The sequence below is a fragment of the Polypterus senegalus genome, chromosome 4 (assembly GCF_016835505.1).
Source record: "Polypterus senegalus isolate Bchr_013 chromosome 4, ASM1683550v1, whole genome shotgun sequence".
Taxonomy (NCBI): domain Eukaryota; kingdom Metazoa; phylum Chordata; class Cladistia; order Polypteriformes; family Polypteridae; genus Polypterus; species Polypterus senegalus.
The window spans coordinates 91,061,874-91,202,084 of record NC_053157.1 but is presented as its reverse complement, the minus strand read 5'-3'; the positions used below and the strand labels follow the sequence as shown (position 1 = coordinate 91,202,084).

At 39.1% G+C, this 140,211-nt stretch overlaps 1 protein-coding gene across 1 annotated transcript; it reads left to right on the top strand.

Annotated features, from left to right (window-relative positions):
* The first annotated feature begins 20,872 nt into the window (after positions 1 to 20,872).
* LOC120527530 (solute carrier family 22 member 5-like) lies at positions 20,873 to 135,129 on the top strand. The gene is made up of 10 exons (XM_039751038.1): positions 20,873 to 21,220; positions 43,482 to 43,585; positions 78,567 to 78,721; positions 92,109 to 92,280; positions 93,359 to 93,500; positions 97,123 to 97,217; positions 104,199 to 104,413; positions 107,864 to 108,046; positions 116,338 to 116,473; positions 134,935 to 135,129. The coding sequence occupies exons 1-10, from the start codon at positions 20,873 to 20,875 to the stop codon at positions 134,993 to 134,995; spliced, it is 1,611 nt and encodes a 536-aa protein (XP_039606972.1). The 3' UTR covers positions 134,996 to 135,129.
* The last annotated feature ends 5,082 nt before the right edge of the window (positions 135,130 to 140,211 follow it).

The following is a 140,211-nucleotide window of genomic DNA, read 5'->3' as shown; positions in this document are numbered from 1 at the left end:
CATACTATTTGTTCAAATAAACCGTGGTATAATCAACAAAAGGAAGTTGATCGAGTGACATAGCATGTTGGAGAAACTTGAAAGCTCACGTTCACAAAATCGCACAGCCGGAAATAAAAAAGAAGTCACATATCAAAGTCGCCATGAAAAGCCGAGTTGTAGCCCACTGTCTGAGTGTCATATGAAAGCTTATTAGGGTACAGAGAAAAAAAGGCACACAGTGGGGAAAAAAGCACGAAATGTCAACTTCAATCTCGACATTTCCACTTTAATCACGTAGTTTATTTTGTCATTAAAGTAGAACATCATAAACTTCATCTTAAAATTGTTTAATTAACCAGTTTCTCAAATCACATCATAATTAAAGTAGCACGTTAAATGCTTTGTTTTGTATTTGATCTTCTATGTGCCTATGTGTGTGAATCACTACTTGCTTCTTAAACCGGCTCTCTTCCTCCAACTGGACACAGAATCCATTACATTCGTGATATTACAGCTCTCTGAATAACTAAAATACTGAGCTGTATACGTAATATCATTTTCATGATGATAGGAGTTAAAGCACGTTATTAAACATGTGTTTCACTTCGATGAAATAATTAATTGCAGCAGTACTAAGGGGCGGCTCTAGGCTCGTGGTGGCACTGGGCAGAAGAAGAAACGGTGGCTCCTTCGCCGCCAATGTCAGTAAGGTAGCTTATGCACAGTGGTTGGCCACGTTCGTTGCAGACACTGCATAGCCGCCTCGTGCTCATGACACAAGCATTTAACTTTTGCCGAAATTTGTCACTGCGTTTTTAGCTGTATTGTTATTTTCTCTTTGTGTTTTATATTCAACTAGCAAAATACCTGCGCTTCGCAGCGGAGAAGTAGTGTGTTAAAGAAGTAATGAAAAAGAAAACGTTTTAAAAATAACGTAACATGATTGTCAATGTAATTGTTTTGTCACATACATATACATACACACACACATACATACATACATACATACAAATATATATATATATATATATATATATATATATATATATATATATACACACACACATATATATATACATATACACATACACAGTGGTGTGAAAAACTATTTGCCCCCTTCCTGATTTCTTATTCTTTTGCATTGTTTGTCACACAAAATGTTTCTGATCATCAAACACATTTAACCATTAGTCAAATATAACACAAGTAAACACAAAATGCAGTTTTTAAATGATGGTTTTATTATTTAGGAGAAAAAAATCCAAACCTACATGGCCCTGTGTGAAAAAGTAATTGCCCCCTGAACCTAATAACTGGTTGGGCCACCCTTAGCAGCAATAACTGCAATCAAGTGTTTGCGATAACTTGCAATGAGTCTTTTACAGTGCTCTGGAGGAATTTTGGCCCACTCATCTTTGCAAAATTGTTGTAATTTAGCTTTATTTGAGAGTTTTCTAGCATGAACCGCCTTTTTAAGGTCATGCCATAGCATCTCATTTGGATTCTGGTCAGGACTTTGACTAGGCCACTCCAAAGTCTTCATTTTGTTTTTCTTCAGCCATTCAGAGGTGGATTTGCTGGTGTGTTTTGGGTCATTGTCCTGTTGCAGCACCCAAGATCACATCAGCTTGAGTTGACGAACAGATGGCCGGACATTCTCCTTCAGAATTTTTTGGTAGACAGTAGAATTCATGGTTCCATCTATCACAGCAAGCCTTCCAGGTCCTGAAGCAGCAAAACAACCCCAGACCATCACACTACCACCACCATATTTTACTGTTGGTATGATGTTCTTTTTCTGAAATGCTGTGTTCCTTTTACGCCAGATGTAACGGGACATTTGCCTTCCAAAAAGTTCAACTTTTGTCTCATCAGTCCACAAGGTATTTTCCCAAAAGTCTAGGCAATCATTGAGATGTTTCTTAGCAAAATTGAGACGAGCCCTAATGTTCTTTTTGCTTAACAGTGGTTTGCGTCTTGGAAATCTGCCATGCAGGCCGTTTTTGCCCAGTCTCTTTCTTATGGTGGAGTCATGAACACTGACCTTAATTGAGGCAAGTGAGGCCTGCAGTTCTTTAGACGTTGTCCTGGGGTCTTTTGTGGCCTCTCGGATGAGTCGTCTCTACGCTCTTGGGGTAATTTTGTTTGGCCGGCCACTCCTGGGAAGGTTCACCACTGTTCCATGTTTTTGCCATTTTGTGGATAATGGCTCTCACTGTGGTTCGCTGGAGTCCCAAAGCTTTAGAAATGGCTTTATAACCTTTACCAGACTGATAGATCTCAATTACTTCTGTTCTCATTTGTTCCTGAATTTCTTTGAATCTTGGCATGATGTCTAGCTTTTGAGGTGCTTTTGGTCTACTTCTCTGTGTCAGGCAGCTTCTATTTAAGTGATTTCTTGATTGAAACAGGTGTGGCAGTAATCAGGCCTGGGGGTGGCTACGGAAATTGAACTCAGGTGTGATACACCACAGTTAGGTTATTTTTAACAAGGGGGCAATTACTTTTTCACACAGGGCCATGTAGGTTTGGATTTTTTTTCTCCCTAAATAATAAAAACCATCATTTAAAAACTGCATTTTGTGTTTACTTGTGTTATATTTGACTAATGGGTAAATGTGTTTGATGATCAGAAACATTTTGTGTGACAAACATGCAAAAGAATAAGAAATCAGGAAGGGGGCAAATAGTTTTTCACACCACTGTATATATATATATTAGAACAATCTAGACGAGAACAGGCCATTCAGCCCAACAAAGCTCGCTAGTCCTATCCACTTGTTTCCTCCAAGAAAACATCAAGTCGAGTTTTGAAAGTCCCTAACGTCTTACTGTCTACCACACTACTTGGTAGCTTATTCCAAGTGTCTATCGTTCTTTGTGTAAAGAAAAACTTCCTAATGTTTGTGCGAAATTTACCCTTAACAAGTTTCCAACTGTGTCCCCGTTCTTGATCAGCTCATTTTAAAATACAAGTCTCGATCCACTGTACTAATTCCCTTCATAATTTTAAACACTTCAATTATGTCACCTCTTAATCTTCTTTTGCTTAAACTGTAAAGGCTCAGCTCTTTTAATCTTTCCTCATAATTCAACCTCTGTAGACCTGGAATCAGCCTAGTCGCTCTTCTCTGGACCTTTTCTAGCGCTGCTATGTCCTTTTTGTAGCCTGGAGACCAAAACTGCACACAGTACTCAAGATGAGGCCTCACCAGTGCATTATAAAGGTTGAGCATAACCTCCTTGGACTTGTACTCCACACACTGTGGTATATAACCTAACATTCTGTTAGCCTTCTTAATGGCTTCTGAACACTGTTGGGAAGTTGATAGCTTGGAGTCCACTATGACTCCTAAATCCTTCTCATAAGGTGTACTCTCGATTTTCCGACCGCCATTGTGTATTCAAACCTAATATTTTTACTTCCTATGTGTAATACTTTACATTTACTGACATTAAATTTCATTTGCCACAAATCTGCCCAAGCCTGTATGCTATCCAAGTCCTTCTGTAATGATATAACGGATTCCAAATTATCTGCTAATCCACCTATCTTGGTATCATCTGCAAACTTAACCAGCTTGTTACTTATATTCCTATCTAAATCATTTATATATATTAAAAATAGCAGTGGCTGTAGCACTGACCCCTGTGGAACACCACTCTTAACATCGGCCAGTTCTGATGAGGTTCCTCACACCATCACCCTCTGCTTCCTGTGTCTGAGCCAATTCTGCACCCATCTAGAAACATCACCCTGAACTCCCACTTCTTTTAACTTGATGCCCAACCTCTCATGTGGCACCTTATCAAATGCTTTCTGAAAGTCCAGATAAATAATATCATAAGCTCCACTTTGATCGTTTGTTTTTGTTGCCTCCTCATAGAATTCCAACATGTTAGTAAAACACGACCTCCCTCTTTTGAACCCATGCTGACTGTTCAGAATAACTCCTGTCCTTGTCATGTGTTGCTCAATCTTATCCTTAATAATTCCTTCCATTAATTTTTCTGTGATACATGTTAAGCTTACTGGCCTATAGTTGTTTGGATCTGCCCTGTCACCCTTTTTATATAATGGGATGATATTTGCCCTTTTCCAGTCCTTTGGAATCTCTCCAGTGCTCAGTGACTTCCTAAAAATATGTGTCAAGGGTTTATATATGTACTCACTAGCCTCCTTAAGAACACGAGGATAAATATTATCTGGGCCTGGTGATTTGTTTGATTTCATCTTATTTAATCTGAGCAGCACTTCTCCCTCTATAATTTCCAAATCCCTCAGTACTTCCTTAGTAGTTGAGTTTACCTCTGGGATGTTATCCACTTGCTCACTTGTAAACACCTCAGAAAAATGTAAGTTTAGGGCATCTGCTATTTCATTGTCTGTATCTTTTATATATATATGTGAATATATATATATACACTCTTTGGGGTGCGAGCAACTGTTGCTGGGGGTGACAGAATCCATCAAGGAAGAAAAATGAAAAACATTATTTGTACAAAATCTTAATTTATTTATCCATTCCTAAATAATTAAATGGGCAGGCTATTTCGTATCAGTGCAATACGTGCACGTCTGCGTGGATATTATGAACTATCATATCTGTTCAAGTTCTATTTAAATTTTAAATAGAAGGATTTTTTATTTAGTCGACAGAAATATCTTTGGTAGGAATGTAAGTTAAATGTAGGCATCATTGCATAAATTTTTATTCACCATAGAAATGTAAAGAGTAAATTCGCCTTCCATTCCAACCAAAGATATTTCTGTCGACTAAATCAGGGGTGTCAAACTCAATTGCACAGGGGGCCAAAATCCAAAACACACTTTAGGTCGCGGGCCGAACAGGATAAACATTTATTGAACACACTAAAACTAAACTTTTAAAACTTAATTTTTTTTACATAAATATGAATAAAAACAGACAGGAATATTATTCTGGAATAAATCAACTCAATCCTTAAATAACTTATAATATTTTGCTCTCCATAAAAATATATCCTGTCTAAATTATACAAGTTAGAAATAAAGTAAACGTTAAAAGAACAAACATTCAAATTTCTTTACTCTTATGTAATTTTATATAAAAAATAAACTTAAATTTTAAATATCCCAAAAGATTTTGCTCTCCATAAAAATATATCCTGTCAAAATTATACAAATTCAAATATGAACATGCTGCATAACAAAACCTGGAAATATAACTAAAATGTGTTCCTTTCAGCAATAACAAATCAAATCATTCAGTTGTCTTTGCTCATATGTCATTTTAGAGCTGGACGCCTGGCATCTTTTTTTGGCAACAGGTTCGTTTCTGTTTGCTGTGAGGTTCTGTGTTGTGGAGATTCTCAGGATGGATTGCAGGTGCTCATCAGTGAGGCGACTCCTGTGTGCTGTTTTGTTAGTCTTTATCACTGAGAAGAGCTTCTCACACAGATATGTGCTACCAAACATGCACAAGGTTCGAGCCGCATGTAGACAGAGCTGGAGCATTTCTGCGGGAATGGAGTGAATAAACTGTGCGGGCCGTGCAGTATCGTACTTTGCCTTCAGTGTGCCATTACACTGCAGCTCAGTCACCTCCATCTGAATCTGCACAGGTGCAGTTTCCACATCGACAGCAAATGGGTTGCGAAACAACTCAAAATTCTTTTTTTGTTCTTCATAGTCACCAAAGCGCCGTGCGAACTCAGTGCGCAGTGCGCTCAGTTTATCAGCAAAGTGCATATTTGGGAACACTGTTGTGCCGACTTGGTTCAACATTACTTGGCAACAGGGAAAGTGGGGCAAGTTGCACTGGTGCATTTGTGTCTCCCATAAAAGCAGCTTCACTTGAAATCACTTTGTGATTTTGCACGGGTAAAAACGTCTGCTGAAGTGTCAGATTCTTCTTTAACTCTTCTGCTTTCTGTATCTTGTGCATTGCATTCAGGTCTTTCAGGTTATCCTGATGTTTTGTCTCATAGTGTCGTCTTAGATTAAATTCTGTAATTACAGCCACATTAGCTCCACAAATGACACACACGGGTTTACCGGCAATGTCAGTAAACATATACTCAGCCTCCCATCGGTTTTTAAAGGCTCTATTTTCATAATCAACTTTTCTTTTCAGCATCGTGTGGGATAGCTTCGCAATAACTTGTAGCATCATAAGCTAGACTTGATTAACGCGGTAAGTGTTCGGCAAGGCAGCTGAAGCGCTGCATTATGGGATCTGTAGTTTATTGTGTTACCAGCGCTTCATATCCCCGGGCCATTTTATAAGGGAGGAGCCGGAAGTGGAGGAATGCTGGGAAGGACCGTGAGAGAGGACGGGATGGATGACGTCAGGGCAAGATGGCGGAGGAAGGGCGGAAGTGCCGCACTGCGGTCAACCGTCAGCTATGGCGGAGGGAGGTCTTTTTTCCTATGAGGAAGCAGAGGGAGAAAGTTAGTACCCGCCATTCCCTGCCGGCTAATACGTTCCCAGGTGTGCTCGAATCCGTCCATGCCTCCTACTCAGCGTGCGTGACAACATATATATATATATATATATATATATATATATATATATATATATATATATATATATATATATATATATATATACCCGCGCTTCACAGCGGAGAAGTAGTGTGTTAAAGAAGTTATGAAATAGAAAAGGGAACATTTTAAAAATAACGTAACATGATTGTCAATATACAGTAATTGTTTTGTGTTATGAGTGTTGCTGTCATCAAGGATTTGATTATCATTATTTCTTTCAATCAGGTTCGTATTTGTAGGATGTGTTGTGTTCAAGTTACATTCCGTGTTTGTCAATCGTTGTAAAGATAACTGGTTTCATTCATCGATTCGTCTCTTACTGCATCAATAAACAGCTCGTCTTCCTCTTTATCTGAGACGTGACACACTGCATGCACGTTTTTTTTTAACACTGTCTTCGTTTAGCGGGACATTGACTTTTTCCACCGTGTGCTTTGTTTCCGCAGTAGCTGCACTTATGAATATGCTTGTATGTATCAGACGCTTCATATTTTTTTGCTGCCTTCTCAATTGTGTAATTCGGTTTTTGTTCAGCACTCTTTGGAACTGTTGCTTTTTTCTTTGCACTGCGTCAGTTCACGTGAGCCGCTCGGTGTACATGCATCGAAGTTTCCCAGCTGTGCTGGTGCCATCTCGTGCGATGTCCACGGCTGTATTTAATGTTAGCTAAGACCCGGCACTTAAAAGTTTCTCTTGCAGTTTCGCTGAGTTTGTGCCTGCGTGCGTGCGTCCTTTGCCTTTTATTAGTATAGATATATATTGACGTAGCCTTCACTGCAGTCCTTGCTTTTCTTTCCCCAAGTAACCGATCGCCATACAATCAGCTCTGTAATAGAAGTTAAACCATCTGTAAGCTTAGCGCCGATTCTTCAAAACATTTAAGGAACATTGAAATATCTTCGTAGTACATGTTTAATTATTCTATCCTTAACGACACTCCCAGTGAAGAATATAGATTATTTAAATGAAGTTAAAGTTTTATCTGTATAATTTAATAAACATATTTTGCTGCATTTCACCTTAAAAATGATATTGTCATCATATGTAAATACGTGCTTTATAAAGTGGCTCAGGTTGTGAGATATTATAACTGTAGTGCAAGTTTACAGTGGGGTGATTGTACTTATAAGTACAAACAGTTCTACAAGGAGCAATTGATTGAGTGCATTTAAAGTTCTTGGGATGAAACTGTTTCTGAACCGCGAGGTCTGTACAGGAAAGGCTTTAAAACGTTTTGCAGTAGCTGAGACAGCGTGTCCTTGAAGCTGTATACCAATAATTCTCTTTCCGATCAGCTGGTGCTGTGCTTCACACTCAGATACAGTGATATAAATACTCCGAGTGGTGCAGTGAGAGAAATATGGAAAAAGATGATCCGCTGTGGCAACTTCTAACGGGCGGAGCTGAAAGAAGAAGAAGAAGAAGGAGAAGTGAGAGTAACAACGCTAAAGCAGTTATGGTATTTGGAATACTATGGCTGTTCCCTGGACCATTATATTGTTACAAGTTAATTACAATCAGATGCGTTACAATAATAAACAATATTAGGTTAGTTTCAGTGTATTTATAAAGCCGCGTCAGGAAAATAATGAGTAACCACACAGGAACAGTGGCACTGCTTTGACGCTGGGTGCCGCCAGTCTGCAAAACCGAGCAGAGAACTTGCGTACGACAAGGTATGAGGTACCGTGGAAAAGTGTGTGGCTTTACACCAAGTGTAGGTTTTATACATCGCGATTTGAACGTGGAAAAGTTCTTACGCCACATTTTTGTGCGTACGCACCGTTTATACATGAGGCCCCAGGTCTTTTTGCGTTTCTGAGTTCACCAGTGCTTGCTTTCTTTCTCAGGATGTACCAAACTGTAGATTTTGCCACTTGTAATATTGTAGAAATTTCTTGGATGGGTTTTTTCTGTTTTCGCACCTTAAGGATGGCTTCTTTCACCTGCATGGAGAGCTCCTTTGACCGCATGTTGTCTGTTCACAGCAAAATCTTCCACATGCAAGCACCACACCTCAAATCAACTCCAGGCTTTTTATCTGCTTAACTTATAATGACATAACAACGGACTTTCTTACAACTGCCCATGAAATAGCCTTTGAGTCAATTGTCCAATTACTTTTGAGCCCCTGAAATGAAGGGATTTTGTTAAAAAAATGCTTTAGTTGCCTCACATTTTTATGCAATCTTTTTGTTCAACCCACTGAATTAAAGCTGAAAGTCTGCACTTCAACTGCATCTGAGTTGCTTCATTTAAAATTCATTGTGGTAATGTACAGAACCAAAATTAGAAAAAAGTTGTCTCTGTCCAAATATTTATGGACCTAACTGTATAATATGTGTCAACAATAGGGTAAATACAACACAGAAATCAAACTTCTCAAAGTTAGGTGGCCAATCTATCATTGACACCACAGAAATAAAATATAATACAGTGTAATCTGTTTTTGCACAGCGCTCCTCATCAAGTGCATACACAGAGCGCCACATAAACTCATAAGGCAAAGAATAGGTTATACCACTCACTAAATTCAGAACTAGCACATATAAAGATACACAGAAAACAAAGTTTTCAGTAAAAACTGATTAACATAAGTGGAAGCAAACAATTTCTGTCCAATTAATCGTAGAACTATGGCCGGTTGACAATGGAAGTGATGAAATTGTCAGAGAGAGAGTCCAGGACAAAGACAGTGCCCTGGATACCTCCGTCAACTAGCCACCTACCCCTTCCTGGGTATCCTACAGTAGAATAAGTGCTAGGATGTCCAGTCTGATGAAAGGGGCCTTTTATCCGATGATTTCAGTGTTCCTTTATCTAAGACAACCTTTCCATATGCAGTGGGGCAGTGGTACCAAATTCTGCTAATCCACCCTAGTGCCACCCTATTGCGGATAATACAGTCAGCATGAGACAATTTTAATGTTAACAGTCACTTTGCTGTGATAAGAAAATGGAATGGAATAATCACAAATGTCCATGTTTATATAAACAAGACCTCAAAAATGTTGAGGAGACAGCAGGTACAAAATAATTGTGCTTATTTTAAATAATGGAGTAGGAGAGGAATTCACAGGAGAAGGAACAAAGCAACCAAGTAAGGTCCCCTCTAGTCCTTTCCATAGTAGAGTGCAGTGCTGTGATGAGTATTTGCTCCTTCCTAGTAACCCATTTTTGAACCTGCTTCTGAGCAGGTAGTTGCTACACATGTAATGACAAAATTGTTGTTGCAATGAATAGTAAAGGCCATATGACAAACTGAGGGTTCAGCCAATCACCACGTATAGCACCATCACGTATGTCAAAATAAATGAATCACCCTTGACCAATGCCACAGAGACACAACATTTGTCAGTCTCATCATCACAGATGACTTGGGCGTTAATGGAATGTCATTGCACTCAGTTAACAAAAGCAGGTTCATTCTTGCTAGATGCCCTTATTGCAATATGAGTGTTGTTAATTGCCTTTTTATGTTGAAATAAGCATGTTTTTGTACACCCAAACCGTACCAAAATTGAATTTAACACATCAGTGGTTGGTTAATGGCTTCAGTAGAGCGGACATGATGGAGTGAAGCTTGGCTGAGATATTCCTGACCTGTCGGCCAGTTCCCTGAGAACAGTGGAACAATCTAGACGAGAACAGGCCATTCAGCCCAACAAAGCTCGCCAGTTATATCCCCTGTAATAAGGCGCTATATAGACGCCCGACCGGACACAGAAGCACTCGGAAAATAAATTTTCTTCCCCTGTGGGCGCACGTCTTCCCCATGTCCCACAGGCAGTACACAGTCCCAAGCACAGCACACAAAGTAACACAAAACAAAACACATTTTTTTTTCTTCCTCCACCACTCCTCCTAGGCAACATTGTCCTCCTCCACCCGATACTGGCTCCTTGAGTGGTGGTACCTGGGCCCTTTTATAGTCCACCCAGACGTGCTCCAGGTGGTTGATCGCTGAGTTCTGGCTGCACTTACGGGTGAGGCAAATACACTGCCTATACTGGCTCAGGAGTCCCAGCTGCTGCACCCCTTTGTGGTGCCTGCAGGACCCAACTCCATTTCCCATGGAGCCCTCCAGTAAACCAAGGCACCACTCCAACTCAGAGGCGCAGCCATCTAGCGTCTAGGGGGAGGTATTGCACCGCCCATGGCTGCTCCCTCTGAGCATATAATGAAGGGGTTTCCCGCCCGTACGCAACACCACTTAATTCTTCTAAAAAAGCATCAAGTCAAGTTTTGAAAGTCCCTAAAGTCTTACTGTCTACCACACTACTTGGTAGCTTATTCCAAATGTCTAGTTCTCAGTGTAAATAAAAACTTCCTAATCTTTCTGCAAAATTTACCCTTGACAAGTTTCCAACTGTGTCCCATGTTCTTCATGAACTCATTTTAAAATAATAGTCTTGATCCACTGTACTAATTCCCTTTATAATTTTAAACATTGTTTATCTTGTTTTGCTTAAGCTAAAAAGGTTCAGCTCTTTTAATCTTCCTTCATACTCTAAGTCATGTCCTGTTGCCCTGGAATCAGCCTAGTCATCACTTTTGAGATGAAATATTCGTCACATTGACAGACATTCTAATAACGGTTTCGGTGGTAATGATTTATTATGTGAGTGTGTTGTCATTTAGCATTTCCCTACTTGTTCGAGGGTGTCCTCATTCTCCAGTTTCTTCAAAATGTTGCATACGCGTGGGTCACAGCTACCATAAGTATACTTACATTCTCCCATCAAGTTTTCTTTTACTAATCCTGAATTTTGTGTGGGAAGCTGCATACGCACATTTCATGCCTCTTATTGTGCGAACTCTAGTTTTATAAATCTGACCTCTGGACAGCAGCAGTACAGAAATCACGAGTTAGCTGAAAACACATAAGCCACATACAAGAGTCAACTATATATTTTCCCTGAGACAGATCAGGTACTTTGGCATGAGGGGGACATTCCTGTATGTGTTCTATCAGTCCGGGGTTGTTTAATGTTGTCTTTATCACAGTGGTATTTTGGGGCAGTAGCTGAAGAACAGGGAATGCCAGCAGTCTGGCAAATTAATTCAGATATTACAGCCCAATAAGCTTGACATTTAAAGGACCTTAAAGTTCTACAACACACTACCTGATAATTTATTCCTTGTGTCTGTGGTTCTTTCTATGAAACTAGGAGAGCTGGCTCTGATCTGAACACTAAGCTGGAGTCTCAGGGGGCAGTAGCAAAAAGACAGATGTTGGCGGACATGCTGGGCACCATCAATACAATACCTCCTGCCCAAAGTCCACCTGCTGAGCACCTTTAACACAATGCTTACTCCACCATTTTGTATTAGGCAGCCCTATTTTAGTCCTTTCTTAACAAGTTGCAATTTGATATTACAACATATCCTGTGACTGGGTCATGTTTTCTCTAAGAACTTAATATATTACATTAATTATCTATGAATTAGGCCTTAAGGAGGTTAATGAGTAAATTTACAAAGCCTTGATATGCATTTTTCAAAAATCATAATGCACTTGACAGCAGCATATAAAAAGTTGACCAGTCTTTTCAAGCAAAAGGAGATTAAGAGGGGACCTGACTGACGTGTTTCAGATTATGAACAGAATAAGCAGCGCGTATCCTTTCTTTTACTTTAACAGGGCAACAGCAACATTTATGTACATAGCACATTTTCATAAAACAATGTAGCTCAAAGTGCTTTACAAAATAACAAAAAGAAAGTTAAAAGTAGGGTGTCGCAGTGGTAGTGGAAGGTTCGCTTCCCGGGTCCTCCCTGCGTGGAGTTTGCATGTTCTCCCCGTGTCTGCGTGGGTTTCCTCCGGCGCTCCGGTTTCCTCCCACAATCCAAAGACATGCAGGTTAGGTGATTTGGCAATTCTAAATTGGCCCTAGTGTGTGCTTGGTGTGTTTGTGTGTGTCCTGCGGTGGGTTGGCACCCTGCCCAGGATTGGTTCCTGCCTTGTGCCCTGTGTTGGCTGGGATTGGCTCCAGCAGACCCCCGTGACCCTGTATTCGGATTCAGCGGGTTAGAAAATGGATGGATGGAAGTTACAAGAAGAGGAAACCAATTATGATTAAGATATAATATTAAAGAAATAAATAACAACCAAGCACGGTAAGGTTAGATGGCTGGGAGGACAGAAAAAAGAAAATATCTCTATTGTATAAAAAAATCTTGGAAGGAGACAAGACTTGATTTCCTCAAAGAGACACTTCCTCATCCTGTGAGACGAGACTTTGTGCCAAGAGATTTAACCACATTGGGTTATTGGGGATTGGGTGGTGGTGGCACAGATCACCACCACAGAAAATTAGAAAAAGAACAGCAGAGAAAGTAGGGACTATGGATCCGTGATAAAAATGATAATTCAATGCATATACAGTATATCAGGGTTACACTAAAATGAAGCTATAAGAAATAGATGTTAAAATAATGAGTCCTTAGTAGTTTTTTAAAATGCCCCACCATATTAGCCTGGTGAATTTTTATCAGTAAGCTATTCCAGATTTTAGGTACATAACAGCAGAAGGCTGCCTCACCACTTCCTTTAAGTTTAGCTCTGGGAATTATAAGCAAACACTCATCTGAAGATCTAAGGTTATAATTTTGGAGTGTAAGGTGAGAGGTATTCTGAGAAAGCCAGCTGTCCTTCTTCAGCAACCATTTACAGCCACTTAGTCATGTGAGGATTATCTGGGCATTCTGTTAAGTTGGGTTACAGTGAGCTGGATTTTATACAGACAGACAGTTGATGACTAAGGTAAAGATTAAAGCTTTAGTTGAACATTGTTTTCCCAGAAAAAATACTTTTTCCTTTTTAAAAGATTAATATTTTAGTAGGTGCAGTTATATTGAAACAAGCTGAAAGTGTAGTTAAAATGTAACAAGCCCATTTATCAGAAGGTCAGTTCTCCACATAGACAAATGCTCTACTGTTACCTTCTCATCAAGGTCAGAGGCTTCTTGTAAATCACTTTTCATGGCTTACAGTACATGTAACTCACTTTTCTAGTTTTGGCTGCCATCCATCTCCAAGGTTTCACAAACTCTAACTGTCGACTGTCACATTCATCTTTAAAAAAAAACAAGTTTTAAAAGTTGATTTTTTGAAGTAGTACAGTTCCTGCTGTGGACTGAGCACATTCATAAATGAATGGATGGAGAAGCTCTCCACCAAACCTTCTTCTTGAAGCCCACAATCAAACCTAAGATATGCCCTTTAACCTTGGAGTTCGATTGTATGGTGTCTTTTTTTGTAGACTGGTGACCAGAAATGCCCAATGGAATCCAAATCCAATTTCACTAAGACAGAGAAGAATTTGTACATAAGGTCTCTTGGGGGATGTGTGTTTTTTGACTATTTTTTATGAAACGACTAAGATTGTCAAGATTTCCGCCTCCAACGTCTTGACAGAGTCTGTTCCCAGTGGTTGTGCATCATCCATCTTACATTTCTGAAGAATGCTATTTTACCTGAATGTAGCACTGTGTCCAAAAAGTGCCCATTGTTTCTGAATTGTTTATGATATCTCTTCAATATTTTCTATACTGCTAATGTTGGTGTCACTTCCAAGTCTGCCATTTCTCAATCTGTAATTAGTAAAACAGAAGAAAAACTTGCTCAGAATAGCATGAAGGACATCTGGAATTGACTGGGCATAATTATTGAACTCAAGCAATCCAGGCTCAGGTGCTAGAAGGGGATGTGGACAAAGCTAATGCTCTGAAAAAATGTTCCCTCCAACTGCCACCTTCTTCCAATGACCAGTCTGCCCACACCATCCCTACTACATCTACAACTCCGACCATGTCAACTGAAATGGCCAGTGATGAATCCATCTCTGACCATCAGTATGGCTGTCCATTACTGAAGATCAAGTAAGGAGGCACCTGAGGAAGTTAGACACAGGAAAAGCTGTGGGACCAGATGGAGTCAGTCATCGAGTTCTGAAGGCCTGTGCTTACTAACTTTGTAGTATCCTCTGTCACCTGTTCAGTCTGTCCCTAAAGCTTCAGAAAGTGCCACTATTGGGGAAAACATCCTGAAATGTTCCTGTTCGGGCACCGCTTCAACCGATGACTACAGGGACTGTACGACCCTGGTTTACCACACTATCTATCTATCTATCTATCTATCTAATAGAAAAAAATAAACATGTCTCTTATTTAACAGCTAGCAGCCTCATTTTGTAAGTTATTACTGACAGCAAGAGATGTTCTATGAGATTTAAGTCTTGGTTTTGATGAACAATCATGGATAGGCAGAGTCTTGACCTCTAGTCACTCCAACATTGTCTGGTTTGTATGCTTTGGGTCATTGTTGTGCCAAAGTGTCACCCCTGTCTGAGGTTGCAGCTCCCTCTTTCAATTCTGATGAGTCTCCTTGGTCATGCTGCTGAGGTGGATGCCAAATAGAATGGTGGTGCCACCACTATGCTTCACCGTAGGGATGGCATTAAGCAGGTGATGAGCATTGGCTGGTCTTCAGCAGACATAGTGCCTGGTGTTTTGCCTAAAGAGTTCAGTTTTTGTCTCATCAAACCAGAGAATCTTTTTCCTTATGATCTCAGAGTACTTTGCCTGCAATATTCCATTTACTCAAAAGTGGATTCCACCTAGCCACTCTACCTACACATAAACACTTGATTAATGGAGTGTTGCTGAGATGGCCATATTTCTGATGGGTTCTCCAATCTTAGCAGACGACTACTAAAGCTCTGTACCCTTCTTGCCCAGTTGCTCAGTTTGGCCCGATGGCCAACTCTAGAAAGAGTCCTGGCACTCCCGAACTTCTTCCATTTCACAATTATTGAGGCCATTGTGTTCCTGAGAACGATCAAAGATTTAGAAGTGGTTTTATACCCTTGCCTTGACCTATGCCTCACCTCACTTTTATCACAGAGATCTTCAGAGGGTTTCTTGGACTTCGTGGTTTGGCTTTTGTCCTGACATGTTGGATAAATTTTGAGAAATTATATAATGAGGTGTATCCAATGAATTTAATTTGTCACAGATGGACTCCAATCAATTTCTGGACACATTTTAAGGAGAATTAAAACAAGCAAGATACTCCTGACCACATTTGGAGTGCCAGAGTTAAAGGTCTGAATACCTACGTAAATCAAAGATTTTTGTTTTGAATATTTATAAATTACCAAAACTCTCTTTAAACATGCATTTACTTTCTCATTATAGGATATTGCATGTGGTCTGATGAATAAAAAAATGAGCATTTTCCATTTAAAATTAAATCTAAAAGAAAATCATAAAGTGTGCAGAAAGTGAAAGGATCTGAACACTTTCTAAATCCACTTCATCTATGGTCTGACTGAAATTGCTAATAATGATGTAAAACGTCAGTTGTTCAACCAACCTCAGAGTGTTCTTGATGAAGTACCAAGCTATGATATCGAACATCTGATGGGTATGTTCAGCTCAAATTGGACAGTGACAGAAGAGGAAAGTTTGCTGTGATCAGAGCCGTTGCTCTGGTTCACATAAATAATAACAATGATAAATGGCTACTGAAAATTTCATAGAATAATTAGGGTTACTGTTGGCAATACTTTCTTTAAGCATAATATACAAGAGAACTGGGACCCCTCTGGATGTTACTTGGACAACAGTGGGCAGTGGTTATTCTTACATAATACGCGCTCCAATAGTGGAGATGATGTTGGTTCAGACCAAAATCTCTGATCGGAAAGATGAAACTAAAACCGAAATTGGGAACAGTGTCACAAAAACTATTTGCTTGGCCAACAGGGATATATTTAAAGTACTCAGAGTTCTGCAAAGACCAAAGGAGATCACCCAAGCCATTACTGGAAGTGCTGAGGTTACAATAGGAAGGAGGAGAGAGATGTTCCATCAGGGAGAGGTGGATAATAAAAGACTTTTGGAGACTGATAGATGAAAAGAAAAAAGTGTCAAAGTTAGAAGGGAAAAGGCTAAGGAACTTCACCAATCAAGGTGGGATAAGACCCCCACAGGGCCTTGGGCAGCTAAGCTCCTTAACAGACAGCTGATTATACTTTTAAAACCACAGTGCGTGGACATTGGGATGTTTAATGCAGCACGGAATTTCTCACTTGTGATTTCTTCACTAGATGTGATTGCTTAATCGTTAGCCGGGAGTTGTGGTTCCCCTTAGTCATTTCATTTTGTGAAAACTCAATCATTTCATCAAGCTTCCCCCTTGGTCATGCTGGCATGAAGATACTAGATTGTTCCACACAACTTTGTGGGTCCCCTGGTCTTTTCGACACAAGGATGATCAATATATTCATCATGCGTGGGGGGAATTGGTGAAAAGGCCCCTTGCCAACGCACACCCAGAATGCCCAGATGGTAGACTCACCCCTGTCAGCAATAGATAAAAGATGATGAAGAGTACAGACATTTAGACAGAAAGGTAAAAAAGAGCCGTAGGAAGGGCAAAAGCTGATCGATAAAAGAGAAGGGCAAAGAGGTACAAAAATCAATAGAGAAGAATGATACTAAGAAACTACGGAGCATTGTCTGTGAACTAAGGAATACAGTAACTCCAGGGAGGGCTGCCAAAAAAGAGTAAGGTACAGTAGGTCAAGCATAACTAACTGAGGAAAATACAAAACCTGAGATGGACTGACCACTTCAGTGTGGTGCTCAATCAGCAATACCCACCACACTGTTTAACTTTAGCCAGTGGCTGGCAGTAGACCATTTGGACATTAACCTCAAGGATATGTCGCTTAGGCTTTCCAAAAAAAAAACAATGAGATCACCACTGAAATGTTACAATATGGCTGTGATATAATTGTGATGGAGTTTACCGACCAGGCCAACTTGATCTGGTGGGCAGAAGAAGTGGAATAACTGTGCAGCGGTCAAACAAATGTAACCTCAGCCACTGTAATAACTAAAGAGATTATCACGCTGTTGTCTATACCTGGTAAGGTGTTGTGCAGTGTGCTTCTTGCCTGGCTGAAGACAAGAGTATAATGAACTCTGAGTGTGAAATAAGATGGATAATGTGAAGGTAGATTGTTCTGTGAATGGATCTTCAGTGTGTGAATCTTTTTTGACTAGTGTATTGAATATAAAAGTTTCCTTGTCAACTGTACTAATTTGAGAAAGGCATTTGACAGTATTTATCAGGAGTCAATCTTGAAAGTAATGGAGCTATAGAGTCTACTAGATACTGTAAGTACAGTATCTTTAAATTTCAATACCATAACTCCTACTGTTGTATCAAAAACAATGGCACCATTGACACCTTTGATATTATAACAGCTGTATAACAAGGAAGAATCCTCTCACACATATCTTCTTTACTGCCATCATTTCATTGTTAAATAAATTATAGATATAATTAATGTTTGGGGGTGAAATTGACTTGAGGGTGTAGAAATTGCTGATAGTACTGTATACTGCAAGCAATGAAGGAAGTTACCTTTTCAAGGAAGGAGAGATAAAACAGAACAAGAAAGTAAAACTGCATCAGTCTTCCAGTGGATCTGCTTGTTATCTTCTTCTTCTTCTTTCAGCTGCTCCAGTTAAGGGCTGTCACAGCACATCTTGATCCATATCTTCCTGTCCTCCACATCTTGCTCTGTCACACCCATCACCTGCATGTCTTCTCTCACCACATCCATAAACCTTTGCTTAGGCTTTCCTCTTTCCTGGCAGCTCTGTCTTCAACATCCTTTTCCCAATATACCCAGCATCTCTCCTCGGCATATGTCCAAACCAATGCAATCTGAGCATCCAATCTGATCCAACCTCAGCCAACCCTCTAATGTACTCATTTCTAATCCTGTCCATCCTCGTCACACCCAATGCAAACCTTAGCATCTTTAACTCTGCCATCTCCAGCTCTGTCTTCTGCTTTCTGGTCAGTGCCACCGTCTCACACATACACACATGTATTCTGCCTTGTTCCTACTGACCTTCATTCCTCTCCTCTCCACAGCATATCTCCACCTACTCTCACTACAGATCACAATGTCATCAGCAAACATCATAGTCCACGGGGACTCCTATCTAAGCTCGTCTGTCAACCTGTCCATCACCATTGCAAATAAGAAAGGGCTCAGAGACAATCCCTGATGTGATCCCACTTCCACCTTGAACTCCTACCATAGACCTCACCACTGTCACACTTCCCTTGTACATATCCTGTACAACTCTTACGTACTTCTCTGCCACTCCTGACTTCCTCATACAATACCACAACTCTTTTCTTGGCACTCTATCATATGGTTTCTCTAAGTCTGCAAAGACATAATACAACTCCTTCTGGCCTTCTCTAAACTTCTCCATCAACACCCTCAGAGCAAACATTGCATCTGTGGTGCTCTTTCTTGGCATGAAATTTGTGCTTATGAGATATGGATCAGAATATTGAAAACCTCTACTATGTTGGATGTGTAATTTGGAGGTAACAATAGTAAAGTATTTTGGTATGTTTTCCACATTAAATATAGCATTTATCTTAGAAGAATGAAAGGGTTAATAAATGTCAGAAACCTGTTCAGGCATATCAGGAAACCAGATAAACATCAAGTGAACACCAAAGACAAGAATAAATATAAGCGTCTGCCTTTATTCTTTGAACATTTTTTAACAGGCTGCTGCGATAAAAGCTCCCTGTTCAGTATTTACTGAAGAGTAAATGACGCAATGAACAGCTTTTCTCCTGCCCCATGATTGACTCAAAGAGGTTTTATCAGTCTTGTCCTAATAGAGGATAAGTTTATTTCTTTAATTAATATGTTTGACTTCTGCCACAGATGTCTTCCACAGACGATGCCTTTGCACAATCTGCAGTGTCTCATGTAAACACCATGTCACCAACAAAAGAACAACATCAAGACATAGTGACAAGAAGGAGACTAGCTAGACATATTAAATATGTCAAAAAAGGGGGTGTCAGAAAAGGGGGGAAAAACAAAAGGCCTGGAATGAGGCTGAGGAAGTCGTCACAGATGGGATTCATTGCAAGGAGCTTTTCCCCCCATTTTCCTAATTAGAAAGAGAGGAACATTGTAAAATGTTAAAGCTGTATTTCCATAGCTATTCAGTACACCAGAACCAGGCAGCAAATCTTCCATGACAGTGTGACCCCTTTCAAGTCGAACCTTGCAAGACTGCCCTACTACCTCTTTCATTGATTCATACTTTTAGATTATGAGTGATGGGGAAAGACATGGTCATTGATAAATGTCTACCAAAGATGAGGGGTGACTGAGGGTTTGTTTGCATAAGATGGCTACAGCACAAAGACAGCAATACTATAGAATACTTCGGAGGAACCATGTAACCCAGACAGGGGTCTTATTAGGGTCAGGTTTACCCTACAGCCAGTCGGCTGATCAGAATATTTCAGACAAGAACATCTTAAGCGTTGTGAAATCTTCACTTTGTTATCAATCCTCTACAGTCTTACTATACTTAAGTGGGCTTACAAAATGATTACAGAAACGATTTTGAGTCAAGAAGTGAGGGCTTGACTGAAAATCAACGTGCTGTTCTACTTCAGGGAACTTTTGATGCGATTACAAACCACTTCTTTTTCACATAAAATTCTGTAAAAGCAGCTTTTAAGGGACAATAAAGTCCTGTATATAAAACTGTACTTAACAATTCGTGAAAGGTACTTGTGGAATTCAATGCCACCCGTTATGCAAAGCCTCGCGTAAGTCTGACGAATTGCGAAATCAGTCCATGTAACTCTACAAGAGCAAAGGTGTACGTTATAATAAAACATTAGTCTACTGATAATTATTTTTTCCTCACTTAAGGTAATTAAGTACACACAACTGAGGAGCTCAAAATCCTTTTACGTACTGGAGACTCTGGAGATAACTCAAAGCATCAGCACATTCTGTGTTTTCTAGGTACACGCAGACCTTTTGAGAAGATGAACATGCACTCCCACACGCTGTAGCATGAGCCTTTCAAAATACTGTAATTTAAGTAAAAATCACCCCCTCCTAACTCACCCCTCCCCACATCACTAACACACCCAACTTGTTTTGTGAACCGGAGCGCATCACAGTTACTGACTAAACTCCCAGTAAAGTCAACCGAAGCCAAATGTCTTTTAAGGACGCACACGCTGTTTTATTAGTTTTCTTCCTTCCGACTTAAAAACGGACTTAGTGCTAAAACTGTTTGGAGCTACACTTGTGCAGCTTGTGGTGGAAAGTGACATTAAATTAGAACTGGAAGAGCCAAAGATATGTGATTTCACTGAACATCTGCTTTCTATACATGGGAAGACTGTATGGTCCTTCAAACTGAATTCACGGACAGCACTTTATTATTTTCGTCTACGTTTTTACTAAAAAGTAAAGTTACAGTTGCGTGGAAATGCAGGACTACGACAAACTCACGTCATTCTTGGGGGACTGGGGTCCCTTCCAGATGGCGATCTTCTTTCTCCTTAGCCTGACCGCTGTCCCTAACGGCTACGTGGGGATGTCCGTGGTATTCCTGGCAGACACGCCACCACATTTCTGCCGATCGCGCACTGGTAATGGCAGCGGATCGCCTATTAATCACTCGCTGATTTCCTCAAAACTGGTAGATGGGTCACCAGCTCTCGGCAGCTGCACCCGACTAAAGTGGACAGGCGAAGGTCAGGTGAACGAAACGGAGGAATGTCTTGACGGCTGGGAGTTTAGCAAAGAAAGATACGCGTCCACTATTGTAACCGAGGTAAGGAGTTCCACGCATTGCTCCAGTTTTTGTACGCCTATTTTCTCTTATTGTTTACTGATGCAATCGCAGTGCTTCATTATTTAAGAAATGGTCTGTTATTGCAACTTTATAGCCCCTAACGTGGTCAATAAGGTAGGTGCAATTAAAACTTCTGATTCAATGAAAATATGAATCCCTATTGAATCGCGTGCGCTCGCATATTCGAAAGCACAACTCATGCGCAGAAAGTACAAGTGACTTCCTTTCTCAAGGCATACAAAGTTTTCACTACACCTGTGGGCTTTCAGACAACGGAACAATGCATCTCGTGATCCCGACCTCAGAAAAAACAAGATACTTTCATATAACGATTTTTGTGCAACATCACTTCTAAATGAGGAATCTTGGGGTCGCCGATTGAATACCAGCGCAACCGGACTATCTCGTGCGTGCGTGACATTAGTCCGGAAAAACGTAACAGTAGGCTACAGTGCACTTAATCCTCTAACCCTGTCTCAACGCAGCCCCTGCAACGATAACTCAAAACTGCTCAGTCCTTAATTCTCCGACTGCAACGGTCCATTTGTTTGGTTCTCTGATGAGGACCCATAAAGTTGAATATTACTGGCAGATTGTTTGAACACTGCGTAGCCTGTTACAGCAAGTCTCGCTATTTTGCTACACAAATTTGTATATTACTGTGACTAACTGCTTGGAGCCATTATATTGATTTTGCATATTTATCTGCATTAGCGAATAAACATCCACTTTGTAGGCCTATATACAAAACGTGCCATTTAAGTTTGTAAATTGAAGATGACGATAAAAATATCGTGGTGGAGAAGTTTGTGTGATCCTGCGACCTATTATGTTGCTCGGACCTCCCAAGGCAAATTGGTCCCGGGTGAGAAAGAGCGATTCACAGCCCTTAATTATGCAGATCTACACATACTGTATATAAAAAAAGAGTGTCTCGCCAGTTATGAGGCTACCGGGGTCTCGTCCTGTCACCAAACCCGGCTGGAGTCCCAGCAGGCAAGCATCTATTCTGGTGATATGCAAAACGATTCTTTTTAGTGATTTGATTAATTTTGTTCACTTCACCAAAATGATTCGAATTTTTGAATCACTGATTCCTTCACTTAAAAAACAACAGCACGCAATATTCTAGTCTAGAAAAGTATAAACTTTAACCACCAAACAATATAAAAATTATAAAAAGCAAGCAACAAAATAAGTAATTCACGTATAATAATAATACTGTAACGATCTGGGAAAGAAATTGCCACTGAGGCAGTGTATTCTAAAAAATGTAAAAAAAAAAAAACAAAAGGGGTCTGCTGGGACTGCAGTGGAGAGGGGCGGGCAGAGGAGACACAACTGTCACTAGGGCCGATTCACGCTCAGAACGCGTACGCCCCCGCTTCATGGCTGCCAAGCGTTCCCAGCGTTCATTTCACGCGTCCTCTGAGCAGGTCCTCAAAAATTAACGCGACGCGTGCGCGAGTTGCAGTACCAGCAAAAAGTCGGGGGGCGCAGTGTGCTAAAAGTCGGAACGTGACGTCAGAGTCTCTGTTTACTATCTACATGTGACAGCAAGCCTCTATGGAGATCCTTCGGGGATCGATGTGCGCACTTTGCTGTTTGATGAATGGCTCAAATACAGCGCTATACATTATGTAGCCGATGTGAAGTTGCAAAAAAAAATAGACGGCACAAAAGATGGTATGTCAGACTTTTAAAATGTATCGTGTCATTTATGTATGTCTTTTTTATGTTTTAATTTTTGCAACTTAACAACAGCAACATAATGTATAGCGTTATATTTGAGCCACTGAGAAAAAAATAAAGGACACGGTGAAAACGTGTATTTTGTGATTAAAGTGGAAATTTCGGCTTTAATCTCGAAATGTCCACTTTAACCTCGTAGTTTACTTTATCATTGAGGCAGACCGTCGTAAACATCATCCCAGTTTTTAATCGCTACGAGCTTCTTGGACCTGACAGCAGGTAAAGTAAAATAATAAAAAATAGATGGCACAAAAGATGGTATGTGAGACTTTTAAAATGTATCGTGTCATTACAATCGGGAATATGTGACTCTTGAATATAAAAGCACCACGAATGCATCTGTTATGTTGCATTTTGCTTCAGCAGAGGAAAGCAGCAATAGATCGCCAAACAGAACAAATTAAATGTATGATATTCCAACTCTCTGCACATTTAGAATCTTTAGATTTATACTTGATATCACTTTCATGATGAAATGCATTAAAATGTGTATGTTACATTTTACATATAATTTCGTTTAAATAATGAATACTGTTAATAATTACACACATGGGGGAATAATTACACACATGGGGGTGTCACGGTGGTGGAGCGATAGCACTGCTGTCTCGCAGGGAGTTATGTTGCTGGTATTTCCTGCTTGTATTCCACACTGTGCTCCGGTTTCCTTCCAAAGATATGCAGATTTGGGGATTTGGTGCCGCTAAAATGACGCAAGTGAAAGTGTGTGATTGTATTCACCTTGTGATGAGCTGAGGCCTCGTCTATGGCGTTATTTCAGTGCCACTATTCTGAGCACATGTAAAAAAATATTGAGCGCACGTAAAAAAAGATTGCAAGTGCAAGTGTTGCATTTTGAAGAGAAATTTATTTTGGCGTACAAAAGCTGAGATATTATCCATAAATTGGGGTTTAATTTAGAATTAATTTGCGGATAATATCTTTAATTATTTTATTTTAAAATTGGGGTTTAATTGAGTTTAGCTGGATTTAGCTACATTTCGGACTGTTTCCGGAATACAGCAGCTAGCGAGCTGATTGGAGACCGTAAGAGCCAATCAGAATTTTTGAAACCAAGTCTGTGATTGGTTGGTTTTGTGGCACACTTATAACGGTGTACAGAGAGTTGAGCGCTCGCAGCAGAGAGAATGTTGTGAGCTAGCAACACATTGCGAGCAAGCGCAAATGAAAAAACTGAGCGAGAGGGGGTGCTATTGTGTGTGTGTATATGGATAAGCGCAAACACTGAAATACATTTTTTGCACGCAGCAATGAATTTTGTTCACTCAAATTCAGCTTTTACGCTCAAAAAATTTCTCTTCAAAATGCAACACTTGCACTTGCAATCTTTTTTTATGTGCGCTCAGAATAGTGGCACTGAAATAACGCCATACTCGTCCAGGGATTGTTTCTCACTTGTGCCCAATGCTAGCTGGAATGGACACATCCCTGGATTGATGGATTTAATCAATAAACATCCTTTTCAGAGATATTGCGGTAAGGTGTCATCAGAATTTAATAGGTGTTCTAGGAAATTCACAACACAGAGAAGCCGAACATGTTCTCACCGTGATAATATCTCGAACTGCCACCTGGTGGATTCCTCCAGATTTACGTAAAGTATTCGCGCAAGTATGAACACTATAACGCTTGCGTAGCAGGAGCGTCTGCTGCAGCATGCGCGAGTTGCAGTACCAGCAAAAAGTCGAGGGGCGCAGTGTGTTAAAAGTTGGAATGTGACGTCAGAATCTGTGTTTACTATCTACATGTGACAGAAAGCCGCTTTGTGGATCCTACGAGATCGGTGTACGCGCTTCGATGTTTGATGAATGGTTCGATGTGGTGAAGCAAAATGCCGACATACAAATGCATTTTTGGGGCTTTTATATTCAAGCGTTGCATATTCCCGATCGTAATGACAGCATACATTTTAAAAGTCTCACATACCATGTTTTGTGCCGTCTTTTTTTTTGCAGCTTCAAAACAGCAACATGATGCCACTAAGAAAAAAATTAAGGACATGGAGAAAACGTGTATTTTGTGATTAAAGTGGAAATTTTCGTAGTTTACTTTATCATTAAAGCAGACCATCGTAAACGTCATCCCAGTTTTTAATCGCTAAGGTAAGCAGCAATCGATCACCACACACACAACACATTAAATCATTAATTTCGATTAAATAATGAATACTGTTAATAATTACATACATGGGGGTGGCACGGTGGCGGAGCGGAAGCACTGCTGTCTCGCAGGAAGTCATGTCGCTGGTATCCCCAGGTTGGATTCCACACTGTGCTCCAGTTTCCTTCCAAAAATAAGCAGATTTGGGGATTTGGTGCCGCTAAAATGACGCTAGTGTATGTTTGTGCTTGTATTCACCTTGCGATGAGCTGAGGCCTCGTCCCAATGCTAGCTGGAATGGACACATCCCTGGATTGATGGATTTAATCAATAAACATCATTTTCAGAGATATTGTGATAAGGTGTCATCGGAATTTAATGGGTGTTCTAGGCCAGGCATGTCAAACTCACTACCATTGGTGGGCTGCTTCGACTGCCATACGTGTGTCAGCGGGCGACACTGTATCAAATACTATTATACAAAGTTACTGTAGCTTTCTTTCCTAAACTGAAAACTTTAAAAAATGTAACACTTAAAGTTTAAAGAAAATCAATTTATTTCCATACAATCCCCGTACAACAGCGTACAATTAGAATCTTAGCCTCTTAGCTAGGTCCTTATACTATTATATTATAGTCATTGCTTATATAGGAGTCTTACAGTGTGAGATTTATTTCTTTTATTATCTTGTTAGTAAACAGTTTGTCAATATCAGGCTTGAAATCTTGTGCAGCTGCAACTTTTATGAGGTATGAATGGTGCTCGGCAGTAAGTCTTGAGCGATGTGGGGTTTTGGTAGCTTTCATTAACAAAAACAATTGCTCACAAAGGTAAGTGCTTCCGAACATAGACAGTACTCTCAGTGCCAACTTACAGATCTGCACATACGAAGGTGGCAGGTAAGCATACAAGCCTGGCACACCAACTTCGTTGCATTTTGCCTTAAGAATAGAATCTGACTGCAGTTTAATCAATTCCATTTGGATATTCTCAGGCGCATTCTCAATGTTGTAAAAGAACAGCGCAAAGTCCTGTTTGTGAACTGAAATCATGTAAACGGTCACTGCTCAGTAATTTAAGTTGGAAAACAAATCCTCCAAAAATCAAATTTGACTTTACTAAGTTTACTTCAAAGTTTATATTGTAAAATAAGCCGATTAGCAAAAAGCCCCCTGACCTACACTAATTTTACAACTCAAAATCACAAATATTTGTTAATAAACAACTAACCAACTTCTCGCGTCCACTTCAGATCTTTAGCTGTAGTCTGCACTAACTGTTCATTACCATACTAGCACAAAATTACATAAAACTAGAGCAAAAAAAACGTGAAAATATGCGAGCTATTACTACTCGTGATGGTCAGTTCTGCCCAGTGGCCAGTCTCAGCAGCCCAGCCAGTAGTGTAGCTTAACAGGGGCGGCTCTAGGCTCGTGGCGGCCCCTTCACCCGGCAGTGTCAATATGGTACGGCAGATGGCCACGTTCGTTGCGGACACTGCATAGCCGCCTCGTGCTCATGACACGTTTCTATATGCACGTGTCCGTAACTTGAAAACCAAGTGGCAGCCCATGATATTCTCATTACAGCAGAATGTTATAATACTACATATAGCTTACTGCTCCAACTCTAGCGACATTAGTAAATACAGCGTACTAATTAACAAGAAACACAATGTTTTTCGGCCACATTGCCATCAGCTGTGTCGTTATTTTCTCCTTCTGTTTTATATTCAATATATATTGGCGTGGCGGCCCATGAGATTTGGCGGCCCTGTGCAGGTGTAAAGTTTGCACATGCGTAAGCCCGCCCCTGTGCCGGGCTGCTGCAGCCTAGCACTTCAGTTGCGACGTCACGGCTCATTAACTTTGGTCAAGGTTCGTGGCTATATTAGCAGATGACGTTTTCGGTCTCGTAATGCCATGGGAAAATGCGCTTTTGTCAGAAGTAAGAAAAGTCAATAAGTAACACCAAAGATGCAGAATGATTCAATCACAAACGATGGTAATCATTTTGTACAAGTTTAGTGCTAACTAGGATCTGTCATGCGGGCCGCACTGATTTCTTTTGCGTGTTTGACATGCCTGTTCTAGGAAATTCACAACACAGAGAAGCCGAACCTGTACTCACCGTAATAATATCGCGCACTGCCACCTGGTGGATTCCTCCAGATTTACGTAAAGTACGCACGCAAGTATAAACAGTACAACACTTGCGTAGCATGAGTGTCTGCTGCAGCATGCGTCGTGTGAAGTATAAACCCAGCCTTAATAAGCAGCCTCTGGGGTGCTGCGGAGGAAGGACTTTGGAAAGGAGGTTCAGTGAGAGAGTGTGTTTGACTCATTCTTGTGGGGTGTTTTTTTTTTGTTCAATGCCTTTTTGTTTCTTTGTCCTGACTACGTTGTTTTTGGCCAGTTAAGTCAGAAGAAAAGAAATAAAACCATTGTTTGTGGGAGAGAACCCCTCAGGAAGAAGTACTCTGGTGGAGCTAAACCTTGTCATATCAGCAACTTCGGCCGCTACTTCCCCTACTTGCTGGTGCTGTGGCCAGCCTGGGCACCTTCGTTGATTTTGTCCTTTCCGTCCAGCAACTATTCTAAACTCCAGAGAAATGCCAGGAAACGGCCAGGGTTCGTATTGGCGGGACGTTTCTGGACCCTTTAGTAGTCCCGCTGCAATCAACAACAAATGCAGGCTGGGACAAGTCGGTGATCCCTGTGAGACAGCTAGGCTGTGGAGATTATTGTCATTTGCCTATCCGAATTTGGGATACTGATGTGGAGGCTTTGATCGATACCGGGGCTACGTCTACTGTAGTGCAACACGATCTGCTACCTAAAAACTGCTCCCTACAAGCCATTTCCGGCCAATTCATTACTGCCACGGGCGAGCATGCTATGATGGAGGGCCACACCACCACTCTTCTAAGAATAGGAGGACACATTTGGACATTCCCCGTTTGGGTAGCAAAAATTAGAGACGCTTGCATCTTGGGTGTAGGCTCAGATTGACATTGGCCACGGGATCCTGGTGAAACCTGGCAGTGCACCCTGTCAATTGATGGGCTGTCAGTTTCAACTGGGACCCTCCCCCACCCCCACAAGCAATAATGGTGGGCAATGGAACGATACTCTGGAAGGCGTCTGGGAAAGAAGCTGCCAGGGATTAAAGGAACCTCAGCGACAACAACTTAAGGATGTATTGTAGGAATTCGGAGACCGTTTCACCACCTCCTGTAAGGACATTGGCCAAACTCACCTCATCCACTATCACATCAAACAACATCTGCGTTGCATTCCCCTGGCACAACAGATTGAGGCAGATCAGTTGGTACTCGAGATGTTGAATTCTGGAATTATTGAGCCATCCGATTTTCTTTGGTGCTGCCCAGTTGTTTTGGTTAAAAGAAATCAGGAGAATGGCATTTTTGTGTTGATTACCGCTGGTTGAATGCAGTTATGCGAAAAGATTCATTGCCGCTTCCTACAATCAATGAGGCCCTTGATCTGGTGTCTGTGTTGCGTTGGTTCTCCACGCAGGGGCGGATCTAGAAAATTATTCATGGGGTGGCAAGGGGGTGGCATTAAAATTATGAGGGGTGGCAACACTGAAGCAAGCATCCTTGCATGGTTTTTGTGGATTCAAGGAATGCTATTCTTTATTCGGTGTATACACTAGGGTGCACATTTTTACATTGTTCTAAAAAAATGAAATAAAGGCTGATTTGTGATTGGCTTGAATCTGATATCTGGATTGGAAAGTCAGATAAATTAAATGAGATGGTACGGTATATTTAACTTCTCTTTATTGTGTTTTACGCAAAACCTATGCGTTTTACGCAAAGTCTATGCCAAGTTTAATTTACTAAGCATGACAAACAATGCAGACTGCACATTGATACAAAATCTCAATGGATCGTTAAGTCAAAAACACATAATAAATATACAGAAACCACATTTAAATCACCAACATATGTCTTCAAAATGAATAAAATAAATCACAGTATTCAGTGCAACAAGAGCAACAAAATGACATTTTAAAGTATTCAAATATCTTGGATGAGACATAAAAACAAATTCAATAATTTTAGTGCAAGTAAAGCAACAAAAGTCCCTTTAAATCCAAGTATCTCTTATTTTTTTAACAAAACCAACAAATTTGGATGGACCGAAAACTAAATTACAAATTTTGGTGTAACAAGGTTATGACCAGCAGTCTATTAAACCATCCAACAAACAGCTTTGGTGCATATGTGTACAGTTGCAGACATATTTACTACTCACATCTAAAGAATGCAAGTAACTGAACCTACTGTAACTGAATGCGACGATTGCCATGTTGTTCAGCAAATCTTTTAACAAAGTCATCTAAATTCAAGGCCTTGGTGCGTTTTGATTCAATGCTGAGAATAGCCAAACTCGACAATCTACTCTTTGCCATTGTAGACCTTAGGTAATTTTTGATTATCTTCAGAGCTGAAAAACTCCTTTCACATGTTGCGCTGCTAACTGGTAACACTACAGCTATTTTGCACAACCTGAACAGCTCAAAGAAAACAAGCTTATATGGTTCCAGAAAATGAGCAAACTCCATCAGAGTAGGACTTTCTTTTCCATTCATCTTAAGTCTATCTAGGACTCTCCCTACCTGGTGAAGCTCATGTTTAATATCTTCAACACTTGACTCATAAGCATTAGCCAAAGAGACAATCTCTTCCTCCCTTAAAAAACTACAGCTTGACGGATTTAAAGCCTGAATGCCTTTCATGATGTTGCAATCGGTATCTGAAAAACGTCTTTCCATTTCCCCAATCATGGTGTCCAAGACTGGGTAGAACACTTTGACTCGAAAAGTCTCCTTGCTGTCTGGTTCTACATGCTGTCCAAGTGTGGAAGTAACGATGGAATCTTGAAATTTTGTAGCCATCTGTTTTGACCTCTTTCGGGTGTGAAATGTTGTTGAAATGTGACTCTTTTCACACGTATTAAGTATTTCTGACCATAGGTCTTCAAAAAAAGTCTCTCTGCGATAATTTGTCAGTGTTTCTTTTAGTGCGTCAATGAGTTCAACAGCCTTAGAGTGGTCAACAGATTTAGATTGGAGCATCTCAGACAAAATATTAGAGTCACTCAACACCTTTCGAAAGAGCACAAGACATCCAACAAAACTGACATCAATTTGGGCCAATATGCCTTTTGCTTCAACGGCTCTTTGAGGATTGTTCTCATCTAGAGCTCTTCAAGCACTTGCAAAATAGCAGGCAATCTATCCATGACATTGCGACATGCTACATGTCTGCAAGCCCAGCGTGTATCACTGAGTCGCTGGAGCTCCCTTGATACACCATCATACATGTTCCGCTGTACTTCAAGCCATTTTTGATGGACATAAGATCCAGAAAAGAAATTCCCAGCGTCTGGCACATTTTTGACGGCATCTACTATGACCAGGTTGAGACTGTGTGCACTGCAATGCACATAAAATGCATCCTTGGCCACTGCTTTTATTCTCGCTTGGACAACTGAATGGGCCCCACCTGACAAACAGGGTGCTGGCGTTTCAAGCTCTCTCTCCTCTCTTTCAATGTCTGAGCTCTCTTCCTCTCTTAAACCTCTTTCTTCCACCTCTTCACTCACTTCATGCTGGATATCTTCTGCTTCTTCACTTCTTTCTAGCTCTTTGTCATCCATTTCTATATTTCTTTCGTCCAACACTCCATCACCTCCTCTGTCTCCCACAACATCTTTTGTACCCTTTTCTATCTTATCTTCACCTTCCACTGCCACAGTATCTAAATCTGATTTTCCTTTTCTTTTTGGTTTAAAAAAACTCTGGATGTCAGCCTTTCTTTTCATAGTATCCTGGGAGATGCAACAAGTATGAAGTTTAGACTTTATAGCTTTCTAAACATACACTACACTGAACAATTTCACCTCCATAATGAATACATATGAAACATTAAGCTATACAATAACTCAGTAAATGCATGTGCTCCTATGGAATATTTTGATTGCTGCATTAGCTAACAAGGTAATACAGGTTAACGTTAAATAGAACTGATTAGACATACTTGCTGTTTAGTTGTCATATAACTAGCAAGCATCTACCTCAGGCAACACTAAGACATGTTTAATTAAACATTCATTTGTTAAGTATGAAAGTAATTCAGTACCTGGTTTTGTTTCTCAACTCCAGCATATCGATGGACTGGACACGGCGTTGTTGTCACGTGACGCCACTTATCAAAGGTTTGGACTTGAAGATGCAAGCTACTGAACAACATACTTTTGAAAATAGTTTACAGTTAAACTACAAACTACTAACATATATACGCGAAGATATCAAAATTAACTGCTTCGGTTTGTTAAAAATGCCGGAATTTGTCTGTGATGATCCCGCTGGTTGCACTAAATGTCTTTGATTCACTAAAACGAAGCAGTTCATGAGAGTCGTTTGTTCGGACTACGCTTTAATAGAAAGACGATTTTGTTCTATTATTTACGGGTATATGCTATTTTTATGTCATCATAATAGAGCGTTGCTGCTGTAAATCGGTCGAGGAAACTCTTTTATTTTTAGAACACTGAGATACTAGTGCTGGGGTGGCAAATGGGGTGGCAAGGCTTTTTCTCAGGGTGGCAATTGCCACCCCGTGCCACCCCGGTAGATCCGCCCCTGTCTCCACGCTAGATTTAAGAAGTGGCTACTGGCAGGTGGAGTTCGCTCCAGAAGCCAAGGAAAAAACTGCATTTTCAAGTGCTCCCATTCAGATTGTGCAATGCACCAGCAACTTTTGAACAGCTAATGGACCGTGTCCTTTTGGGCATCCCTCATTCCAGATGCCTGGTATAATTGGACAATGTAATGACACGTGGACCCATGTTTGAAGCTGCTTTGCACTCCCTTAGAGCCATACTAGCAAAATTACGGGAAGCAGGACTTAAGCTACACCCTGATAAGTGTCAATTGCTGCGCCAAGAAGTCACCTACTTGGGGCACCGAGTAAGTGAAAGGGGGTGGCCACAGAAGACTCAATCGATTTGTGACTGCCCGTCTCCAGTTAAAGTATGGCAAATCCGTGGAATCCCACCTGGAATTGGTGCAGTTTATCCCATTCTTGCTGGCAGATCTTCTCTCTCACCATTAGATTGGATGGGAAGCATCTGTAAACTGCCATCTTCTGGTCCCTCCACACATGTTCTGAGTTGTTTAGGCTTTGGCTGAACCACTCAAGGATAGTCAGAGGCTTTTGCTGTATGCTCTGGGTCAATGTCTTGAAAAAAGGTGAACCATCAACCCAAACTGAGGTTTTGTGCACTCTGGAGCAGTTTTTTTTCCAAGGATCTCCCTTTATTTGGATGGATTCTCCCTGTCCCTGCCACTGAGATCCCACAGCAGCATGATGGTGCAACCACCATGGTGTTCTATAGGGATGGTATTAGGCAGGTGATGAGCAGACACAGTGCTTGGGATTCTGTTGAAAGAGTTCAATTTTTGTCTCAAAAGTCCATAGAATATTTAGCCTCATGCTGTAAGAACCATTTAAATGCTGTTTCATAAACTTTTACTCAAGAGTGGCTCCTGTGTAGCCAGTCTATCATAAATGTCATTTCTGATAATCTCTCTTGCTCAGGTGTGGCCCACAGACATTCCAATATTAATTCCAATTCACAGCCTCATCAAATGTAGGATTTAGCAAATGAGGCTACTAGTCTGAGCCGATCAATCCATTAGGCAACTTAAGGGGCTGCGCAGTGAGATGGGGGTTCTAAGAAATCAAAATACAGTTAATCAGCAGTCATCACTCTTCCTATTATTGTTGCCTCTGGTGAGAGAAGTTTTTATCTTTAAAGCTGCTTAAATCTTACTTGAGATCTTCCATGTGCCAGGAGAGGCTTTCAGCCCGAGTTGTAATTTTAATAGAGTGCACTGTTCAAAGGTTTTTGGACCAGGCGGACATAACGGCTGCATTTTAAAAGTTACAGTAATAAATTTATAAGCCTTTTTTATTTCTGTTTCATGCACCATTTCATTTATTTTTTAAATATTACGATATGCAATTTTGATTTATTGTAATTACATTTTTTGCATTTTACTTACTTTTTCATTTATTTGGATTTTAATATTTTACTATATTGTCCATCCACCCATTATCTAACCTGCTACAGCCAAACTACAGGGTCACGGGGGGTCTGCTGGAGCCAATCCCAGCCATCACAAGGCACAAAGGCAGGAAACAAACCCCAGGCAGGGCGCACACACACACTAGGGACAATTTAGAATTTCCAATGCACCAAACCTGCATGTCTTTGGACTGAGGGAGGAAACTGGAGCACCCGGAAGAAACCCACACAGACACGGGGAGAACATGCAAACTCCACGCAGGGTCTCCTAACTGCGAGGCAGCAGTGCTACCACTGTGCTACCATGCCGCCCCTTTACTAAATTGTATTATTATTAATTTTCTGTTGTCTATACAAAAGTTGTATTTTTTGTGATGATTAATTTTTATACTAGTTTTCTTTTACAAAATACATGTTCATTAAATCCTTCCTGTTGATCTTCTTAATCTAAACTTTGTGCTAAAACAAAGCTAATAAATTTTACTATATGGAGACTTGGGACAGGGTGAGTTGGAGAGCTCCATTCACATACGAGAAGACAATGTGCATTTATATTGACATAACAAATACACCCACAACATTTTCATAAAATAAAAGTCAATAAAGTAAAAGTAGATGAATGTGAGAACAGAGGCGTGATATTGGTCTGGGGCTATTTCTTAGGGTTTGGACTAGACCCCTTGATTCCAGCGAAGGGTCCTGCTAATGCAACAGCATACGAAGTTATTTTCGACAATTGTGCACTTCCAACTTTGAGTCAATGGTTTGGGGACGACCCTTTTCTATTACAGCATAACTGTGCCTCTGTGCACAAAGCCAGGTCCATAAAGACATGTTGTGGAGAAACTCGAGTCGCTGCACAGCACCCTGACCTATTGAATACCTATGGGATAATTTGGAATGACGGCTGTGAATCTGGTCTTCTTGTCCAACTTTCATACCTAGCTGCGCAAATTCTCTTTTGTCTGACTGAGCACAAATTCCCACAGCCACCCTCCAAAATCATGTGGAAAGCCTTCCCAGAAGAATGGAGTTTTTTAGGCCACATTGGCTACTCCTTATTAATGCCTGTGGTTCTGGAATGGGATGTTCTGCTAGTTCATATAGGTGTGATGATCAGGTGTCCACAAACCTTTGGCCATTTAGTGTATATACCTCAATTGTAAATATAAAACTAAGCGACCAAGTGTTCTGAAGATCAGTTTTACGAGCTAAAGAAAACTGGAACCCAAAAGTCTTATGTGATCCATAGGTTTATACAGTATAAGCAGTATTACTTAAATTCAAACACACACACACACACAGAGACAGACACACAGACATAATTCCAAAAATGGTATTTTTGGAGTCAGGGAGGTTTAAAACATCGAGATTCATCAAAATATCAAAATAGAATCTTTGGACGATTACAATACGTTCTCTATACTTCATATATGAGAAACTAAAAAATTTAAGCACAGAAAACAAAAGGTCACTTATTGAAATATGAATGGAACACCAAAGGAGCTCTCTAAGCTGCGCTTTCTAAGGTGTTATGTGCACAATAAATAAACACGTACACTACAAACAACCTAACAGCTGCATTATCTGCTGGTTATAATGATTCAGTATTTCTCTGACACTATAAATACTTTCAGAAAAGGGCCAAAGTGAATTGTCATTTGTCATGGTGCATGATAGCCAATAAAAATAAATGGAAGCTTCAACATAGATTTTAACTTTATAAAACAGTTTTTTCAAAATGTTTAAGAAATATGAGCAACATTTAGTCATAGGCAGCCAACAGACAATGGTACAAAAATGCAATTTTTACATCACTTCACATGGAATCTGCTATTTGTGAAAGCAGCTAGAGCTGCTAAAAGCCTAAGATATTGTACAACATTATTAAAAGCATGCATTTTATGTACTCTTCTAATGCTTACATTCAATACATTCTGTTGCTGTTGTTATTTTAGGATATGACTCACTGTTAAAAATGTTAATAATAGTTTTGTCTTTCTTTTAAAGTAAATAAACAAGCATTAAAAATACTCAAGTTTTCTGAGCTTTCAACTAACTCACCTGAAAAGATATGCATGGAATTATGACCAAAATTGTATATCACAGTATTTTTCTGAATTATCCCGGTTTTACGGTATTCAACGGTATTTTTTGCCATGCATGAGTGGATGTTAACCACATTTTCCTCAGCAATTACTGCAGAAGACTGGCTAAGAAGAACCTATTCCACTGTCATGAGAATTGTACATTGTACAAAAAAAAATTTAATATGCACACAAGTATTAATACAGGTTTGCATGGCCCCATAAAGTGATAGTTTTCAAGGGGCTGGCACTAATGAAGAGAAGGAATCACATTGCATGACAGATGCTGTCAAAATATAGAACCTTTTTATTGAACAAATTTTGCAAAAACAAACTATAATTTTGACAAGATATTTTCAACCATCCAAAGAGGCATTTAGACTTAGTAAAATATCCAGAGGTGCTTGTCAAAAGTTGTATTGCACTGAACATGTCTTAGAAAAGGAAAAAATAGTGAATATGTTTTGTAAACCAACTAAACTTTCTGTTAATGTTAACAATCTCTGTCCACTGACACATTAAAGTGACTTTTAAAACAACTTTACCATCATTAAACTGCATAATATTTAAACTAATAAATTATAACAATAAAATAAATAATAGTGCAACTTCCAGTAATAATACTATTACTTCAAGACTTCAAGCCCAGATGCATTACACAGTATTCACCAAATAAAATAAAATAAAATAAAAAAGTTGCAACTTGGTGATGACATCTTTGCCAACTGAACCATCATTTAGGCAAATTGCATTAATATGGACCTTGCTTCAAGCTAAGCTATATACATAAACAATAAAACTACAACTTGCATTTATAATGCTATTTATGGTATAGCCCTACGGAATCATATTAGGGCCACAGTGAAGAAAAAAAAATACGGACACAGGGAAGAAAAAAACAAAATATATGTTGAGATTAAAGTCGACATTTCCACTTTATTCTCATAGTTTATAATTAAAGTAGAATGTCATAAACTAAACTTCATCCTAAAATCAATGTTTAATTTACTAGATTTTCTCAAACCCCATCATAAATTAATGTAGCACATTAAATGCTTTGTGTTAAGTGTTCCCCGACCCAGTTGTTAATCACTACGCTTCTTAAACTGACTTCCTCTGCACTAAGAGGAGGCGCCGGCAGCGATCACTGCACAGAATCCATTCACATCATGATATTCCTGCTCTCTTAAAATTTAGAATGCTAAGATATATACTTGTTATCATTTTCATGATGAAATGCATTAAAGCATGTATTAAACATGCACAGTAGTGTGGCGGTAGTGCTGCTCCCTCGCAGTAAGAGGTTCCCAGGTGTATGTTCAGTGTAGAGAACTTTATGGCAAGTGTGACGAGGCTCCAAAAAACTGGATGTATGAATGGATATCGCACAAGTTTAACTGAAATATTGTGTAAATGTTGGGTTCGTGATGTGGTAGTCGTAGACACGAACAGATAATTCAATGGATGTTCTTCTGGGCGGGCTTTCTTTATTACATGCGTGCTGTCTCTATCTGATGCACCAAACCTTCAGCTCTTATCCTTCCTTTTTCTTTCTCCACCTAACCAATCACCACACGATAAACATCTTTGTGAAATTAAAACTAGTTATAAACGGAGTGTTCAGAACTTTAAAAAAATCTTCGTTATACATATTTAATTATGCCAGCCATTCAGGGTAGCGCCCATCCCAGCAAGTATTGTGTGCGAGGCAGGAGCAATTCCTGAATGCCAGCACATCGCAGGGTGAATAGAGCAACACATACACTAGCAGGGTCAATTTAGCATAACGAAACCCCACATCCTACATGACTTTGAAAGGAAACTGAAGCACGCCGAGTAAACCCACCAGAAAAACATGCAAATTCAAGGCAGGGTACACCCGAGACCCCCTTGCTGCAAGGCAGCAGTGCAACCTCCACGCCGCCGTGCCCCCACATGATTAATACATGCTTTAATGCATTTCATCATGAAAATTATATCAAGTATTTACCTTAGCATTCTAAATGTTCTGGGAGCGAGTCAAATTATGAAGTGAATGTATTCTGTGCGGTGACCGCTGCTGGCGCCTCCTCAGTACAAGAGGAAGTCAGTTTAAGAAGCACGTAGCGATTAACATGGCTCGGGGAACACTTAACAAAAAACATTTAATGTGCTATGTAACTTATGATGGGGTTTGAGAAAATCTAGTAAATTAAATATTAATTTTATGATGAAGTTTAGTTTATGATGTTCTACTTTAATGACAAATTACGAGAATAAAAGTCAACATGTCGACTTTAATCTTCACATAAACGGTGAGAATACATTACACTGTATTGAAAAAAAATAAAACAAGTACAACTTGTCTTGCAGCATTATCCAGTAGTAAAGAAACAGTATTGACAGATTTGAACATAATGGTCCACATCTGACCTTTTAAAACCAAAGTATCTCCAGGCAACGGACGTGACTCCTATTTTTTCAGCTAAAGTTTTTCTGTGTCATCATATTCAACTTTATCGTAAGCTACAGCTTCAGTTTCGGAATGTTCTCTGTCCATTTTCACCATGCAACACCTCCACTAACCCATGTACTCCATTGTATGTGATTAGTGGTGTAGCAGTGAAAAAGGTCCCCCCTTGAACAGTTTCCCGCTGCTCCACATTCCGATCGTCATTTAAGCAATTTAAACCAGTGTTGCAGTATAAGAAAAATCCATATCACAGCAAAAATAAAAAATGGTTTTCAGTATGAACCGGTATACCACCCAGCACTACATGGAGTAACTGTTTTTTTTTGTCTTTGATTATTAAATTGCATCCGGCCCTGCAAGCGGTCCTCCAACTTGCAGGGAAATCATGGGGGTTGGTGGCAGGATTGGCACTCTTCACACAGCTCTGAATGAGTCAGAAATGACTCCTTTTTGCTCTCAGCAGGAGTAGCTCTGCTGCAGCCACCCATATGAAGGCTGCTCGCATCATGAACGGGATGAGGGAAAGCCCTTGGGAGCCCCATCCCCAGAAGAGTCAAAACCGTTGGAGAGTCAATAGGGTAAGGTCTGTTGGAGATTGGAACTGGTGTGGTGCTGAGGCATCGCCCGCTGCACAGCAGCAATCGGGTCCCAATTTGAGGCGGCCCATATGGATGATCATCTTCCTCTGCTGTCAGAGGAGCTGCGCAAACTCTGCATTTCAGTGGCGGCATTCTCTGACGTGTGCAGACCGGGGACTGGCCAGATATCTGTAGGTGGATACACCTTTTATTGGTCTGGTCGGTCTGATGGCTGTCATACTCGGGGATTAGCTGTTGCTGTAGCAGGTTGGCTTCTTCCGATGGTGTCCGATGTCACTCCTTTCAACGAGTGTAATTTGGGACTCAGATTACAGCACTCCCTGGATGCCTTGTCTGTTGTCTCAATGTATGCTCCGACCGCGGTGAGTGATGTCTTGGCGAGGGAGATATTTTATTCGCGGTTTCACTTGATGGTGGATGGGTGCCCACGAGGAGAGACTCCTCTGGTCATGGGTGACTTCAGTGCAGCCACTGGCACTGACAGGGCTGGCTATGAGGATTGTCTCAGTCCCCATGGGTCTGGTGACCGTGGTGAAAGTGGCACCATGTTCCTTGACTTTGCAAAAGGTCAGGGGCTGCGGATCGCTGGATCCTGGTTCCAGCGCCCAGAATCACATCGTTGGACTTGGTACTTCAATACTGGTGGTGCGGCGAAGGAGATTGATCACATCCTTGTGGGCAGACGCTGGAGGCTCTTGCAAAACTGCAGGGTCTACAGAAGTGCCCAGCTTGTGAATTCTGACCACAGACTTGTTGTTGCAACTCTTAGGATCAAGTTTAGATCCAGTATGTTACCACCTACTAGGAAAATGAGCCTGGACTTGGCCAGACTCCAAGATCAGGCTGTTTCTAATGAGTTTGCACGCAGTTTGTGTGAGGAACTTGCAGATTTGGGTACAACTGCCGATCCTAATGTGATGTGGGAGACCTTTCATGACAAGACCCTGAAGGTTGCTGAGGGTTGTGTTGGTGTTACCGGTGTTCCCAGAAGGAGGTGGTACATCTCGCTCTCATCTGGATATCATTGAGAGGAGTTGCAGAGCATGACTCAATGGCAACTCTGGTCTGTACCGGGAACTTAGAAGGACGGCTGCAAGGGCTCTGAGGGCAGATAAAGAGGCGTTTGTTAGAGGAATCTGTGAGCAAGTGACACACCATCTGTGGTCTAGCGACCTACGTCCTGCTTACAGAAGAATCGAAGCATTATGCACATCCAAATCTGTTCATCAAGAGAGTCGCAGTCAGGGAGGCTGATGGAACGGTCCTTACGGATGATACTGCAGTTATGACCTGCTGGGCTGGCTGCTTAGAGCAGTTGTTCAAAGCTGATCCTCCGGCTAGGACGTTGGATATCTCTGGGTCCACAGTTCTTGAGGCTGATCCTTCAATTAGCTGTGAACCACCCAATCTCACTGAGATTGCACAGGTGGTGAACCAGCTTAGGGGGGGAGAAGGATGCAGGGATCTGTGGTATCCGTGGTCTCCAGGCTGGTGGTAAGGCTGTCCTCCTGGCATTATAAGCAATCTTTGCTTCCATTTGGGAGACTGGCATCATTCCAAATGACTGGAAAACGGGACTTGTCGTCCCTATCTGGAAAGGGAAGAGTGATCGCCTGGATTGTGCCAACTACAGGGGGATAACACTGCTCTCGGTGCCGGGTAAGGTCCTTGCTAGGGTCATCCTCAATAGGATCCATAATCACTTGCTCACCTACCAGTGACTGGAACAGTCTGGTTTTACGCCTAAGAAGTTTACCATCAACCGCACTGAGGGCTCTCATGGAGTGCAAACATGAATATCGGCAGAGTTTCTTTGCAGCCTTTGTCGATTTTCACAAAGCATTCGATTCAGTTGATCGAGTTGGCCTATGGGACATCCTGAGGGTTTGCGGGATCCCCTCAAGGTTGCTGGATATCATGGCCAGCATGTACACTGGTACTGTGAGTGCTGTGTAGAGTGGAGGCAGAACCTCTGTGTTTTTTCATTTGATTCTGGGTTCGTCAGGGGTGTGTTCTTGCTTCTACTCTGTTCAATGCTTGTATGGACTGGGTGTTGGGCAAGGTCGTGGGGTCCAGCAGCTGTGGGGCATCTGTTGGTGAAGAAAGATTCATGGATCTTGACTTTGCTGATGATGCTGTGATCTTTTCGTGGAGTCAATGGAGGCTCTGATCGGGGCTGTCTGGGCTTACGAGTATCCTGGATAAAAACTAAGATCCAGGCCTTTAATGTCCTCTTGGGCACAGCCTTCAGCAGTGTGTCTGTTTACAGAGAGAGTGTCGACCTTATTGAGAGGTTTACTTACTTTGGTAGTGACATTCATGTCTCTGGTGAGTTTTCCTATGAAGTCAGTAGACGGATTGGGAGAGCATGGGGTGTCATGAGGTCGCTGGAAAGGGGTGTGTGATGCTCCCGATATCTATGCAGAAGGACAAAGGTCCAAATGGACAAATGGTCCAAATGGTGCTTCTTGTCTGGCTATATGGTTGCTAGACATGGACACTATCCAGTGACCTGAGACGAAGACTGGACTCCTTTGGTACTGTGTCTCTTCGGAAAATCCTTGGGTACTGTTGGTTTGACTTTGTGTCGAATGAGCAGTTGCTCATGGAGTCCCGAATGAGGCACATTACCTGCATTGTGAGGGAGTGTCAGTTACGGCACTACGGCCATGTGGCGCATTTCCCTGAGGGTGATCCAGCTCGTAAGATCCTCTTTGTTGGGGACCCGAGTGGAGGGACCAGGCCAAGGGGTTGTCCACATAACACCTGGCTGCGACAGATAGAGGGTAATTTCCGAAGGATGGGACTGGACCGCGTGTCTGCCTGGGTGTTTGCAAACTGGGATCCCAAGTTGTTTTCTCGTGTAGTGGGTGCGGCAACACACTGTACCAGTGCATGCTCCCCAACTTGACTTGACTTGACTTGATTATTATTAACTGACACTTTCTCCAGTAGCTTACAGTACTTAATTGCATGCTTGTGGGATTCTTTAAATATTTTAATAGTTAACTAAAACAGAAGGAATGTATTGTGCCACTTGTGCTTGATGCCACCTGATAACAGTATAAAATTACACACTTCTCAGTGTATCATTTGTTAGAAAGGAATTCATTTTTGAAGTACAACTTTTTTAGTGCTCCTTCTTTGCAGTCTTTTCCCTGCCATGCTTCTCCTCTTTATGGTTTTGTGTTAATTTCACAAAAAATGTTTAACTGCATATTGCTTTGCAACAGACACACACACGCGCAGTCAAACATTATTTTATTTTTTTTAAGATGTTATATTTACACTAAGGGGTTCGCCTCCTGCTCACTTTGCTTGCCAACCCCCCGACCTGTGCTATATGCCAGCCTCTTCGCGTCTCTGCCGCTCGCGTTGTGAAGAGGGGGGCTGAGAGGACCCCAAAGAGACGCTGTAGCTCCTGCAGAACCCCCTCTTAAACGGTGATATAATGGGAATCAAATACAGTTTTTCTTTTACCTCCTCTTTGCTCGATCACCTGCTGGTTTGCTGCTGTGCCACATGATCTGCATCTCACGTGGCGCTTCAAACATTTAATAGCCTGTACAGCAGCCGTCCTACTCTTTGACTTTTATTTCTGGCCCCGGGCATGGTTAAATCTTTAGGCACAAAGTCTCGTCTCACAGGACGTGAGTTCTTGATATTTTAGTTTATAAGTTAAAAAACGGAATAAGAATCTGAAAATCTAACAACATCACATTAAAGTTTGATAGTTTCTGAAAAGAATAATACCAAACATATATATGTAGGTTTTAAAATAAGCCTGATTTAAAGCGTGACAAAAAACGTCACATAAAAAGTCACATAAAATCGTTGCACAAAATCATTGCACTTTTAGGCTTAGGATTTTATATATAGAGAGTAGATGTGTATATTATCTTGTGTATGATTTTGTTAATTACTACTATTGAGAGGGTATAATTGCTTTTCCTCTCTTTGTAAAGGCTTACTTGCTTTTGGTTTTTGGTGATAAATGTGTTTAGTGCTACACTAGGCTTTGTTATTACAGTATATAAAATTCTTCTTTATAATGCATTAGGAAGAATGGCTGTTTGCAAAGGCCTATCAATATGTGCCATATTAAACACTCATAGCTTGTTATATTTTGAGCTGTGCACAACAGTAACACAGAATAAAAATATTTGCCTCCATTGTAAGCCTACTCTGATGTCAATGGCAGTACTGGGTATGAAAACTACAATAAATGCGTTCTGTTATGTCAAAAGGTAGAATGACGGCACAGTGGCTGCCAGTGCTTTGTGACAGCTCCAGACACTTTTACTCCTAACCTGGTCAGTTTCTGTGTGACATCTTTGTGTCCTCTCATATTCCAAAGAAGCCTGCTAATGGTTTGGCAACTCACAATGAGCCAGTTTGTGTGTGCTTGGACCCTTTGATGGACTGGCATTCCCTCTATGGGTGGTGCCTAGCTGGCAATTATTTACTGTACATCATTACTACTTAGCATTTTTAAACTATTCACTCTAAGATAAAGAATTAAAATATTTTTGTAATGTTCTCCTTTTCAAAAAAAGGAAATTTCAATTTTTACAAATCTGATTGTTAAAACTTGGCTAAGGTTTTCTAAACAGGTTACAATAACTTTAAAAATTAAAGAATATGTAATAATTATCAGACTTTAATTGCACGCGCTCAAAACAGTTAATTATCATAATCTGCGGTGGGCTGGCACCCTGCCCGGGGTTTGTTTCCTGCCTTGCACCCTATGTTGGCTGGGTTTGGCTCCAGCAGACCGCCATGACCCTGTAGTTAGGATATAGCGGGTTGGATAATGGATGGATAGATGGATAAATTATCATAATCACCATATCAAATATACAGAAAAATATTCCCCAGATATTTGTAGTGCAGACATCACTGACTTCATTAACGAAACTAATGTTTCATTTTAGATGTAATTGTAGGAATTTCTCAGACATTAAGATTTTTTGTGTGGGAATGAATGCCATTTTATGTTTTTAATGTATATAGCATGTGTGGGGTGTTTTTGTTTTTAACCTATTAAAGTTATGTTTTTCTTATTGCACACATTAATAAATTAAACATTTTTTTCTACTTTATAGTGGAATCTGGTTTGCAGTGAAGCTTGGAAAGTTCCAGCCTGTACTTCTATCTATTTTTGTGGTGTTTTAGCAGGGTCCATGTTGTTTGCACAATTTTCAGACAGGTAAATGTTTATTACATTGTTTTCTTCAGCTAAAGACTGTTTATTTTAACATTTCTGCATTTATTTATATGCTTTAAAAGACTATTTCTTCTCAGAAAAAGAATTCAGCAAAGTTTTAAACAAGAATAATATTTTTTACTTTCACAGTAATTTTGCAATATATAAATGTTTGCCTATAAATAACAATATTTTTTAAAATATATCACACTGCAGTATTGATTATACTTAATCCAAAATAATTTCTGATATAAACATTTCCATTATTGTATATATTAATATGTGATAATACCTGCTAACAGTATACAGTATTTTGTTACATTCATCATTTGAAAGTTAAGGTAATTAATTCCTTTTTTGCTCTTCCAGTAATAGTAGAGGATTCCAAAATTTGAAAATAAATAGAAAACACTTTAGTTTTTTTTTTGTTTAAAACTGTGCGTATTTAGCCGTAAGTGTCTAAGTGGTCAGCAGTGCTACCTCACGGCTAAGCTCCAGGCCTATCACTGTGTGGAGTTAACATGTTCTCTGTCTTGTTACATGGAAAATGGGCTTCTCACCACAGCCAACTGTTAAAGGTAAGCTGACCTGAGATGAGTATGTATGAGGATGTCCTGCTCATGCTGAGACATTCCTTGTGCGCTGCAGATCACTGATCATAAGTACCGGAAAACTACTTCAGAAAATGGATGGATGGATGAATAAATGACTTATTTTATTGTAATCATCTCTTTGTTATTATTACATTTTATTTCACCACTATCTTGAGGTCAATTGAGGCATAAAATTTAGATTTCATATATAATCAGTGTGCACATCCGAGGGAATGACTGGTCGTGATAAATGCTCGGGCGCCTACTGGGCTGTCCCTTTAACTTCAAAATAAAACAAAAAATAATTGCACGGTGGCATTACAATGACAACAAAATAATCTGTCTTATGGGTGTTTTACATCAAATGGGTCAAGCCGTGAAGTTGATTGCTCGGTCAAGAAGTGACGCCTCCTTCTGGGCGGTCATTCTTTTATGAACCTGGGATCGAAAGGGATGGAGTCAGTTGTTCTCACTGTGAAGGAAAAAGAAGACAACACAGTTAGTGGCAGCGCCTCCTCTCAGCCCATGCAGTGTAATCATTTGTTTTTATCTGATTTGTTCGGTTCAGACTTTTTTTCAGACTTTTCAGATGTTGCAGCAAGCTTATGGAGGGAATTGTTTAAGCCCCACACAATGTTACAAATGGTACTGACATTTCAAATCAAGCAAATGATATCCCAAGACTAGACGGTGATCACGTTGACAAAGTGCAGAGGGCGGAGTGGTGGCTTTGAGGCTAAGGATCTGCGCTGGTATCCTGAAGGTTGCCGGTTGGAATCCCCGTCACTGCCAAAAGAGATCCTACTCTGCTGGGCCCTTGAGCAAGGCCCTTAACCTTCAGTTGCTCCAGGAGTGCTGTACAATGGCTGACACTGCGTTCTGACCCCAAGGGGTATGCGAAAACTAACAAATTCCTAATACCAGAAATTGTATAAGGCAAAATAAATAAAGAAAAAAAAAGTGCATGCTTTAATTTCTGAAAATCATCACTTAAATGCCCATGAAGTTGATGAAGAAACGGGCATCAGGAAAAACCTGTGTCATAAAAATTTGTCTGAGAAACTGCAGATCATTGTGTTGCTGCAAAATTTGTACCACTTCTCTTGACAGTTGAGCAAAAAACGAACAAACGTCAGATTGTTCAAACCAATGAGCAGTTTATTTGTGCCAAATTTAGAAACCATCTGCCCAAGATATTGGTGTAAACTTGGATTATGTGTAATGCATTAGTGGCCATAAGTTTTGGCAGTGACACAAATGTTGCGTTTTACAAACATTGCTGCTTTAGCATTTTCACATTTTTTTTTACATGTTTCTATGGTATACCTAAGAACAATTATAAACATTTAATACGTTTCAAAGGCTTTTATTGGCAAATATATCAAATTTATGTAGAGTCAATATTTACAGTGTTGACCCTTCTTCATAACTTCAGTAATTTGTTCTGGCATGCTGGATATCAGCTTCTGGGTCCAATCCTGACTGATGGTGATCCATTCTTGCCTTTTTTAGTGCTTGGAGTTGTTTACAATTTGTGGTCGTCTGCTTGTCCACCAGCTTTTTAAGAAATGACTACAGGTTCTCAATGGGATTAACATCTGGGGAGTTTCCTGGCCATGGGTCCAAACTTTCAATGTTATGATCTCCAAGCCACTTTGTTATCACTTTTTCCTTGTGATATGGTGCTCCATTATGCTGGAAAATACACAGATTATCACCAAATTGCGCCTGGATAGTTGTGAGACGTTGTTGTTAAAGGACATTTTGATACCATTCTTTATATATGGCAGTGTTCTTGGGTAGAACTGTGGTTGGGCCCACTGTCTTGGATGAGAAGCAACCCCACACATGGATTATCTTAGGATGCTTCACTGTTGGCACTACACAGGACTCATGGTAGCGTCACTGGCATTTCCAAGGTCTTTCCAAAAAGAAACCAAACTTCTTAAATAGGGAGCAAATGATCCATCATAGCAGACTCATGATAGTGGTGCAGTGTAGCGGTGACCTTCACCTTTGAAATCCCTATTTGCTCGATCACACCATGTCAAATAGTCATCGAGTACAAGCAGTAGAGTGAACTTGTCTCCTGTGTCTTTTGCCATTTTTTATAAGTTGAAATGTGATGAATTTTGATAAGCAATGTGTTTTAATGGAATTCTTTATGAAACTGTAAAAACTTTTATCTAAACTTTTCAGATGTTGTAGTAAGCTTATGGAGAGAATTGTTTAAGCCACACACAGTGTTACAAATGGTACCGACATTTCAAATCAAGCAGATGATATCCCAAGACTAGACGGTGATCACGTTGACAAAGTGCATGCTTTAATTTCTGAAAATCATCACTTAAACGTCCATGAAGTTGGTGAAGAAACAGGCATCAGGAAAAGCCTGTGTCATAAAAATTTGGCTGAGAAACTGCAGATGCATTGTGTTGCTGCAAAATTTGTACCACTTCTGTTGACAGTTGAGCAAAAACGAACAACGTCAGATTGTTCAAATTACTGATGACAATGCTGAAGACAAGTGATGTAACATGGATTTACAGCTCCTGAAGACATTTTTTGTACCCAGAGTTGAAATCCATGCTAAAAGCTCACTGATTTTAAATGTCAGAAAATTTGCCATGGGACCTATGTGACATTCCACAAAACGAGTTCTAGGATACATTAGAAAGATGAATAAAATGTTGGGAGTAGCGTACAAATAGAGGAGTGGGATATTTTGAAAGAGACAAGCCTGATTAAGTTGTAAGAATATTAATTAATTTTTTGTTTTAAAAGTTCTGTTTCTTTTTGGACAGGCCTTGTATGCATATTCACTTTTAAAGTCTGCAGACTTTAAATGGGAACTACATACAACTTACAAAAATCACAAAAGAAATACAGTACTTGAGTGAATGACATAAACAAGGGAAAGTTGTAACGTTTAATAATGATTATATATATATATACTAATTTCCGATAATTCTTACCAATTATCTGTTTCACTTCAAAAGAATACACTTTCTTGTAAAATTGTGTTTTGCCACGACCATCAACAAAAGCCAAGAGAATAGAAAAAGCAGATATTGTGAAAGCCACAGTATTATATTGGTAGCCATGGATTCATGTGGCAGTTGATCTGTGACAGATAGCCTGTTATTTGCCCACTTAATTATATTCAAGTCCCTTAGATTCAAACAAATTAGGCAGCTTGATCAATAATCTGGATCAAAACCATTAACAATACCTTTATTATTGCCACTATCCTCCATCATCTAACCCTGGAAGTGGTAAAACAGGGGCTGAATGATGTCCCAAACTGAAAGACAGGCACTTAAAGAGATTTGGCTCCAACTCACTTTCATATCTAGCCAGAACAAAAGAAGTAAAAATTTAGTTTCTGGTAAAAATTGAATTTGAACAAACATTGGCTTCATTTCTTTTCTTACATCCACCGAACTGTCACAGAGGAAAATCAAAAAAGATGAGCCCAGAAATGAAAATTCCAAAAGGAACAGACTTATTTTGTGGTTCTCTCACCAGGCTTGAGTCTTCGTGTTGGGTAACATGCTGGCAGTGTGGTATAGTGGTTAAGAATTTTGACCTCAAATCCCACTACTGATACTGTGTGTGACGATTAGCAAATCACTTCACCTACTTGTGCTCTAACTGGAAAACCATAGCCAATTGTATCTCAGACGTTGTAAGTTGCCTGGCATAAAGACATTAGCCAAATATGCAAACTATATTTGCTGCAATTGCCATTGGGACCTGTGGCAGAAAGCTTGGACCTGTTCTACTTTTTTAATGATGTATCTCTGCCTATTCCACCAGAACGAGACACTTTATTTCAACTCAAAGTACTCTACATACTTAAACACCAAGAAGCATCTACTAATGGATGATGGATGTGACATGGCGATTAATGATCACAATGTGCAGCACTGATTTTCAGTGACTTGGGTAAATTATTTGCTCACATTACAGGGGGACCAAATTGGGATATGTGATATTTTAATAATTCATCAGCATCTAAACAAGTGCTTTTACTTTGAAAAAAAATGTTTAACAATCCAATCATGTAAAAATAAAAAGATATTTAAGAGACTAGCCCAAAGCAGTCAAACTAATGTGGTGAGTACTAGTAATTCTGGTATACTGAGGCATTGGAAATACAGTATGTTTGAGGCTGAAGATATCTATTATAGCATGCCTGTTGACATTTTATACCTGTGCACAGTATGAATGATATTTAATTTCTCCTGGAAAGAAATGTTGGGTGAAATTGCAAAATCTAGACATGCTAAGCTGATACAGACCCCTCCCTGTAAACCAATCAAAGCAGTAACAAGGTGCCAACTATAGGGTGAGCACACTTATTCAACCAATAATTATTTTCCAAAAATTGTTTCAATTTTCTCCAGTTGTTTGCAAAATCTTATTTTATGTGGAAAGTTTTGATGTGACTTGATATGTCCAACAACAAAAACTAACATTTCAGGAAATGTTGTAGAATGGCAGAATTCAGAAATTACTTTAGGTTTATTATTGACTGCTTTTGGGAATGATTAGAACCTCCAGTAAGTCATTTATCACACTGGGTTAAACAACAATTCATTTAGGCTGAAAATACTTTTTTTTTTCTCAAGACTGCTGAAAGAGAAAATATAATGGCTGAATATGAAGATACCCCCTCCAGAAGAGCCCTTACAGTCAGTCAGTCATTTTATAACCCGCTTAAACCTGAACAGGGGCACAGGGTGCTGGAGCCTATCCCAGCTAGCATAGGGCACAAGGCAGGAAAAAACCCTGGACAGGACGCCAAACACACACACCAAACATATACATTAGGGCCAATGTTTAGTGTTGCTATCCACCTAACCTGCATGTCTTTGGACTGTGGGAAGAAACTGGAGTACCTGGAGGAAACCCACACAGACATGAGGAGAACATACAAACTCCACTCAGGGTGAAGCCAGGATGTGAACCCCAGTCTCCTTTCTGTGATACAGCAGCACTACCACAGTGACACCATACCACCCCTAGTATTTAGATTTTGACATGAAAAATGGTTAAAAATATCACAGATGTGTTTTGTAACATTAGGAAATTTTAAATAGTTACTTGTTACTCTTTTCACATTAGACTGCACACAAACATTTTGAGGAAGTCCAAATTTGGTGAATGGGTGAATTGCATGAGCCCCCAAAGTAAAACAAAAGCATAATTTTGAATAACACTCCCAAAATGGATGCTTCCACTTACATTACAAGTATTTAGGAAACAAGATGGATCTTCTCTAAGCAAGTGTGAAAAACCTAGTAGAAATGCTATCTTCTTGTTCCATTTGAATTCTGCGAGGAATGGCTTACTTTTTTATTAATCCACAACTGAAATAAATTCAGAAACAGAGGTAAGACATGACAAAACCAACAAGACGCGGGAAAGTCAGAAGCATCCCTACTCTTAATATGTCCTGTACAATGATATGCCTAAGAACACGTTCTGCTTTTACTGCTTGCATGGCACTCAGTTTCAATGTAATTGGTATATCCTTATGTATAATTTGATACTATCCGTATGTATGGTGTTTGCGTCAATACCCCGTATGTATGGTGTTCGCATCAATACCCTATATGTATGGTGTTCGCGTCAATACCCTATATGTATGGTGTTTGCGTCAATACCCTATATGTATGGTGTTTGCGTCAATACCCTATATGTATGGTGTTTGCGTCAATACCCTATATGTATGGTGTTCGCGTCAATAAACTATATGTATGGTGTTCGCGTCAATACCCTATATGTATGGTGTTTGCGTCAATACCTCGACTCAATACAAGTTAGAACCATGCAATGGGATTCTGCCTTTGTAGTTAGAACATAACGTGGCAAACACGGATGCAGTATTGCATGATTGGCTAAGAATGTCCGAATGCTTCAGTGACGCCTCTGGACAGCCAAGTATAGTAAGTCGGTGTTGGTTCAAGCAGATAACAGTAAGTCTGGTTGGTTTTTGGAATGTTGGTTTGTTGGGGCATACTTTCCAGGACTAACATCGTTGACTGACTTAAACCCTTCGACAGCTCCGGAACCGTAAGTAATTTAGAATGTATCGCTATTTGCTTGGTACGTCGAAATCTATCTTTGGGCAGTTCGGTTTTGGCGTCCATCCTTCTGACATCTATTGGCAAACTGAGTAAAGACGGCTGGGTATAAACAACGGTCATTGTTTAAATTTTAGATGATCTCAGATCTAAAATTATCACGCAAACATAATTATTACTCCGACTCTGATTAGAGTCGTAAAATACGGTTTGTTTTGAAAATTTGTTTGCCAGAAAAAATCAAATGAGGTGCGCCGAAGAGCTGAGTTCATGTCTCACAACCCCGTTTAAACAGAAAGCTCTTCATTACATTGGCCAAAAAGGTCTATTTTAAGCACAAATCAGTGCCATGATAAGAAAATTATTTCAAGGAACTAAAAAAAAATCATTCTTTGCAGAGAAAGTATGGATTTCACAAACGTAGAATTTGTAGCCCAATTCGATCGGGCTCCCAGTTGCTAGTATTCAATATTGGTAAGGTTTCTGATGTTTTTGAAGTCATCTCAGTCAGCGTCATGAGTACTCTCTGATCAAATGTAATGGCAGGAATCAGGAAATGATTCTGATAAACACTAAATTATTTAATCTATTTTTATATTAGCTTTACACCGATTTGACTGCAATGTATTTTCAAAGTTAAACCAGACCACATTTACAGATTATGAACAGGAATTTATTAATATGTTAGAATAATTGAAGCTTAACTCAGGAGATATGGTACACAAGCCAGGAGCACAGTCTACACATATACGTACTTACTGGACATGGCACCGGGCCATTTAGACATTTCACTTAATGGAGCACTAACCCCTGCATCTCAGTGCAAACACATATTTGAATACATAATGCATGTACCATACACTTGTAGTCAAAACAGGATGTAAAAACCATAAATGTTTTAAGAAGGTTTGTCACCACCCAAATCATAGCATGACATACAGTAACTGGCAAGTTTCACTGGCTTAGCTCATAGCAACAGATCAAACAGAAAATTAGCTAATTTTACTAAATTATACCTATACCTAATAGCAGAAGGTATGACTTCTTAGTAAATTTCAGTAAGATTTATTTTACATTTAACTACTAACCAAAGAAGAGCTGATCATCCAGCTGACTAGGAACAACCTGATTTTGACTTTAAAGTTATGTAAAGTCAGTCAGCCTCAAACATTCTATATTCTGCCATTTTTACTACACTGCAGTTTTTTTTTCCTTTTTGTTACATCACCATTATGTGATATATGTTATTATACACTAGATTTGAATTTTATTATTTCTATATTTAAAGATGTTTGCAGTATTTTGAAACAATCTGAGTAGCATGTTTATTGTGTTCAGTTATGCATTACACAGTTTCAAACTCAGTACAATGCAAACTCATCAAAGAGAAATGGTACCCTATTTTACATCTGAAATGTTAATAATGGCACCTGAAGTATTTCAGTCTAAGCACATGAATTATGACCTATCAAAGAAAATATACAAGTTACCCCATCTCCCGCTTCACAGAAACAAATTTTCAAAAATGTATCTTGCACACAACAACAACAACAATATTTATTTATATAGATCATTTTCATACAAAAGTTGTAGTTCAAAGTGCTTTAAAGGATGAAGAAAGAGAAAAAGACAAAATCTATAAAAAATAAAATTAGGCAATACTAATTAACATAGAATAAAAGTAAGGTCCGATGGCCAGGGAGGACAGAAAAAAACAAAAAAAAAAAAACTCCAGACAGCTGGAGAAAAAAAATGAAATCTGCAGGGGTTCCAGGCCATAAGGCCACCCAGCTCCCTCTAGGCATTCTACCAAACATCAATGACCTCAATCAGTCTTCATGGTTTTCAGGCTTTACATGGAAGAATCTGATGATGATGGTCATTTTCCTTTGTCTTATCATCAAATGCTTCCATCCTTAGGGAATTATGTGCACGCTTTTAACATCCAGCAGTAGTGACCCATTTTAAATTAGAGGTTGAACATCCACAAATCCTGTCCAGAGGAGGATCCAAGCTCTTTCAGACAAGGGTGCTGGTCTACCAGAGTTTTTGCAACACTGTTCTTGTTTTGCAGAGGCACTAACATTGTGACCTCATCCAACTTGTCTAGGTTATCTGTCTTTAGTTTCTTTGTGACCGTGAAAGATTCCCATACTTTTCCTATGAGTCATTTCCTAGACTCTGCTCTTATTCAATAGTGGAGGGAGAATATTGGGCACAACAAATGGATTGTAAACATAGACAAACTGGGTGCTGGGTGTGTCAGATAAGGACATTTGTACTCTTGCAGCATTAAGAGAGGAGTCAGGGAGATGAGAACCTGATTATAATTGCCTCTTTTGTATGTACGGTAGATCTGAAATGTTGAAATGTTGGTTAGTTAACAAAGTTAATTTTGGAATGCTACATCTTCAAATTTAATTTACTTCACTGAAGTGAAATAAATTCGTCCTCTGTTTAAGATGAGTTCCTGAGAGAAAGAAGAATAGAAATGCTGCTTCTTGTTTAGTAGAACTAAGTGAGAAACACACAAAAAAGGTGTATCCTTTTACACAATTATTCAATACATTCAAGGGTGTGTTCATAAACTGCAGAATCATGCACATGATGATGCGTCTTTTCATTATCATGACAGCAGATAACTGCAATTTGGAAAATGAATACTTGCATACATACGTCAGGGGTGTGTTCTTGCTCCTACTCTGTTCAATGCTTGTATGGACTGGGTGTTGGGCAGGGTCGTGGGAACCAGCGGCTGTGGGGCATCTGTTGGTGAAGAAAGATTCACGGATCTTGACTTTGCTGATGATGCTGATGATCTTCGCGACATCAATGGAGGCTCTGATCAGGGCGCTCAAGAGACTGAGTGAGGACTCTGAGTGTCTGGGCTTGTAAGTGTTCTGGATAAAAAACAAGATCCAGGCCTTTAATGACCTCTTGGGCACAGCCATCAGCAGTGTGTCTGTTTGCAAAGAGAGTGTTGACCTTGTCGAGAGGTTTATTTATCTTGGCAGTGACATTCATGTCTCTGGTGACTCTTCCTATGAAGTCAGTAGATGGATTGGGATAGCATGGGGGTCATGAGGTCACTGGAAAGGGGTGTGTGGCGCTCCCGATATCTATGCAAAAGGACGAAGTTCCAAGTCTTTAGAGTCCTGGTGCTTCCTGTCTTGCCATATGGTTGCAAGACATGGACATTATCCAGTGACCTGAGATGAAGAATGGACTCCTTTGGTACTGTGTCTCTTCAGAAAATCCTTGAGTACCATTGGTTTGACTTTATGTCGAATGAGTGGTTGCTCATGGAGTCCCGAATGAGGGACATTACCTACATTGTGAGGGAGCGTCAGTTACAGCACTACAGCCATGTGGCGTGTTTCCCTGAGGGTGATCTGGCTCGTAAGATCCTCATTGTTGGGGACCCAAGAGGCTGGACCAGAACAAGGATCGCCCACGCAACACCTGGCTGTGGCAGATAGAGGGTCATTTCCAGAGGGTGGGACTGGACCGCTTGTCTACCTAGGGGGTTGCCAACCGGGATTCCGAGTTGTTTCGTTGTGTAGTGGGTGCGGCAACACACTGTTCCGGTGCATGCTTCCCAACATGACTTGACTTGACTTGATACATAATGCTCTGTTTAGAATTTAGCAAGTGTGAACGCTAGGGGTCACTGTTGCCCCTCAAACTCAACAGACAGACATGCAGAATACAGGGTAAAAGCACTAAGAAGATATTTTTTAAATTATTTTCTTCCTGAATAGTGCCTCCAAAGCACCACAGCCACAATAAACACAATACTCAATAATAATCACAATACTTTTTCTCCTCCACACCCCCCAGCAAGCATTGTACACCTCATCCCAACTCAGGTTCCCTTGCTAGGTCCTCAGCAGCCCTTTAAATAGTCCTTGACCCGGAAGTGCTTCTGTCCTTCCATCCCCATGACTTTGGAGTACTTCCCGGCTATGTAGACAGTAGGGACTCCCCAGTCTTCCTGCAGCGTCTCCTGGCGGCACCCACGGTACCCAGCAGGGCTGTGAAGCTGAACTCCAGATCCCATGGTGGGGCACTGCTTTGTTGCAGGCGAAGCTGCCAACTAGCATCTTGGGAGAGGCAGTGTCCCAACGTAGCTGCCTTCCCCCATCCTTCCACTTCAAGGGTGTCCTGGCCGGGTTGAGCTGCCGGCCATCTCCTACACAAGATAAGAAATAATTCACCAAATGATATTACAGGAAGTACAACTCATATTCCAACAAAAGCAATTAGGTATTGAACAAAATATCTATTTAATGCCACATAGGAATAATGTCTATTTAGTTTAATATTACTCTTTGTAACATCACTGAATCCCTACATTAAATATTAATGTGAAACATTAAGGAAAGTATTTTGATTTTTCAAATGTTTTGAAATAGCACAGCACTGTAAATACCTTATGCCTTTACTTTAATTTTTCCTCAGCATGCCTAATAATCAGTATAGTCAGTATTCCTGCTACTCATGATAAAACATGTGTATTTACTTATGTGTTCAAATATATAAACACATAAACTATACCTTAGTGTAGTAGAAATGCTTTGAGAGTGGTGATGAATTTCTTTAAGATGGTATAAGACAAAGGTGGGCTATAGTTATTTAGCATTTTTGATTCTGTAACAAAGAGGATTTTAAAGGATTTCATGGAGAATTCAAAACAAATGAGAAACTCAACATTTCAGGCTGTAAAAGGGTTGACAATGAGATAAGAATCAGGGCATTAAAAAGCAATTCACCTTTTAACCAAAGCCAAGCATTCATTTTGTTTTGTTGACAGATATAACCATTCCCACAATATATCTTGAGGTGTTCAAAGTTCCAATGGAAGCATGGAAATCAGTACTCAAAAGGTTGTATTTTTGAAAAAATTGGGGTCTTGATGTATTATACCAAATGTAACCACCAGAGAGCCTCAAACTGCAGACACAGCAATACAATACACGTTCTTGTGATAAAATAAAAAGTATTTATTCAGCAAAAGCACCTTTCCAAAACACTGCCTCCAATAATTAGTTACAATGAATCAAAATACTAAACAATTTTTCCTCCTTTCTCCTCAGGTTGAGTGTTGCCTTTGTTTCTGCAAGGTCTGACTCAACTGAAGTGATACAGCGGATTTCTTTTATGTTGCACCCAAGAAGGTTGCTGGTGTCACGCCATGTCTTCCGGTCCATCTATTATATCATTCTGGTCGGGCACAAAGCAATTTCTCTGTCCTGCTAGCAAGTTTGCTTGTGTCACTGTCCTGGCCTCCCTTCTCTTCTGAATAATTAATTGTTCTCCATTCTGGCCAGAATGCCTGTTCTCCTCTGATACAAGATTTCAGGAGAGACACTAGATAAATTTCCCATCTCTAAAGGTGGTTTGAAAATACTTTGCATTTCAAGCTGGCATGGCATGAAAACAGGGATTGGTGGTGTTTGAGCACGGTTAGCAGTAGATTTCTAATATTGTTCACATCTTGCACTGTTATTATGGAAAAGGTGTTTTTGGATTTAAGATGCTTTGGGTTTGTACAACTTAACTAGGTCCAAAACAGTGAATACTTTCTGAGCAATATTCTAAACTAGCAAAATACCCGCGCTTTGCAGCGGAGAAGTAGTGTGTTAAAGAAGTTATGAAAAAGAAAAGGAAACATTTTAAAAATAACGTAACCTGATTGTCAGTGTAATTGTTTTGTGACTGTTATGAGTGTTGCTGTCATCAAGGATTTGATTATCATTATTTCTTTCAATCAGGTTCGTATTTGGAGGACGTGTTGTGTTCAAGTTACATTCCATGTTTGTCAATCGTTGTAAAGATAACAGCTTTCAATTTATATACATATATATGTGTGTGTGTATATATATAAACAGCTGTACTTGTGCTATCTCGTGTGATCTCGCGATGTGCACGGCGTTATTTAATGTTAGCTAAGACCCGCCACTTAAAAGTTTCTCTCGCAGTTCCGCTGAGTTTGTGCTATATATATATATATACAGTATATATATACACACACATATATATATATATATATACACACACACATATATATATATACACTGTGATAGTTATTCTTCTTCAAAAGAAAGTTTACACAATACAAAACAAAGTTTTGGGGACCGTCCCCATATATTGTCGCCCAGACAATTAAAGAAAAGAGTGATTCAAAGTCTCAGAACAAACAATGAACAGTTTTCATGAGTCAAAATGGCGAATTTATACAGGAAAAGGATTATGGGACAGGAAATGGTTGGCAAGAAGTGACGTTGAAAACAGGAACCGGAAACAACGTCATCATGATGGGACGAAAATGAGGTGGATTGATGGAGCCGGAAGTGACGTCATCTTGGTGGGCCGGAAGTGACGTCGTCGCGGCCATTTTGGAATCTGGATGTGGAGGAATTATTTTTCTTCAGGTTTTCTGTTGAGCAAAAGAGATTCAGGTAAGTACCACGTGACAACCCTCTATCTCCCGATGTTTCACTCACCTTTAGGCTCTTTGACTGCCTCCTAATCACACATGTCTCCCGGTCCAGCAGTTTCCGGCTCAGGTACATAACAGGGTGTTCAGCACCATCAACGCATTGGCTCAGCACAGCACCCAAACCTGTGGCTGATGTGTCGGTCTGGAGGATGAAAGGAACAGAAAAATCAGGAGATCTTAAAACAGGTGCTGAAGTAAGGGCCAATTTTAAGTCACTGAATGCTTTCTCAACCGAATTATCCCATACCACTTTTAAAGGTGCTCCTTTCCTTGTTAAATTAGATAAGGGCGCAGCAACTTCTGAGAAATGCGGTACAAAGCGACGATAGTACCCTGCCAATCCCAAAAATGCTTGTACCTGCCGCTTATTCATCGGATGGGGCCAATTAAGAATGGCATCAATTTTGGAACATTGTGGTTTAACAACACCCCCTCCTACTAGGTAGCCCAAATATTTGGCTTCTCTTAATCCAAAAAAACATTTCTTCGGATTAATTCGAAGACCAGCAGACGCTAGCTTGGAGAGTATTGTTTTAACCTGCCATACATGATCCTTCCACGTGCTGGAATAAATGACCACATCATCTAAGTAGGCAGCACTATATGAATTGTGGGGCCGTAGCAGTGTATCTACCAGACATTGGAAGGTAGCTGGTGCCCCATGCAAGCCAAAAGGAAGGACCCTGTATTGCCAATGTCCACTGGGTGTACTAAAAGCGTTTTTTCTTTGGCGGAGTCCGCTAAGGGAATTTGCCAATACCCTTTCGTCATGTCAAGAGTAGTTAGGAATTGAGCGTTCCCCAACCGATCAAGTAAATCATCCACCCGCGGCATGGGATACACATCAAATTTAGAGACCTGATTAAGTCGTTGAAAGTCATTACAAAACCTCCACGACCCATCAGGTTTAGAAACTAAGACAATTGGACTAGACCAAGGGCTATGACTCTTCAATAACCCCTAATTCTAGCATTGTCTAATTTCCAACTCTACTCCGCTTTCTTTGCCTCCGGAGCCTATAAGGTCTCTCTCTGACAATCACTCCAGGGTTAGTAATATATCGTGAACAATCAACGAGTACGTCCCGGTATCTTGTCCACAACTTTAGGGACAGACAAGATAGCCGCCTCGAGATCTTGTCGTTGTTTGGATGTCAAATCGGGGCCAAAATTAAGATGGGCACATGACATAAAAAGAGAACGAGGCTGATTGGACGAGGGATCAAGTTCCCTGTCCTTCCATGGTTTCAGCAAATTAATATGATATACTCGTTCAGTAGGTCGCCGATTAGGTTGTTTAACCAAATAATCGACGAGACCTTTTCTTTCTTTAATTTCATAAGGGCCTTGCCAATGTGCTAACAACTTTGAATGAGAAGTTGGGACGAGTACCATTACACGATCACCCGGGACAAATTCCCGAATGGTGGTGTTTCGTTATAATAACGGGACTGCGCTGCTTGTGCCTTTTCCAAATTTTCTTTTAGAATAGGTCTGATTTTCTCTAGTCTATCGCGTAATTGTGCGATATATTCAAGAATATTTGAAGTTGGGAGGACCTCCTCTTCCCATCCTTCTTTTAACATATCCAAAAGCCCTCTGGGTTGTCTTCCATATAATAATTCAAAGGGAGAGAAACCAGTAGAGGTCTGAGGACTTCCCGATAAGCAAACAAAACGAGAGGAAGCAACTGATCCCAGTTTCTTCCATCCTCGTTAACTACCTTGCCTAACATCTGCTTCAAAGTTTGATTGAAACGCTCCACCAACCCGTCAGTTTGGGGATGATAGACAGACGTTTTCAGATGTTTTATTCGGAGTAATTTGGCTACTTCCCTGAACATCTCCGAAGTGAAAGAAGTCCCTTGGTCCGTTAAAACCTCTTTGGGAATCCCAACACGAGCGAATATCCCTACTAATTCCCGTGCGATGTTTTTCGTATTAGCTGAGCGCAATGGAACAGCTTCTGGAAAGCGAGTGGCATAATCTACTAGCACCAGAATATATTTAAAACCTTTTAACGAGGGTTCCAATGGTCCAACGAGATCGATACCGACTCGTTAAAAAGGGATATCAATAAGGGGGAGGGGAACGAGAGGAGCTCGCGTCCTTCTAGGAATCTGGCGAAGTTGACACTCAGGACAGGAAGCGCAAAATCGCCGGACCTCCTCGTTAATTCCCGGCCAATAGAATCGGAGCTTTATTCTCTCTAACGTTTTTTCGGAGCCTAAGTGGGCTCCTAGAAGGTGAGCGTGTGCTAATTCACACACCTTTCGCCGAAAAGTGCGTGGAATTAACAACAACGTTCGCACTTCTCCCTCGTGTTCTGCCACTCTATATAATAATTCGTTTTTAAGTACAAAGAACGGCATCGGTGGCATGGGATCCAGGGTTGTATAACCCTCGGTAGATACTACTGCATTCCTAATATTTTTTAAGGAATCATCGTTCCATTGTTCCCTTTTAAAAGACGATGGTGTTAATAGAAATTGGGCAGTTAAATCTTGTATAGGGTCTTGTGCGACCTTAAGGGGTGTGGTTTCTGTCTCCACGTCTTCTGCGTTAACTGCACTAGTTCCCGCAGAGGTCGATGGGACATCAATTTCTTCACATGGGTCCGTGCTACTGTGGGACATGGCGTGGAGGCAGTCGGAGCAGTATTCTCCATTACTAAGCCTAAATGTTTCTTAGGTATAGTTACGTTATTACCGCTGGTAATTTTATTCCAGTCTCTACCCAATATAACTGGAAAAGGGGGATCCGGTAATACAGCCATGGCCATGCTCGTTAGATGACGATTCACTGATATCACACATCTGGCGTTTTATAATATCGGATATCCCCATGAATACATTTTAGACTAGTTTTTATCCTAGTCCATTGTTGCGGTAAAACGAAATGGGTGGCAACAATGGAAATTGTTACTCCCGGAATCAAACATTGCTCTTACCTTCCTGCCATTTATAATAACTGCACATGTGTATGGAAGAGATAAAGGATTAGTCACAGTGGCACAATACCTTTCTCCCCTAACTAATGAGCAATCAATAGGTTCGATGGTACAGTTGGGGGACAGATGTCCAATCTCCCCACACTTGAAACAGCGGGGAAGACTAGCACCTCTGTCCCGTTAGCGGATGGCAGGCTCGGGAGGTTGTCGGGTGGGCTCAGGAGTTGCCCCACGTGCCTGTTGGGTTCGGCGGGAGAACCGTTCTGATTTCCCTGATTTGCAAGCGGCCCAGTGAAGCTCTGTGATCTGGATTAAGGAGTCAATGTCCTCAAAATTATGTTTCCGTACTTGCTGGGCGATATGGTCAGGGCGGGCATGCACAAAAGTTTCACATGCTAGTAGCTCTGCCATTTTGTGTGAATTATTAATGTCGGGCCGTAGCCAGCGACACACTTTTCCCCAGGCTTCAAAGCCCTGGGTTCTTATCGGTCACTCGGGATCGAACTGCCACTCCCTCCATTCTCTCGCCTGCTGTTCCGGAGATACGCCGTAGCGCTTGAAGACCTCCTTTTTTAGAGCGTCATAATCAGCTGCCTGCTCCTCAGTTAGATCATAATAGGCTCTCTGCGCCGTTCCCTTCAGGTAGGGAGCCAGTATGTACGCCCATTCCGACCTCGCCATGCGTTCCGCTTAGCGGTACGCTCGAAGATCAAAAAGTATGTCTCTATGTCATCCGATTCTGTTAATGTGGCGATAGCAATAGGTGGTGGCCGAGCGACCTCCGTCCGTACACCTGCAGCAGCAGCAGCAGCAGCACGAGCGTTGGCTTCTGCTACTTGGGTCCTTGTCTCGCCCATCTGTATTTTCAAGGTTTGCAGATCGCCCATGATGGTGCTCAGAACTGTATTAAGGTCCTGTTCCTCCGACATCTTTAAATAGACGAGAAACAATGAAAATGAGGTGGATTGATGGAGCCGGAAGTGACGTCATCTTGGTGGGCCGGAAGTGACATCGTCGCGGCCATTTTGGAATCTGGATGTGGAGGAATTATTTTTCTTCAGGTTTTCTGTTGAGCAAAAGAGATTCAGGTAAGTACCACGTGACAACCCTCTATCTTGCGATGTTTCACTCACCTTTAGGCTCTTTGACTGCCTCCTAATCGCACATGTGTGACAACACACACACACACATCGAAGCTTCTCAGCTCTGCTTGTGCTATTCTGTGTGATCTCGCGACGTCCGCGGCTTCATTTAATGTTAGCTCACATACCTGTGCTTCGCAGCGGAGAAGTAGTGTGTCTGAGACATCACACACTGCATGCACGGATTTACCTTTCCCAGTTCTGCAAAGTCAGTTCACGTGAGCCGCTCGGAGTACATGCATCGAAGCTTCTCAGTTGTGTTTGTGCTATCCCGTGGGATTTCGCGATGTCCATGACTTTATTTAATGTTAGCTAAGACCCGGCACTTAAAAGTTTCTCTCGCAGTTTCGCTGAGTTTGTGCCAAACACTAGTTTATCCCTGACCATCTAATCTTCGTCTGAATATTTAGCGGCAGAGTGTTTCTATTGGATTGCCGCTGACGGACGACCTTATATGGGCAGGCACTCAATTACATGGGAGGCGTGACGATGAGGGACGGAACTCCGCTTCACACGGCGACCGAGCTGCAGGCTATGGCCGGTATATACAGTATGTACATAAGTAGGTTCCAGTTATGACCGTTACGCGTAGAATTTCAAAATGAAACCTGTCCAACTTTTGTAAGTAAGCTGTAAGGAATGTGCCTGCCAAATTTCAGCCTTCTACCTACACAGGAAGTTGGAGAATTAGTGATGAGTGAGTGAGTTAGTCAGTCAGTCAGTCAGTCAGTCAGTGAGGGCTTTGCCTTTTATTAGTATAGATAATGGTTCTTTGCTTTAAACTGAATTCTGAAATTTTTTCTTTCATCATTTTCTTGTCTTCTTAATTTTTTCTAGTGCTGTTGATATCTCAGCAGCTTTGCTGTCAGGGGGAATTTGTATGTGTTTGGCATGGAATTCTTTGTGCCATGTAAGAGAACAGCAACTCTGAAGTGTCCTAGAGACAGCTAACCACATTTTCCTTATTCTATAAATATACTGTCATTCTGAGTTTTGTTTTTCTGCCCTGGAAAATGAACTGTAAAATACAAAAAAAAAATTGTCATTTGGTGGGGTAGGGAAATGGTAATGTGTATGTAGTAATTCTCAAATTACATGTTACTACTGAATTTTTATATATAAATACATTTGCCAAACGCGTGTGTGCAGGAATGTTAGTTACCTAGAAATGATCAACATATTAAAGGGATAATTGAGGCATAAAACTTGTTACTCTGTAAAGTAAGTAAGATCAAATGCTAACAGCTCTTGTGAAAGTAAACAGAAAAGAAATGTTATATTCTCATTTATAGGAGTATAGTGAACTAGTACCAACAGGTTTACCATATCCTCCCTGTGCTGTTTAATACAAATTTGCGTTAAGGTTTATACTTTATTGTGAAGAATTGAGCAGGACTTCATAAAAAATACAAACTGAAATATGAACATTTCACCAGCATTTGCCTTTTCCTTGCTTCTGTAAAAATCTGTTTATTAAAACAACATAGAAGACTCTGCACCAAAGCCAGTTGTGTGACTTTATGGAACCCTGTAGCTTGAAAACGTGTTTTGTGTGTTTCGATAAAAACAAGTAAACTGTATTGTTGTGTACTCAGGCAGTTAAAGTAGCACGTAGTATGCCTTTTTAAAATGTTTTTTATTTAAAACTTCAACATCAACAATCCTGTTTTCTTTTTTCCCCTCCTTTACACAGTCATCCCTTAACTTCCATGAATACTGCCATGTACTGAACACAGCAGGAACACCACATATTCCCCCACTAGCAAGTAAACTTGTACCAATTATATTTTGTTAACTAACAAAACATGAACTGAATCATCCCAAATGGAATACAGGATTTTTAAAGTTGAGAAACATGTGAAAATATGTTTGCATTCATACAAAACCAAACTATTATTGTCATTATCATCTGGTATTCATTTGCTTACATACAGTAGGTGGTTTTCTAACTCTTTCACTCCATCTAACAGGCTCAGACTGGTCAAGTTTGTTTTGCATAATAGGAACAGATAAATGTCCTTCATCATTTTTCTCTCCAGGGTCTGAACAAACAGGAGCAAGATGAACAGCATTCCACACACCTCCATCGGACAGCTCTACTGTCCTTTCTTTCTCAATACTGGTTTAGTGGTTTAGTAAACTTGGATTTTCCTTTTTTTGTATTCTTGTTTTTTTCATTCACATGAAAGATCCAGGCTGAAAACCAACTTCCCTGGTCCCTCATTTCAGGTCTGGGTACATTTTACTTTTGTCCTGTTTTTGTTTTGCTGCATCCATAATAGCTTCCTCCTCTGTCTCAGGCTTTAGGTTTTCTTTAAGCACTGCAGTATGTAACTTTGCATGAATCTGTCTACCATGAATAAGTTCTGAAGGAGACATCTTAGTTGTTGCGTGAAGAGTTGCTTCATCATTAAGTAAGAATGTTTTCCAAGGTTTTCTTCAAAGCTGGCAGTATTGTTTCTTTGAGACTTCTGTTGAATCTCTCCATTTCACTGTTTGCCTGGGGATAGTACTGTATAATGACAGATTCCTGTGTGTTATATTCCTCTCACTCAGGAAGGTTTCAAATTTTGCAGAGATGAAAACTGAGGTCCATTGTCTGAAATCAGTTCCTTTGTGGATCCTACTTTGATGAAAACTGATGTGAGGAATGCAATCATGGTAGCAGAGGTTACTTGAGAGGTAAAGGCCACTTCTGGCCATTTGCTGTAATAATCTATCAGAGTAATTGCAAAACAGCAGTCAAGGGCTCCATCATCAAATGGTCCTACAATATCTATTGTAAGTTTCTCCCATGCAAAGTTAGGAGAAGATACTGGCTGAAGAGGAGGAGTGTGCACAATTGCTGTTTTGTCATGAAGTTGACATGTTACACATGAACAAATCGCTGCTTCCATCTAGGCATCTATTCCAGGCCACCAAAACATATCTTGCAATCTTTGTTTTGTTCTGACAATTCCTTGATGACTCTCATGTGCGATATGTACAACACTGTCCTGTAAGTCCTGTGGCACTGTCAAGCAATGAGATCCACAAATGATATAGCCGTCCATTAAAGATTGCTCATTCCTCACTCTTTAATACACTTGAAGATTTGGATCTAGACTTTTTCAGTTTTTGTCCTTTTCTTTTGTAAAACCTCTTTTAGTTTAATATTTACTGGCCATTTTGAAATTCCTCTGGAGTAATAATGGAAGGAAATGCCTTTATCAGTGACACCAATTCAATGTCCTCATCAAGTATACTATTTGCTGGAGGTAAAGTTAGCCATGATAAGCAATCAGCTGTAATATTTTTTTAACTTGTTTTGTACTGAATGGGGTAATTTAAGTTTTGAAATCTGGCTGACCATCTAGCTATGCTCATTCTTGCTCTTCCCAGTCCTTTAGCTGTCAGTAATGTCGTCAGTGGGCTATGATCTGTCCTTATAGTAAAGTGACATCCCCACAGGTAAGTTCTCCACTTTTCTATAGCCCATATGCATACCAGAGCCTCCTTCTCTATTATTGAATATTTCCGTTCTGTTTCGTGGATTGTTTTGGATGTGAATAGATATACAATGGGTATAGAAAAGAATCACCCCCCTCGAAGTATTCCCTATTTTTTTTGCTTTACCCCCTTAAATGAAAACACACAAACCAATATTTTTTCCAGCTTTACTTAATGCAATCTATAACATTCAAGTGAAAGATATCACAGCTATAGAATTTAAAAAAATAAAAAACAAGCAATAATGAGATTAATAAAGGATCACCCCCCCCTCCTTAATAATATTTGTAAACTCAGTCAGGTGTAAGCACCATTTCCATTGCAGACCATGGTTACTGGCTTCCACCTGTGATCAACTGTAATCAGTGTGATTAGTGAAGCATAAAAACAGCTGTTCCTGGAGAATTCCCTTCCTTGGTACTGCAACTGACAGCAAACAACTGACTATGGGTGGTAAGCCACTTTCAAAAGATCTCAGGGGTAAACATAAGGCAGGAGATGGATACAAAAAAATCTCAAAGGCTTTATCAATCCCAAGGAGCATAGTAAAATCCATAATAAAGAAGTGGCAAGTGTTTGGTACTACTAGGACCCTCTCTGGATCCGGCCGTCCCTCCAAACTGGATGGAAGAGAAAGGTAAGAGAGGCTACCAAGAGGCAAATGGCCACTTTGAAGGAGTTACAGGATTTTATGGCAAAGAGTGGTCATTGTGTGAATGTGACAACAATTTCACAAGCGCTCCACAACTGTGGCTTGTTCTGGAGGGTCGCAAGGAAAAAAACACTTCTCAAGAAAGGCCACATTAAGGCTTGCTTGAGCTTTGCCAGAATGCACCTTGAAGATTCTGATGCCAAGTGGAAAAAGGTCTTAGTGTCAGATGAGACCAAAATCGAACTATTTGGCCTCAATACCAAACCGTACACTTGGCGAAAATCCAATGCAGCTCACCATCCACAACACACCATACCTACAGTAAAGCATGGAGGTGGCAGCATCCTGTTGTGGGGGTGTTTCTCTGCTGCAGGGCCTGGGGCTCTCATTAGGGTAGAAGGAAATCCTGATGCGGCAAAATATCATCAAATACTTGAGGATAACCTGCTACCCTCTAGCAGAAAGTTGAAGATGGGCAGAATGTTCACCTTTCAATACGACAACGACCCGAAGCAAACAGTACAATTGACCACACAGTGGCTGAAGGAGAAAAAAGTGAATGTCCTCATGTGGCCCAGTCAGAGCCCAGACATAAATCCCATTGAAAATCTGTGGAAAGATTTGAAGATAGCAGTCCACCAACTCTCACCATCCAATTTGACCGAGCCTGAACAGTTCTGTAAAAAAGAATGGGCAAATACAGGTAGTCCCCAGGTTACAGATATCCTACAAATGATTTACTAATGGGGCCGCAGCTGCAAGGCATGCGTCTCAGTAACTGCCGCTCCATCATCTTCGGCCTGGGGACGCTGCAAGCGGAGGCTGGAGGGGGGTGATTTCGCTGCTCGTGCAGTGTAGTGTCCCTTGAGCGGCTCTCAGCGGCAAGTGGCGACTATGGTCCATAGTCACTGGGGCCACAGCTATCACTCGTATGCAGGACGGAGGCTTGATGGGGTGGTTCACAGCCCGCCCACTACACCACCACAGCTACTGCTCCTGACTGGACGCAGGCTGGATGGAGCGGAGGGGGGCTTTTCACTGCCCGCCCACTTCACACGGCTGCCCCGTTCATTCTCAGTGGGCGGCTGGTAATGCTGCAAATGGTGACACGATTGTGGCTGAACGGAGGCCATTGAGGGTGAACGGGGGGGCGGGGGTAGCATTGTAGTGTGCCTCGGTTGGCTGCCTGTTGAATGGGGGCAGTGGTGGTCAATTCACTACCCGCCTTTGGCCGCATAATAGCAAGACAATACCAAGGTGGGATCTTGATCTATACAGTCTGCCATTTTTTCGTCACTGCGCTGGAAGGCTTTTCAGGGTGGATGACGATATCACCCATCCGTCCGTCCGTTGACTTTGAAATGTTTGGCTGCTGTCCAAGCCTTTTATACTGGTTTCTCCACGTGTAGACCCTTACTTAGGTTCCAAACAAGGAAAGGAAAGGATTCAATGTCATCTATAACATACAGAAATAGTACAATGCCTATTTTCGCAGTTGTCCCCTTCTCTCTCCAAATGCTAGACTAGCCGTTTCTAAATGCTGACAGCCCCTATGTACTAACTTTGGCCTGACCTGTACATGTGAGTGGATTTATAAAATAATTTTTGTACAGAGCACAGTGACATTAAACTTACATTCTTATTACACATCCCTTGAAAACAACCAGGTGTCGAAGGATGTCCATAAGGTAGACATTTAAAATGGAATAAGCCTTCATGTGTGATAAATACAGTGAGATCTCAGATGTCTTCATGAAGTAGTACTTAATGATATGCACTTTGAATGTCCAGTGTTGAAAATAGCACCTCTTAGTTCTGCAAATATTTCCTCCATGTTTGGTATTGGATAACTGTCAATTATGACTGCTTTGTTAGGCTTGCGCAAATCAACACACAAATGATCAATTTTCTTTATTGTTACTGCAATTGGAGAAACCCATTCAGATGACTCCACTGTTTCAATTACATCTTGTTCTACTAGCTTCTTTAACTCCTCTGAATCAGCATCTCTGATTGAGAAAGGTAAATGTCACAATTTCTGTTGGACTGGATTCACATTTGGTCGTATTATGCACAAAATCTTTTGTACAGTCCAGAGCACTGTTGTTAACCGATGGTGTGATTGTAGACACTGGCTGCACTGAAGTAAAGGACCTGGTAGTAATGTAGCCATCCATTAATTGCATATTAAGTCCTGCAAATAGATCTCTACCCAGTGTAGGTGTTCCTTCATTTACTATATAAAACTCAGCATCCACACTATTGGGTTAGTATGTTACAGTCATGGGCAGACATCCAAGAACAGGAATTTGTTCTCTTAGGTAACTGACTGTTTTGGTGCTGTAAGTGACTCTTTTGCGAAATAATTAGAATGAACAGATTTAGATAAAATAGAATCAGCTGAACCTGTTTCAAGTATCAAGCTATCAGAATTACTTTTCTATTTGTTACAGTATTAACAGAACTCACTGCACACAATCTTGTCTGATATACTGTATTTATATTATTGTTTCTTACATCATATCTTGCACTGCAGCAAACCTTCGCAAAATGGCCATGCTTTTTACATTTACGACGCTGTGCATCCTTAACAGGTAATCCCTCATTATTCACCATGTGTTGCATTGATCCACACCAGAAATGTATCTTTTTCTGCATATTAGTTGTCTATCTTGTTAATTGTGCTGCAGTGCTATGTCTAACCGTACCCTTCTGGTATTTGCATTGGAAGAACAGTGTGCACACCGAGAGCAATGCCTTGGCTAAGTTTTTTGGCCTCAACTATGATGGATTTAATCTGGCTTGCAATTGTAATTGCTTTTGATAAGGTGAATTCACACTCCAGGACAAGCCATTCTCTGATACAAGAAGAAGAATATGATGCCCTTCTGCTCCAATACAGTGAATAAGCAAGGCACATTTTCTCTCATCTGGTAGCTCGACCTGAGTAGCAGCTAGAATGTAATTCTCAAAGATGTGTAGCCAAGCAGTGAAAGTAATTGTAGGCTCACCCAGGTGTGGAAGGAAAGGTACAGGCTGCTGCAGTGATAATAAAGACATCCTCATCACCAATATGTTGTGTGTTCAGTTAAAACAGCACGTAGTATGCCTTGTGCAGTCTATGGCTGGCCAGTCATCCCGGCCAATACCCCCAGGCCGCCAGATGGAGCTCTCCCTGCAGCATGGAGGTGCCCCAAATACCAGCAGGGAATTATAGACAATGGAGTTTTCATCCTCAGCCCAGCTGGATACCACAGGGGCCACTAGATGGAGCTGCAGGGAGGAGCAAAGAATATTTGCCCTACACCCCGGAAGTACGTCCGAGTCACATGGACAAGAGGAATGATGTGCTTCCCGGGTGAAGAAAAAAGAACTTTTTATCTGACCCGGAAGTGTTCCTAGTCACATGGACAGAGGGAGGGAAACACTTCCGGGTCAAGGACTATAAAAGGACTGTGGTAACTTTCAGACGGCGAGCTGAGCTGGGTGGAAGGGTGGCAATGCGTCTGGGAGTGGTGGAAGATTATTGATTATTGTATTGTGGAGTATTTAATGTGTATTATGGAGAGGAGGGTGCTTTGTGCACTATTTATTAATAAAAAGTCAAATTATTGGACTTTTACCTGGTGTCTGGCATATGGTCTGAGGGTTCAAGAGGACGATAGCGCCCTCTATCTGTCACACTTGTTAAAATGTTTTTTATTTAAAACTCTAACATCAACAATCTAACGGACACATTACACAATCCATTCTCTCCTTTACCCTCATTTATATAAGCACCCCTTAACCTCCATACATACTGCCATCTACTGAACACAGCAGGAATATCACATGTATCATGTCCTTGTCAGTGCTAATCAAGCATTTATAACACTTTTAAAGCACATAAACAGAATTACTGCTTCTGTGAAGTTCTTGGTAAGGCACTAAAGGAGTGTAGTTTACATTTAGGCTCACTGATTATTGTTAATTGTGTGAGGGTTCTGTTTTAAAGAACACCACTTGTTTGATGGGTTGTGAGTTTCCCCAACCTTGTGTCTATATACTGATGATTTGAAATATGCATTCCCTCTATAAAAGAATAAAGTGTGCGATATGTTTCTTGTCATAATCACAATCGCAATGAACTATAAGTTCATTGTCTTGCTATTTTCCAACATTTTAGTATTGTAAAGTTTTATAGGTTTATTTTAGCAAGCTAAGAGGATATACTGTATAGCTTCAAGGACATAAAAGTAGGGAATACATTTTCTCTTAGAACAACACAAACTTTTGAAATATGTGTCTCTGAAGTCAAACAAAATTGACAGTCACAAAATACTGATGGCATCAAGGAGACATTTAAACAGGTGATCTCACTTTTATGCTATAAGAGGATTCCCTCCTGTCTTGACAGGACATGTTGGAAGGTTTAGTGCCATTGGAGCTAAGTTTACGTTTCAGGGGGTTTATCTCTAGCAGTTATTCATTCTTCTAGTTGCGGATGACCAAAACATTATGATTTGGACATTTCCTACAAAGTTATCCAATAAAAGTAGACATCCAAATAAGAATCCCCTCAAATTTTTATGCCAGTAGATCATTTGGGGAAACTGACCTGAAAACTGAATTTTGCAAACGTTTAATGATCTGGCATTTTGTGCCAGAACTAAATAAACTTTGTGCATGACTTATGGACTTAAATATTTTTATACTTTTGCATTCTTTCTACTTTTCATACTCACCTTGTGCTATCTGGAAACCAAAGTTTCAGATCAGGGGAACTTGCTGAAAGAAGTATGTCCAAAATGTAGTTTAAGGCATTTGGAGTGGAATTAGACAGCTAATATAAAACAAAGAAGTGGGGTAATAACTGGAAATAAACAAGAGTATATTGCAGTCTCTAACATTCAAACATTATCTTTCTTTGTATTTAAAAGAAAAAAGAAACAAAAAGAATATTGGTATTTTTACAAAATAAAAGAATGTTAAGCAGAAGAATAATAGATTAGCATAGGAAAGTGGCATTAATAGACGTAAAGAGTAAAATAATGTGATAAATATGGTAATAGTATTAATAATGTTAAAATGGTAATACAAATAATAACAGAAAAGTAATAAAAAAAGGAAAAGAAGTTAAAAAATAAACCCACAAACAGATATAATAGGTAAACACTTAAAATAAATAATATAAATGACATTTAAATGTTTTATACAATACAAAGAACTCATTATAGTCATTAATAGGTTGGTGAGACATTAGCTAAACTATTAAATATATTTGTTTTATAACAGAGTCATGTCCATCACTTACTTATGCACAACCACTACTTGATCAAATTGTATTCAATATTTAGAATGAGTTTTAATAAGTTCTTCATGAACTGTGTCTGTTAATATAATCTTCAACCATGCTAAATACTTCGACTCATACTAAAGAGTTTCTCTGTCTAGCTTGTCTTGAAATTTGAAATTTGAGATCACGCTTTTGAAATTTGATATCAAGCATTTAAAATTTGATATCGAGTTTTTAAAATTTGAGATCACACTTTTGAAACTTAATTTCAAAAAAGAGAGCTTAAATGCTTCCATAGTATGGCAGGTCACTTTAACATTTAATCCATTTGTCTTTTTATGAAATTTGATATCGAGCTTTTGAAATTTGATATGAAGCTTATCAAATTTTAAAAACTCGATATCAAATTTCAGCAACTTGATATCAAATTTGAAAAGCATGTTATCAGGTTCTGCCCCATAAAATGATGTTTTTTATTCCCCCACTCAAAGTGTTCTTCACATTGTGGTTTGTAGAAATAAAACAGTAATATATCAGCATAAAGCGATATGCATAAGTGCCAGTAAACTGGTTGCAAACTTAATAGATATAATGTAATGAAATAAATAGCCCTAAAGATTTTTTTAAACCTGCACAACTAACACAGCATTCATTTTAAAATAACTAACAATAAAAATGACACTTATTCAAATAATGAAATACCAGCTAATTGTAATCCAGATGAGGTATAACATTAAACAAGAGTGCTTTGTGCCCTATTATTATTTTTATTGTAGCAGAACCTTCTGCTGGTGCTCGGAGGTGCAATGATTTTGTACTCTTTATTGTGGCCATGTGTGGCAGTTTATCCTTAAATGGACTTGTTATCTAACCAGCGTATATTTTTGTTTTGACGGCACAAGGTCAGTCTATTTTATAAGGATCAGAGTTGTGACAGGAGTTTAGCCCTTTGATTTGCCTTATGGACACATCACATAATGAGACTTAATACCCAGGTCCTCTGAAACGTGTTTTTTTGGCGGTGACAAAATATTTTAAAGTAAAATAACAATACCTGAAGAAATGCGTTCAGCCAAGAATGAGCAATGATCACCATCATTCTGTGGTGGCAGACGAATATAGTCTCTCAGTCGGTGAAGGCTTTCAATTAAGTCTCCCACAGAGTTGCTAATAAAATCTTGAATTTCATTAGTGCTTCCGTGATAGACTGCTCTTTGAACAGACGTACACCTTCTTTGCACCTGTAAAAGAATATTTTCTTTAGCATCCCTTGTTGTACTTTGCTGCTGACGGGTTCTGCTCAGTCGAGACATGCTGTAAAAGGGAAATCAGCAGTCAGGAGCTTGCTAGGAAAGCACAACCATAACAACAAAAACAACAAAATCCGTACCAACCCGAATGGCACAAAGCCGAAGCAGTTAAGTCGTGTAGTGTAACAGAATGAGATGTGGCAATGCAATTTGCATAACAGTGACCAGTACTACTTTTAAATCACACGATATCTAATATTAAAAAAGCAATATCAAAATTTGGAAACTTGATATCAAATTTCAAAAGCTCGATATCAAATTTTGAAAACTTGATATCAAATTTCAAAGGCGTCATATCAAATTTTAAAAGTGTGATATCAAATTTCAAAAGCACGATATTAAATGTTATAAACATGATATCAAAATGAGAAAATATGGTGTGAGAGTTTAAAATGCATATATATTTGCATTCAGCTGTCATATCAAATTTCAAAAGTGTGATATCAAATTTCAAAAACATATCCATTTTCAAAAGCACAATATCAATTTTTAAAATGTTGATATCAAATTTCAAAAGCTTGATATCGAATTTTAAAAGCGTGATATCAAATTTTATAAGTCCCATATCGAATTTCAAAGTGCTGTTATCAAATTTAAAACTATTGATATCAAAGTTTTGAAAGCACATATCAAATTAAATGGATTGAATGTTAAAACGTCTTGCCATAGTCCTGACATTGGCTCCTAGTCAGTTGATGTCAGCATCAGGGTTTCAGAAAATGTTTATATATTAGTCTCTATTTTTTATGTGAGGTGCATTGCATGCAGGGAGTTTTTCAGTCCCAGCCTCAGTACCATACGTTTGGATGTACAGTAAGCTGGTCAGATTAGGGTTTGAGTTAGAGTCTGGGTTGGAGGTTAGGTTGAAGTTCTTTCACCATTGCAGCATCAGGCATATCAAGGCCTGCAACAAGCACTTATACCTATCTTAGGAGACTCTTTAGGAGGTTATTTTTTTGGAGACATTTTGTGCTTTTTATAGTACAAAAAAACACCAGTAGTACTAGAATGCTGAATTTCTGAATAATTATGGAATAATGAAATTAAAACAGTGCTACTTGACAAACAGAACAGAACTTTCACTCCATTTTTCATAAGTCTTACTTTTAGATGTTTTACAAATAAGAAAACAACCCCTAGATGACTCCTTAGCCAGAAATAATAAAAAGAGGTAGTGATGTCTCAAAATTATGTTTCTGTTATAATAAATACGAACAGGATAAACAAGAAAGCCAAACCATGCAGTCCCACTGGGGCAGTTTTAAAACCTTCTTTGTTCCTACCACTAAAGTACTCTTCCTTTTTTCTCATATATTTCTTTTAACATTTTTCCCTGCCACTGAGTCTATGCATCAGTTCATCGCTTGACACCAGGAGCCTCAGCAGTGTTTCCTGATAAGCTTCTGCTTAATGTTTCATCGGCTGAAAGTCCTCATTGTTAGTGTGTCAAAATGGCACTTGGTTTTGTTTTTATTCTCTCCTTCACTAAAACCTCCATGGGGTCTAGAGTATATCTTATAATTGAGCCGATCCTTTTAATTAGCCTGTTGATTCGGTGGGCCTCTCTTGAAGTGATATTACCAGCCCAACACACCACAGGGTAGAAAATCGCACTAGCCATCACAGAATTATAAAGATGTAACAGATGTCACTTCCCACATTAAAAGAACACAGTCTCCAAAAAAAGGAGCCTATTCTGCCCTTTTTTATATAGTTCCTCTGTGTTATGAGAACAGTCCAACCTGCCATGGATTTGGACCCCCAGGTACTTCTAGGAGTCCACTCCATTCCAGCTTCCATGGGTTTTCTGATGTTAAGATGCAGACAATTCTCTTTGCACCAACAAACAAACTTATCCACCTGACTCCTATGCTCTGTCTCATCCCCATTATTGATGCAAAATCATCTGAGAATTTCTGCAAATGACATGGCATGGTGTTTTATATATATAATTTGAGGTGTACAGAGTGAAGAAAAAGCGGAACAGGGATGTTCCTTTTGGTGCTCCATTGTTGCTCACATCCATATCAGAAACACAATCCTTGAGTCTCAAACTGTGGTCTGCTGGACAGATAGTTCCTTCCACCATAGGCTCATCTACCAGCATCTCTCTGAGTTTATCCTTTAACAGGGATGGCTGGATGGTACTGAAGGTGGTGGAGAAATCAAAAAACATGATCCTCAAAGTGCTGCCAGCTTTGTCCAGGTGAGAATAAGAATTGTGGAGCAGATAGTTAATTGCATTATCCACTCTAATCTTTGTCCATGGGGCATTATTGCCATGGGCCTGTGTGGTCTACCACAAGGGGACTTATATTCCAGGACCAGCTTCTTGAAGGTTTTCATGATGCAAGATGTAAGTGCCACTGGGCTGTAGTCATTAGAAGAAGAGGTGCCCACCTTTTTTGGAACAGGAGCAATGCAGAATGTTTTTCACAGCAGTAGCATGTTCCTTCAGTTAAAGTTCGTATCCAAAGGTCACACATTAAAGTGGTCTTGTTTGGCTATTAAGATCTTAAGACCTGAGCATCACTATTAGTCCCCATTGCCCCTGCATACCTACACCAAGCAGCAAGCAGTCACCTCTCCAGCAGTCAGCCATCTGCTGCTCCTTGATGGCCTCCTGCCATTTCCTCCACTGGTCTTGCTCTGTTGGTGTGATGGCCAAATACTCTTTGCATTAATTGGGTTGCTTACTGTTTTGTCCTGGGGTCTATTACAAGCTTTCTACAAGGACACCACACTCTTCCACTTACTCTGCCACACTGTAAAAAAAATGTTAAATATACGGTAAAAAACTGCAAGCTGTGGTTGCCAGAATTTTAATGTAAAAGAGAAGGTGACAAAAGTTTTAGGTCTGTGGTACACTATTAAAAAAATGTAACATTTATGGTAAAAAACTGCCAGCTGTGGGCACCATAAGTTTTCCCTAAAAAATAAGGTGACAATATTTTTAGGTCTAGTGTATAACTTTATAGTAAATAACTGTTTTTTCTTTACAGCACATTAAAATAGAAGTGTATGTTTAACCATAACCTGAAATCCATGCACTGTGATAAATATGCCAATAATTAAACCATCAAAAAATTGTTGTAAATAGTTTGCATCAGTAAAATAACAACTATTAGTAAGCAACCTATATCATCCATTTTCCAACCCACTGAATCCGAATACAGGGTCACGGGGGTCTGCTGGAGCCAATCCCAGCCAACACAGGGCACAAGGCAGGAACCAATCCTGGGCAGGGTGCCAACCTACCACAGAGCAACCTATACCATTTAATTTTAATAATAATAATACATTTTATTTATTTGTAGGAGCCTTTCTAAACACTAGATAACACACACACTATAAACAAAACTAAAATCCAAAATTTTAATTCAGACAGAGCGACTATATTTAAAGAGAAAAAGTAGTCTTAATCAAATGAGTTTTAAGTTTAGATTTGAAAAGTGAAAATGATTCAATATTTCTAAGTTCGGATGGGAATGAATTCCAGTGCTGGGGAGCAGAACAACTGAATGTACTGCTCCCCATGGTGGTAAGACGGACAAAAGGGACAGTCAAGTGGATGAAAGAAGAGGATCTAAGGGTATGGGAGGGAATGGCAACATGGAGGAGGTCAGACAGATATGGAGGAGCAAGGTTGTGGATATCCTTAAAAGTTAACAGAAGAATTTTGACTTCAATGAGGAACTTACCTGGAAGCCAGTGAAGCTGCTGCAAGACAGAAGTGATATGATGAATAGAGGGGCTTCTAGTAATGATGCAGGCAGCTGAATTCTGGACCAGTTGAAGCTTATAAAGCGATTTGTGAGAAAGACCAAAGAAAAGGAAATTACAATAATCCAGACGAGAAGTGACCAGGCTATGAATGAGGATAGCAGTGGTGTGGGGAGTGAGGGAGGAGCGAATACAATTAATGTTATGCAAGTGGAAATATGCAGACCAGGAGATGTTATTGATGTGCGACTGAAAGGATAAAGTACCGTCAAGGATGACACCCAGACTCTTAACCTATGGGGAAGGGGAGACAGAGGAAATATCAATAACAAATGAAAAATTATCAGTTTTTGATAATGTTGATTTTGTACCAATGAGAAGAACCTCAGGTTTGTCACTATTTAATTTAAGAAAATTTGAAGAAAACCAGGATTTAATTTCTGCTATGCAATCAATAAGCAAGGAATGCAGGAAAGGAAAAAGTAGGTTTGCTAGTGAGGTAGAGCTAGGTGGCATCAGCATAACAGTGGAAGCTAATGTTATATTTACGAAAGACATTGCCAAGGGGAAGGAGGAAAATAATGAAAAGGAAGGGCCCCAGGACAGAGCCCTGGGGCACACCTGAAGTAACAGCTTTGGGTTGGGATGTAAAAGTATTAAGCTGAACGAACTGAGTGCGGCCTAAGAAATAGGATCTAAACCAATCTAGTGGAGTATGGGTAATGCCAATTGAAGATAATCTATTAAGAAGAGTAGTGTGACAAATAGTATCAAAGGCCACACTCAGATCACGCAGGATGAGGATAGTGATTAAACCAGAATCAGCTGCCATAAGGAGGTCGTTAGTAATTTTGATAAATGCCATTTCTGTACTGTGGAGGGGTCAAAAACCAGACTAGTTTTATACATTTGTAGCTGCTGGTAGGTAAGGCAGGATCAAACACGAGTTAAATGCATGCCGAAAGAAATCTCTCAGTCCAAAAGTTTGTTTTAAAGGGTTTAGTGAAAATACAAAGCAAACAGTCCACACAAGAATAAAGAAAATGATTGTTTGTTTTCTATACTAATGTTTTACTTCATCTTCAGTACGTTCTAAATGTACGGCGCTGCACATTCAATAGAGCAAGTTGTGTTACATACCATTAGGTACGTTAAGGCACGGTTTGAAATCGTGTGCCCTCCATGCCTTACTTGCAGCAAAGTAGGTCACTAACTAGTTATAATATACCAATTCAATTCTGCTTGTAGGAGTTATAAGAACCTCTCTTAGACTATGCACTTTTTTATAGACAAACATTTAACAGAACTAAGCAAACACTTCTACCTACTTGACATAACCTTAATACCTAGCAAATGACTCTTACAAGATTGAAAAGAATTCAATGTTCAAGAAAGTTATGGCACATTGTCAGGTGGAAAAGTAAAATTTGCTTTAGTGGTGTATGGTGCCCTGCGGGTGTGCCAGCTTATTGAATACAAACCACCGTAAAATCAGCTTCCATAACCTCAATAAACCTTCAGCCCACAGTGAAAAATAAGTCTGCTAACTAGGGTTTAAGATTTTTTTTCCCTACTGTACAAAGGTATGCGGTTCATGTGGAACAATATGGTAAAAAGGGGTGTTTCCTAATGCACATATTGTAACTATATGCAAATTTAGAAATCGGTACCACAAAAAAAATCCAGAAAATGTTTGAGTTCTGAAAAATTGCATCATGCTCTATATGACAACCACGCAAACTTATTTTACATCTGGAGCATATTGATTAAAAGTTATATTGAAGAAACATCTACATAAAGCAAATACATAGGATCACTTTGAGTTAAATTCATGTAAGATAGCTGTTTATGAAGAATATATATTCTTGGTAACTAGGTGACAATGTATTAGAGTCAACCACACACGGTCAACAAATACCTACCTTTCTTGAAACAGCTTGGAGCAGTAAAACAGAAGGTATTATACAAATTTCCTTTCTGATGGCATTATCTTATTTTTGGTGCCGTACTTACCATTTTTCAAAGAACAAGAATATATTTTTGTATGGGTTAACAATGTAAAAATATATCTGTCTGTATATTTTATTTCAGTGCTTTGGTGTTACTTAACAGTGCTTTACCTTTTTTACATTTTACAGTTGAGTAACAGCCATTTTTCAGTATAACTGTAATGTATCAGTAAATGGTATCAAGCTTATTTTAGGTAGTGTGGAGCCGACCCGGACACAGACAGGCGGACATGTTGTTTATCACCACCACACGTATTTATTTACAATTATTTACACAATAAAGTCACACAGACTCAGTCCATTTAGTGCATAACCCCCAACACACAGTCCTGGCCACACAAATGCCTCTTCTTCGGGCCGCCTCCACACTTCTGTCGTGCCTGGTCCTTCTTCCACCCGACTCCAGCCTTGAATGAAGGTAGACGGCCCCTTTTATGTTCTCCCGGATGAGCTCCAGGTGATTCCCGACACTCCCTCGTTGGCCACGCCCCAGCGTGGCGGAAGTGCCGGCTGTTCTCCCGGCAGCCCTCCGGGTGTCCTCTTAAATCTTTCCCCAGCACTTCCTGGTGTGGCGGAAGTACTGAGGTAACAGGTCCCCAAGGCATTGGGGCGCCTCCTGGCGGTGACCACAGGCGCCTGCAGGGTGGGGCTTCCATACCCTCAACCTGTGGCCCCCAAAGCAGCCAGGACGGCGGCCCCCACGTGATCCAGGGTGGGCGCAGACCCACATCCGGTCCCTCACGGCATCCCGGCCGGGTCGTTGCCCCTGGCATCCCTGACAGTAGAAAAATATCAATTTTACAGAACTTGGCTGTAAAAAATAATGAAATGTGTTGTTTAAGATATACAGGTAATTTTCAGTAGAGCATAATGTAACTTTCCTTTTTGTTGCAGAAAAGGTATTTTACTTTCACCGTTCACAGTATTTTTACTGATAAAGTTACAGACGTTAATTTAGTGTGTGGTGTCCTTAGAATGTCTGCTTCCGGGACCACATTTGACAGTGTCTCATCAAAGTCTTTTTGTGCCAAGTGCACTGTGAAATTTACATTGTATTAAGCTTCATATCTACCAAAGTGTGATATGTTAAGAATGAACCTGTTTTAATTGTTGTTTTCTGAAACAAAAATGTAAAAATTGTACTACGGTACACAGTTCACATTTCAGAGGCAGCTATTACTTTAGGAACTGAATATCAAAATTTGGTTGATTAAACTGCTGATTAAATCCTCTTACTTTGTTTTTTTAGGTTTGGCAGAAAGAAAACGCTGTTTATCACCCTGGCCATGCAGACAGTTTGTAGCCTCATTCAAGTAGCATCTGTTAACTGGCTCATGTTTTGCATCCTTTTCTTCTTTGTTGGATTTGCGCAAAATTCTAAGTATATATCTGCTTTTGTTTTGGGTAGGTATGATAATGATATTTATTAATATATTGATTAGCAAAGTTTAACAAAAGTTAAGGTGTAGGCACTTTGTTCTTCTTCTTCTTGACAATAAACATACTGTATGTTTATTTCTTGAAAATCAGTGCAGGTGAATATTAAAGTGTGCACTACATGGCAAGACCTTTACTCTCTTATTTTAAATTTCTAATGCTTTCTAAAGTGCCTATAAAAAGAATTAATCTCTTAGACATTTTCACATTTCATTATCATACAACACTGAATCACAGTGGATTTCATTTGGATCTTTTTTAGTATTGATCAACAGAAAATGACTCTTTAATATCAAAGAGAAAACAGATTTCTTCAATGTGATCTGAATTAACTACAAATATAAAGCATAATTATTTACCTCTTCAAGTCAGTATTTAGCAGATGCACCTTTGGCAGCCATGTCAGCCTTGAGTCTGTGTGCACAGGTCTCTCTCAGCTTTACACATCTGGACATTGTAATGTTTCCTCCTTTAGTGTTTGCCAAACGGCTCAAGTTCAGTCAGACTTCATGGGGATCATGAGTGAACAGTCTTTTTCAAACCATAAATTCTTAATTGGATTGAGATCTGGACTTTGACTCAGTCACTCCCGGACTTTAACATTCTTGCTTTACAGCCATTCCTGTGTAACTTTGGCGTTATGCTTGGGGTTGTTGTCTTGCTAGAAAACACATCTTTTCCCAAGGTACAGGTTTCTCGCAGACTGTATCCAATATTTCACCGTATTTTCCTGCATTCATTTCACCCTCCACTCTCACAAGCTTTTCAGGGCCTGCTGCTAAGAAGCGTCACCACATCATGATGCATGCATCATGGTGTTGATGGATTGATTTTGGTCATCTGCAGTGTGGGCTTATGTCAAAGATGGCGTCTAGTGTTTTAGTCCCTTCTTCAAGTTGGCTTTGGAGTCTCCCATCTGTCTTCTAGTAGACTCTCTGCAATTTCTTTAACAGTGGCTACCTCTTTGAAATTCTCCCATAAAGCTGTGACTTTTTAGAAGTTGTTGTATTAGCAGCCTCTTCAATCTGAGTCGCTGCAGCTTGTAACTCCTTCAGAATGATCTTCGTTTTCTTGGTGGCCTCCCTCACTAGTCTTTGTCTTACATGAACATTCAGTTTTTGTGAACAGTCTGCTCTAGGCAGATTTACAGTTGTGCCAAACTCTTTCTATTTCTTAATGAGTGATTTGACTGCACTCCAAGGTATTTTCAATGTGTTGTATATTTTTTGTGTCCATCCCCTGATCAGTTACAAATCGTTGCTTGTCTTTTGGTTCACATTTTTTCTTTCACATGACTGATGGTTGTGGGCACGCATGCTGCGACTGACCCAAGTTTGCTAAGATCGTGTACATGAAGTCTATGACTGAAGAGATGTGTAAGGTGACATCACATTTAATGAATTCACTTAAAAACAAATTAAGAAACTTCTTAGAACAGTGTCTTCTGAATATGTTTGTAAGAATTAAAATATTTCACCTGTATAGAAAGCCTATAATTCTAGAAAAGGTTTACAGAGAGTGGGAAAGTAGCAAAGACAGGAGAAAGAAAAAAACCTTAATAAAAGGATAAGTGTCAGTGAACCTGTCTGTGTGCCAGTTGCTATTTCCCTGTCTTTCCAATAGATGGTGCATCACCAACATTAACACAGTTTTTACAAATCCAATACCAAATCACATATCTCAGAGATTCTATGAATTGTATGATGCACTGCAAATGTGAACTCTGAAGTCTACATTGATTAATTAGATTTCAACCCATCTTAGATGGGTTGCCAAGCTAGTAAATGATTTAGATTTTTTGTACATTGTGGGGGCTGTAGTGATATTTATTTGCACTATAAATCACATGAGAAAAAAATCATATTCATTTATTGTTTATTTTCATCCAAAAGAAAAACATATTTTTTTTTAAAATGTACTATGAATTTCAGGTTTACAATTTTAAATACACGCAGTTGCTGTGTACAAGTTTTTGACACTGAAAACAAATTGCACAACAACGGACCATTACAACCTAGAGGGAATGTTGATGTACAGCTCCTGGAATCAGGTTACCCAGATTTGTAGGAATACTGCTTCACACCATTAAGTCTCAAAACAAAGTAAAGCAAACTGAATGATTATAGAACTGGTCAATATAAGTTATTTGTGGAGAAAAATACATTGAATCTTGCATTTTTTATTTGTTTGACTCAATGGATATGAAAGAAACCGAAACCAAGATTTTAATTTAGGTGCAGTTTCATCAATGAACAATGAAAAACTGGTAGAATTGGTGGGTTAATTATCACATTAATAACTTAAAATTGAAAGTTTATGGCATCATTAGCTCAAACATTGTTTGTTTACCCAGATCTGATCAAAATGCTTAAAGCCTTATAATATGACAGATTATTAGATTTGATTTGGAGAAAAATCAACAAAGATTGAAGACATACCGTATATAGTCGCGTTTAAGTTCTCCCGCGGATAAGTCAGGGCTAGATTTTATCGTATAATTTCTGGTATTTCATAATGGTTGTCGTATAAGTTAAATGTGGAAAACTCACGCTATTGGTTCAAGAGATTATCATATGTTAACAGCCACCTGAGAGAGTAACCATGGAGCACACTGCCTTTTTTTCTATGTATTGTGCCCACGTGACTATTTCGAAGCATCGTTTGCACTGTGTATCTCACACCCTCGTACACCTTTATCGTAAGAGCACCCCTTATCTACAAGAGATTGAAGGAAGCAAGAAGATGTAAAAAAATGTATGTGTCATATTTTTGAACGGGCATATACAGTAAGTCAGGGTCTGATTTTATGATCGACTTATACGCGAGTATATCCGGTATATCTATCATGGTGTACTGTAGTAAATACAAACATACATGTTCTCTCATACCTGTTTAATCTAATTTGTGGATGCAAAAGAGTAATGTCTGTTTGCAGCACCGGACACAAAGTGGAAAACTATCCTGAACTGGGTTCCAATCCATCAGAGAACACGCAAGCACAGACTCAATCACAATGAACCTAACACACATTTCTTTTGAGATTTGTGAGGAAAACCAAAACACTCAAAGATAGTCTCACCTACACTATGGTAGGTCATGTAATACAAACCCAGTGCCAAGTTTTAAGTTCATACATTTATAAAGTTTCATGGGATGCTCTCATGCTATATGTAAATTCCAGACAGGCTTTCAAATTGTTCTTTTTGAGTAATTGCTTATTTTGTGCCATGTTTCTATTCAGGCCACTGTTATGAAGACCTCTTGGTGTACTTTACTCCAGTCTCAGCAACTAATCCCTCTCCTATTTACACAGAGAGTTGTGAAGGTAAACTTCTTCTAGGAAACAGCTAGTTTTGTAAAATTCCTACAGCACCAACCATCACTGATAAGGAGTGTGCACTAAATGAGACAAACAGGCCAAGATTTATAGTCTTAAATTGTTTTAGCTGTCTTTCTGACATTTCATTGCACTGTGGTAGTATCTGAAAGCAGAGCACATTTTTGCATACTTGCTGTCTTATAGCACCAGATATCATTATTGAAGTTCCTTATGCAACTAATAACTATAATGGATAGATGGTTTGAGGGACTTTACTTTATTTTCACATCTGTGTGTTTTGAATCAATTAGTGATTCAGTCCTGGCCTGTTGTGAGTGAGAGTGTCACTTCTGCCATGCATCTAGCACTGCCAGGACAGGCCCTGGTTCCCTGCATCTCGGACTAAGCAGGTATCTGCAATGAATACAAGGACTCCATCGAAGAGGTTAGGTCCACATTTAATTATTAGTACTTACTTGTCATGGCGTATGTTGGAAAGAAATGCACATAAAAATTTCACTAATAATAAGTTTCAGGTTAATCAATAGCATTTTGAAAAAGAAAAATAGATGGGTGGAATGAAGAAATTAAACTATTACTTTTACCTAAACTAATGATGGGTAAAAACATCTCGGAACATGTACAAATCGGTTTATGATCAAAAAGTTCACCAAACTTTTGCATCTGTTCACGACCACACACTCCGTATACGAACAAGCCAGTTTCCCTTTCGGTGTGTGCGCGCTGATGATTTCCACACGTGTTCAGTCTCTCCCTGTGCATTACCTGTGCAGCGAGCGAGAGAGAGAGAGACACAGACACAGAAACACGCACGCGCGAAAGAGAGAGAGAGACAGACACCCAGACACATGCACGAGAGAGAGATACACAGACACATGCGGGTGAGAGAGAGACACACACCCGCGCACGAGAGAGAGAGAGAGAGACGGCTAGACACATAAAGCCGAGAAGGCAGTTAAAGAATGCACTGGGCTTGCTTTTAAAGAGACATATCCGAGCATTGTTTTAACCTCGTTGTATTTAATGAAGACTTTTTTTTCTATTGGATTTTAACCTCAACTTCTCTTCTGTTTACAGCGATCGGTTCGTAGCGTGCATTGTTGCAATGTTACTTTTCTTGGTGGTTTATTAAATTACTGTTTTTTCAAATGCTCATTTTTTTCCTGTGCTTAAAACTCATTAAAAAAGCTTTATAGCGAGCGGTTCGTAGCGCTATAGAGCAAACTCTTGCAATGTTAGTTTTCTCTGTTCAAGGTGTTCTCAGTGTTATTCAATGTTTTTACATTTAGTTTACTATTGCACTGTGCATTCTATGGTATAATTAACTATATTTGTGCTTAAAAATCTTTTAAAAAAATATATTTGCTTACACTTTGTACGGTCCGGAACAGATTAATTGTATGTACAATCCTATGGGGGAAATTACTTCGGTTCACGACCAGATCGGTTTATGACCAGAGTTTTGGAACGAATCATGGTCGTGAACCGAGGTTCCACTGATAACTGTTTGATATTCCTATTACTGGATATACTCTGCCATGCAATGGACTACACTTTCCACCGTGTACCCGATGTTACTATTATATTTTGGTATTATAATGTATTCCCCAAAACCTTGAAAAATTGGGTTTTGGCAGGTTTCAGAAATGATTGAATAGATTTATTTTAATAAGACCGATGGCCCCCTGAGTCAGTGACAAAAATATGGTGTAATATACATTTATGTGAGATGAGTAAGTTTCCTTTGTAAAATCTTTTATGCACAAATGTATTTGCCCATTATGCAATCATTAACAAGTTCTACTGCTAATAGTAAAGTCTTAAAGACCTAAACACAGCTCAAAAGCATGTCTGAAATCTCTTGGGTCCGTTGGTGATCAAAACGAGACACAGAACGCTTATTAAGTTCATCACAACTGACGTTAGATGTCATTATTATGATTGGTTTGTAAAACGTTTTCTATTTCTGCTGGCACCCTACACTCTTAAAAATAACGATTCTTTAATGGCATTTTATGGTTGTTTCCTGGGTCATGTGGTTCCTTGCAGAACCATTGTTGACAAGTAACCATTTAATTTTAAGTAGGGTTCTTTGCATATGAAGTTGCTTTTTTGTGCTTTAAAAAACTTTGTACTATGTAGACAAAACCTAACATTTTTAGCATATGGTAGGTTACCTGAACCTGAAAACCCCGAAGTTAACCTGTATTGCTGTATGTATGCAGAAATCATGATTCATTGGTATTACACAGATCTATTAAAATCTATTCATGATTATTATACTGTATCGAGCGTGATATGGATCTAGATAATTAAAGGTTCACTCTGGACTCTTCATGTGGATAGGTCTTTTCTGTACCAAAAATGTTTCCCCTATGGCATTGTTCTGAAGAACCAGTCTGGCACCTTTATTTTGTTTTCAGTACCTCAGCAGGAACAGTCACAATAACAAAACCATTCCACTGGTTAAAATAGTAACAATTAAGCATATATGCATAATTCAAAGCATACACCTCACATTGTGTTCTGTTGTCTATTTATGAATGGTAAAAATCTACTTTATCTTGAGTGCCTTTTGCTGATAAGTGGAAGGGTGTTTCATACTAATAAATTCAATTGAATTCGCTTAATTTTAAAAAGTAAGAATACAGGATAAGTTGTGTTGGTGTTTTGCCACAAGGTGGCGACAATGTACATACAAAATCAAAAAGAACAGCAAATAAGTATAAAGAAATACAATGTATTAAATTCAGTGTTATTCTTGCACAATTGAACAAAAGACAGTCAGTTATAAGATTTCTCCAACTCCATAGCTCCATAAAGCAATTGTAGACAGAATCACCAAACCTCTTGAATATTCACACAAAGATATACAGTTGAGACTTTATTCCATTTTTAATGGTCTATGATCCAACAGCACCTTTTGCCTACATGAAGATTTCTTAGGGAGCAGGACAGAGTGGCACCTAAAGAAATGGTTTCTACTTTTCTGTACAATACCATACCATTTTCTAAGAACAGGGTCATTGGGAGCTGAAGCCTATACCAGCAAGCATAGAGATCAATGTGGGAACAATCCCTGGACAGGGCTCTAGTCTATCACAGGATGAACACACTCTTTCACTCACTATACACACACTAGTCATCAGGAAGATGGAGGAAACTGGAGAACCCAGAGGAAGCCCACACAAGACATGGGGAAAAAATGTAAGCTTAATACAGGGAGGACCGTGAACCCTGGTCTCCTTACTGTGAGGCAGCAGCACCTCCCTTTTTGTAAAAATGGTAAATTTGATTAGCCATCTTAACCAAAACCCCCTATACACAATATGCAGAATATTCAGTGCATCTCACAAATGACATCAGATGCATTATAATAACAGTAGATGAGAACATGCAACACTGGTCTTATGAGCTCCTTACAGTATTTCTTCACCTTATAACAACAACCTCAAATATTTCCCAGCCTGGGCTACAGTTTGTCTAACTGTACTTAGTCATCAGATGTTTCACCAGAACATCTCCGAACCTTGTAAAAGTAATACTACATGTGTTTTTCAAAATCTTCCTACACAATTAAATCCTGAGACTCAACTGCTAATATTGCACAGAAGGTCTCTTTCTTTACGTGACCTCTTCCCTTACCATTGAGGACCATCAGTAGGCCCCAAGGTTGCCACCAAGGCTAAATTGGTTCATTGTTTGGGAACAGCTACCTGTGGCTGCCTCCATAAGTGAGATTGAGATTTTGAACGAAAATAATTCATACACAGTGCCTCTGGTTTCTGCAAAAAAAAATAAAATAAAATAAAATAAAACTTTTCTGAAACAGAAAACTGTGATCATCTACAAGAGAGACTACTACTACTACATGCCACTATATGTTTAGGTGCTTTTGCATATACTGCAATGAAAAAAGCACCTACTGCTTCTGCCCTCATCAAACAACTCAGGTTCAAGCTTATCAATTTTTTTGAAATTCAGCACACTTATTCTTCAAAAAATTTGTCTGGAAAATTCTTTGTTGTAGAAATATATCAAATACAATAAGCTGTATTGATTTTTAAAGTTTGGTGAATCTGCAAACTCATCTCTCTTAACACAGAAAACATTCTGTACAACTTCAAAAACAGATTAATTGATAGTTTCAAGTTTATGTTGAAAGAGGTCACTTCAGGTTGTATATTTGAGTATTTTCCACGTTATCAGAAGCTCCTGATAGCAGAGTGGTTCTCCAGTAAGACTTCAATGCAGGTAGAGGCATGCGTGTGTCACAGCAGCTCACGTCACTTGCAGCTTGATGTAAGAGGAGACTGGGCAGTCTAATGGTCTGGAATCCCTACAGATTTTATTTTTTTCTTCAGTCATCTGGGGTTTTATTTTGTTTTTTCTGTCCACCGTGGCCATTGGACCTTACTCTTATTCTATGTTAATTAATGTTGACTTATTTTATTTTCTTATGGTGTCTTTTATTTTTCTATTCTTTATTATGTAAAGCACTTTGAGATACTGTTTGTATGAAAATGTGCTATATAAATAAATGTTGTTGTTGTTGTTGTAAGTTAATGTTTCAAAAAAGCATTTCACTTATCTAGAAATGAATGTAAGAGGAAATTAATTACATAAGCATCGCTCTGCAAGACAGAGTGAGCAAATATGTTCTCAGTATTTTCATTACACGTAAACAACATCAGATGTCCATTTGTAGTGACCTATCAGTCTCAAAGCACATAAATCCCAGTAAGTTGCAAAAGCACTTCCAAATACGCCCACTAGAGGGAAATATAGCCATCAAACTCCAGCTAGTAATAATGGGAAGTACTGAAACTTTATAATATAAAATATTTATTTTTCACAATAAGTATTCCAATGGAACACAAAGGCAAAATGGAACTGCCCGAGACACAAGAAAATCCAATGCAAACAAGTTCCAATACATAAAATGAAAAAATAGTCAAAAAACAATGAAAAATGATGGAAATCAAAAATTCTAGAATTCCAATTAATCACAAAAAATAATTACAAGTACACTCACCGACTCCCTGGCATGTTCAAAATGAACTGTGAAAGTCCCTGAGGATTTATAGGGTGGAGGGCAGTTCCTGGTGGTGACTGGTGATCCTTTTTCTTGGTGTGACGACCCATACAGTGCATGGGACATAATACAAGCAGCTTAAATAAAGACGAGATCAAATTAAATGCATACTCAACAAAAGCAACATTAACATAAATAAATGACAAAAAAGTGAACAAAAAACCCAGGACTTTAAGTCCTAGCAAAGGAAAGAATCCTGTCTGAGACTGAAACATCACAGCATTATGTGGAGATTGTAGTGATTCAATAGTTCTCTGACACTATGATTTATTGATAAGCTCCAGACCTGCTCTCCATCATGATCTGAGGTCTCATTTGAAACTCTTCATTGGGTACATATTTCAAAAATTGATTAGTAAGGTGGGGTTTCGGGGGTTCACTTCTATATATATTTCAACTAATAAAAAGACTTTATGACCAACACCTTCTGAACCCCACCTTATTAACCCCGCCACCCTGCAACTTCTTCTTCCACCCCCAGCCTTCGCTTGGTATATATTCCCTTTGATTACTGTATGTCTAAACATTTTCCTCTGATGATGACACCTGGTAGGTTATCGAAAGCTTAGGAATAAAAACAATTTTAAAATGTGACTCATTTTCTACCTTTTTTGGTTCTCTATCTACAAATATATATATTTGGAGAGAAATATGTATATACTGGAGAGGCAACAGTAAGACACCACCAAAGAGGGAATTGTTTAGCGGGGGGCACAAACAATTGCTTTCTCATTATCCTTCCTGACTGATTCTTCTCTAGGTTTCTGTTTTGCTAGTGTCCTGGGGCTTCATGTACTTAAGCCAAAAGAAATGTTGCATATGCCTGTTTCCATGCTCAATTCAAGAGGTATAAAATCTTTACTTGTTGTAAAACCATGGCATCATCACACTGAGTGTACGCAAGTTTCTGCTCAGTTTTGCAAACAAGTGGCACCCAGCATCAGAGCAGTGCTACTGTTAATGTGTGGTGTCCCTTTCTTTTTTAGATTTGCAACAATATCATGGGATTTATCAAATACACCAAAATGAATTTGGATATCATTTACAAATTTAATTCCATCCATCCATCCATTGTCCAACCCGCTAAATCCGAACACAGGGTCACGGGGGTCTGCTGGAGCCAATCCCAGCCAACACAGGGCACAAGGCAGGAACCAATCCTGGGCAGGGTGCCAGCCCACCGCAGACAAATTTAATTCACTTGATTGTAATCATTCTGTAACAATACAATGGTGCACACTGTTCCAACTACCATAGCTGTGTTAGTGTTGTTAGAAGATATCGCAAATGAAAGAATTAGAAGAGAGCTTGTATTTATAGATAATGATGATGATGAATGGCTTCTAAGTTGATTTCGATTTTCAAGAGCTTTCCTTTTGGAGCTGTGTGCTGAACTGGCACAGGCTGTACAAAGTCAGACTTTAAGTAATTCTGCTATTCTGTATCTATCCCTTTGCAGGTTCTGTGCGCTCTCAGGTTTTTAACCACAGGAACTTTTCAGCATGAACTTGCTGATTGGGTATTTCACAATCATCATTGAGTTGTGCCATGCTAGCTGTATGGAATGGTATTATCCTCTTGTCATCCAGCTATATAAGATTTCCTTACACTGGGAAACATCAAAGTGCAATGCGCAGCAAAAGCCAGTTTACCAAATGTAATTGGAGCGGTCAACTGCGCGGACATTGCTATTGCAATGACACTGGACAAGTTACAGCCAGAGACAAATCATTAAAAGAATGAGCTATCATTAAATCATCTGTATTCAGAGAGCCTATAAATATGGTAACTCCACACAGCCGCAGGTGCTTTTTTCAACAAGTGCAGCAAAAGTCAAGCATTCCTTTTAAAGATAACAAGTCACCTCAAAGAGTCATGTAAAGAGCGAAGAATCTGCTGCTCCTTGCCTATGGAACTCTTTACCTCATTACATAAAGGAGTCGTCTACAATTGAACTGTTCAAAACAAGAAAAAAAGACTCATTTCTATTCACTTGCTTTCCGTGACCTTCAGTAATACTGATGGTTTTCTCATTGTGATTATGTAATCTTACTTCTATTTATTATTTATTGTATTTATGTTCATTTATTTTATTTATATTTAGGTTTTTATGTTAATCGTATGTTTTTTCTTCTTTTATTGTAAAGCACTTTGGCCAAAGCATTCCTACTTTGTTTTAAATGTGCTATATAAATAAATAAATTGACATTGACATTGACTATAAAGGCACTTTCAGAGAATTAATTTGCTGATGTAAATAGAAAGTTTTTCCATGCTATTAATGTGCTGCTCTATAGTCCACAGAAAGTGTGTCTCATTCTGAAAGCATGTAGCATGCTGCAAAACATGGCACACAATCGTTGTTTGCCTGTACCTGAAGAGATGTGATATGATGACCTGATCCTGACCCACCAATTGATCAGCCAATTCGGACAGCATTACAACTTTGTTTGAATGTAATTAGCAGAATGTAAAACAGATAATTAGATGTAGCATTTATTTTTTAAACAATTTGTTTAATTTGTGGTCAATAACACATAGTGCAGCCCTTATATTACTTAGTACATTGGCCATATCTCTTACAGCATCAACTATTGCATTTTATGACTCCAGAACAGCGTCTGTCAGCACACAGCCAGATAGTCACCCAGTGGTTTCTGAGGCAGAAGTGTGTATGCAGCCAGTACCTGAAGATGTTCTTGGCACAGAAGCACTAACACCACCTGGAAGCACATACTTGGCATAGGGATCAGCTTTTGTAATATTGTCTGAAGCAGAATAAACAGACAGTGTGCTGCCACTCGCCTTTTCACGTCAACTTTGATATCTGACCACATTTTTAATTTGGGCATTGTGTGACTTTCTAAACTTGAATTTTGTACCACTCTATCAATTTCCTTTCGTTACTTATACCAATGCTTAAGCCAACAAATAGTATTGTTTTTCCTTGCCTCCACTTTGCAGTCGCTGAAATTCTTCCTTTTTCCACATGCTTTTGCCATTTTCTTTTAACAAAACACTGAACAGAAGGGACTATTTACATTGATTTGCATATTCAAATATGCAAAATTCTGTGAGAAGTTTGGGTGGGGCTGAAGGTGCATACACAAGCATTCAATTTCACGTTCATTGGGATTTATAAAGAGGAAGTGCATGAAACTTAGAATGCACACAGTTTTATTAATCTGGATTTTTTGAGCATACTCACATTTCCAGTTTTGCTTGTATGACATGTTTTAGTGAATTCTATGAACTGCGTTATACATGAGGCCTCATGTCACTACTGGTAACATGAGTGTTAGGGGTAGGGTTAGAGCTGATTTATGTTGCACAGGTAGTTCATCTCCTCCAGGATGGCACATCCTTATGTGCCGTGGCAAGAAAGTCTCAAGAGCATGCAGAAGATGCCAGGAGATGGGCACACAAGGGGTTGTACAAGGACTAGAAAATGGTAAATACAGGGTGGAGTAGGGAAACAGGAAGTTTTGGAACTAGGTGTTGGCGACCTTGGGGCGCCAGCAGTTTTTTGGGACCAATACAACCTCATTTAGAACCCCTTGCCTTTAGTTATAATGGAGTAGTGGAGTGGTGCACAATGAGCGTTCACTGTGAAAGCCTTTTATAAAAATGGTGATAGTATGACTGCAGTGCAAAGGGGATTTTAACGTTATTACCAGTTAGGATGTCATGATTGTGTCCCATCTACTCATGCAATTACAACATGGGTGTGTAATTTTGAAGAAACAGGTTCAGCCTTAAAAAAGAAGTCCCCAGGTGAGCCACTTTGCATATTGCCCGACAGTTGTTTGGAGGGTTTGTCATGTCACGCAGCGGTGACATTCCATGGCTTCTGAGATTCCCAGATCTCACTGTTTGTGTTTTTTTTTCTTTGAGGACATCTTAAAAGCAAAGTGTACCGCACATGTTGTGTAACCATTGCTAAACTAAAAAGGAGGATTAAAGAGGAAATCACTGGCATTCCTCTTGACATGTTACGTCGAGCAATGCAGAATTTCCACAAAAGGCTATCAGAATGTGTACAGAGAAATGGACACCACCTTCATGATGTTTTCTTCAAAACATAAAATGAATATTGAATGAATATTGATTACCATTATTAACTGCATATTCTATACAATACATTAAATGTATTTTGTAATGTGTTTATTCATACATTAAATGTCAATTGAAAATTTCCCGTTTCCCTGCGCCACCCTGTATCACCCTTTTATATAAAAAGGGTGACCTGCAGATCCAAGCAACTATAGGCCAATAAACTTTAACGTGCATCACATGTACATTAATGGAAGGAATTATTTAGGGAAGGATTGAGCAACAATTACAAATGGCAAGAACAGGAATTTCATTGAACAGTCAGCATGGGTTCAGAAGAGGGAGGTCAGGTTTTACCAAGGATATGATCAAAGTGGAGCATATGATATTATTTATCTTTACTTTCAGAAAGCATTTGATAAGGCCATACAGTCTGCATGTATCTCATGCTTTTTCTCTGTATTTGTGTGAATACTTTGTTACTTTGCCTCAAAGATGTGAAGGTTATGTTAATTGGTGAAAGGACCAGTGCAAATGTGTGAATGAGCGTGCCCTACACTCCTACAATTCCATCCAGGATTGGTTCCTGCCTTGTGTTAAATGCTACTGACCCTAAATTGGATTAAGTGGGTTCAGGGGTCATTGGATGAGTGGATGGACTAAAAAGATGACTTCAGTATCTTGTGTTTTTATTTTTTTAACTATTTATCTTTTCACAGCCACATATATCACAATTTCTCCGACTTTCACAACTGTTAGAGTTTTTCACACTCCTTCACCCAACTAAATATGCTACTCTGTATGTAATTATTAACTAACTATTACTGAATAAACTAAATAGGATATTTGTTTCATCTTTCTTCTAGGCAATGAACTGCTGGTCAAATCCATACGAATTACATATTCTACATTAGGAGTCTGTGTGTTTTATGCTTTGGGATATGCCGTTCTTCCCATGTTTGCATATTTCATTCGTGATTGGAGGATGCTGCTTTTAGTCCTCTCTTTACCAGGAGTTCTTTATACACCACTATGGTGGTAAGTAAATAAACACCATCTGTTTTGTCATGAATTTCTCAATCTAGTTTCCTTCCATCCATGTATCCATCCATTCATCTTCCTATCATGCTTATCCAGATTTGAGACATGGGGAAGCTGGACCTAACCCAGCAAGCACATACTTTTAAAGATGCACTTCTTACTTAACTGTACATTTTCTTCATTATTTAGTGAATTTATAATTATGCTTCTAGTGTTTAGTTTTGTCTGGTACTAACTCTTTAGTTTAACAAAATAATCAAAAATATCTTGACTTTATATAATTGTACATAAGTTCTGAAGCAAGCATATTTTGTGTAACCAAATATCTACTTTGTACAAAATACAGTAAGCATTAGTTAGGACTGCATAGTAGAGTAATTTTACTGCACAGTTTATTTCCTTTAAATAGGTAAGTAAGTAATTATTCTTTACTTTTGAGGGAAGAGAGGGTCGCAAGTGGTCCAACTACAGAGGTTTTGTCAACATTGTACAGACCATAACAGTAAAATGAGAGCTAAATCCACAGACACAGTCAGTCTACAGTTACTGAAAGAATGAGATCATGAACATGAGATTCCTGGAACCATTCCCTATGAAACTGTGAGGAGCTCTGCAATGATAAACAGACCTGCTCTTTTGGATGGAAATGAGCTAGCTGAAGTGGTTTTGGCTTGCAGTTAGAGTGGCATTTTGATGTCCCCCAAGGGTATGCAGGAGGAATTTTAACTCTTCAGTGGCCTGGAAGGATCAGGAGACTCTCTAGAAGGAACTGGAAAACATTAATGAGGATAGGCTGGTCTGTCTGTTCTGCTTGGTATCTTGCCAGCACAACTCTCATCAGGAAAGTGGATCTTACGTGTTTAATATTTTTTGCTGTTGTATGCTGATTCTCAGTTTATGTTATGGTGCTGCTCACAACAGGAGGATTCAACAAGTACACAGTACTGTATTATAATTTTATTCAAGTGATTACTTCAATTGCAGGTCTGGGCATTGCTCTTGTGCTGTTTAAAAAATACACATTTTGTTTTACTTAATGTGGTTAGCTGACTCTCTGTATCATTGAAAATTGCAGGCTGATACCTGAATCACCAAGGTGGCTTTTATCCCAAGGACAAATGGAAGAAGCAAAGGCAATTCTTCATGCAGCTGCACAAAAAAATGGAGTTACACCTCCTGAAGTTATATTTACACCAGACGAGTCTTTGGAGTTGATGGTACTATTACAATATTTTCTATCACTTTGCTTTACCTTGTGATATTTTTCTCAAAAGTATTCTGGCCCGTAACAATCCATCATTGTTGGCTAACATAATATAACATTCTTAAATCCACTTAATCCAATTCAGGGTTATGGAGGCCAAAGCCTCTGCTGGAAGTTTGGAGTGCAAAGAAAGAAGCAGCCCTCAACAGAACATCAGTTCCCATCTAGACCCATTTATGCATACATGGGTCAGTTTAAAATTGCCAGTCCACGTAACCTGTAAGTTGTTGGGAGATGTGCATGAAAAATAGGAATACCCAGTACTGCACACTGTGCCACCTATTCAGAATTGTATTCTACATAAATATAAACCTATAAATGATCTTTGAAAAAGTAAGAGAATATGAAGGGTTCAGTTACATTTCACTAACTGCAGTCTTGTTCGTTAGTATGGAAACTATGCAAAAGTGCAACTTGTAATGAAGCAGGGTATAATGCAATATTAAATAAAAAAAAATTACAATTAACATATATGATGATTGTGCCAGCCTTATGCCGCATGCTTACCCATGACCCTACTCTGAATAAATTGGTTTGGAAGATGGATGGGTAGATGGATGGATGGATGGATGGATGGACGAATGGATGGATGGACGGATGCATGCTTCACAAAACCAAAGATCTGAACCAGTATTTTCTCACTTTGAAGTTAATTGCCTATTTACTATTCTTTTTTTTTCATTTATGCATATGTAATATAACATAATATTCCATATTCCAAAAAGAAGCTTTTTCTTACTTTTTGATTACAGTGGAACCTCAGTTCATGACCATAATTCGTTCCAAAACAAACTGTATGTAAATATATTTTATTTTTAGTTTTTAAGCACAAATATTGTTAATTATACCATAGAATGCACAGCGTAATAGTAAACTAAAAGAAAAAACTTTTAATAACACTGAGAAAACCTTCAACAACAGAGAAAACTAACACTGCAATAGTTTGCACTATAGTGCTAGGAACCGCTCGCTAAAAACGCTTTTTTATAATGAGTTTTAAGCACAGGGAAAAAAATGAACATTTGAAAAATCCGTAATTTAATAAACCACCAAGAAAAGTAACATTGCCACAATGCACGCTATGAACCAATCACTGTAAACAGAACTGAAAACAAAAACAAGCCTTTTCTACCTTATGCGTCCAGCCCTCTCTCACTCGCTCGCTTGCTCTCTCTCTCTTTCGTGTGTGTGTGTGTCTCTCTCTAGCACGCTTCGTGTGCGCCTGTGTGTGTGTGTCTCTCTCGCGCGCCTGTGTGTGTGTGTCATGCTCTCTCTCTCTTTTGCTTGCTCGCTGCACAGGAAATGCACAGGGAAGAGACTGAACACGTACAAACCGTAAGGGAAACTGGCTTCTTTGTATACCGAGTGTGTGGTCGTGAACCGAGGCAAAAGTTTGGCAAACTTTTTGGTCGTAAACCGATTTGTACGTGTACCGAGACATTCGTGAACCGAGGTTCCACTGTATACTGTAGACATAAATGAAGCTCTGAAGCTCCTGTGTTCTTGAGTAGGTAGCCTAAAGGAAGACGAGTTGTGAAGCCTACATAGTAAAACACAATAATATGAATACCCTGGGAAAACATTATCACAGAATTAATTGCACAACTGTTTTTCATATATTTAGAATTCAGTTCCTGCTTGACAGCATTTTAATTTCAGCTAAAGGCTAAACACCCACAAATAGAGATTAGTGATCTGGCGAGTCTTAAATGTTAAGTTAAATGTGCCACGAGCAAGATCTGGCCTATTTAGTGTCTCATTTTAAAAATTAGATTATATTTGTTTAAAGCATTAAAAACAGATCATCGGCCTATATGCTAGATATTTCCAATCACCCCTGGGCATTTTTACACTCCACTGCATTGTAATACTATGTGTTTTGAACACATTTACTTAATAATGTTCATTTAGAGCCATTTCCTTTTTGGGGGTCATTATTTAAGACTGTACATGAATTTTGGGCTCTGTTTAGTCTTGAAACCTATCTACAGTATATTGAAATACTTGTTTATTAGTCCACTCATATAAAAGTTTTTCTGCTTTCTTGACAGTACATTTTGCTTTACCCATACAGTTCTTTTATTTTTCTAATAAACTTTCTATGTTGCCTGCTCTCGACCACATCTACATCAGATGTGCTGCAGACCCACCTGTGACTAGATGCAACAGGAGCTCACTACCTTAAGGACCCTTTATAACCAAAAATGATGTTTATTGTTATATGCAGTTGGACAAAAAGCCATTTATTTATAAATAGTCGGCAAGTGGCCCAACATGGAATTGCTCTAATGTTATTATACCTAAGTTCCTTGTAATATGAAGACAATACAACACGCAGAATTCTTCATAATATTGACCTCAGAAGTACATTATACTGGATGAAAATAGAATAAATAGACTTGTAAACTAGGTTTCTGGCTCAGCCTAACATCTAACTCAAAGCAGTTCGTCAATCTGCCAATGCTGCTATGTAGCGTTACACTTCAGAAACATATAGGAATGAAGTTTACTATAGTAAGGCACATTATAAAGTAATGTGTATCTGTTTGTAAGTAACATGGTGGTGAAGAGGTTTACTTCACATCCTGGTCCCTTCACAGAGTTTATGCATTGGATTAAATGGTTTTGAAAATGTTGTGTTAAATTATTTGTGTGTCATATGGTGCAAAATTCTGAGTAACTCAGTATTCTATTTGCCTTTTAAGTGTTACTGTAAACTTGCTGGTGTTACAGTTTAGAGTTTTCTCGCACCCTTGTACCCTCAGACCACACGTCAGACACCAGGTAAAAGTCCAAAAGATGAATATTTATTATAATAATAAGTGCACAAAGCACCCTCCACTCCCAAATACTCCAATAACAATCACAATAATCAAATCCTCCAATCTCCCAGACGCTTAGCCACCCTGCCTCCCAACTCAGCTCGTCCGTCTGGGATTTCCCACAGTCCTTTATATTCCTTGACCCGGAAGTGTTTGAGCCCTCAGTCCATGTGATTATCCAACACTTCCGGGTCGGGTAATTCTCTTTTCTTCAGCCCGGAAGTATATCATTCCTTCTATTTCCATAATCGTGAATTACTTCCGGGCTATAAGGAAAGTATAAGTCCCTGGGCCTCCCTGCAGCGTCCTCCTGTGGCCCCCAAGGTATCCAGCAAGGCTGTGGTGAAAAACTCCAAGTTCCATGATGCCCTGCTGGAATTCGGGGTCCTTTCATGTTGTAGGGATGGCTCCATCTGGCGTTTTTGAGGTGTTGGCTGGGATACATGGCAATCCCTCACACTGGTTATGGACAGCAGCAAGTCCACAAGGATTGCTATATTTCTTTTCATAAGGTGTGCTTTCTAGTTTTAGGCCCCCATTGCATATTACATCTAACTGTATTCCTTCTGTTTCAAACTTAATGTTTTCCACTTGTCTGCCAGCTACTTCAAACTGACTTCACTTTGTGTGACTTCTCTGTGTTACTGGCTTGTGCTCTTTCTGTGATGCTCATGTTTTATCTCTTGTCTGTAGAACAAATTTTAAAATTAAGTTTATAAACACAACGTTTCATTATCTTTTTCCAATATTTAGCAAGAACACATTAAGAAGACACGTTTGTACACCTACATTGACCTTTTTAGAACAAGAAACATTAGGTATTTGACGGCCCTGGTTTGCCTCATCTGGTAAGTTAAGCCATTTTCAGATTTGTATCTATTCCTTGTTCTAATGACATTCATGAGAGCAGAATGCTAAGATACAGATTAGACTTAAAAGAAAATATGATTATGCCATGAGTACAGAGCATAGAGAAATGTTTGGAACCCCTAAATAATATAAGTCCCCACAAAGGGCTTCTGGAATTGATTGGTTTCCCCTTTTTCTGTGGAAATCATTTGACATCAGTTCCATTCATTTTGCCTCATTTGTCAAAGTTATTCACTTTTATGTTTGAGAATATTAATCCTTATTTTTTGAATGTTTTTGTGTGTGCAGGTTTTCCATTGGCATAGCCATTTTGTATATTTGATTTCATGGAAGTCACCATTTTGTGTGTCTGGTCATTGCAATGCTATATGGCTGCCATTGCATGCGAAGCATATGTGATGTGGCACTACACATAACATAGGTGCTCACATTTAATATTAAGATCAAGTCCTTGTTTTATTTTCTTACTAGTGTGAGTCAAAACATCACAGAGAACATTATGGCTTTGAATCTTGTTTTGATTTTCTGACTTCATTTACTGCATTTAATTTTGGTTTTGACAAAAGATCATTCTAATTCCTGTGTAATAGGCATTTTACTGACAGTTCCTTTGGCTTTCATTATCAACAAGACATTTGCAAATATCTGCCATGCTTTATGCACTATAAAGACAAATTCCTATTTCTATGATGTGGCAATACATTTAAATCAGCCTTTTTTCCACCCAGGGTTGTTCCTTTATTTGTTTTTGAGAAGCCCTTCTATCCTGTGGCATCATTCTCATTCCTTCTATTCTCTTTCCTCAGTTTTGGAAATGATTATTCCTTTTTCTCCTCATATTTATCTCCAACTGGACCAGTCATCTTTCCCACTCATTTCTTTTCCACAAAAACAGTTTTTTTGGGCACTAATATCAGCCATATTGTATTTCATTGGAGCTACTTGAATTTTATGTTAGAGAATATCTTTTAAAACGAATAAAAATGGACCTAAGCTGTAAATCAAATCCGGAAACTGCTCTTATAACAATCAACGACATTGCAATCAAGGTCAATGTCTTTTTATTGCCACAATGTACAGCAAAACTATTGCTCACAAAATGTTCCTTGTAGACACAATAATCAACATACAACATAAGGAAAAGAAAAACCTTAAACTTAAATATAATAATAATAATAATCACAGTAAATAACACTAAATACAGTCTTACGTACAAAACAATTACAGACGATGTGGCATTTCATTTGCTGAGTTGATTATAGACAGTTTATCACTTACTGCATGACAGTTGTGTAGCCTTATTACCTGTGGGTAGAAACTGATCTTAAATCTCACCATTCTGGTGTTAATAGTTCTGAAGTGCCTGTCTGAAGGAAGGAGGGAGAAAAATGGACTCATGTCCTTTATGATTCGTTTTTCTTTTTCCAGTTAGCACTTGGCAAATATGTCCTGCAGAGATGGTATTGTGTCTCAGTGATGGTCCTCGCTCTTTAAATCTCCCTTGCAATGCCTTGCAATCCTTAGCTGAACTGACACCATATCAGAGCACCCTGGAGTCTGACAGAATCATCAGAATCAGAATCAGAAAACTTTATTAATCCCGAAGGAAATTACTTACGTTACAACTTAACAACAGACAAGGGACATGTTGCACTAAGAGCAAGTATAGAGCAATCATATAAATATAAATAAAGTATAATAAATGTAAGTATCAAACTAAAGTACAGAGTGTTGCAGCTTAAGTTAATATTGCACATTTTTAGAACAAATAAGGTTATTCTCATGTGAAGAGCAGACAATTTATTGCACAAGAACATATAGTATGTTGCACATTTCAAGTACTTGAAAAAATGTACCTGAATATCCAATAAAGAAAAAGGGTAATCGCTTAAAGTGTGGGAGAATGACCGGAAAAGGAGTTATAGAGTCTGATGGCTGTGGGGAAGAAGGATTTCCTGTGATGTTCAGTGGAGCACTTGATGCTACTCAGTCTACTGCTGAAAACACTCCTCTGTCCAACCACAACACTATTAAGTGGGTGATTAGCATTTTTAATAATAGACCGAAGCCTAGACATCATTCTCTGATCTGCCACAGTTTCCAAGCTGTTCAGTTTCTCTCCTACCACAGAGGCAGCCTTCTGAATAAGTGTGTTTTGTCTCCTGATGTCTGCCACTTTCATGCTGCTCCCCCAGCATGCCACAGCGAAGAAAATGGCACTGGCAACCACACTGTTATAGAACATCCATAACATAGTGTTGCTGACACTAAAAGATCTGAGCTTACATAGGAAATACAGCCTACTTTGACCCCTCTTGTATATGACCAGCGAGTTCCTGGACCAGTCTAGCTTATTGCTCATGTGCACCCCTACTTGTACTCCTCTTCTTAAATCAACTAGCAGTTCTTTAGTTTTACTGGTGTTGATCTGCAGTTGATTCAGCTCACACCAGTCAACAAAACTGTCCACTACCTTCCTGTATTCCGCCTCGTCTTCATGTCTGATACTACCAACTATTGCAGAGTCATCAGAGAATTTCTGCAGTTGGCAGCCCTCTGTGTTGTAACTAAAATCTGTAGTGTACAGGGTGAAGAGGAGTGGTGACAGAACTGTCCCTTGTGGAGCACCAGTGCCACACAGCACTGTGTCAGACACAGAGCCCTGTAGCCGCACAAACTGTGGCCTTCTCATCAGATAGTCCATGATCCACCAAACTAAGGGATTATCTACCTGCATTTCCGATAGCTTACTCTCCAGTCTGACTGGCTGGCTGGTGTTAAAGGCACATGAGAAATCGAAGAACATAATCCTGAGAGTTCCTCCTGGCTTGTCTAGGTGACTGTGTAATGAACTATGCAGTACAGCCTTGCTGCACATAGAATTTGGGATGGGGAAGTTGGCATCAATGCTAGATATTTCTTTGTGTTGTTTTTATCCTGTTCCTTTCTTCTGTTTTCTTCCACCATATTGCTTCCTGAATTTTTACATTTTTATACTTAACCTAAACATGTTTATTTGATATATTTGCTGGAAATCTGCTTTTCATCTAACAAATTGTTGTGACCCAAAAAACACAGCCTTTTAAAGAGAGTAAATATAAGTTTACAGATAGTTATATTTCAAGAAGAAAATTATACAAACATAAATAAATTAAGGTAAGAACTAACCCTGGAAAAAGTACAAGACATTCAGAAAGACCACAAATGCATACACCCATATTTACAGGAGTAATTTAGAGTTACCATAATGCATAGTTGATAGAAAAATAAAAACAAAAGATAATGTACATTAAAAGATTACAGTAGACTACCAAAGACTTCACTGGATTACCTAAAGGTTAGCACTACTATGATGCATCCTCTGAATACCCAACACAAGAAATATACAATTTTGAATAAGCAGTGTAACCACTAGGGAGCGTTGCAGCACCCCAAACTCACAGACACAAGTCCCAGGACCAATAAAAGGTTTATCTATACAAAATACCTTGTACAAAGGTTTCAAAATTGACATAAACCAACACGATTCTTCTTCTCTTGCTTCTGCTCTCCTCCACACTTCCTCAATGACTTTCAGCCTCATCCACCCAACTCTGACTCATTGAAGTGAGGTTGAGCACTCTTTTATCTTGGACCTGGGAGTACTTCTGCTGCTAGGGCATAGCCCGATGGAATTACTTCCAGGTCAGTCAGAAGTCCCATAAAGTAGGGATTGTGAATCCCACCCGCTCCCCCTGGCCAGAGCCGCCTTAAAAGCATTATAGGCCTCTGGGCAAAGCAGTGCACTGGGGCCCCTACCTACACAACCACTTAGCAAGTCACAACACACATAACATCAGGCCCCTATACTCATGAGGCCCACAGGCAACTGCCCCTATGGAACATAACAGGGCTGCCCCATAGGACTACAGGTCCCAGCATTCCCTGCGGCCATTCCATGTGGGAACCCTAAGGTTGCATACTGGGAGAAAAAATAATCAGCAGTACTCACCTCCCCCTGTTCTTTTATTGGAGTGGCTTCCCTGCCAAGTAAGGAAGCTTTTTCAACCCTGGCTGGGAAACCAGACCTTGCATGCTGTTGATCACAGTACTATTTTGCTTTGAAGGTATAGGTCATAGTTTATGAAGCTGATGCACTTAGCTGTGCCAAAACTCTGACCGCTGTAACTTTGTATTCATGCCTGACATTCTAGCAAAGCACAAGAATGAAATGTCTCTATTGACAACCCTTCACAATGACTACTAGTGCTGAAATAATTCCTGTAAGCAATTTTTCCATGGCAGCGGCTTGCCAATACTAAAAGAAAATGTTACATTAGAACAAGTATAACATGTTTGATCTGCAGCAGACAAAATTCATTCTGCTGAAATCTTGATATTACAGACAGTTAAACCATAGAGAAAAAGTGCACATGCATGATCACTTCACATTATGTGGTGGGCTCGCAAAATGCATGAGACAAAACACAATGTAAGGATTGCTTCTTTACATTTCAGATTTTTTAAATTTTTATTGGAACAGAAATCTTTATGTTTTCAAAATTTGGCACAGCGATTGTGTTGTTTGAAAGTAATTTAGACTGTATGGCTTGCAAGCAAAGGTGGAAGTTTTTTACTCAGTAACACTAATGTTTATCCATTCAAACTGTAAAACAGGAGCAGCACTCAGTGAGTATCTGAATTATCCAATAACAGTTTATTTTCTGCAGTTCTAACTGTAAATTCTTTGTGCTCTTTTGTTCTATAGCAAAACCATGCTTTTTTTACTGTATAATTGGTAGGATGGAAATGTGTGTTTAATCACTTTGAAAAGCATAGTTTATTAAAATCGATAGGATGTTTGATGTACTGTTGCTCCCTAATGTAAAAAGTATTTTTTTTCCATGTGTGTCATCAAGTCACGTATTGAAATGCATTTTTCCTGCTTTCAGGTACTCTAGTCTGAGACTAGCAATAATATCAGGAACATAATGTTGCAGCAAACTATTATTTATTCAGCATATAATATCACAAGACTGTTAGACATGAATGTATTTTAAAAAGCAAAATGAGTTCTGTGAAAGCAGTAAAACTCTGTGGAATCTATTAGCACATAAGAAATTATCTCTTCTTATCGGAAGGCCTAACAACACACTGTAAAACTAAATATTTACCTTGGATGCCAAACTGAAAATAAAGTTCAAAGTTGCCTGACAAGAATTTTTTAATGAAATTAATGGTCTGAATAAGCATCATTAGCAAATTGCGCTTCTGTGGCATTGTAGTCCACATGACGTTCACATGACCATTATCATCAAGTTCTTCCATGTGAAGCCTGAATAACATGAGGACTGATTGAGGTCATTTATGTTAGGTAGAATGCCTAGAGGGGGCTGGGTGGTCTTGTGGCCTTGGAACCCCTGCCAATTTTTTTTTTGTCTCCAGCCGCCTGGAGTTTTTTTTTGTTTTTTCTGTCCTCCCTGGCCATCGGACCTTACATTTATTCTATGTTAATTAGTATTGCCTAATTTTATTTTTTATATTTTGTCTTTTTTCTCTTTCTTCATCCTGTAAAGCACTTTGAGCTACATCATTTGTATGAAAATGTGCTATATAAATAAATATTGTTTTTGTTGTTGTTGCGTGTAAATTTGGAAGGTCTAAATGGTTCTTGATGAAAGCAGGGTACAAAATACATTCCTTTAACTTGCTGTATTGATATTTAGAGTAATCTCTTCCTGATCATTTTTTCATGTTAGCCACAGAAAAAAGAATAATAATTACCATCAATATGGCAGAAAGATTTCCAGCCGTGCTGGATGCAGTAGTAACTTAAATACCCTGCAAGGCTGCTGAGAACTGCAGCTTTCTCGAGTAGCATAAGTTATAAAGCAGAAACCAGCCCTGGATTAAATGGCAGTCCATTGCAGGAGGCATTCCACCTGCACTTCAGAACAGGTACTCCACCTGAAGTTAACTATGTTTGGGCCCGGCCAGTACTTGGATGTGAGACCATCTAGGAAACGTTTGGGTTGCTGCTGATAGCGGTGTTGGTGAAGTCATCAGGTGGAGCTTACCTTGTGGTCTTTGTACAAATTCCAATGCCCCTGTGCAGTAAAAAATGGTGCTGTCCTTTGGATGAGATATAAAACTGAGCTCCTGACTCTCTGTGATCATTGAAGATCCCTGGGCACCTGGGTATTTCTAAGGTGTTTCCCGTTGTCCTAGCTAAGTTGCCAACCACAACCTGGTCATTCTGCCTCTTAGTCCTCCCATGTTCCTTATTAGCTCACTATCTCTCTCACCCCCTCATCTCCTAATAGCTGATGTGTAGTAAGTGTACTGTCGCATCATCCAGCAGGATATAACACACTGGTGGTAGTTGAAGTGGTTCCCCACTGTCAATGTAAATCACTTTGAGTAAATTAGAAAAGTACTATAGACATTTAATTGATTATTATTCACATAGACAAAGTCTACAGGACAATTTAGAATCGCCAATTAAAACAATATGTCCTACTTTGAGATGTTGAAAAAGTGCCTGCAGAAAGCCCCCACAGACAGCAACCACACTGAGAACATAACTCAGACTCCAAAAGGTGCGATGGCAGTAGTATTAACCACTATGCCACTATACACTATATTGTTCTCTGATGGCTACCTGTAAACAATTGTAACATACCTGGAGTTGTCTTAGATTCAGGTATCAGCCAAACATAAAATTATACAATTTAGTTCAAATAATAATTATATAAACTTATATTAGGTCTACATTTCTTTCTTGAATGCATTTGATTTTAGTTGAATCATGGTGATTTGAGCTTGGCAACCATATTCTAATCAGGAAACGCCACAACTGAGTCATGCTGCCAGAGGGCTCATACTGAAAGATAAAGATCTGTTTGTTCAATCTGGAGAAAGCCAAACCGAGCATATGAGCATATTTACATTTCAAAATTAATCTGTGTTTCTGTTCACAGGCTGGCAAATACAATTGGATATTTTGGTATTTCCTTGAACACGTCAAACATGAATGGTGATCCATACATCACTTGCTTCATTTCGGCTGCTACAGAAATAGCAGCTTATACAATTGCCTGGGCAATATTGAAACATGCTCCTCGCCGGTGTGTGTTATCACTCCTTCTGCTATTGTCAGGAAGCTTGCTTCTGTTCATTCAGTGTGTACCTTCTGGTAAGTATGTTACAAATATCACACTTTATTCACTCAATCATAAATATGGCTTTGTTCAAACTTTCTTTATGAGCACAGATTGTATGTTTAGTATTGTTAGTATACAAGAAGTGTAGCCTAGTTGCTAAGGCTTTGAGTGTGTCCCCACAAAGCTGCCAGTTCAGCATATTCATTTGATTTACTGTTTGATCCTGAATACATCATTTACCTTACAAACATTGTAACTAGAAACATGCTTACAACTGTACTGTACATTTAACATATATAAACGGGCTTGTAGAGAAGTATGAACTGAACAAGTGCATTATTCTTTTCTAATACTGCCCATTAACATTTTGCATGTTCTCAGAGTTAGGTAGTACAGAGTGTAAGCCATTCTGACAATGTCAATATTATGTTGGTCTTTGGGATATCAATTCTTGATCAATGTAGATTCTCCCTTTTATGTTTCATTTACTTATTCTGCTGACACCTTCATCCAAGGTGACTTGCAATATATGTTATACAATTGGTTGCATTTCTTTTGGTTTTCCAATTGAAGCACAGACAGGTCAACTGAATTGCTCATGGTCACACAGTGTCAGTAGTAGGATTTGAACTAACAACCTCAGGGTTTGAAGTTCAAAACCGTAACCATTACACCACACTGCCTGTGCTGACTGGATCAGTTGGAATTATTTAAATGTGTTGTAATTGGCACTAAATGTGCTTTCATTGTGTATTGGAATAGCTGTATGGATGGTCAGACACCACAGTTAACTATATGCCGTGACACCATCATAAATTCATTTCAGCTCTTTCATCTTTATTCATCTATTTTGCAGTATTTCCACTATAGTGAACTTATTTTAGACTGATTTGACAAAAGTAGAATGCTTGCTCAACTACACAGTGAACCTCCATTTGAATAGTACTATAATATATCATTTATTTTTCATTATAAAAGAGCTGCTTCTGCATCTTATTGTACTTTTAAAGTTTTGTTGAATTGTCCAGTTATCATTTTAGAACACTAATTGTCACAGGCAGGACTTTGGGAGTTCTGCAGTGCGTAAACGGCCATTTAGTTTATATTAGGTCAACCTTTTTCATGAGTAATGGTTTTTAAAGAATATTCAATAAATGATTCTGTTTTTACCACAATTGTTTTCTTGAAAGTCATTATTTTCAACAAGACACCGGTAAGTTAAATATGATAGTTAGTGTTGTATTCATTTTGGACATACCAAATCCAAGAGGAAATATTTTCTTTGTTTGATGTTTTTGTGTTGATCAAAAGATTAAATACATGTAATTTTACAAATCATTTCTTCAAAAATAAAACTTATTCCAAAAATCTAAGTTTGAAAATTAATCATAATCATTAGCAAATTATACCCAGTTCTTTGCCTTGAAATAAATCAAGAAAACATTGAATGAGATCTAAATAGCTAGGATTTTCTTAACTTGACCCCATCTCTTAAAAACTACAATGTCCCTTTTTATTGATTGAAAATATGTTAAGTGAAACACTTACGCTCGCTATTTCTCTCTCAAATGTAATTAGGAAATTTTGACATTTACAGAATTCGGTAGGTTTAACTGTAGATCACTGCTTCACAGTATGTCTTTTTTCAAGACTACAGTACCCTCTCCTCAACTACGCAGAACAACATAAACAACATTAAAGATGGATGCTTGGATTTAACACCCATCTACCACTCAATGTCAACAAAGGTTGGGGCGTCTCCCATGAATATATTCTGGCTGACTGCATCAACACAGAAGTATAGAAAGTGTTCCTGGCCTGGTTGCTGTCGGTTTGGTGCTGGGAAGGCCCATCCAGTCCATAAATGAACTTACATGCTGTTCAGAATTGACTGTTTTTTTGTATGCAGTGCTCCACTCGAAATACTATTTTCACTCTTTAAATTAATTAAGTGAGTGTGTTAACTGAATTGGTGGATGAGTTACCTAGAAACCACCACATTCTGATTCTTTGAACAAAACTATGTTATTTAATGAAATAAATGTATATGCAGGAAATAAAATGTGGTAATCATGAATGTTTTAACTTTATGAAAATAAATTGTGAAATTTCCAATAGATTAGCCAAGAGAAAACAGAGATAATGTCCACAGCAAATGATTGTTTCCTCAATCATTTTACCTCAAGCCAAACCACAGAATGACATTCTGGGCTTCATGTGAGAGTCTTGTGAGAAACAGCTTTGGCTACATGGTTAATTTTGTAATAGTATTTGAAGCAACAAATATACAAAAAGAACAGACACTATATCTGATTTGTGAAATGAATGCAGTACTTCTTTGAGATTACCAAAAACCAGGTAGAAACAAATCTAGAAAAAGAACACTTGTGCATACTACATACATAGATTGTATCATTCTGTGAACACCTTGAATCATGTGGAAAATGAACATATTCTAAAAACCAAATCAATAATTCAAAGAAATCACCTATACAAATGAGTAAAGCAATTATTTAAATATTAATTTCATTTAAATAGCATTTTTCTAACCTACTCAAAGTGCTTTACATAGACAGTGGGGAACCACCTGAAGCACCAGCAGTGTGTAGCATCCACCTGGATGATGCGACAATAGCCATTCTTGTACCAGTAAACTCACCACACATTAGCTATTAAGTGGTTAGGGGATGATTGTGGGCACCATAACAGACAAGGCCATAGTGGGAAACTTAGCCAAATTTAGCTTACTTTTTTCAAAAGATGCCCAGGGATCTTTTATGATTATTGATAGTCAGAAACTTGGTTTTATGCCTCATCTGAATGACTGCAATATTTTTCACACAGTGTCCTGCACCAGTGACCATACACAGACCACAGGATAAGCTCCTCTTGATGGCCTTACCATTACCTCTTAGCTAATGTGTAATGGGTAACAGTTGAAACTTGTTTCATGAACAGGTTAATAGGCCAGAGTTAGAGTACATATTAGGGCCCGAAGCTCAACATGGAGTGACGTACTATATTAATTAGATTTAAATATCATAAATTAAGCTATGAAATTTGCTGGTGACGTCAAAAAGCCTATGTAATCATCAAAACTAGGCTAACATTTGGAATATACAGTTTTAATGTTCAATTTACAGGCTCGGTTCTTTACTAAGGCCAATCAACACCTGCCTGGGGCTCCATGACTTGGGGAGTGGCCAAGGCTGACTAAGTGCACCCTCTCCCCACTTCTCCATCAAATGTCACTAAAGTGCCTCACACATGACATACAAATATGAAGTGCTCTAATCTCCAATGGGGAGCTTCCACCCACTACTGCCTAAGTGATGAACTCACTTTTTCTAAGTTTGATTAGTGTGAAAGTTTATTTAATGCCTTTCTAGTGTTTTGAGATATTGTATTTTTCTAATTGTAACTATGTACTTTGAATACACATAAAAAACCTATACATTTTGATGTATGCAACTGTTTTTCAGAACTTCCAGTACTGACTATCATCCTGGCCATGATTGGGAAGTTTGGACTCACAATTTCCATGTCTATTATCTACGTTTATTCATCTGAACTCTTCCCTACAGTTGTTCGCAACATGGGAATGGGAGCTGCCTCCATGTTCACTGGTATTGGTGGCGTTACTGCCCCATATTTTGCCTACTTTGGTGAGTGGTATAATATTTGCATTTGCCTAGAATTATTTCAGCATGTACTTTTTTGCAAAGCTTGAGAAGAAGGATTATTATAACATTGCATTACAAATATGAAAACTCTGCTCATGTTATGAATACAAAGCAGATGGTATATGAGAGTGGCCAGTAGAGGAATGTACAAAAAAAAGGCAAGGAGTCTAAACCAGACAATTCAGAAAAAGCCAAGTGACAAGTCAAAATAAAAGACTAACTCAGAGTCAAAAGGTGATAATAAAGATTGGTACATAAGAGATTTAATATATACCAAGACTCTTCTGTTGCATGATTCAAAAAGGGCTTTCTCCGCAGCTTGGATACAGAAGGATCACGCCGGAAGACCTTTCATATGGTCACTTATGAAATCAGGGTCATGACCTTCAAGGACACACCCATGACAACTACGCATGCCCTACCTATGCATATCCAGAATAATGCCAAACATACTCAACCCTAAATACATTTCCAAAATAATAAATGATTCTAAATATTGACACAAATATCCTAAAAGTACCAGAAGTACAAAAAGCTCAGATGATTATGTAGAAAATGAAACGCAACATAAACCCCTTGTATTTTATACATTACTAGCTGTGTAAGCCCGTGATATAAAAAGCCCAGAGTCCTAGAAACTATTGAAACTGTCAGAAAAAAAAAAGAAATGTAGAGATGTCAGGTAATTGAAAGGAACTACTCTAGGCATCTCTTTCCTAGGAGGATTTGTTTTGCCAACGTGCTTGCATCGCTTCTGCATTAGCGGGGGAAAGAAAAGTAAAAGGGATACCGTTTTGCTGATTTTAGCGGCTAAGCGACTTTAGTCTTTCTTCTGAGATTTTGTTTTGCTGATGTGCTGGCTTGTGTTATTAGCGGCTAAGCGAGTTTTCTGTTTACTCTGAGGTAAAGCCCTTACCCCGACTCCACCTCTCATTTCCGGGTCGGACAGACACACACACTTCCACGCATAGACATTTATATATAAAATTAGAATGTGAAAATGTAGTCAGATTTACTTACAGTATACATGTAGCATATTTTTGCTCATTTAATGGATCCTTGTTTGAAGACTGGAAAAACATGAGGGTCAGAGGCGGTCCCCCTCTAAATATTTTAAAAACTCTTACTATTTAGGTAATGTGAAATAATCATGAAATAAATTTGCTTATTTTCACAACGTGCCTGGTGTCAGCGCATTTCAACATGGATTCTACTTACATTTCCTGTGTAAAAGAATCAAGTGATGTCCAATGAGTGCATGTAAGTCCTTGATCTTTTGGCAGGCAGGTGACCTCAGGCTGCCCTTTAATTGGTTGCTTTGATATTTTTCCGGGGACATTTATTGGCAGCAAATTAGTATTGTTTGAGATTTTTTTATCAAATGTGATTGGACCATTGTTGACACACTATTTCAAGATCATGTCAATGGCTCACAGTTCATACCCAACTAAATTGCAGTGAGTGTGACTTTACGGAAATGGCAACTTCAAGTGGCACTTCAGAAATCAAAGAAAATTCGGTTATTTCTTTAATGAAATACCACTTCATAAATCGTTCACTTTCAGAAAAAAAGAAGATAAAAGAAAATTGGACCAGACTGACCTGACTTAAGAATTCAGCAGCAAATAAGTGATTGAGGATGAGCTTACACACAAACTGTTCCTGTTCATGTTAGGAGAAATGGAGTAGGCTAACTGGGTATGGTGTAATTAATGCCTCTTTTTGCTTTAGCTGTTTGCTGTTTCAAAGTGTTGAAGCGTGGTGGACAATGACAGCGGTATGAGACCTAAAACATCTTTCTGAAAAATGCAAGTGGCATGAAAGTAGCCACAAACATTTAGAGCAACGTTTTTCAACCTGTGTACCGTGGCACAGTGGGGCACTGTAAGAGCTACCCCGGTGTGCCTTGGAAATAATAACGTAGCGTACCTGAGTCTGAACTTGAGAGGGACAGCCTCCTCAGGTGGTCAAGACTTGTCTGAGGAGGACAGGTCTACCTGGAGAAGCTGGCATAAAAGCAGCTCTGTGATCGCTATGTTGTAGACACAGCACTTCAAGAATGTCTCCAGGTTGCTAGTGTCCATCTGCCCTAGGTTTGTGGTTACCAGTGAGCCTCACAGTTCTGGTGGATAGTGGTCATATAAATTTCCTCTGAGGCAGAGAGCAGTGGATGAATGAACGAAGCAGCTGAGAGATGCCACCAAAGTGCGCACAAAGTTCTGTGTCTGTGAATGCTGATCTCGGAGCTCCTTTTTTTAACGGCTTCTCTTGTAGTCCCACACATTTGGGCAGTTGAGCATGAGTATGAGACATAATGTGTTTTTGGTTAGAAAATAGTGGTGTGCCTTGGGATGATTTTGGTTACAAAAAGTGTAACACTACAGAAAAAAAGGTTGAGAAGCAATTATCTAGACAACAGTGTGCAGCTAATCTTTTTTTTTTTGCTAAGTTTAATGAAATGATTCAATTTAATCAGAAAGTAATTGAGAAACTTTCAGGTCTAAAGGAATGGAGGGCAAGAGTTATGTTCAAGGAAATATAGATTTCCTGTTCGTAAAGGCAGAATAGGATTCAGGTTGGACTTGTGTTGTGGTTGTAATGCAAGACAAGTTGGGGAGCGAGTTAGGTTTTAAGATGTAGGGGTCTGTGGATCTTACAATGCGAATTTGTGCCCAGGTGAGGAAAGCCTGGCAAATTTGCATAGGACTAGGCAGACTGGCAGCGACTGTACAAAAATTAGGTGGAATGACTCTATGGTTGGGGTAAATGATAAACAGGGATGCAAAACCTCAGAAAAATCAGAGGACTAGTAATTCTTATTGATGAGCAAACATTGCCGAGTTCTCTTTGCCTTGAATTCTTTGAAATCACTGAAATGCTTGCAATATTTGGTATTCTTGGTGAGCTGCATTAAAGTCAGTGGGGAAGGACTAACTGAAATAGGTTTGACTGGATTATAACTGTGCAGTCTTCTTTAAAGTGTCCATGAGGGCTAGGGAAACATCTGCCAACTATACTGGACCAATTATTGTGGCCAAAAAGGTGACTTTTGCTGTGCAGCAGCACTGTACCCGGTGCCTCCGTGATATCAAAGAAGAAAGTACACAGTCAGAGAAATGCAATCATAGATTTTGTGAAAACAAAGCAGAAATGCCAAAATCGTAGTCAAAAATTAGAAAAAACAAGTAGGTCTTTTACAGGCCGAAAATTCAGTCGCATGTCATGATTGAAGTCGATGTCTTGTGCGATTTTTTGAAGTTGCGCTGAAGGCTCTCCAAAATGTCTATGCTGATGCTTTGCACTTTTTCTTCTATAAAAAGATGGAAATGTGTTGTAAATAGTAATAAACCTTTCGTTATTATAATTATTTCATAGAGTCTCCAGTGATTGGGGGTTTCGAAGTTTGTTTTTTATCTGTACATGGCTAATTATTATGCATGCATAGGGCACGCTCCTCTTTCTCTTATATTGACATGACACTTGAAGACTGACCTGCACATCTGGCTACAAGCATAGATAACTCATCCAAGAGAGTCTGTAATCCAAATGATCAGTATTATATACCTTGGGGGGGCGGTCCCATTAATATTGCAGTGGCCTCGCAAAACATTATGGGGCACTGGTATTTTAAAAAAAAATAAATTCTCCTAAACTGGCTAAATTATTATGTAATTTGACAAACATAGGCGACACAAACACAGCAAATTCAGTGCAAGTAATGCTTTGGCGAAATTTGCTGATCAACACTAGTGATTGGGTGATGTGGATTTATGGAATATAGTGGAAGTGGCCAAGGACCGGGCACTCTATTAGCAGAGGTAGAATAAGATTTGGTATTATCAACATAAGTCAGTGTTTTATCGTGTTATCAAATCTGTGACATGCACCTGCTATGAAAGGTACTAACCAACCACTTACAGTAGGTAATCCTCTTAATGGGGACAGAAAGAAATGTCAAAACCAGCTATACAACTGTTACCTCTTACCTGTCCCACTGTCCATATTTTACCCTGCATATTCAACCTTAGGAACTTCTTTCAGGAGGCTATTTGCTTACTGTGAATGTCATTACCTTTACTCATTTGCTTCTACCCAGTTTACTGAGTACGTCCATGCAGTCATCATTAAGTATCAGATGACATTTCCCTGATGATACAGTTTCTCAGTTACAGATAATATATACTTAATCACAAAATTAAATTGATCTTTCAGGTTGCTCAGAGACCAATTACCTGGTTTTTCTAACCAGAATAAGTGCTTTTCGTGGTATTTTAGAAACCAGGTTAGAGTTATTAAGGCACATTTAATGAGGATCTCTTCCAAGTGTCCAGCAGATAATTAGCAGATAGTAAGTATTAATTTTTGGCAATTTTACCAAAGTGTCAGAAAAAAAAACTGACCTAAGTGCTCCACTTTTGCAACAAATTGCAACTGAACTAAAAACTAAATTGAGAGAACACTTTTTGAAAAGTCTAATAAAAGGCAGCCACAAATTAAGCACACACACATAGCTTTCTTTCCATTAGCAGAGCAAAAAGCTACTAAGCTCAATGCCAATTCCAATGGAAATCAAAATCTTACTAAGAAAAATGCTCAGAATCCTGCTTTGCCTTTCAGCTGTCCCTGTATACTTTGCCTTTTTGTTCAGCTTCACAAGAACTTCAGGCTAAGGTCTGACAGTCACACTTTCCAAAACACATTATCAAAATCTGGTAAACAAGAAAAAACATATATATATTTTTTAAGTATTCAGTATTAAAACTTTCTTAAAGTAGCAGCAGTAAAGGTGCATGTAAAGAGCAAGCAGATTAATGACAGCTGACTCCTATTAAATATATTATGTTTTTTAATCAATGTTCATAAAGCATTCTATATAAATGTAATAATTTTCTGGGCGTGCTTAATCCAGTTATAAAGTTGCAGGGAAGATACCACAGCCTATTCCAGTAACAACAGACGCAAAGCAGAAAGAAACTAAGACGACGTAAAAGTTTGCAAGGTATGGCTCAAAACGTCAGAATATTGGTAATTTAGGTATGTGGCAAAATTACAAAACAGTTTCATCTACCACTAATCAAAAAAAGGTATATTAATATAAATGTTACACAACATTCAGCATAGAAAACAATATCAGAAGTATATAGCATTACGCACAATAGTCACTCAGGTAGGTACAAGTCATTTCCTCTTTTTGCTTTAAGCTTTTAAAAACACATAGCGCTTGTGCGAGATGGTCTGGTTTTATATACAGTACTTCAATTTCACTTGTAAGACCATGAGTTAATGAGGATGTTTACACCCACAAACTTGGGCTTAGATTCAGCTCAGTTTGTAGACAGTGGCTTTAAATGTCTGTTTTTTTAATTCCTACAGGAACTTAAAAAGAATTTAATTAATAATATACTGGATGTATGCACACTAACGTTGCATAATCAATTAAGAATTACTAGCAGTAAGCAGGCAGAATCTATGTATTGTGAAAGTATAACTAAACATCTAAACTTGCTCCACATACATCTCTGCAATATACTGTACAATTCAAGCACATATGTATTCCAGTTATACATAACAGAAATTGCAATGAAAGTGTATGTGCTTGTTACTCCACTTTAAATATTTAATTAACATCACTTGACTCAACATCAGGGTGATGTGTCATGGTGGATATTTAGACAGCGTTTCAAAGTTCAGTTCCAGGAAAAACAAGTCTTATGGTTTCTACTTAGTTATACATTGACTTTGTGTTTCGGGTTAGAATGGGTATGTTATATTTACATCTATAGTATATAATTCTAATAATCTATTCTAATAATGAGCAGCATGTTGGCGCAGAGGTTTTCTCTAATGGCCCACTCACTGTCTGTATAGAGTTTGCATATTATCTCTGAGTATTTGTATGTTCTTTATCAGTTTTGCAAGCAGATGTGTAATAGTTTAATTGTTACCTCCTAATCTGAGTGAGTGCACCCAGTGAAGGACTTGCACCCTCTCCAGAGCTGCTTCCTGTATTGTTCCTAATTCCCTCAGGATAAATTCAGACTAGCCAATATCTCATCTGAGAAGTAGACTGTGCCACTGTAACTGGTACTGCATAGCTAGAGGCATAATTATGATGATAATTAAAGTAATAATCCAATAATTCATGCAAACTGGTATTTGAATAAATGGGTTCAGAGAATAAATTCTGAAGAAGCTGACAAGTTTTTAACTCTGGTGAAATGAATATTCTTTGCGTTATTCATATGTGATGTGGCCACCAGGTGGTGCTCCAGCTCCCCAAACACCTGACAAAGGCAGGTTCTCAACACAAATCTCAATAAACAAAGCCTTTTTTAATGGTGAGAAGCTCTTCTCAAAGTAAGAGCTTCCCACAACACAATCGCTAACACAAATCAAGACCAAAGCAATGCTTTTCTTCTCCTCTGTCTTTCTTTCTTGTCTCACTGTCACTGCCCCCTGTGCTCACCCCAGCAAACTTTGTCTCCTTCCTCCAACTGTGGCTCCTGAAGTTGAGTCAGGCAGCTCCTTTTATGTAATCCCTGAAAGTACTTCTAGTGTCCCAAAGGCTTGGCCTGGGAGAAATTCTGGGCAAGCCAGGGGCCCCACGATGTAGGGCTTGTTACTCCCTGCACCACCCGCCTCACTGTACTCAAAGAACCCAACAGGGCTGAGCCAAAGAACTCCAGTTTCCCTGATGCCCTGTGGGAATCCAAGGTACTGCCACAACCTAGGGGGGCTGCCATCTATTGCTCCGGGATAGATGATGCCTATGCATGCTTTCTCCCCCTGTCCTTCCATAATGAGAGCATTCCCCTCACAGTGTATAAGGTGGTGTAGTGGTTAACACTGCTTCATAGAATGAATATCTTGGATTCAAGTCCAGCGACTGTCTGTTGTTTGTGTGAGTTCTGCATATTCTTACTGTGTTTGCTTTTTTTCCCTCTGTAGTTCAGTTTTCGTCCCTTATCCTAAACAGGTGTATTAGATTAATTAGTGATTCCGTATTGGCCTCTTAGGAGTGTCGTTAAGCTCTAAAATGAGCTTGTGCTCTGTTTAAAATTGGTTCCTTCGTTGCATTCCTTAAAATGTCATCTCAGTCTGTTTTTCACAGCAGCAGAGAGAGGGGGCTTGCATTCCTCTCAGGAAAGACAAGTAGTATACGGATTAAACTAAACAGTACTAGCTTGTAACATTATCTGAATCATTTATTAAGTAACCTGTGTATCCAGTGTTTATTTAAACAATGTGTTTTGTATTATTCTAAAGCTATCATATTGTTTACTTTAGGTATACTTTAGTAGAATTAAGTTATTAACTTAAAGAGATTTCAAGATGATTAATAATAATAGTGGGCGGCACGGTGGTGCAGTGGTAGCGCTGCTGCTGCACAGTTAGGAGACCTGGGTTCGCTTCCCAAGTCCTCCCTGCATGGAGTATGAATGTTCTCCCCGTGTCTGTGTCGGTTTCCTCCCACAATCCAAAGACATGCAGTTTAGGTGGATTGGTGATTCTAAATTGGCCCTAGTGTGTTTGTGTGTGTCCTGCGGTGGGTTGGCACCCTGCCCAGGATTGGTTCCTGCCTTGTGCCCTGTGTTGGCTGGGATTGGCTGCAGCAGACCCCCGTGACCCTGTGTTCGGATTCAGCGGGTTGGAAAATGGATGGATGGATGGATAATAATAGTACATTTTATTTGCTGGCACCTTTGATGACACACAAGGTCCCTCACAAAGTATAAAATCAACTTCAAAAATAAAACATAAAACAACGTAGCTTCAAAAAGATAATTTAAAATCTGTGAGCTAACTTAAAGAAATTACTTTTTTTACAGGAGTTTTGAATTTTCTAATAGAATCCAGTGAGGAGGCTGTAAACTCCAGAGTTTGTGTGCAGTTTAAGAAAATACCCAAATATACTAAGGTTTATAGTCAGGAATTGAAATTAAACCTGTTGATGGCAACCATACAGACCAGGATGGAATATAAGCCCGGAAGAACATCTGCAAGACAGGCTGGAGCAAGATTAAGAAGGGTTTTATTTATGAGAGCAGTAAATAAAGGAGCATTATTCAAAATAACGCCAAGGCGTTCAACTATCTTAAAATAAGTGAGTATAATGCAACTAGTAATGGAAAGACTGAAACGGCAAGCTTTTGCCAATGTCAATGTAGACCCAATAAGAAGTAACTCAGTTTGAGAGAGTAGTTCATCATCTGTCTATCAATAATAATTTCCCTTGGTAAAAAAGAATTTAACACAAATTATTTTTCTTGCAGGAACCTACAATAAAATTGTGCCTTACATAATAATGGGATGTTTAACTCTGGCAACGGGGTTTTTCAGCCTGCTGCTTCCTGACACAGAAGCTCTCCCTTTTCCTGAGAAAATGGAAGATGTTCAGCCTCTTCGCTGGTATGCTTTACAAACATTAGTTCACAGTTTTTTTCCATTCATGGCTTTTCTTATCCCAGCACAGGGTCAGTAACAAACAGAGCCTATCCTAGCAACAAGATGCATAAATTGCTAGTCAATCAAGAGCATGGCACCAATAAATCATAGGGCACATTTTCACACACTTACATACCCTGGGACTATTTAAGCACGAAAACAATTCCTAACTTTGTACTGTGAAAATAAAAAAATACACAAAATCCATCCTGGCTGATAAAACTGGAGTTCAAGCATTGTAAAGCATTCATTAATTATTTACTTTTCTGTTAACCTTTTAATTGAGTTTTAACATTCTACTACTTCATTGTGTTTAGAAATAGTTTCTGAAAGTCTATACCAAGTATTGTGTCAATATTTTGATGAATAATCCTTATAAACAATCCTCTTTACTATTAAGACCTTGGTGTGGTGGGGAGGCTGGTGTATGTGATGCCTGGTTTGCCTGCAGCTGGCATCACTACCTTGAATTCAGGTCATAGATAATCACGTAACCCAGATGGACTGGGCAATGAGGATACATATCATTGCAAGGGTGGTGCAAACAGTGCATTGTGCCAATTTATTGATATTTAAAGTGTCAAAAATGCAGAACAAAATCATCTTCCAATAAATAATAATCCATACATAAACCAATAAAAACACAGTGCATGTGAAGAAGTTTAAAGTCACATAAATAACAGTAAATATGCCGTTAAAACTACAGTAAAATCCTCTCTCCAGTGCTTGCTCTCGCTCTCTTTCTCACTCTCAGTTTGACCCAACTCCCATCCCAGCCACCATCCCTCAGCATCCTCCAGGACACACTGAGCCAGACTCTGTCTTCCCTATTGCCTTTGTGTCTGTGGGATCCCTAGGAACCCTGATAATTCCCGCCATGCTGTGGAGAAATCTGATCCAACACTGGAGTGCCCCCATGCCACTCCACCACAGTGTTACCCCTGACTGCTTTGCCATCATAATAATACAATAATAATAACACATTATATTTATATAGCACCTTTCAAATACTCAAGGTGCTTCCCAGAGTCACAGAAAGAACAGCATGGCATTTATAACATTGGATGCAAATATTTTCTGCATAGAACAGATAAATACAGGATATACAAAGCAATAAACAGAATAGAGTAAAATACTAAATTCAATATTAAAAAAGCCTGAACAAATAACATAACCATCTGTTGGCATTGGCTACCATCCGGTTCTGGTCTCCTTTCTTCTCTTCTTATTACTTCCCTGATTCTTTTTGTTTCTTTTTATGTTTTTCCTGGCTCCCTTTATTACTTTACACTTGTGGGTGTGGCAATCTGTGAATTGCAGAGGTGGAGAAGCTGATCAAACAATTGGCTTGCCTCCACATCTAGCAGACCCCAATCACCCAGCTCTGCAACAGAACACACCTACATAATCTGAGATCCAATATTCTTTTTGCTTTTTAAAGCCCCAAAAACACCCAGTCATTGTACCACAGCACACCTCATTGATCCTTAGGGCATCTGTATTTTTACTGGAGATACAGTGGGATGCAAAAGTTTGGGCAACCTTGTTAATAGTCATTATTTTCCTGTATAAATCGTTGGTTGTTATGATAAAAATGTCAGTTAAATATATCATATAGGAGACACACACAGTGATATTTGAGAAGTGAAATGAAGTTTATTGGATTTACAGAAAGTGTGCAATAATTGTTCAAACAAAATCAGGCAGGTGCATAAATTTGGGCACTGTTGTCATTTTATTGATTCCAAAACTTTTAGAACTAATTATTGGAACTCAAATTGGCTTGGTAAGCTCAGTGACCCTTGACCTACATACACAGGTGAATCCTATAATGAGAAATAGTATTTAAGGGGTCAGTTGTAAGTTTCTCTGAAGAGTAGCAACATGGGGGTCACAAAACAACTCCCAAATGACCTGAAGACAAAGATTGTTCACCATCGTGGTTTAGGGGAAGGATACAGAAAGCTGTCCCAGAGATTTAAGCTGTCTGTTTCCACAGTTAGGAACATATTGAGGAAATGGAAGACCACAGGCTCAGTTCAAGTTAAGGCTCGAAGTGGCAGACCAAGAAAGATTTCGGATAGACAGAAGCAACGAATGGTGAGAACAGTCAGAGTCAACCCACAGACCAGCACCAAAGACCTACAACATCATCTTGCAGCAGATGGAGTCACTGTGCATCGTTCAACCATTCGGCGCACTTTACACAAGGAGATGCTGTATGCGAGAGTGATGCAGAGGAAGCCTTTTCTCCGCCCACAGCACAAACAGAGCCGCTTGAGGTATGCTCAAGCACATTTGGACAAGCCAGCTTCATTTTGGAATAAGGTGCTGGGACTGATGAAACTAAAATTGAGTTATTTGGGCATAACAAGGGCGTTATGCATGGAGGAAAAAGAACACAGCATTCCAAGAAAAACACCTGCTACCTACAGTAAAATATGGTGGTGGTTCCATCATGCTGTGGGGCTGTGTGGCCAGTGCAGGGACTGGGAATCTTGTCAAAGTTGAGGGACGCATGGATTCCACTCAGTATCAGCAGATTCTGGAGACCAATGTCCAGGAATCAGTGACAAAGCTGAAGCTGCGCCGGGGCTGGATCTTTCAACAAGACAACGACCTGAAACACTGCTCAAAATCCACTAAGGCATTCATGCAGAGGAACAAGTACAACGTTCTGGAATGGCCATCTCAGTCCCCAGACCTGAATATAATTGAAAATCTGTGGTGTGAGTTAAAGAGAGCTGTCCATGCTCGGAAGCCATCAAACCTGAATGAACTAGAGATGTTTTGTAAAGAGGAATGGTCCAAAATACCTTCAACCACAATCCAGACTCTCATTGGAACCTACAGGCGGTGTTTAGAGGCTGTAATTTCTGCAAAAGGCGGATCTACTAAATATTGATTTCATTTCTTTTTTGTGGTGCCCACATTTATGCACCTGCCTGATTTTGTTTGAACAATTATTGCACACTTTCTGTAAATCCAATAAACTTCATTTCACTTTTCAAATATCACTGTGTGTGTCTCCTATATGATATATTTAACTGACATTTTTTATCGTAACAACCAACGATTTATACAGGAAAATAATGACTATTAACAAGGTTTCCCAAACTTTTGCATCCCACTGTATTTACTCCCTGCGGTGGGCTGGCACCCTACACGGGGTTTGTTTCCTGCCTTGTGCCCTGTGTTGGCTGAGATTGGCTCTGGCAGACCCCCGTGACAATGTGTTAGGATATAGCGGGTTGGAAAATGGATGGATGGATATTTACTCCCTATAGAGTCACCCAAAGTGAATTGGTACTGGGGAGGGCTTCACCACTAACAAAACTAAGAGTTAGTGTCATGTGCATTGTTAGACCAAATGATAGGTAAAGTGGAGATGGATCCAGTTATACTAGACCTTGCAATGGAATCTGGTCCTTGGCACATTGAAATGTTACATTTCTGGCAGGGAAGTAGGCAAGTGGATGTGTTCCAGCTACAGTAGATCACACTCTCTAGCCTTCCATCCTGTGCCTTCATGTTGAGATGCTAAACTATGGCATCTAACAAGGTGCCCTTTCCTAAGTATAACAACAGAATAAAGCTGTGTAACAACACACTTTGCAAGAATGCCACAAAGATGCACAACAAACCCATATATCTTTCACATATTTCAGGGGTGATGAGAGCTTGGCAATCTTGTCTACATGTGCTTGAAGAATTTTTTTAAAAATTGAGGATTATGCACCCCATTGTATTTTGTAAAAAGTGTTTCTAGTGCTTCACTCTGTACACCTTCAAATGTAAATATAACACCAGGTCATGTCACTTGCAGAAATTCTCAGATGATTCTGCATTTACACAGAGTATTGATAAGTGGAAGGAGACACTTTGTTTCTTGGTGCCAAACGAATTGTCTATAACTTAACATCAGAAAAACCAATAAAATATACCAAGGAGCCTCTACATCAGGTCACTATTTAGGGAGTGGATGTAGAGATGGTGCACTCCTACGTGTACCTGTGGGGGTCCACATCAGTGACAGATGTCACTGGTCTTGTAAAACAGAGGCACTATATAAGAGAGGACAGAGCAGGCTGTTTTTTACTTATTTAGCTGACACCTTAATCCAAGGTGACGTACAACACCTTGTCACATTTCGTTTAGTTTTCCACTTGGAACACAGGCAGGTCAAGTGATTTGCTTATGGTTACACACTGTCAGTAGCAGGATTCAAACCCACAACTTCAGGGTATGAGGTCTAGAGCCTTAACCACTACACCATACCACCAGGCTTTTCTTTAATATGGGTAGTGACATTCTTCACATCTTCACATCTTCCCATCTCCTACAACTCAGTGATGCCCAGCATAATTTTCTACATTGTGTTCTGCTGGTCTGTTAAGATCACCTCAAGAGTGGTCCATAAATTTAACAAACTAATTAAAAGGACAGACTCCATTATGGGACACACTCTGAACCCTCTGGAGGTAGTAGCAAATGAAACACAATTAAAACAAAACTGAGTGTCATTATGAACAATGCTAAACATCCTCTTCTTGACATACTAACACTGAGTACTTTCAGCCAACAAACTATTAAGCAGAAGTTTGTGAAGAAATGATACCGGAGAGCCATTTATACCAGTGGCAGTACATCTGCATATTGCTTCACTGTGACTTTGACTGTCAAGTCAGAAGTTTTTCTTTCTTTCTAATTTTCTTCCTTTATAGTTGCTGGTGTTTGGACCATAGTGTGCGTCTATCTGTCTGTGTCTGTTGTTGTGTTTGCATGCTTCATATTAAGTCAAGACCATTTATTGTGGTTATTACATTCTGCCAATGCTGCATCTTGTCCGCTCTTCCGTTTATGATTTTCATGGACAGGATGTTAAAGCACAACCAGGGTTTGGAGGGTACTGACTTTGAGAACCTAAGGGCTGTATTGCTGATGTTTTACAGGTGATGTTGTACTCTTAGTGTCATCGCTCTGTAATCTCAGATGCACATTAGAATAGCTTATAACTCCTCTTACAGAATAGAGTGGGATGTTTCTTGCAGGAAAAGCACAAACTGATTCAAACTAGCTGTGATTAGTTTAATCCCTATTTCTAGACACATTGAGGTTATTCACTTTTATCTTAAACTTTGAACTTAAGTGCATGAGATAGACATGGAGCATTAATTTCAGAAAGATTTGATACCTAGTGTGCATATTTTTATCTATGCTTTTCTGTTTTTATAATGTTTTCTACCTTTTGTTAGTTTGTGTTATATTTATACCTTCTTTCTATTGATATGTATTTTTGCTTTTTGTCCATAAAAATACATTTTAAATCTTTTTAGTAAACTCACTGTGTCTTGTCTGTGGTATCCACAATGGTTTTGCTCTATAAGTAAGTTTTATTCTGAGATCAGACTCTAATGCTTCTTACAATTCTTGTATCCTGCCTTTAACAGCTGACCAAATATTAGAGTGATGCAGTGGTAAGTGGTGCTGAATCTATACTAATAAAAGGCAAAGCCCTCACTCACTCACTCACTCATTCACTCACTCACTCACTCACTCACTCATCACTAATTCTCCAACTTCCCGTGTAGGTAGAAGGCTGAAATTTGGCAGGCTCATTCCTTACAGCTTACTTACAAAAGTTGGACAGGTTTCATTTCGAAATTCTACGCCTAATGGTCATAACTGGAAGGTATTTTTCTCCATTAACTGTAATGGAGTTGAGCTGGAATGACGTGGGGGGGCGGAGTTTCGTGTGACATCATCACGCCTCCCACGTAATCACGTGAACTGATTGTCAACACAGTGCGTAGAAAACCAGGAAGACCTCCAAAAAGCGCTTAAGAAAACATGCATTTTATAATTGAGAAGGCAGCGAAACAATAAGAAGTGAGCGAGTGACATATACTACCATATTCATGAGTGTTGCCAGCTCGGAAAGAAAGCAAGGTGTAAACCTAAACTTTAAATTAAGTTCATAGACAGGCTACCGCTGGCGTTTCACATACCCACAGGTAATGCGGGATACAAGTTTAATGAGAGGACGCAGGATATAAACGAGTTTTGATCACTTTGTAACTAAGTTAAAATTGTAGGTGAAGGGGTGTGCTTATGCAAATTCCGAGAGACTGTGTTTGTGGGGGATTGACAGTTAAGGCGGGTGGGGGAGTCACGTCATCATCTCCCCTCCCACCTCATTTTGCTCTGAGCTGAGCTTCGCGGCTAACGCTGTCTTCCGAAGCAACTTTGTCAGACTGCCACCAAATACTCTACACACTGAATCCTCCAGGCACTACTTACAAAAGGTCACATTGACAATCGTGTTACGTTATTTTTAAAATCTTTCCTTTTCTTAGCACAAGCACAGCCGAGAAGCTTCGATGCATGTGCTCCATAACGCATTAAAAAATAATGCATTTAATCACACTTTGCATTACAAGCAAAGGGAGCTTTTGTCAATGCATGATTTCCTGGTACACGGATTACATTGATCAGCATCCGATTCATTTTACCCTCGCACCACCTTAGTTTGAGAAGAAGTATGAAAAATATGAGGTTAACACAGAAAAACAGATCACCAATTCAAGCTTTATGAATAATCGATTCGCCATCAATAATTGTTTTGGTAAAGCCATCCTCCTTCCATTATATAATTTTTCCGCCACTAGCCATGATTAAATGAACGGTAAAAAAGTAAGAGCAAAGCGAGGGTGACTTATTTAGGCAGGCATATATATGACAGCAACACTCATGACAATGTCAATCATGTTACGTTATTATTAAAATGTTTCCTTTTCTTTTTCATTACTTCTTTAACACACTACTTCTCCGCTGCGTAGCGGGTATTTTGCTATATATATATATATATGAATGACCTCCAAAGCGCTGAGACTTTTGATATCATGAGCGTGTCTGCAAAACTGGGGTCTCCTGCCCAGCAAAAGTCGAGCAGCCAGCGCGCGCATAGCTGTGCCGCCTTTGAGGCGCTGACTGCGCTTCTGCCTTAAGTCAAAGTGAGCACTTTTAATTTTTTTCATCCTCCCCCTGCGCTATAGCCCAGACAAGTGCAAACACGGGACCCCTTTTCTACACCACGGCAAAATAATATTAAGGCGATTCACACTTTCTTTTGCACGAATACGATTATCAGGTCCTCACCTCGAATTATGAAGACACGCACACAAGTGCAGGACTGACAGTGCCATCACAGCCGATTAATGGCGGGGCGTCTCACCAGTCTACACAAGACTCACGCGACTGTCCCCAAAAGGCGATCATAACGTCAGCGAACACATCTCTCTATACTATATAAAAGAAAAAGGCAACTTTCCTTTCTTTACACCTTTTTCCTTTTATCCCAAACCAAAGCCTTTCTCTCTTAACACTGCAGAGGACACAAAACTAATTTTCTTTAAATGCCGGTAAGGCACATTACCAGAGGCACAAATTTGAACGTTCACATAGAAAATGTAATTTCAATGTACCTGTACTTCTTAAAACATTAATGTTTTACTGTTTAATAACTTATAGACTATAATTTATTATTTTTCCCTTGCACTCAGTGACCAAACCTATACACACACATATAGACACATACAAACATACACACAAGTATATGTATGTGTATATATATACACACACACACATACATACATACATACATATATATATATAATTGTGTGTGTATGTATGTGTGTGTATATATATGTAGATAGGTATGTATGTATATATATATATATATATGTATATGTGTATATGTAGATATGTATATAGATATGTAGATATGAAGATATGTATGTGTATATATGTATATATATATATATATGTATGTATGTATGTATGTATGTATGTATGTATGTATGTATGTGTGTGTGTGTATATATATGACAGCAGCAATCCAAGCTGTGAGAAACACTAAAAAGGAGGCGTGTCAGACGTCGTGGTACATTTTCTGATGCAGCTGCCGAAAACAACTTCGTGACGCTGCCGCCAAATACACAAAACAATTACTTTGACAATCATGTTACATTATTTTTAAAATGTTTCCTTTTCTTTTCATAACTTCTTTAACACATGACATCGCTGAAGCGCTGGTATTTTGCTATATATATATATATCACAGCGACACTCATAACAGTGACAAAACAATTACATTGACAATCATGTTACGTTATTTTCAAAATGTTTCCTTTTCTTTCCCTTTTCTTCTTTAACACACTACTTCTCCGCTGCCAAGCGGGTATATATATATATATAGATAGATAGAGATATATATATATAGATAGATATGAGAACAACATATATATATATATATATATAGATACATAGATATATATATATATATAGATAGATATGAGAACAACACTCATATCAATGACAAAACAATTACATTAACAACCATGTTACGTTATTTTTAAAATTTTTCCTTTTCTTTTTTGTACCTTCTTTAACACACTACTTCTCCGCTGCGAAGCACGGGTATTCTGCTAGTTATCTTAATATACACAGGTCAGGCTGGTCACACACCCAGTTTCTTAAACCATGTTAGGCAACCTTAATTTGATGTAACGTTACATTACCCAACTTCTAGTGTCAGACTTGCCGATTGCAATTGCTGATCTCATTGAAAACCATTGTAGTATTTAAAGAAGAATTGTTTAACTTGCCCATCCACTGACGCTCAATTTAAATTCAGGAATTCATTGAATTTTAAGTAGGTTTAATTAGTTATCAGTTTTGCCTTTGGCAATACTAGTAAATGCTCAAATAATTTGTCAAGTCTTCTACTTTATTTACCTTACCTTACCTTTCTTTGTTGTGGGAGAGGGTCTCTAGCCATTAGATTTATATCAAGGTAACTGTAGTCCTAAGGTGTTGTACCGTGTTAGCCATTATAGATGTAGTGAGAAGTCAAGCAAAATGACACCTTTTATTGGCTAACAAAAAAGGTTACAATTTTCAAGCTTTCGGGGCAACTCAGGCCCCCTTTTCAAGCAAGATGGGCAAAAATGCCTTGTTGATGCCAGAGGTCAGACAAATCCTTTGGGATTTGGTGGAACAGGCAATTCGCATCATGGACGTACAGCCAACAAATCTGCAGAAATCAGTGACTTCTAATAGGCAAGTTATTGTGTCCATCCTAGTTGTCATCCCTTTAATTATAAGTCTTTTGTTTTTGCCTTCAAGAAGTATGTAGAGGGGCTTCTGGAGAGATGTCAGTGCAGCACTGATTTACACCTTTATTACCTAGGCAGATCCTGGTAAAAGGTGGAGTTCAGTTACTTAGCTTGGAATGCAAGTCGCAAAAGGCACAATAGGACCCCTGCATCCCTGTTAAATTTATGTTAACATGCTTGGTGTGCCACTGAAGACTAGAAGAATAAGCAGTACCCAATTTGTCCTACACCATATCATTTAAATGACTGAAAATTGCTGGCTGTGTCACATTTATTAACTGAGTACCAAATTTCCAACACAGTCATCCTCACCCCATTTTGTGACAGCCAAGCTTCCTGATGGAACCAGCACTGAACAAACAGTTAAAAGGTATGACTAGTTCACCCCCAGTCTCTTCCCTTTTTTTCTTAAGTTCTGTCATGTTATTTAAAACAGGAGACACCAGACAAATGAGCTTCTCTTCTGTTTATGAGGTCCAAAACACCCACATTCCTTATACTGTGTTGCTCCACAATTTCAATGAATTTCTGGATGAGTAATCACTGTTTGTTGACTCTTGTGCAAACAAACCTTGTTCCTTTAACTAAATACAAAATCAGACCTGCTTGATTTTATGGGAGTGAGTTGCAGCCTAGTTGGAGTAAGTCTGGACATATAACATTATGGAACAGACTACACGGGAGTGTGCCACCGACCACCCCGACTTACTAAGATTATGTAAATGAAGACAAACTTTTAATCAGTTAAAGCTGTGTAATGTGACATAGGCTTTAGCAGTGAAATACATTTTGCTTATGTAACCTACAAAATATTTTATCATTATCTTCTTCACCTTGTATTTGACCTAATTTCCTTCCATCATAATGCACATCTTTACTTGGTTATTCTCTCTCAGGTTCCACATGTATGATTTTCCTTCTTTTTCCTACTGGCATTATTTATCAGCTCTACACCCTTTCCACCCTTTTATTAAGTCTTCCTTGTCTTCCCCCCTCAATCTGAGAAAACTGCAAATGCTGTTGAAAGCCATTAAGGACTGTGATGTCATTATTCTTGACTGAAACATGGCAAAAACCTAAATTGTTTAAGTCTAGCAATTCAGGCCAGGGTGACGGTCTGGCTAAAATGGTAAGATCTGATTACAGAAATGTAATTATGATAGAAAAAAGCAAACTTTGAGAACTCAAAAAGGACAATTGGATTCTGGTTTTGATCCCATCTGACCCACATCAGTTGGGCTGGTGAAATGGCTGGGTCCTGTGTTAGTGGAGGAATGTATGAGTCCTGTGAACTATAAACTTAGGATTCCAGAACGGTACCATTCCATACAAATCCTGAATGTTAATCTTTTGAAGGAGTGGCACAACCCTACTGAGGTGTTGGCCACAGCAGTCTCTCAGACTAAGGTTGCTATTAGCGATAATGTAACGAACACTCAGAAGCCTGAGATACTATCCTTGATTGGAAAGAACTCTAATGTCTTCTCATCCGTACCTAGCCAGACTGAAATTGCTGAACGCAAGATTGTGACTGAACCTGGTGTTAAGGTACAGCAGCACCCATATCATATTCCAGAAGAAACAAGGGCTGTAATACGCAAGGAGGTGAAGCAGATGCTCCATATGGGTGTGATTCGTAAGAGTAAATGTGACTGGCGCAGTCCCGTTGTTCTAATTCCAAAATTGGATGGCATTTCATTTAGTACAGACTTTCGACGCTTGAGTAAGATTTTAAATTTGATGTGTACCCAATCCCGCACAATGATGACTTACTGGAGAAGCTCGGGCAACCCTTGTGCATTTCCATCCAAGATCTCACGGAGGGTTACTGATAGGTGTCGCCGGACGAATCTAGAGAAGAGTGCATTCACCATCTCAGATGGGTTGTTTGAATTCACCAGACTCTTATTTGGTCTCCATGGTGCACCATTGATGGATGGATTAGATTCTGTGACCCCATTCCACCTATGCTGGAGCATATCTCAATGACATAGTCAGTAATGATTGGCAGTCTCATCTCCACCACCTATACGCGGTGCTTGACAGTTTGAGGATGATTGGGTTGACAAATAACCCTAAGAAGTGTAAATTGGGCATGTCAGAAACATATTATTTGGAGCACTCTATGAGGAACAGTTTGATTAAACCTCAGTTGTACAAGGTAGGTGAAGTGCTTCCGTATCCATGTCTGGAAACGCAGAAACAGGTTCATGCTTTCCTCAGACTTGCTGGTTATTACTGGAAGTTCATTCCTAATTTTGCACATAGAGCCATCCCTCTCAATGACCTGACGAAGGGCAGAAAGAACTGCAGCATTGTCTAAACTGATGATTGTGAAAAGTCCTTATCTGACATAAAGTCTGCTTTGGCTTCTTTCCCAGTTCTGCAGAATTTGGATTTTTCTAAGGAGTTCATTCTATAGTCTGATGCAAGTGCGTTTGGCTTGGGAACTCTACTTTCTCAGAGTTTCAGTGGGGAGGAACATCCCATCATGTTTCTGAGCCTAAACATGCTTCCCAAGGAGCCCAATTACTTGACCATCAAGAAAGAATGTTTGGCAATCAAATGCGCAGCGGAGGTGCTCCACTATGACTTGTGGGGTAGACAGTTTACCCTGGTCATGCCTTGCTCCAGTGGCTCTACATGCATAAGGATATGATTTCTTGGCTCACTAGGTGGTTTATTAGCTTGTAGCCTTTGGATTTTGATGTTTGCCATCGACCTGGTTAAACGAATATCAATACTGACATTCTCTCACATCTGGCCAAGCCCAATTTCGAATGTCACTTTGTAAACAAAGCTGGGGGGTGGGGGTTAGATTTTTGAGACCCTGACAACCCCCCAACTGCACTGTGCACCGACCCTTGGTTAACACAGGCAGGGACTGGTTGTCTACTGTCCATACAACTGCAGGTTAGCAGGATTCCCGCCTAACGCATCTGTCGTTGGCTGGTTGATCGCTAACACGGTTGTGTTTAAACTTTCTGTCTTATCTACAAAGACAGCTATCTGTTCTTTTCATCAGAAGAAGGGAGGTCGTGCAGGGTGAAGTCAATGCCGCTGCATGCTTTCTGTGATTGCTCCCATTTGAATAAATGCTCTGATAATATTCCTGTCTTGACAACAATAAAGCTGCTTTTTTTTCTTTTTTTTGGGACACCTGGACTCCCCTCCTTCTCTCTGGTGTAAGTCTGTAACCCACACATCACAGTATGTTTTTCCAACAATAATCCTATCATTTCTTTCAAGCCTGTCCCACAATTCTTAATTGCCTTCATTCACATGCAGATATTACTATTAGTTTTACAGTCAGATGTCTGTCCATTAATCCATTTTCTAAAATTGCTTATTCAGATACAGAGTTATGGAGCAAGGAATGAATATACTTACATTTAGGTCATAATTTTTAATATTTCAACTTTAATTTTAATTTTGACATGACTGATTTGTTTGATCCTCTCCTAATATCTTTCATTGTTAAACTGTATTTCTTCATTGAAATTAAGCCAGTATCTGCTTCTCATACTACTACTAACCAGACATTTGGTGTGCAAAGGCCCTAGAGTCTGTGCAGCTCAAATATAATGCTTTCTTGCAGTTGTACTTGCTTCACTAAATGTCATGCAGACTCTAAAAGCAAAATCTGGGAATAGTTGCCCTTTGTACACAGAAATGCACATATGTGTCCTGTTAGTACACTATTATGAGTTAAGCTAGCAGCCATTAAAACAAACAGTGCTGAAGGGCTGACTCACCACCAGTCAATAATTTCAAAAGTTTGAGAGTAAAAACAATTTCTGATTCTGGTTTTCACGTTGAGAATTGAGGTTGGCTGCATTTTTAATATGTCTAATGTCTAATATGTCCTAGTAAATTGTTGGTACAACACACTGTAGTGTAATTATCAATAATTAAATATTTCATTAAGTGTGACAGTAGCGCTGATTGAAATGCAGATTTGAATTATTGAGTGGAGTATGTGGAGAAAGGTTTGGCACTCATTAGGGTAAGTAATGAACATGCCCAGGCTTGGCAAAAATCAAAATGTTGAAACAAACAAGAAAAGCGGAAAAGCACACTTTTTGATGTTATGACCTAGTGCTGAGTAAATGCAAGGAGACCACTTAAAAATTAACACTGTTAACTTTAATTAGCTTCATGTCATAGCTGAATATTTTCAACCAAGTGGTAGTAGCATGTGAGAAGTGTGGCCATTACTGACTGAGGCCTGTTATTTTTTAAAACCAATTCAGTCAAACCAAAGCCACTACATAAAGTACAGTACATAAAATGAATGAATCAATCACATTTTCTTGTCGCAGCTATTTATTTAAAGGAGTCATGACAAAGAAGATGACAGCATCTTAATGAAAACAGAAATACTTACAACAATTCAGCCTGCCTTTAAAAATTTATGGATGTTTTAGAACGCAGTTAACGTTTAAAATCTGGTGGATGGCACACTAACTAACAAGTCAGAAAATGTATACACATGGTGTAACGTTGAGGTGTGTTTGAGAACTGTGCAGGCAATATAGCCTTCAGTCAACTGAGTTCAGTAGGTTGGTTTTAGAACTTTATCAGTCCAAGGGCTGTAGTGACCAGGGGCTGAAAATAGACTTTGGCAGGCCCTTTGTCCATCACAAGGAGCACTCTCACTCACACCTGCATTTAAACACCGCCACACACCATTTTCACACTCATTGGCAAGTTGCAAGTGTTAATTAACATCACCTAAATAAATAAATCAAATCTTTTTGTAAAGCCTTCTTGGCTTCGGCATAATAATCTTCATGAAATGGGACTGGAAAGCTATTCAGTTATGACAAATGTTCGGAAGAAACAGAAATGAAAGACAAAGTTTATTGCAGCCACTGACCAATATGGATAATAGGTGAATGTGGCATTCTATTGGTAATTTATAAGATGTCCAGATTTTCAAAGTCCCAGCCTGCGCTACATCTGTAGCATGTATACCCACACATAAAGCACATCTTTGTTTGTTTAATGGCTGCTTTATTTCATCATCTTTAGAGAGGGATGGGAACACGTAGGGGGAATAAATAAAATAAACACATAGGAGCCCAGACCGTGTATGAAGTGTAAACAAATAAATGGCAGTGCTGTCTATTTCTGTCTGCTTCTTTGTTGTCCTCATGATGGAGTTTAAATTTAACTTAAGTTCTTAGTGAAGTTTTCCCCAACAGAGTTTTAACAGCGTTATTATTCATATATTACATGACGTGGGTTATGGGATTTTGGGCCACTTGGAGTTTCTTAAATATATTCTAAATATATTGTGAGGATGCTTGTGTCAGCAGAACCATGTTTTATTAGATTTACAGACTGTTAAAATTGTGGTATTTTAATATTCTTCAGTTATTTATCAGGACCAATATTCTAGAATCATGACTATTGTTTTCACCAGGATGTCTGGTCACCCTTGAAAATTATATTATCAGTGAAGTAGTGAATTAGTATAGACTGCAGATACTGGAACTGTGAGGTTGTTTTGGTGTGAGGTAAATACTGAGTAAATACTTATTTGCACCGTGCACAGTGGCTTACACGTCACGGGCAGTTCTTATAGCTAGATAACGTTTTCTTTAACATGTATTTTATACTTTTATGGATATTAAAATCATTTAACTTACTGTTACATAGCTGAAATAAATGTACCACGCAATATTGTTAGTTTTTCGTCTCCCTTTATTGCCCTCTTCTTCTTCTTTGCACCTCCTCCTCTTCACCTCTCCTCACAGTGACTTTTACCTCTTGACTGATTACATCAATATCCCACATATATCCAATTTTGCAAGAAAAGTTGAAGAATCATCAATAGTAATTAAACATTACAAGAAAAGAGCATACATAGACATGCAGTAACTTTTTTTTCTTCCCTTTTTAAAACAGGGGTAACTCTAATCTGTAATTTTCAACATGAATATAACGAGAATAATTCAACTATCCTATTACCTTGGTCACTTGTTCAATTTTCAAGTGTAGCTTCCAGATGTTGTAAACCTTTATCTCACATAATCTGTTGCCCACACCGGAGCCTGTCGCGATCTTTCTCTCCGTGTATTTGAAGAAACTCAAACAGGTTTAACAGAAGAAATATCATTTGAATATGTTGATGAAGTCAAACTGAAATGCGTTGGAATATCTGATGCAAGGTGGGTGAACTGCATTCCAGGTCTTGCCATCTGACAAAAGTTATGTGGCAGGGCCTTTCTGAGTGATTATCTGGTAAGGCTGACTGAACTTACAGTGATCTTTTTGAAATGGTAAAATTGCTAAAATACTAAAGCTAGAATTCCTCTGGCAGAATTGAAACTGCTGATCCAGTTCTCACAAGTAAATCTGCTTGAACTGGTTAACTGCCAGCAGTTTGCTTGGACATTGTGTACCAGAGACCTTTTCCCCATTGTGCAGTTGCAGTGTCTTCAATGCTAGAGAACAGTAAGGTCAGGCATAGTAACATCTTGCACAGCACAAATCGATGTTGCACCAAGAAATACTTTAGTAAAATGTCCAAATTTATCACTTATCTGCATCTTACTGCTTTTGCTGGACATTTCAGGTTATTAGCAAGATGCATTTGAGACCCACAGCAATAGCATATTTTTTGCTGCTACTGCTGTTTATTTTGCAGTGCTCGGACATTAAATGCACATTCCTGCCTCACTCGCCCTGTATCTTGCGAATCTGTATGTATAGCATTAGCAGATGATTCAGTGTTAGCTGTCATGGCTTTAGCTTCATCCACAGCACATTCAGTTTGCCCAGCAATAGTAATTACTTTTTGTATTGTAAGGGCTGTCTCTAGCAGTTATTGCTCTCAAATGCGAGGTGCATTTGTTTTCTGTATGATTTGGTCTCTGAGCAGGTCATCCACTAGTGCACCAAAATCACAATTAACAATGAACTTGCAATACAATACAGCAACATATTACAAAATGGATTCACCAGGCTTCTGTGCTATTTGGTAAAACTTACTTCTTTCAACCACTTTTTGGAATAAAAAAATCTTTTAGTGCAACAAGGGTAACAGCGAATTAATCATCAGTAACAGCAAGAGTGTAGAAAATACGCTGAGCTTCAGTCTCTAGGCAATGAATCAGCAGTGCGTGTTTACATTTAACCAGCATATCAGTAAGAGATAGGACATAGTTCTCAAACATATTAATCCAGCTACTTGAAAGGAAGATGGTCATGTGTTGAACAGATGCAGTGCATTTCCTTTTAGTGTTTACCAATAATATAGCTTTACAGATTACCAGGAAGAAGTAACATGGTAAAATGTCGCATTTCTATTTAATTTTCATCATATTTTGGATTTTTGGTGTTCAAGCATAGAAGTACTGCTGACTTCTACATTCAAAACACACTCACACAGTTCTTATTATTTAAATGATAATAGAACATTACAAGAAAATGGGATGGTGTTAGTGCAAGCTTTTCTTTAATTTCAAAATTGTTCTAATGCTTTAATGTAATAAAATCAACCTGTGTAATTGTTACATACATAAATTCTTCTCTCCATAATCTCACTGCAACTGTGAGAAAAGTTCTTGTTTCTCTATAGATGGTGAATTCAAACACTGAAAATGGTTGTAGAATACACTCCTTACATAATTACTGTCAGGAAGCCTAGAAGAGCAGGGTACAGAGAAAAGGACAAGCCATTCCCTGAGACATGAAGGGACAGACACCCTGGGTTGCAATCGGGGCCACGGGCATGGGATTTTGGAACTCAAGCCTGTTGGGGTCAGTGGCCACCACAGGGGGTGTCTGGACAATTCCAGAGCCGTGGTCTGCAGCACTTTCGCCACACCCAGGAGTGCTGCCAGAAGAGGTGCTGAATTCCAATGCAGCACTTCCACCACACCTGGAAGTGCTGCCGGAAACTTGATTGAGGAACATCTGGAGTACTTCGGGTGTGGTATTAAAGAGGCTGCCTCACTCCACTCGGGGAGCTGGAGTCGGGTGGAAGAGGACGGAGCTTGTGAGAGAGGAGTGGAGGTGGCAGAAGAAAAGTAAAGGACTGAGTTTGCTGGTGGTTTGTGTATTGGTGTTGTGTGCGCTGAAAAGAAAATAAACGTGTGTGTTTATGGATATCTGGCTGTCTCTGTATCTGTCTGTGTCCGGGCATCTTTCACAATGGTCAGTCAGTGAATGTGGCTTTCAGTTCCAAAAACTGTTCAGATGCAATGGAAGTGTGTGTCATATGGTACACGCTTCAGTGAATTACCTGTAGGTAAGAGCTAAAATCACCACAGCTCTAGGTAAATTGGCATAAGCAGTATCAGCAGGATTTCGGTAGTAAGAATGTCCATTGACAACATGAGTAAAATTTCAAAAATGTCTTAAATATGGTAATTTTAACATTTTTGAGTAAAACAGCTGTTTCAAAAAGGTTCCCTTTAAACTGGAATATAATTTAAACAAACACACACTCCATAATTTAGGACAATTTTATTTCATTATGTTTTAGCTAAGTTCATTTGCTGAACTTAATAGATGTCCTTGTGTATTATTTTTATCATGCTATCAATAGTTCTGCTTTAATTTAAATAACATATCACTGGGGTTGAATTACTATGCTACTCCAAAAGAACCCTATTTAGTTGTATTCTTGTTTCAGGATCCTTATGAAATAATCTGTGATGTTCATTGTACTAAGATATTTCTATTTCCTGTTATACAGGAGGAAATTTGTATATTCTGTTGAAGCAGTAACAAGAACAACTATTTACAGTTTTCTCAATTGTAGCATTTGATTAGCTAACCTTGGCTATGTGATTATGTATCCAACTACATGGAATTAGAGCAGCAAGGGAATGAGAGTTTGACATAGTAAAGCAAGGAGTGAGGAGTTCAGTGGATCACCAAACCTACTCTTTCATTAAATGAATTGAGACACAGTTAAAAAGTGACCACTGTGTACAAGACTACACTCCTAGCCAAATCGAGGGAGTCGCCAGTTATCACTGGGTGCAGTCACACACATTGCTAATTAACCTAAATGTGACCTCTAGACTGTGAACTGTGCAATCATGAAGAGAAGTTCCACATAGAAAAACTGATCCAGAGTCAAATCATTCTGAGGTGGCAATGCCACCCATTGCACCATAAGGGTACACTCAAGGGTGAGTTATAGGGGGTTAAAATGTAAAAATGCAGCTCAAATTTATTTTTCACTTTTTAAACTCTAAGATAATTAATTCTACTGATATTTCTTTTTAGGTGCTGGAAAGTGAAGAACAAGCAGAAAGCGACATGTGAAGCTGTTCACTTAGAGCGTTAAGTTATTCTAGAAAAGTTCTGCAGAACTGGAAAATCTACATTTTTCCCCACCTGAGTTTTGTTCTAAAATAACTCACCAGTTTATTCTAATTAAGACATTGAAAATCGTAATCTGTTTCTCTGTCTAATGCAATCACTATGAATACAATACATGTTTGTCTGTTCAGGGACAGCCAGCTTTTTTTCTTTTCCCTGCATTTACCTGTTTCACATTGTTAAGAAAAAATGGATTATTTCTTGTATTGTAATGGTGAGGGAAAAGTAGTGTTCATTCTGTAAGAGGGTTAAATGCAAGTATGTATAATTATCCATGTCCCAAATTAGAAGAATATCTAGAGCAAAGGTCACTTGGCATGGGGGTAAAGAGCTACAGAGTGGGAAAGGAGATCAGTACATCAGAGAGAAAAAGAAATATCAGGACATGAGGGAGAGGCTAATTTGGTGCTGTAGTGAAACAGAACTGTCATTGTTGCAACTTAACTAGTCAGTTAGGAAATGGGCCAGTATTTAGCAAGACCCAGTGGGACAGAAAAGCAATGTTTTGTTGAGATTGTTTTGCTTTTTGGTGTTGTTCATATACACAGCCCTCCCCTGTTTATTTGGTGTAATATACCTATTTTTTCCCACCAATGAATGGATGATTCGTTCAAATTTGGCTCCTACTTTAACCCATTATTGCCATAATAGGCTCTGGTCCTTGTGACCCTGAACTAGCCTAAGCAGGTTTTGTATTTGTTATTAAATAACAGGGGTACCCAGTACTTCCAGTGATGGAATCAAGTACAAGTGATGCCACTAAATAAATTCCCCAGGGGAACCAAAATTTCACTAACTAAACCCACCACAGGGAAGAACTTTGCCAAGTTCAAAAATGCATTCTGGGACAGCTCCCTAATAAACCACAGATGAGGTTACTAAAAATTTCCTAGGGGAAAAGTTTTAGAAGAAAACATAGCCCATGGTCTTCCCTGTACAAATGGGGAATCTGTGCAAAATCTGGAGGAGATAGGTGGATCGATGTGATTTTGGTTACAAAAACACATATTCTGCTTTATATACTCCATAGATATAAAACTATTTTGATTTTATTCTTGATGAGAGAGGCACAAATACTATTTCCTCTGTAACTTTATTTATGAAATTGGATCATTTTCTTTTATATATTTTATTAGACCATTTTTCCTTCTGAAGTAGCAGAATTATGTTTATCAGATTATTTGTCTGAATGAGTGTGTAAACGGTGAATGTTTATGGAGAAGAAACTAAATGAAAATACATTTTGTCAATGGATTTATAGATTATATTGCTGAGGATTGTTCATGTTGTTGCAGGCATAGTACTGGACTAACATTCTGTCCAGGGTTGCTCCACACCTTGTGACAGGAGGATACTATTGAATTGACTTATCAAAAATAAATGTTTGGCAACAGTGGGCTAAGAAGGAGAAAGACATTAATATCCCTCTGGGCTTTTATTATATTCATAGTAATTGAATATTCATATCCAGATTGTAATAGAAGAAAAATAGATGGATTCCAAACAAGAATAATGTGACAATTATGCTAAATTAGAAATTGCAGTGTTTTGTTTTTTATGAACTCATTCAAATTACATTTTAAACATAAGACAGATTTGCGTGAGTGATTAAACCTACCGGCTTACAGCCTCAGGCAATGTGGTTTACTTCCCAGCTCAGTCTTTGTGGATTTGGCATGTTATCTCCCTCATCTAATGGTTTTCTAAGGGTGGCCTGTTTCAAGCTGAAAACATTCATGTTAGGTTAACCAGCAGCTGTAAACTGGTTTAAATCTGATTGTAAATTAATGCAGGCACGAGTGTGTCTTATGACAGAATGATGATCAGATGATTGTGAGTACTGTATGTAGTGCCAGATTCGGTAAGGGTACACTGCAAACTCTATCTGTTTTCTAGAACCAGTTTGTCTCCATTCTCCATGAATGAAACAATCTTCACAGAATTTGATGAAAGATCCAAATCAAACCTGGACTTGGTGCCAGTCCATTACATGGCACACTAATGAACATAGCTACTCCATATCAGTTTACAGTCAACATTCCCTGCGTGCATTTAGGATGAGGAAGAAAAACTGGAGTGTCCAGGGAGAAGATACAAACTACACACACTGAACAGGCCTGAATTACTGTATAACACTACAGTATAGTAGTAGTGCTAACAAATGAGCCACTTGTCACATCTATAGCATGTGCTAAATCTCTATTATAAATCATCATCCCGTGAGTCTGTTATGTAGCATCTTAGTGTAATGTGGATTTAAATTGTAGGGTCTAAAACAAAACAATAGTTTTAATCTTCTCAAAAAATATCTTTAGTAAAGAAGTGGCCTTAAATTCCTTTTGTGGGATTTATTCTCATAAGGCTCACAGACTGCATTATAAATTACTGTGCAAGGTTTAATTTCAAAAGCCACTGTTTTTTTTTTCAAATTATCCCTTTACTTTACACCTGTACAATTTGAAATAGACTTCAACATGACTTTCCGGTTAGTGTTTATACTTTTAAGTGCACAGTAAGGTGTTAGAAGATAACACAGGAAAATCAGAAGCTTCCTGATCAAAATAAAGTAAAAAATTTAAATTGTTCCTGTTTGCACTCATTTTTGCAACCTTATTTTTAAGGATTCCAGAAAGGGAGGTCTTAGTGAAGGCTTTTAAAATAAAGTTGATCTAAACTTCAAACCAAAACCAAAAATTCCCTCCATATTCATATATCACTTGCTTTTACATAAATAGCACATGCATCCAATTTGTGAAAGGACACTTACATTAAAAAACCAGACACACTCAAGCATACCATCCCAGTCAGTCAGTCATTTTCCAACCCGCTATATCCTCTGGAGCCAATCCCAGCCAACACAGGGTGCAAGGCAAGAACAAACTCCAGGCAGGGCACCACCCCACGGCAGGGCACACACACACACACACACACCAAGCACACACTTGGGACAATTTAGGATCACCAATGTACCTAACCTACATGTCTTTGGACTGTGGGAGGAAACCAGAGCGCCCAGAGGAAACCCGTAGGTATGGAAACTGGGTGAAAAAAGGTACCAAATATAAACAAGTAATATTAAAGAGCTCTCATGCTTCTCTTGACATAACTTTAAAGGTTTTGATAGGGTTGGACACATATGGACCCAAAGGGACCATGAACAGCACCCCTAACTTTTTTATCTCTTTCGCCTCCTTTATCTCAACCCAGGTTTATGTCCTCCCCACTCTAATCCTCTGAGATCACTTCTAGCCAAGTCCTGGAATCATTTCCAGGGCCAGAATTAGCCTAGATTTGCCTACAGGTTAACCATCCTAGAACTCTCTCACGAAGCATCCCTGAGGTTTTAATAATACCTAAAGAACAAAATCTACTTGTAAAGGCTCCGTGATATCTGCATAGTCCAAATAATTTGCATAGTGGAACCATGTATCCTATAAAAGTCATGAAATGTTGTTACAATTTATGTTTCTTAACTAGCCTCACTCTTATGTCCTCCTAGTTCAGGCAGCATACAGAAATGATTAACATCTCCTACCAGCCCCTGCATTTCCACATTAACGTTAACAGGTTCTCTCCAATTGCAAGTGCCATTGTCTGTCTTTTCTCTCAAGCACAATGTGTTGCGTATGCCATTTTATCATGTTATTAGGTCTCCTGTGACACAGCAAATAACAGGTAAGTTCTAACTAATGTCTTAGGTTCTTTTCTTAATAGGAGACAGGAAGAAATGTTAAAAACAAGCTGTCTAACTGTTACACGTAATCTCTTACCTCTCTTACAGTCTGTATCATCCAAACTTATTCAACCGTATTCAATTGTATCAACCTTATCAATCCAGTAGTAGTCAACCTTAGGGACCCCTATGGCAGGCTGTGATTGTTACTATCTTTACTTTCAATCCTTTACATCCCAGTTTACCACCAACAGAGGAATTCACAAAGGCATCTCTTTGAGCTATTGAGGAACTACAGTTAGAAAAGGAATGATCAATCAATGGCTCACTAATAGTAACTCAGAGCGAGAAACTGATTTAAGCTTTTGCTCAAAAATCATAATTATGTGCATCATAATCAATAGCAGCACATGTAAGCAATACAAAAAAAATTATACAACCAGGATGGGTGCTTGTAGTCTAGCAGTCCCAGATGACATGGCATTTCCCAGACAGTCCAGTCCTTAGTTACAGATTATATGTCCTTACTTGAAAAACGAAAGATTTCTTGCCAGAGAGAGAGTGGGCTCCATTCCAAGTGTCCAGCAGCAGGAAAAGATTCTTAATGTTCATTTTTGCAACAGGGCTGAGCGTTTTACAAAAATGAGGAAAGCAGTTGAACCAAATGCTTCATTTTTGTAACAAGTAGTAGCTGAACTTAACTAAGAAAACTCCACTCCACCTAACTCCAAAACTCCAAAAAAGTCCAATAAAAGACTCTCCCTACCCTTGCTCCCAAATTACTACACACAGAAATTCTGAAAGTTGTTGACCTGATAAAAGTGATGTTGTTTACTTTGACAATATATACTTAAAACAGATACTTGGTTGAAAACTGTGATGTTAGAGTGTAATATTTGTGACAAAACGCCAGACAGTCACTTCACTACAGGGGAAATTGGTAGCATCATCATTGACATAGTAACAAAGAGGGAATGAACAATGCGTGCGAGAAGTCAATGGAATTTTGAAGTACACTGAATTAGAGTGGTGTAGAAATGAAAACTAAAAACTGCATAATAGACCTCTGTGAAATAGATAAAGAGAGAATTACAATACCAAATATAAAAAAAACAAATGACAGCAGTTTTATTTCCATGGGATTTACATGGACTGGAAATATTAAAAGTCCAGTCCAGGGTGTGTTTAAGTGAGTCGTGCAATCTTATATACGATAAGTATATGAAATTAATATCAGTTGCTTTTTGTTAACATTGTAGAAGAGGTACAATTATTAGATAAAGTACTGTATATTGATACATCATATAAATTATAAAGTATATGACACACATCATTAAGCCTATCTCTTTTGGAATAGTTTTTATATTTGAACAAAAACAGGTGGTTTGTCTTTCTTTTCTTTCCAGAGACTCTTTATCATTTTATGCTAGGCTTATTGTATCTTGACTGTGCTATTACAAAATATCTCTACTTAATCCTAACTGCATCGATGCCTAGTTATCTGTTTT

Excerpts from the sequence above, each read along its gene's own strand:
- LOC120527530 (XM_039751038.1), top strand. The coding sequence starts at position 20,873 with ATGCAGGACTACGACAAACTCACGTCATTCTTGGGGGACTGGGGTCCC. Across the intron at positions 21,221-43,481 it reads CGTCCACTATTGTAACCGAG|TGGAATCTGGTTTGCAGTGA; the intron begins GTAAGGAGTTCC and ends TCTACTTTATAG. Across the intron at positions 43,586-78,566 it reads TTTGCACAATTTTCAGACAG|GTTTGGCAGAAAGAAAACGC; the intron begins GTAAATGTTTAT and ends TTGTTTTTTTAG.